General features: G+C 44.1%; 4 protein-coding genes across 11 annotated transcripts; 2 read left to right on the forward strand and 2 right to left on the reverse strand.

The window, feature by feature from the left end:
* The first annotated feature begins 1572 nt into the window (after positions 1 to 1572).
* LOC114589010 (SLAIN motif-containing protein-like) lies at positions 1573 to 24950 on the forward strand. Of its 4 annotated transcripts, XM_028714915.2 has the most exons (10): positions 1577 to 1675; positions 2673 to 2723; positions 5085 to 5837; positions 12902 to 13035; positions 16455 to 16604; positions 19237 to 19377; positions 20955 to 21269; positions 21389 to 21526; positions 22336 to 22657; positions 24094 to 24950. In XM_028714915.2, the coding sequence occupies exons 3-10, from the start codon at positions 5131 to 5133 to the stop codon at positions 24146 to 24148; spliced, it is 1962 nt and encodes a 653-aa protein (XP_028570748.2). In that variant the 5' UTR covers positions 1577 to 1675; positions 2673 to 2723; positions 5085 to 5130; the 3' UTR covers positions 24149 to 24950. The 4 variants fall into 4 exon arrangements, with proteins under 4 accessions (XP_028570753.2, XP_077778593.1, XP_028570748.2 ...); XM_028714920.2 differs by lacking the exon at positions 2673 to 2723 and having other exon boundaries at positions 1573 to 1675; XM_028714917.2 differs by lacking the exon at positions 1577 to 1675 and having other exon boundaries at positions 2297 to 2723.
* Positions 24951 to 26942: 1992 nt separating this feature from the next.
* On the reverse strand, positions 26943 to 42514 carry VAMP7 (vesicle associated membrane protein 7). Of its 4 annotated transcripts, XM_028714890.2 has the most exons (9): positions 42357 to 42467; positions 41664 to 41750; positions 36395 to 36553; positions 34135 to 34192; positions 32978 to 33115; positions 31485 to 31575; positions 30892 to 30959; positions 29300 to 29392; positions 26943 to 28826 (listed from the first exon to the last, which is right to left on the reverse strand). In XM_028714890.2, exons 3-9 carry the CDS (start codon positions 36538 to 36540, stop codon positions 28758 to 28760), a joined length of 663 nt encoding a protein of 220 aa, XP_028570723.1. In that variant the 5' UTR covers positions 36541 to 36553; positions 41664 to 41750; positions 42357 to 42467; the 3' UTR covers positions 26943 to 28757. The 4 variants fall into 4 exon arrangements, with proteins under 4 accessions (XP_028570723.1, XP_028570727.1, XP_028570725.1 ...); XM_028714894.2 differs by lacking the exon at positions 41664 to 41750 and having other exon boundaries at positions 42400 to 42514; XM_028714892.2 differs by lacking the exon at positions 41664 to 41750 and having other exon boundaries at positions 42357 to 42513.
* A 397-nt stretch (positions 42515 to 42911) lies between these two features.
* LOC114589005 (DNA-directed RNA polymerases I and III subunit RPAC2-like) lies at positions 42912 to 52764 on the forward strand. Of its 2 annotated transcripts, none has more exons than XM_028714895.2 (5): positions 42912 to 43067; positions 47322 to 47419; positions 49313 to 49389; positions 51514 to 51596; positions 52249 to 52764. In XM_028714895.2, exons 1-5 carry the CDS (start codon positions 43023 to 43025, stop codon positions 52300 to 52302), a joined length of 357 nt encoding a protein of 118 aa, XP_028570728.2. In that variant the 5' UTR covers positions 42912 to 43022; the 3' UTR covers positions 52303 to 52764. The 2 variants fall into 2 exon arrangements, with proteins under 2 accessions (XP_028570728.2, XP_028570729.2); XM_028714896.2 differs by having other exon boundaries at positions 51517 to 51596.
* Positions 52765 to 55124: 2360 nt separating this feature from the next.
* LOC114589115 (endothelin receptor type B-like) lies at positions 55125 to 75472 on the reverse strand. Its single transcript, XM_028715199.2, has 8 exons — positions 75299 to 75472; positions 72188 to 72723; positions 64292 to 64404; positions 63708 to 63912; positions 62324 to 62473; positions 60684 to 60817; positions 59850 to 59958; positions 55125 to 58563 (listed from the first exon to the last, which is right to left on the reverse strand). Exons 2-8 carry the CDS (start codon positions 72641 to 72643, stop codon positions 58420 to 58422), a joined length of 1311 nt encoding a protein of 436 aa, XP_028571032.1. The 5' UTR covers positions 72644 to 72723; positions 75299 to 75472; the 3' UTR covers positions 55125 to 58419.
* Positions 75473 to 143600: the final 68128 nt, after the last annotated feature.

Here is a 143600-nt window from a genome sequence, read left to right on the forward strand (position 1 = left end):
ACAGCTGTTTAGATAGTGGAACGGTCTCCCTCAGGAGGTAGTGGACTCTCTTTCATGGATGTAGCTTGGGGGGCAAGGGGGCAGCTGCCCCCATCAAGTAAAACAATAGAAATACTTAACTAACTGACCAATCTCATTGGTTCTATCCCCCTAACGAAAGTCCTGGCCCCCCCCCAAACTGGCTGTGCCCATGCTCTCTTTCCTTATAGGTATTTAAGCAAAGGGGGAATGGTCATCTGTCAGGGACACTTTAGTTGAGATGCCTGCATTGCAGGGGGGTTGGACTAGATTACCCTCAGGGTATCTTCCAACTCAATGATTCTATGTGCTCTTTTAGGGAGAGATTGTGTCACCTCTTTTTCAGTGCAGACTAGCTCATCTGTGAGTCTTCTCCTTTCCAACCCACCCTGCTATGTCACGCAAAAGAGCAACCGATTCAAGTGGCATGCATCTTGATGGCAAACGGAATAAGACTTTGGAATAATGAAAACAGTTAGCACAGGCAGAACTGCATCTAGCTCAGTATTGCCAGTATCACTTCACAAGATTTCAGATGGGTCTCTTTGAGCCCTCCCTAGAGATGCTGGGGTTTGAACCTGGAGTCTTCTACATGCAAAGCAGATGCTCTACCACGGAGCAGGCCTAACCACCTGGCATCCTTGGTTAGTTACCATGGGCACAGCTGCCCCCCCCCCCAGATCAAATAAAACAATAGAAATACTTAACTGACCAATCATGTTGGTTCTGCCCCCCAAACCAAGTCCTGCCCTCCGCAACAAAAATCCTGGCTATGTCCATGGTAGCGGCAAGTGTCCTGGTAGAGCAAACTGCTGATGCCTGCCATGGGCCACAAGAAGGCTGGATCCAGCCACCATTTAAATTTCTCAGAGCATCCCTAATGTAGTGCCACTTTGAGCATTGTGGGATACAGAGCGGTACCTTGGCTCCCTTGCACACTTGGCAAAGAGATGTATTAGCGCCTCCAAAGCCAGGAGGAGAGGCTATGGACCAGAAACTCCAAAAAGTTTGCTTTTCAACACCTTTTGCGCTCCGTGGCCATCAGGGTTCCTCTCATCACAATAAACAGTAGTAATAATAAAATAATTAAATGTGTAGCGCAGATGCGGCATGAGGCTGCGAGGGCACACCGATATTGGCAGGGCAGGTCCCCGTCGTCGTCCTCCGACCCCGCGTTCACCTCTAACGCATCAGCCACAATCTACCTAGCACCTCCCGCCCAGCAAAGCAAACTCCTTGCCTTGCCTCAACTAAGCCACCTTTTTTTGCCCCTATATCTCCTTGCAGCTATCAACGCGCAGGCGTAAAAGAAGATATACACCTTTAGGACACGCGCGGCGTCGGGAGGCTTCAAAAAGCCGGAGGTGGGCGGGACTTTCTCTGAGCGCTGTCCCTTGTCTCTATCTCTCTCTCACACACACAAAACGCTTCCATCCCGCCCCTAACTCCGCTTCCCTCCCTCCTGATTCGCTTTCGCTCGGCCGGCCGTGCCGTAGATATGCAAATGAGGCTGCGAACGTAGCCAATCAGCCACCAGAGGACGAAACGAGAGAAAAAAAGAAAGAAAAAAACATAAAGCAGTAGCAGCGGCGGCAAACGGTCGCCGCTGGAAGGAGAGAGAAGAGGCGCGCGCGCGCGTGGTGTGTGTGTGTGGCAGGTAATGAGGGCGCCCTCGGGGATGTGGCGGGTGGTGGAGGAGGCGGCGGCGATGATAAGGGTCTGGCAACGGTTGGTCGGCAGAAACCCCCCCCCCCGCCTTCATTTCCCCTGAAGCGATGGGCAGCGGAGCCGGGCCTCTCTCGCTCTCTCGTCTCTGCCTCCTCGCTCTCTTTCCTGCATCCTTCGTGGCTCAGTTCGGGTCCCCGGCGCCTCCTCCATCCCTCCTGCCCTATGTCCCTTCCCTCCCACCTACCACATCTCCCTTGAGAGGACGATCCCCTCGGACCCCCCCCCCCTCCCTTGAGCGGAGGATCCGGTGAGGAGCAGGTATGGAAGGGGCGGGGGGAGACCTGACTCAATTGCCTGAGGAAATGTGTGGGGAGGAGTGTTTAGGTCCCATGGCAGGTTCCCTCCCTCCCTCTCTCCTCTTCACCTTTGGTTAAATTTCCGTGTGTGAAGGATGTGCATATTGTGTGTGGTGTTGCTGTTGCTGCTGCTGCTGCTGCTAATAATACAAAACCTTCCCTGCCTGCTCAGCAACTGCTGCTCTCCCCACCCACCCTTCCCGGTCATCCTTTAAATAAATTAAATGATGATGATAATAAATAATTTTATTGAAAAAACTAGAGGGGGAAGGCACCCACCTATCTGTCTCTTCTGGCGGTGGCTGCCTTCATGGGGTTATGGGAAAAGGGGGAAACTCCCCCCCTCCACAGCTTTTTTGCCCCAATTCTTTCTCCTGAGGAGTGTCACACCTTTCTTTTTTTAAGGGCTTGGAGAAAGGGAGATTATGTTTTTGTTCATCTATCTGCCCCTCCTGGTCTCTTAGAAAGGAACCCCATTTTTAGGGCAGGCAGGGGGCACCAGCCTCCATTCACAAGTGGAGAGGCCTTCCTTAGACATTAAATGCTTCTGTTGTTTGACCCAGATCCTGCTTCTTCTGGCAATTGATGTGTTCTTTCTTTTCCTGGTTGTGTGTATCTTTCACTCCTCAGGGCTTCATGCAACGCCTCTGTCATTCTGTAAGATCATCTATCCCAACCAGGGTGATGCTTTTGCTCTGCTTTGCTCTGACACTTACGCTGGTAACAACTTGACTGTTCTCCTGGAAAAAAAAAGAGAGAAGGAGATGGATGCTTGGAGCTTCAGTTGATCTCATGGGTAGTTTAGAGATAATGGTTGCCACTTTCTGCTTAATTGCAGCAGCCTGCTTGAAATAGGGCTAAAAATAGTGGCTGGGAAACATTGATAATTATACTTTAACAGAACTCTTTTTTAAAAAAGAAAACATAACATCACTACATGTGGCTTTCCTTCAGTTTTGTATGATATATAGTAGGCTCATTTCTGGTCTAAGACTGGACACAAACATAAGAGGGAAAGATGATTTGAATGAGAAAATAAAGAAAGTCAGGTCTCCCCAGAATGCGTGGGAGTTATTCAAAACCACAGTAATAGAAACATGAGAAGAATATATACTGCAGATTAGGGAAGGTAGGACTGAAGCCAAGAGGATTCCAGTATGGTTAAAAGCAAAATCAAGGAATATATTACGGGTAAAAAGGCTTTCTTTAGAAAATGGAACTGTCCATAGAAGACAATAAAAATGAACACAAGCTTTGGGAAAAGAAACACAAGCAGATGACAAGGGATGATAAAAAAGAATTTGAAATGCTCATTGCAGAATACACAAAGATTAAAAGCAAATCTTTAAATACATTAGTAAAAGCAAGCTGACTGGAGAGGCAGTTGGAGTCGCAAGTATGCTAAACAAAGAAAGATTGCACAGAAGCTGAATGAATTATTTCCACCTGCCTTCACTGTGGATTGTAGAAGATGTAGGGCAGATCCCTTTTTAAATTAAAGTGCATCTCTGGGTTATTTGTGGGGCATAGGAATTTGTTCATTTTCCCCCCTTCAAAATATAGTCTGGCCTCCCACAAGGTCTGAGGGACAGTGGACCGGCCCCCTGCTGAAAAAGTTTGCTGACCCCTGCTTTAGGGGCTTTGACATCTGTTTTGCTTCCCAAGAGTTTTAAATATGAGCAGAGAAACCTGTTCACTTTAAGACTTGATAGGTTTCTATAACACCCTTACTAATAAGTCCCATGTACCACATTAATAATAGAGCCCAGAGAGTCTTGAGCTGTCACCTTGAGTTTTTTCATTGCTTCCTTTTTTGTGCTCATCTGTAATTGGGTATGACTTAAATGAAAGACTTAGTGCATACTTATTGGCATCACTCTGTACTTTTATGTGTGTCTTGTGCACTTTAAAGTTAATTGACAAAGGTGGTTCTGTACACACCCTTCCATGTGTCAACATAACCACTCAGTTTGAAGTAAAGTACTGAGCCAAAAAAGGTGTATGTGTGTATAATTGTTTTTCCAAAAACATACATACTATGTAAACAGAAGCCCAAGTTCACTGGCTTTTGTCAGGCCAAATTGCTGGAGTGGGGAAAGTATAGTAAAAAGTCACTTATGGGCAGTGCCATGCAACTAGTTTTAAGTAAACTGCTAGTGTCCTTCATTCTCTTTCACTGTATGATCACTTGTTACCAAAACCTGCAGAAATAAGTTTATGGTTTACTGCTCCAATGTAAACAATTGGGAAAGAAGCAATTTCCTCTCCTGCATTTTCATGATCCGAAATTAGCTACTGGCTTGCTTTGTTTCTTGCCTTCAATAAGTAATTTTCCTATGTTTGTGCATGCACAATATATGTAACCAAGCTGTCAGTTAATTGCAGAATTTATCTACTGAACATGGTAATGCAGCTTCACAATATAGAAACTTCCCTCTAATATCAGTGTTTCAGATATTTAACAAGACTTTCCATATCATTCAGTCTTTTTTCTCCCCATTGAAAAAGCTGGGTTACAAAAATCCTAAACACTTGAAATTTAATGCTGGCTGGCAGTAATTCAAGTTATACTTGAAATATCAATTCCATGGTAGTTTGTCTCCGAATCTATCATTTGGCACAGACTTAGGTAACTGTTGTATGTGGTTCTTTTTTGCTAGCTCAGAAGAATTTTGCAAGTTTGAGTTGGTCATGTCCTTTCCAAATTGACCTCACAGATCTAAAGCTGTCTTCCTGAAACCACATTTGCCTTGGCAGCTCCATGTGAAGTTGGGAAGATTATAGAGCACTCTACTTATTTTGTATGTGTTCATTATGGATATCTGCTTACACCATGAACAACAATGAGTTGCCTTTCCCATGGTAGTGATTATGGTTGCTGCTGGGCAAATTTAGTTCATGTCAACATGTCCATTGTAAGTAACATGCACTACCCTTGCGGATAAGTGCCTTCAAATTTTATTAAGGCTTGGCTCTGCACCATTACCCTGAAGACATTCAATTGTTAAAAGAACTGGTATGTTTACTTTATTTTTTTAACAGGTATCTTCTATAGTATCTTTTTCTAGCAAGTCTCCTCAGGGGTTCCATGAAGATGGTTGTCCCTGGGAGTGCCCCTATAATTCAGCCAGACCATAGTCTTGGAACTGAACTCAGCCGGGGCTCAGCAGAGAACTCTGTGATGGGTCCCGATACTGAACCAGTGGATGATCAAGTGGGCCCTGAGCTGGAAGAGGTGCGGAAATTACAAGAACTTGTGAGGAGACTTGAGCTCCAGAATGAGCAGTTGAGAACTAGAAGCCTTCAAAGTGTGCCAGAGGCAAAACTGCTGAGCCAAGCTGCCGCTAGAGTGGATAATTGCAATTCCAGGCTCAATGGGATGGAAATGAATAATAGCATCAACACTCTGATGGATAAACAGGAATTGCAGATAGTGGCAGACTTACACTCTGCACTGAGTAAAATGAGTTCAGAAGCAGAGGAGACTGATGACATCTTGCAAAAGGATGTAGAGGCCACAGAACAGAACAACTGTACCAGTGGTTGTGGGGAACAGCCTCCTAACCCAAAGTTTGTGAGCAATACAGAAATGCAGAACAGTGATGCTAATACCAATGACTTGTCTAGTTGGAATGGTGGCAGCACAGTGCTAGTAGAAGACTTCATCACAGGTATTGAGCCAGCACTGAGAAAGAGCGAAGGGGATGCAGAAGTAGAACACCTCTTTAATGAGACAACTCTGGATGAAGTGGAGCTGTTAGAACTTGAGAATGCTGACGATGAAGAGGACACCTGGTAAGTCACTCAAAATTATGCCTATCAAGGGAGGAGGGAACTGGACCAAATGTCTGGAGCAGTTTCTATTTTGTTTTGTTGTTTTGAATTGAGATAAAAGAAATGAGGCCTTCATCTGTGTTCAGAGGAATTAAACCAGGACTCCTTGGTTTTGTCAGCAACTTTTCCTAAATGTAAAGTCAAAGAAAAAAATGGACATTTGGGCAGTCACTATCCACCCATACTCTGGAAGTGGAGAGGTTCTAAGGGAAGCAGCCCAAAAAAGTCCACAAAAAGTGTAACTGCTACTGGCCCCTAGAGCTATTAGTTAACACAGCAGTGTAAAACGATGCATTACAGGTGCATCACTCCTCACATTGTAGTTGTGAGGCGGGTGGTTGTTTATTTTGGGCCCTGCCCTGATCAGTTCAAGAGACAGCCATAAACTGAGCTGGAAGATATTAAGGAGTGTTTGCCTCCGGAGTGTAGGATGCATTCCCACTACTACTCACATTTGATTTTGCCGAATGTGGTGGGGTGTTATTGCCAGTTCTTGTTCCTCATACAACACGTGTTTGGTACATAAATTATATATAGACATAATAAAATGTGTGGAGTGGCCCTGAGCCACTACTGCTTGTGACAGTTATTTACTTACTTTAAAAACCTGTATCCTGCTTTTCACCATCTAGGTCTCAAAGCAGCTTACAAAAATAGAAATATACAAAATACAACAATTAAAATATCAACCTCATTTTTTTATTTTATTTTTGCATGAATCCAGCTATTCATTAGAAAGAAATTATGTATAGTCATTTTTTTCCTGGCTGGAATATGCTTGCTGTGGAGGCTTGTGCATTTATAATTTTTGTGGAAAGGTATGTGGGAATTGAATGTTAGTTGTATACACCTTGAATTTTTGTGAGAATAGAGAACTTCATTTATCTAAAGCTGTATGTGACTACTTCTCAGGAAGTGAGTCATGATACTGGTTGTAGTTATTGCTCATATGTCAATATCATAGATAGTTACCTAATAATTTGTGGCAGGACTTATATTTTATATAGCCATGGGTCTTGCTAATTCTCTGAAGGAATGTCACACCTGCTGCATTCCAATAAATGCCTGTTTTAAAGATAAGTGCGAGGAAGTTCCATCTTAATTGTTCATTCTGTTTTTCACTAACAAGCCTTTGTGAGTGAAGTGTGGCAGACTTACCAATGAGAAACGGAGGTAGAGGTATCATTCCTGCATTTCTGCACTTGAAGCTGGTATCTAGAGATTACTTAAAGCACTGTGGCATACCTGCTTGCTGCGGTGTACCCATATCTTGTTGTGGATATCCTAACATAATATAGCTTTTTGATAGAAAATGGATTGTAATACAGAAATAAAGGTGCATTGTGTGTTTATACTGTAGTACTCTGCTTCAGAACAAGATCTTATAAAATGTAAGAAAAATATTAGTATTTTTTTCTATTTGGAATAAAATGGAAGACTTCCTCAGCTCTTAAAGTAGGGGCTTGTCTTTGTTTTGTGCTAGGACTTTTCCCTTTTAGTTAACCATGATTTTTTCCTTTCTTTGGCTAAAGAACCAGTCTTGTTTAGAAGTTAAACAATGAAATTTGTAAATTCCCAACACTTACTTTTCCCATCCTTCTTGATGTAGTGTCAGTTTTTTTCTCTTAAGCTGTATGAATGAGTAACTCAAAATCTTCGCAGTTTGGAACTCTCTTTTAAAACTATTAAAAGGGGTCTCTTTGAGTATTTTTGTTAAGTCGTGGGTTGACATAGCAGCCGGCACAGCGATCTCTTCAAGTAGCTCTTTATTATGGTAAGCTGGAATAGAACTGACAGTGAACAGCTCAGCCGGCCTGTATTTATAGGCAGCCGGCTGTCACATTGTAACCACAACAGCCCAGAGTTCCCGCCTAAAATAACTGCCGCGGACCTGAGTGAAAACTATCTACAGACCTGAGTGAAAACTATATACAGTATCCCCCTGTTGGCCCAGGGTGAAACTACACTACATAACACCCCTCCCCACCGAGATAAGGCGTTAGTTACAATCGTAATGGTTTCCTTATATACAGCACTACGCGTAATGGTTCAATTAGGCACAAAAGCATATCGGTTACATTTCCCATACTTAGACCAACAGTGATACCTGTCCAACAACATAGTCCTTTAAATGAGTTGGGCGCTTGGAAACTCTGCCAGACCGCCGGGGACTGGTAGCCAAGTCCGGAGGGCCACACAGTTCTCGCTGAGGCTGTGGTGCGACCCTAGGTGGCGTTGGAACCAACTCCCCTGGATCCGCTGCTGTGAGTGGAGCCTCCGCAAGTGGAGTGGTCTGAGTCTGTTCTGAGACGGCTTGGTTCGGCTCCACGCTGGCAGTTTGCGAGGGAGGTGTAGGTGGGGCCTCGCCATCTGTACGTGTCTCTTCTGGAGCCGCAAGCGCAGTTGGGGGCACCTCGGTAGTGTCCAAGTCCCCAACCCTGCGCCTAAGTTGGTCTATGTGCCGTCGCCACAAGCGCCCGTCTTCGAGTGCCACCTGGTACGAGCGAGGTCCAGTGACTCCCACTACTGTGGCTGGCACCCAAGGGATGTCCCCCACATAGTTCCGGGCAAAGACCTGGTTTCCTGGGACAAATGACCGTGGTGCGTTGGCACAGCCTGGGGGTTCAGCCACGGCAAAGTCTGGGTGTAGCCGGTCGAGCGGTGACCTGAGGCGGCGGCCCATAAGCAGTTCCGCAGGACTCCTCCCTGTGGCCGCATGAGGGGTGATGTGTTGCGCGAACAAGTATTCGGCGACCCGCTCATGCCAGTCTCCCCGGTCCAGGCGCGCCAGTGCCTCTTTTGTCGAGCGCACCATTCTTTCCGCTTGCCCGTTGCTGGATGGATGAAAGGGTGCTGTTAGGGCATGGCGGATGCCCAGTCCCAAAAGATACCGCTCAAACGTGCCTGATGTGAACTGCGGTCCGTTGTCAGAGACAAGGACATCAGGACACCCATGCGTTGCAAACAGGCCTCGCAGCACCCGGATGACAGCTTCGGTAGTGGTGGAGGGCATCAGGGCGACCTCCAGCCATTTGGAATAGGCGTCCACCACTACCATAAAGGTCCGGCCGTGAAAGGGGCCAGCCAGATCGATGTGCACCCTCGACCAGGGTGTCTTTGGCGTCTCCCACGTGTATCCCTTAGCTGCCGGTGGTGCAGGCCTCGACTCCTGGCACGCTTGACAGGCGGACACCCAGGCAGTGATGGCATCGTCCATATTAGGCCACCAGACGTAACACCGAGCCAACGCCTTCATTTTGACAATTCCCGGGTGGCCAACGTGCAGAGCCTCCAGGACGCGCTGACGGAGTCCCTGGGGAATCACGACGCGGTCTCCCCACAGCAGACAGCCGCGATGAGCTGAGAGTTCATGTTGTCTGGTTGCGAAGGGCTGGAACTCCGATGCAAAGGGCCCTTGTGGCCACCCCCTCCACACCCAGTTGAGCACCCGGCTGATGGTGCGATCCTGGGCAGATGCGGAGGCCACAGTGGCAGCCGACACGGGCGCTGCCGGAAGATCCTCAATCAGAAGGAGCGATGACGCTGGAGCCGGGTCTTCCACAAATGCTGGAAGAGGGCAACGGCTGAGGGCGTCGGCATGGCCCATCGATTTCCCCGGGCGGTGGATGAGCCGGTAGTGGTAGGCAGCCAGGAAAACAGTCCATCGCAGCATGCGTGGTGAGAGGACCGGTGGAGTTGGACGATCACCGGCGAGGAGGCCCAGGAGTGGCTTGTGGTCAGTGATGAGGTCAAAAGTCCTGCCATAGAGGTATTCATGAAACCTCTTCACTCCAGCCACAAGTGCCAATGCCTCCTTGTCGAGCTGGCTGTAATTCCGTTCCGTCGGAGATAGTGTCCTGGAAAAGTAGGCGAGTGGTGCTTCTCTTCCATCTGGAAAACGGTGACTAAGGACAGCCCCGATGCCAAAAGGTGAGGCGTCGCAGGCAAGGACCAGCGGCCTGGATTCACTGTACTGTACCAGCACACTGTCCGAAGAAAGGAGAGCCTTGACCGCGTTGAAGGCCGCCGTCTCCCGATGACCCCAGGCCCAAGGCGTCTTAGTGCTAAGGAGTCGGTGAAGAGGCTCAGCCACTGTGGCTTTGTGGGGCAGGAACATGTTATAAAAGTTCAGCAGCCCCAGGAACGCCTGCAACTCCGTTTTGTTCTTTGGAGTGGGGGCCTGCTGGATAGCGCGGATCTTGGATGTGGTTGGATGAAGACCGGAGGCATCGATAAGATAGCCCAGGAACTCTACCTGTGGAACGGCGATCTGGCACTTCTCCCTTTTTACCTTGAGCCCGGCCTCCTGGAACCTGGTCAGCACGGCACGGAGGCGCTCGAACAGCTGCTGGTGTGAGTCTGCAGACACCAAGACGTCATCAAAATATGGTACCACGCCCGGAAGCCCTTGCAGGAGACGCTCCATAAGGCCTTGGAAGATGCCAGGAGCCACACTCACCCCGAACTGCAACCGGCGGCAACGGAATGCCCCCCGGTGGGTGACGATCGTCTGGGCTTCAGCAGTGGCATCATCGACTGGCAGTTGTTGATAGGCTTGGGCAAGGTCCAGCTTAGCGAAGACCTTACCCTCACCCAGGGAATGCAGCAGGTGTTGGACAACAGGAACCGGATAAGCGTGCTGCTGAAGTGCCTTGTTGATCGTGCACTTGTAGTCAGCGCAGATTCTCACCGACCCATCTGGCTTGACAGGCGTGACGATGGGGGTTTCCCACTTTGCGTGGTCAACCGGCTCCAAAACTCCTTGGGCGATCAGTTTGTCCAGTTGTTCGTCCACCTTAGCCTTGAGAGCAAAGGGAACCCGGCGTGGCTTTAGCTTGATGGGGGCGACTTGTGGATCCAGGCTAAAGGAGATGGGCGTACCTGTATATTGGCCCAAGGTGCCGTCAAAAACCTCGGCAAAGTCTTTGACCAGACCCTCAGTCTCTGCGTTAGAGATGCAGTTGATGCCGGTGACTTCCAGGCCGAGGGCATCAAACCAGTCTAGCCCTAGGAGGCTTGGCCGCTGACCTTCGACCACCACCAACCGGAGCAGGCCCGAAAAATCCTTGAAGGCGATCCGGAACCGGCCAACGCCTACCACGGGAACGTCGTTTCCCTGGTAGTCTCTCAGGTGTACGCGGTGAGAGTCGAGTTGCCTTTTGGACACTCTGGGTACCAGTCTTTTGATGGTGCTCCATGACACGATGGACAGGGCAGACCCGGTGTCGATCTCCATGTCACATGGAGCTCCTTCAATGAGCACCGTGACGTTCAGCTTGCGTCCCGTAGGCGAGTCGGTTTGGCCAATCGTGGTTCCAGACGGGCAGCGGCAGTTGGTGAGAGCGAAACAACTTTCCTTGGCAGACTGGAGTGAAGACTTGGACTTGCGAGTCGATGAAGGGGGGGTGTCAGACGGAGCCGATCGGCAGACCTTAGCGATGTGGCCCCTTCTGGAACACCTCCTACAGATGGCGTCTCTGAATCGACACTTGGCACGGGAATGGTTGCCTCCGCAGCCAGCACATTCCGGTTGGCCCTTGGACTTCTGTTGGAACTTCCTGCGCTCCCGCTTTGTCTGGTGCACATCATCGTCTTCACTGGAGGATGCCTCCTCACTGCTGGCCTCTTCATGATGCACCGGAACGGGCTCCCTAGCAAGACGCAGGCTGCTGGACTTGCGGATCTCCTGAGCGGAGCGTTCAGCAGCTTCTGAGGCCACAGCCTCCTCAATGGCTTTCTGTAGCGTGAGGTCTGGCTTGGCTAGGAGACGCCGTTGCAGATGGATGTCCCGGACCCCGCAGACGATTCGATCCATCAGGGCATCGTCTAAGTCTCGGAACTCACAGTGCATTGCAGCCTGTCGCAGGGCGGTGGTGTAGTTGTTGATTGACTCCCCCTCTGCCTGGTTCCTGTGGTAGAACGCATGGCGGGCAGCAATCTTGGACGGCTTTGGTGCGTAGTGGTTGCGGAGCTTCTCTTGGATCGTGTCCCATGGTGATGCCTGGACTGCTTCAGGCGCAACCAACGCTCGGGCCGTCTCAAACACCTCAGGCCCACAGAGGCTGAGGAATAGGCCCCGCTTCCGATCCTGTGATACTGCTGTCAGTTCGTTGGCTTGGAGGTAGCAGTCGAACCGAGCGAGGTAGGAGTCCCATGATTCAGAGGCTGGCGCAAACGGCGGTAGAGGCACAAGTGAAGCCATGATTCCGATGCCGGCGTGAAGGGCGATGGATGGAACACAGTGCTCTAGCCAGAACAGTCAGCTCTGAACTGGTTCTGCCCAGTGATTTCGCTCAGTGATTTCGCTCTGTGATTCAGCTCAGTGATTCAGCTCAGTTCAGAGGCTGGCCGCATCTGGCTGTGCTCTGATGTCCATCAATCCCATCCTCGTCGCCAGTGTTAAGTCGTGGGTTGACATAGCAGCCGGCACAGCGATCTCTTCAAGTAGCTCTTTATTATGGTAAGCTGGAATAGAACTGACAGTGAACAGCTCAGCCGGCCTGTATTTATAGGCAGCCGGCTGTCACATTGTAACCACAACAGCCCAGAGTTCCCGCCTAAAATAACTGCCGCGGACCTGAGTGAAAACTATCTACAGACCTGAGTGAAAACTATATACAGTATCCCCCTGTTGGCCCAGGGTGAAACTACACTACATAACAATTTTACTAAAAATGTATTCGGTAAAAATTATCTGCTCTAACCACAAGCAGTTCAAGTTAGTAAAAGCTGCTGCTGGATAGCTTCTTTTGCTGTAGCACCATTGCTTGTTGGACTCCACCAGAACCACCTAATTCACCAAGTATCATTAGAAAAAATAAAATACAAAAATTACTAACTGACCTTGAAAGCACACTGACTCCCTATTTGCAGTGTAATAAATGTAGTTATCTATTTGGGGTGGGCATGCATACTGTATATAGTTCATGTTGCTTATTTCAGCAGCTTACCCCGGCTGTAAAGGTAGACAAACTGATATAATTATTTACTGAATCAGCATGTTAAACTTTCTCCTTCTGCTTAAGGCTATATGTGTCTTCAAGAAAAATACCAGCAGATGAAAAGGAGTCTCCCCTGAAGTGGTGTAGGCATGTGTTAGACAATCCTAGTCCTGAGACGGAGGCAGCTTGCCGTACCCTAATTAGCAGACTTGACCAAGGTAGGTGAGCTGAATGTGTTTGAAAGGGTGTTTTAATATTTTGTGTTGTATGGCTGCTGAGAAAAAAAAACCAGAAGGGTCAAAATTATTATTGTCAGTGTGATCTTGTCCATGTCTACCCAAAAGAAAGTGCAATTGAGTTCAATATGACTTATTCCCTGGAAGGTGAGTGTAGGATTGAGGCCTTGGTTGTCACAAGAATTACCAAGCAGATAAACCATGAAGGTTCTCAAAGCACCTGCAAAGTTAAATTTGATTGGACAATTCTGCTCCTTCCATAGGTAGTATTTGGAATTTTGCAATTGAATTTAGTTCAAAGAGCTTTGGTACCTTGATCTCTTGTTTTGCTCTTTAGCATTTTCTTGCCAGAGCTTAAACCACATTGCATTAGCACTAATGGCTGGGCAGGGTGCCATGGAGATAATCTTTCTAAGCTTGCCAGAGGCAAGGTGGTGTACATGATACTTGGGCTGAGGTGGCTTCATCAGTGGATGATAATACTAAGTAAACAGCTTTGGTAACTTCATGTCAAATAGAGAATCACTTTTAACCATAAATAAACATTTTCTTGAATTTTTGATACTGTATTTGCTTCAAACAGTTTTTCAGAATAAAGATAATTAATCATAACATAATCAATGTGTGATGTATTAGTTGTTTAAAAGTATACATGTCTGTTATAATAACTATTCTAGATGTGACCAGTGCTATGGATGGAGCTGAAAGCTCCTGTACCCCAATTAATCTTTGTTTATTTTTTCAACGTAGGGGAATAATATGCAAAATTTATACTTATTATCATATCTGACTCAGTTAGCCCAGGACTGCTAACAATCGTTAATGTTAAAGCCATCAATATTGTAGTAAACAAAAGTAAGGCTTTATGATCTATACTTAAAATCATCATGCAAACCTCATAATTCTTATTCACAAACAGGTGAGTGGTTTTTTAGAGAGCTCTGAAAAATGAAAGTCCTGTGGATTCTAATTCTATCCATGCCTACTCAAAAGTAAATTCTTTTAGTCCATTAGATTTCATGTTAACTGTCTACACACCATATAATAATATTGAAGACTTCAATTTCCTATCATTCATAGCAAATAATAGTAGATGGATGATTATCCTCCTTATGAGAAGTATAAACTTTATATGCCAACTTTCTGTTAAAACTTGTAGGCATCATGGAACAAAATAATAATAAATACATCAATATAAAAACTGTAGGTGCAAAAGTTTTTTTAAGTTACAAGTTTAAAAGAATTACATTCTTGATTAAATGATGCTATTTTAAAATATATATTTTTGGGATGGGGTAGAATGCAAATAAAAATCTGTCCTTTTACTCGGAATCAGTATCTGAAAGATTTGTAGTTACTTATTTTGGAAGATTTGCATGTATTTTAACAAGCACCTCAACACTTTTCACACATTTCAGTTTGTTCATTGGTGTGTGAAAATGTTCAAACATTGATCATTTGCTTCATAATGCAGAAAATAGAGGTCTGAGGCAAGTGAGAACCAAGAAGATTGAGTGGATGTGTTCTACATAGATAATTGTATGTTCCAGTGGCAATCTGCTTGGCAGAATCCTTCTCAATTGCATTTCTGCTTCAAATACTGAAAATATGTTTTGTATGTACTCTGCAATACTCTTAGGATTGCTTGTTCAGCAATTAAGTCAAGTTGGTAGCCATGTTATAATTGCTAATTTTACTAGCTTTGATCTTGAATATAAAAGTTGCATCCATATGTATTAACTGTGGTAGCAATATGTTTTAAAAAAGCTTTCAGAAGGGTTGTGCTTACTGTGAAAAAAAGTCATAAAAGTCCCATTTGCTCCATTTTAGGCCTTGGTTATAGGGGAGTAAAGAATTCCCATCCTCTTTTTTAAATGAGCCCTTCAGACTTCTGTTTTCCACAGATCTCCTCTTGCACCAAGGCACCAGGATTTTGTTAGCCTACATACAGCCAGCAACAGAAAACTGACAAGGCTCTGATGACTGGTACAGTGGAGAGAGACACATCCCTCCAAAGCCCAGTTTTGTCACTTGGCATCTATCAGCCTGCTCAGGGAGGCAGAAACACAGTATAATTGCCTGCTACTGGGTGGCCAAATATTAATCTTACTATTTTCAAAATGGCTCTTAATATGCGTAAGGTGAACACTGTAATCATTTTGTCTTGAACTATTAAACAAGCCTGTATTCAGACCCTGGAAATATATTCAGACCACCTGGAAATGTGTTATATTGTTCAGGCTTCTACCCATTTCCATTTTATGGCTGAGTTGGTCTCTCTAGAAGGCATTCAGTTAGCTTTCAAAGAATCTAAATGTCCATTGTATCATGAGGTACCATTCTGAGTTGAGGGATTTCAAGGACAAGATGGCTCAGAATAAGGCTTGATTGTTCTCTGCACTAATAACACCACTCCTTTTTGAACTCTCAACATTAACTTGTTTTAGATCTTAGCTGCAACTAATGATGGGAAATCTGTCTTTGATTTTAAATGTCTGTATGCCAAGTACCTGTGGACTATTCATGCAGGGTTTTTATAGCTGTTATTTGCAGCATGTCTTTCAAAACTTCTTAATACACTTTAAATGAAAGTGCTTTAAGAGAGCATTGAGAAGAGAAGGACAACATTATTTTCCCTCATTCGCGCAAGTCCACAGATGGCTGCTTCATGGGACTACTCTGCCTGTATCTGGATCAGCAGGATAGCTGATTCACACTGATTACTCTTGGATGTCTGATTTCTAGAATGCACAATGTATATTGTAAATTATTATCCTGTACCACATTGGGTGATGTGAAACAAAGCTCCCTGCCACTGCTTGGGGTAGGCCAGCTACTTTACCAGCATAAATGTTAATTGCACTAGACTGAGGCTAGCTTTGCTCCTCAGGACTGGCACAAAACGATATTTGTGAATCATTTAAATCCTCACTTTCAGGATGACGTAGAGGTCAAAATTATCTTGTCTTCCCACATAGGGGAGCTATCCCATCTACCCTGTCTATATATTATCTGGGAAGCATGGAAAGAGGAAGCACTATTAGTATTTCAGTATAATGCATGAAGCACTCTCCTTCTGTCTGATATTTTTGATGCTGTCTCAGGTATATATGGGGAGGGCATTATAAGCTGAGGCAGAAGCAATTGTATTGTTTGTCTTTACATGTGCAGGCATGCAGTATTAAGCCAAGGAGAGAACCCTGCATGCAGAACTGAGAACTGTCTTAATTTTTTTCTATATTCCAGACTTTAAACTGTTGGTAATCAAATGATTTGTTTGTATTGTGTTCAGGGTGAGTGTGTCTGGCATGTAATGCATGCAAATGTAGTCTGTCACTCCTTCTGCCCATATCTTTATTTAACTTGGTAAAGTTACATGGCTTTCTTGTATTTTCCTTTAGCCAGTAGGTGGAAATCCATGTATTGCGGTCCACTGGCATCTTCAAGTGTGCATAACTTGAATACAGACACAGGGTCCTGTAGCAATGCACTAAACATACCCGGGTACTGCAAATCAACTAACAAACCGCTACTAACTTGTGGCAGCTCAGGTACGGCATGGCATTGGGGACAGTTTCAGAGGACTGGAGGTGGGAGATGCATGAGGGAGTGGGGGAGGAAGAGGTGAGACTGGCTTGGTATCTTCAGGCTTAACGTGATTGCCTAGTTCTTTTTCTTGCCTTTGCCTAATGCTGATTGTTTAGACCTCTTTGCTTGTTTGTGCTAATTCTGGGGAATTTTAAAAGTTTTATTTCTTGAGAGAAAAGTCCACCTCCCAGCACAACTGAGCATTTCATTTCTGGGGCATTTGATTGGTCTTTAAGATAAAGCCCTGATGAAGCCTCCTGTTACAGGACTTCCCTCTGCTGCTTTGACACTTCATGGTTTGTATGAAGACTTGTTGTTTAAGTTGCATGTGTAAAATTCCTTCTGTATTGGGGGAGGATTAGCTTGACATTTGAAGTCAAAGGACTTTATAGAAATGGCACGTGAGTTTCTTTGCTTAGACTTGGGAAAAACTTCAATTGGTCAAAGTGTTTTCCAAAGAGTAGTGTGACCAGTATGCACAGGTGACAACAGCATAACCAGACCACATAACTAGAGGCCAATCAGATGCCTATGGAAAGCCCACAAGCAAGGCATGATAGCAATAGCCCTTTCCTGCTGTTGGTACTCAGCAACAGACAAATTCATGCCTCTGAATACAGTGGTACCTTGGGTTACGAACTTAATTTGTTCCGGAGGTCCGTTCTTAACCCGAAACTGTTATTAACCCGAGGCGCTCTTTCGCTAATGGGGCCTCCAGCTGCCGCCATACCACCACCGCACGATTTCGTTCTCATCCTGGGGCAAAGTTCGCAACCCGGAGCAACTACTTCCGGGTTAGCGGAGTTTGTAACCTGAAACATTTGTAACCTGAAGTGTTTGTAAACCAAGGTGCCACTGTACCTGATCATAGCTGTCATCATGTCTAAGAGTCTGAGGGAATTAAGATTGCTGAGGTTAGACTTGAATGCACATCCTGCCTAAATACATATGAACCATGTAATATAATTAGCTTAGGTTCTTGGTCTGTGAGTAAGCCTGTATTTTCCTTAAGGTGTCCTAGGGCTTGGTTAGTAGCCATTTACCTGGTTATCTATGATGAGTAAGAATATCTTTGGGCAATCAACCAAAGAAACTTGACAAATATTGGACTGTAGGTTGTTTCCTTTTAGGTCACAAATGAACTAGAAGATGGGTTAGAAAAAAACATGATAAATGAAAGCTGCCTTATATTGAGGTGGTACATCTAGCTCAATATTATCTACACTGACAGTGGCTTTCCAGGGTTTCAGAGACTAGGAGGCTTTCTCAGTCCTACCTGAAGATGCCAGGGTTTGAACTCAAGACCTTCTGCATGCAAAGCAAATGTTTGACAGCCCTTCTCCACAAACAAGCAAACCTTTGTAGGGACTCGCAGTGGGTTTGGACAGAAAAGGGGCTGTTCTTCTCTCTTGCCCAGTTTTTGTATTGGGCTTTTAAATTTTTCAAATAGTCAATTATTTATGATGTTTTCAGGCAAAAAGTGTTCCCCTCTCTGAAAGTGTCTTATAGGAAACTTAGGACTCAGCCTAAATCCACAGTGTCTGAATCGAGGAGGAAGGGATAATATGGAGGACTCCTAAATCTACCTCCAGCAAGAGGACAAGAAAGGTTTTGATTGTTGCAATCTAGAAGGCTTTGACGCATGAAGATTTGGTGATCTGATTTGGTTTATTTGTTTTCGTCATAGCCAGAAGAAGGGGTACTTTTTATTTTAAAAAGAACATGTCTACAAATATTGTATGAACACATTTCATTCTAAAAGACATCTCCCTTCGACTTACAGTGCCTTTTATCTTATTTGGGAAATGGGGAATGATGGCAGTTAAGAGAGTCACTAGGTCATCATAGGCCTAGCTGTAGTACCACCAAAATTCTTTCAAGGGCCCTAGACCATTCCCTGCCCCCCTACTCCCCTACTTAGATACTATATGCCATTGGGCCATTAAATTATTATGACCTTCCCAAAGTGAAGGGCAGGATGTTAACAATAATAGGTAAAAAGGTAAAGGTAAATGACCCCTGGATGGTTAAGGGGACCATGGGGTGTGGTGCTCATTTCGCTTCAGGCCGAGGGAGCTGGCCAGTATGACTAAACCGCTTCTAGTGTGATAGGACATCGTGACGAGTGCCAGAGTGCATGGAAACACTGTTTACCTTCCCGCTGCAGCAGTACCTATTTATCTACTCACACTGGCATGCTTTCAAACTGCTAGGTTGGCAGGAGCTGGGACAGAGCAATGGGAGCTCATCCTGTCATGGGGATTCGAACCACCAACCATCTGATCAGCAAGCCCAAGAAGTTTGGTGGTTTAGACCACAGCACCACCCGTGTCCCTAGATGAAAACTATGTTAAATGCAAACTCTGTACTTGTGGGCCTTCTCTGTAATTTAGTTATATAAGGAAGTTCTCTTACTCAGAAGTAATTGCTAATTAATCTTAATGGTAAACATGAATGCTTTATAAGGAAGTGTCACTGTACTCATTACTAGACTCAAACAAGGCTGTGTACCTAGTATGCTACTACTAGTGAGTTTTAAATAATACTTTCTAGTCCTCATTTTGACTTTTCTCTCTCCACCACCACTTCTGAAAGGTTATGTGGGCATGCATTCAGCATTGAGCTCTCAGTCTTCCGTTGACAGTGAACTCAGTACCTCAGATGACTCTATCACGATGGGATACAAACTGCAAGACTTGACAGATGTGCTGGTTATGGCCCGTCTACAGGAAGAAAGTATGTGAAAGCAATTTATTTTCCTCTACATTAGGACAGTATCACCTACAACAAGAGGTTTTAAAAAAACTGCCCAAATAGAGGCTAAATAAAATTTTACTTTTGTGTTTTCTCCCTATATGTAACATTTTAATTTTGTTTTCTCGCATTATATGTAACACAGTAACATAAATTCTCCACTTAGATTGGGTAATTGAGTAGCCCTGCTGAATAAATTATATTGATACTAGTAAATGTTGTGAACAGTATATGTGTAAGGACTACTGTTGCTCTGATGAATGTAAAACCTTTCAGACTCATTGCAGTTGCTTCTGGATCAAGAGCACCTTTTCAGTTTAGGTGATGGTCAGGTGTACAGGCTGATTTGGGGGAAGAAAATAAGTTTGACAGCAAACTTAGCATTTGCTGAACAGGAGAACAGGTTGGAATAGCATATCTAGTCCTGGGGCCTTGGTCTGGAAACAGTATCTTTGTGAAAAGTGCAGCAAAATTCCGCCAGCTTCTTTAAACTAAATAAGTCTTTTACTATCTGCAGTGTATGAAACACATATGGAGCATTTGGTTTCTCATACATATATGCACTTCACAGCTAAAAAACTCGTTGAAATCTCCATGGATTTTGTTATGCCCTGAATGTGGGTTTGCAGGGTGTCTAGCTTTCACAACTGCAATTTCAATGTTCTGAAGTCACTGAGAAGACATGAGGTTAGAGGCATCAAAAGCTGTGGCATAAATTAGTGTTTTTTGGTGCAAAAATGTGTCCATCTTATATATTGGGATCTTCAGTTGAGCTGTTGTGTTAGCTGTTGTGTTAGTCTGAAGATGTTTTTGCTTAGGTGGGATTTAAAATGGTAACAAAGTAACTTGAATTATCCTATTAAGAGAACTTAAACAGGAGCAAATGGGCAGGGTGGCTGCTTGTTAACAGTATTATCCCACTGGAAGACAATCCAGTCAAATAGTGGGGAAGCAAAGATCCATAACAAAAGAATGGATGCAGTGTGTGTGTGTAAATGCTTTTTGTTGTTGTTTCAACAAATGTCTTGTTAACCTTCCTAAAATTTAAAATTCAAATGATTCATTTTAAATAACCACACACATCGCTGTAAAACTATATGTATTCCGGCTGGGGGAAAAGTCAGGGCTTTCCCCCCAGCTGGAATACATAGCAACGCAGTTCTGGCACCTCTCAGGTGGGTGTCATTGCCATTATAAGAGAACATGGTAGGCATTCATGGTGAGTTCTGGCACCAATCTAGAAATATAGCATTGTGTACACAGTGCTAGTACTGTTTGTACAGTTTGTAACTAGGTTTTAAAAGTAGCATAAAATGTGAGCACCTGATGGGAATATATCATGCTGAATGATTATCTTCCATCTCTAGGGTTTGGAACAATATTTCTGATTGCACCACTGTGATTGTGACAAGCAGTGTATTATGTCTTTGCTTTCTGTCTGGTTTAGTAGTTCAGTGGTGGGTCATATCGTAGAAACTTCAGCAAAGATATGTCAGGCAAGAACTCTGGGAAAAAACAATGAGCAATAACTGTATCCTTTGCTGTTGGCCATACTTTAGGTCTTCGCCAGGATTATGCCTCCAGCTCAGCCTCTGTTTCCCGTCGTAGTTCCAGTGCTTCTTTGCATTCATTGCGCAAAGGCACCTACAGTGACCAAGACTTTGACACATATAGTCTGGAGGATGAGGATGATGGCTGTTCCTTTTCCTATCATAGTAGCCACAGATACTCACCATCCCCACTGAACTCACCACGGTGCCAGTCCCCATCCACAAACACAGACTTTGGCAGGGCAACAGGCACCCGGATTCACACCTCCCGGAGAGCAGTGCAGAATTCCATTCCGGAAAGGCTGAAATATTCTGGGAATGAAGGTATGTGATTCTCTTGTTGAATCCAATCATGTTTGAGAAGATCACGTGCCTGCAGTGGTTGTGTAAGTGAATACATTAAAGCAGTTGGATTTCTCATTGTCTTTGCATTTCTTTTATAGAAGAGTTAAGGCACAGCATGCCTAACCTGGCCAGAACAGGTCGGCGTTCCTTGGAGTCTATAAAGAACAGCCGCAGCTTGGAGTCAGATCTGCAGGTTCCCGGTAGTCGACTCTCCAGAATCAATCAGCCATCGGCTGGTAAGTTAGCTTTTCTTTCTGTGAATGTTGGTTACTTATCTTAAAAACAGATAAGACAGAGGTACTGGTGGGTTGGGGGTTATGATAATCTTGCAATAGACATGCAGCCTGTTCTGGATGGGGTTACACTTTCTGAGAAGTAGCTGGTTCACAGCTTGGAGATGCTCTTGGATCCATCTCTGCAAACTAGTTGTACATTTTCCCGAGGGTGTTGGACCGAAGTTCATTCATGGCATTGTCATCTCCTGGTTTGATTATTGTAATGTGCTCTATATGCAGCTGCAGAATACAGCTGCTATGGTTTTGTCTAGAGCCAGGAGGTGGAACATGCCATCCTAATTTTTACCAACTTGTTTGGCTACCAATTTTGTGTCTAGGATCAATTCACGCTTGGGTCCTAAACAGCTAGTAACAGGTTATCTCAACAATCGCTTCTTCCATAAAGCATTTTTTGAGAATTTCGCTTCACTTCTGAAGCACTTCTTTCTGTCGCTGCATTGATAATTAGGAATGAAAACAGGGCCTTTTCTGTTGTGTCACTCAGTCTGTGGAACTACCTCCCAAGAGAGGTGCATCTGACTCCCTCGTGGTCTGCTTTTAGGATGGCATTGAAGATTCTCTTCCAATGGGAAGTCTTCAGGAATGAACTCTAATGGCTATTCTTGGGGTTGTTTGGGGAAGGGGGTGTCCTGGTTTTTTTGTTTTGTTAGTGTTTTATTTTAAATTTTGTAATCCTGAGAAGACAGGATATAAACTTTGTAAATCTTTTTGTGGTCTCACTTGTGCCTTTTCTCCCACCCTACCTCAAGGTCTGGCTCCAAGTAAGCTCCGCTATTCCTCGGGTGCTGGGAAGCCACCCTTAATAGTCCGACAGCCAATGAAAGCAGGTTCTTGTGCCAGTAGTCCCATAACACCACAGCAGTCCGTTAGAGCTGCTGGTTTTGCCAGTACTGTTGGCAGAGTTCGAAAGCTACAGTCTTCCACACAGCATCCAAATTCTGCTGGTGGTGGCAGTTTGGTGGCTAGAAGCAATAGTATGGCCACAGGAGCAAAACACGCCCTTCCAAAAAGTAGAACGTCCATTGGGGGAACATCCTCCCTGAAGAGCAAGCTGGCACAGCCAGCCAAGAGGTAAGAGCTAAAAGCTTTAAGTGCAAAGTAAAAAAAGGATGTTCTGGGCTTGTGCCCTGAGAATTAAGAAGTATCTGTGCTGTTGGCTTGGTTGGGATAGCAATATTGGCTTCTAATATTATTTGCATTGGAGTCAGGACTCCACAGTTTTGCTCACCACAACAAATGCCCATCACCCTTGGGCAAGAGTCCAAAGGCATTCTCCTAGTTCTGGAGATGCAGTGTGGGGCAGAATGATCCCTACCTCATCAGCTGAAAAATTGGTAAGAAAACTGTAACTTTTTTTTTGTTGCTACATGGCCAGGTGCTTGGAGCATCTGGCAAGCACAGGCGCAAAGCAAGCTTCTGCCTGCCGTCCACTTTCAAGATGGAAGTTTGTTTCCAACTTCATGACATCTCAGGGACACAGTGCAAAATCAGAGGCAATGCTTGATTTGTGGTTATATGATCCTGGCATCCACAATTTTTTTGGCTCACCAAGGCCAACCAAAATTTGTCGACCAATTGTGATAATTTCCTTCAACTTTAGAGGAAAACACAGAAGCTCTATCAGAATTCAGTGGAACTTCCTTCTGAGTGGTCAGGTTTAGGGGCAGTGTGTTAAGTTTCTTTGCTTCAAACATGAAATGTAAAAAGGCAGACACGATGTGGGATTGAGGATTGATCATTCTATGATATTATGGCAGTGGACAAAGCTGTATTGTAACTTTTGAATAAATGCTTTTGTTTTTTCAAAAAGGCCAAATATAAGCATGGAGGTGGATGTGAGGGCAGGTGCTTGCAGCAAGAGATTAGGGAGTCATTATAGTCGAGAGTTGCTGTTACTTTTGCTAATTCTGAACTGACTTATTGGGTGAAGTGCTGTCTGCATAATTCTGTCCTTTTTTTCCGGGCATGTTGCACAAACATGGAACCTTGATTGTCACATAGGAAATCCATCACCCTATGTGACAATCAAGGTTCCATGTTTGTGCAACATGCCCGGAAAAAAATCACCCCCTATGAAAAGACTGCATTTTTAATTGAACAAATAAGAGTACTGCTCAATACCTAATGTTTCTCTTTGGTGGATATAAGAGAAGCAGTATACATTGTAGCAGGGAAAGTTGTGTTACATCTATTTTGCTGCATATCAGTTTTCTGGAACCATCCTTTCATTATAACTTCCCAACACATGCACATGCAGTAAAACACATTAACACCTGTTTTTCTTGCAGCTGTGTAGAAAACAGACGTCCTGAGCACATTTGGGGAGAAAGCTAGTTTTCTTTGTGCTTGGAGTTTTTTAATACAGCAGAGCATTCAAACATTAAAATTCTTGCTGTACTTTAGCAACAGATACAGCACATAAGTGCTAATCATGTATGTTGGCTCTTACTCTATTACAGTAGCATGTGGCTACTCCTCTAAAGTACTTAATTTTTGTATCCCAACAGATTTCCGAAGGCCAGTGTTTCTGCTGATGAGTCTTGGAAAGAAGGGTGCTTCTGAGCCAATGTGAAGTTACAGTGGTACCTCGGGTTACATACGTTTCAGGTTACAGACACCGCTAACCCAGAAATAGTACCTCGGGTTAAGAACTTTGCTTCAGGATGAGAACAGAAATTATGCTGCGGTGGCAGCGGGAGGCCACATTAGCTAAAGTGGTACCTCAGGTTAAGAACAGTTTCAGGTTAAGAACAGACCTCCAGAACGAATTAATTTCTTAACCCGAGGTACGACTATACTGCTAAACAGTGACTGGTTGGTTTGGGAAATACTGCAGTTGGACCAAGAGCCCAGCTGGCTGGGCAGGAGGAGGTTCTTAAAAGTCTACTCATCTTTAGCATCAGTGCACCTGAGCAACAGGGATATTTTTCTGAATTCATGCCACCTCTTTGCCTTTGTTTTATTTCAGTGGTAGAAATTGACTGCCTTTATTTTGCTTTAGCTGTTATATTCTTATTGCTTTGTACTTGGGAATATAGAAAGCTTCCTGATTACACTTGAACATTTGTTTGAACATTCCCCCCAAGGGGGGGGGGAGACGAGCACAGGATAGTGCCCCTATGGCTATAAAAGCATTTGATTTTTGGGGGGGTGGGGGTTTCCCTCCCAAAAAGCATCTAGAGAAGTAGAAGTAATTAGAAATTACAGTGTCATATGGGGTATCTTAACTTTTCTAGGAACTTTTCAGAGGTTTTCTAATTATCCCAAGTATGGGTATCTCAGTTACTTTGATTATAGTAGTGGTTGAAGCTGGTTTTTGATCATTGATAGTACACACTTCCAAATAAATATATCAAAACACCAAGACTCTTATGTGGTTTCTTGAAGGGCTGCTGTGTACCCTGTAGTGAATTCATGTGTACCTATTTGCTCTTTTCCTTGTATTTTACCTGAGTAATGACGGTCTTTGGTGTATTATTATAATTTTATTATTTATGAAATTTGTATGCCACCCTTCATCTGAAGGTCACAGGGAGAAGTACAAAATGAGAACACAAAATACATAAAAACAAACCAGTAACCCCCAAACCCATTTAAAAGGCCACAGAATATTTACTTAGCCTAAGTCCTGGTTCTAGAAAAGGGTTCTTGCGTGGCACCTAAAGATATGTAATGAAGGTGCTAGATAGGACTCTGTGGAGAAAGCATTCTACAAGTGGGAAACCACTGAAGAAAACACCTGTTTTCATGTTGCCACCCTCTGGAACTCTTGTGGAGGGAACACACAAAGAAGGACCTCTGACGATGATTGCAGAGTCTGGGTTGGAGTATATGGGAAGAGGTGGTCCAAAACTTTCTAGGACAAACCCAGCAGTTTGAACATGGAAACTAATTGGCAGCCAGTGCAGTCGGGCCAGGATTGGTGTAATATGCTCAAGCCACCTTGCCACCGAATTCTTCACCAGCTGAAGTTTCTTAACTCTCTTCAGAGGCAGTCCCACATAATGTGCTGCAGTAATATAGTGTAGGTAGTACTGCATCTGAAAGCAGAACAAGTGCTTGATGTTTCTCAACTGGTAATCTCAGATACTAAAATCCTCCTTTTCTGCTTTTTGTACAACTTGTTATATTTTACTGTTTTTAATGAAGGAAATTGAATTTTCAGCTAAATCAGTGCCTGCTGGTGCTTGCTATAAATACAACACAATCATACCTGGGAATGCAAACTGGCCTGCCACTCCTAGTTCCTGCCACCAATGTGACTTGATATTGTAGTTAGTACCTACCTTCTATTTAATACTAAAGTTCTGTCTTTAGGGAAGCTGTTAATGTTTAATAGGTTATTGTATTTTAGTGTTTTGTTGGAAGCCACCCAGAGTGGCTGGGGAAACCCAGCCAGATGTGCGGGGTATAAATAATAAATTATTATTATATTATTATTTCAAAGGGGTATGTGCACAGAGTGGGGCTGTATGGTTTCTTTTGTAAAAGCAAAAAACCCCTTCCCTATGGCACTGTCTTGCCTTGAGAATAATGTGAATTCCCATGAAAAGACCTGCATTTGGTGTAAGTCTCTGGGGAAGTTAATTATATGTAGGTATTCTGCGGGAGGAATATTGCCCTCAAATAATGAAAGCTTTTACTTCAGTACTTGTATATTAATGGTGTCACTGAAATGGCAGCAGCTGAACTCACTATTTAAATTTAGCATTTAAGTGGGATGGGCTTGTTGGTAATAAACCTGAACTAGTAATTAACAGTAACTTGCAGCTAAGAGTTAACTAATAATAAGCAGAAGAGTGGAGTGGACAGTCATGCTTGTGAATAAAGCTGGACTTAACCTAACATAACAAAAATAACAAAAGAGGATGTATTCATACTAAACAATGCTCAAAGGTAGAAGAGCATGCCAACTCAAGTACTAGTGACTTCCCATTTACAAAAATAAAGCTGTTTTCAGCTATTGCATTGCCAAAAAGCAAGATCTAGACTAAGCTTAATATACCCTCAATCCAGACATCTGAGGGTGAGGTGCAACATCACAGATGCACATTCCAATCGCAGAAGTGGGTCTACAATATAGTTCTACAACACTACCAGCTTGCGCAGTATGTTATTTATATTCTGCCTTTCATGAAGACTCAAGCCAGAGAGATACAGAATACAGTGAAAGTTCCTCAGAAGCGTTTTAACATACTGTGTCACTTCCACATATATCTACCATACACATTACCTTTCTCAATGCACTACCTACAGCTGAGATGATCCCATATTATGTTTCTAAGATTTTTAACGTCATTCAAGAAAAACAGTAAGCTCCCCCGCAAAGGTTCACATCAATTATTTGTACAACAGGTTTATTCAAACAGATTAACTTTATTTTACAATGCATCAGTGTAATTTTAAAACAGGAAGAAGCTGTTTCTCTTAAAGGTTTTACATAAAGGCAACAAAAATAAGAAAATTAACTGCTACCAACTAATTCTGAAACATGCACAATTAAGTGAACATTGACATGTGCCTGGAAAAAATATTAGGGGAGCCCTTCTCAGATAGCAGGCCCTGGCAAGTGAGGACATGCCCAGGATAGCCCAACTTCTGCAGCACAGTGGATAGGGCATAAAGCAACACTCACCTATGTTGCTGTTGAAAATTACCTCATTACAGAAAAAAAGCATTAGTAAAAGAACAGCACAGAGGGAGTGGCAAAGTGCCACCCTACTTTAGGGAGTTGCCTCAGTTCTTCAGTAGCATATAAACCTGGGGAGGAGGAACGTTTAAATGTCCTATGGCTGCTGTAACCAGCACAAATCAGTGTCCATTTCCTATATAATTTGTTCTTGTCCTATACTCCCAACACACAAGGATGAAGACAGCCAAAGTATCTTGTCAGTTTGAGGTCTTGGGGCAGCATATGTAGAGTATCCCATTGGGACTGCAATCTTGCCTTGCCCACCAATATTTCAAACAGCAGCCCTTTATTTTTAGTGCAAGATCCCATAGAAGCTTTAGCTCCCAGGTAGAGTCTGCCACAAAAATCACTCCAAAGTGTCCAGGAGTGCACTCAGCATGCATACAAGCTTTGAAATGGCATCCAATTGCATTTGCGCAATCTACCAGCAGCTGACAAGGATGTGAAACTCCTGTATGCAATTAGGGCAATGTATGACAGGAGTGGGGGGGGGGGAGAGAGGGGGAGAGAAAGTATTTGATGGGTCGATTCCAGGGGAATTTTGAGTAAGCCTTAAGCAGTTCTTTTCAGCCTTCCCCCTGCCCCTCCCCCAGATCAGCAGATGAAGATCTCTGTGTTGTTTTCTGGCCTGTCATCTGACTTTACTCATTGCCTGTTAAGAACCCTCCCCTCCCCACCCCACCCCATTCAGAATCAAGTTGACTAATAGCCTATGTTGTGCATTGTGCAAGTGCTCTGTTACAGGGCTTTGTTCACTGGAGCAATATTTTAGCCCCTTCTCACTGACCCTGCAGGTGGAGCCTGAGCCGAGCACTTTTTCCAGACTGAAAACGTTCCAAACCAAGCAAGAGAAAAAACACTTAACACTACAGAGCAGATACATTACAGCAACATCGAAACATTACACACTTGGCAATCACCCAAGTCACAAAGTAGAGCCCACCAGTGTGCACATCAGGTGGCCACAGGAGGCTCCTCCAAGGACAAGTCACAGCCTGACATGAGTTTAGGAAAGGCACCACTGGGAAAGCAATTGTGGGAGGAGCTGATCACATGCATCTGGGCTACATCTGGGAACCCATTGGCTTCAGTGGTCCCACCCACATTGCCCCCTCAAGGGCCAAAGGATGAACAGGACAAATGACCATCAGCTCTCCCCTCCTCCCAGGAATCAGGACAGTAAAGTGCAAAGCATGGTAATACAGAAGTATGTTTAGACCCTCCCAATGTCAACCACTTTCCTTACCTCTTGGGAAGCCTTGCAATTAAAAGACAAAACTCCCTTCAAGTAGGTAGGTTTAAAAGAAAGATGCCTCCCTCTGGCTTGGGGTCCCACACAGGCCCTTTTGGGGTGATAAGGCAAAAAGACCTGAGTGTCCTGGAAGGATGAAGAGCAAGGAGGTCCATGTTTGTTTTATGAGGGTCGTTCCTTCAGAAATTCTTGCTCACGTGTGCTCTCATGTAGACATGTTCCAACAGCTACTTGTGGACACAATATGGCCACGAGAGCCCACCACAAGCAGCTGACACAATGATGTAAATTATGACCTGTGGAGAAGATACAGTCACTTTAGTGTGCATGACAAAATGTGCACACTGCCCAATAGTTGTAAAGAGAGCCACTCTACATTTCAACCAAGGTTGCCTTAAGTTTCCCTCTTGCTTGGGGGGTGGCTGTTCAAAGGCCATATTTGTCACTTCTGGACAAAAAGTAAAATACTGGAATCCAGGAGTTTAAGGGTACCAAAGGCACTCAGAATTATACAGACCTATTGCTTAATTCATCCTAGCTATAACGTTCCTTCCAAAAGGCCTGGAAAGAATGGGGGCATAGGAGAGAGATAAAGGGCACCAGCCACAAGGAGGGAAAGTACTGTAAAGGACTACACAGAATACCCCAAGAATTCACCTTTGCAGTGCAGGACAGAGAGAGGTAAACATCAGTTTATTTCATTTTACACTGAGATCTAGACTCAAGTGTAACCCCCCCCCCCCAATGTCTGATGTGAACAACAACTTACAATGGATACTATGGTGATTATGATGGTGAGCTTGAGGTTCTTCATGCACATCGCTCTAGCCAGGTTTCTGCTGGTTGTTTTGAAAGTGACGGACTATGGGAAAAGCACAGACGAGATGCATGCTATCAGACTTCCAACACCATCTTAGCCTTTTGTAAAAGTCCATGCCAGTTTCTCCCTAGCCATCCCCCCAGTGTTAGAAACTGAGATATGAAAGCTAGGAGCTAAATGGCACCAATAATCCTAGGTTATGGGTGCAACAACGGAATGTCTAGGCATGCTTTTTTATAACAAGAATACAAAGCTAAACTGAATAAACTACGTACAGCTAAAATATTATGTTCATTTTTCCCATGGTCTAGTCCTTCCCCTGCCCACCCCCCTAATATTCTCAAGAGGGTCTCTTCTCCAGTCTTCAGAGAGTAGCTGGAAGTGGGGAGACAGAAAAAGCTCCTCCTTTCCTTCCACTGCTGTTTTAATCTGAAATCTTAGGTGCAGTACTGCACCCAGAGCTCAGAAACTGCTAGTGCTAATGAAATTCAGCCGCTAAATGTGCCTATAACAATGTGAGTTTTGAACACTGCATCCCCTGCAAAGCTTGCCCAGCTATTACTTGGTTTTGCAATTCAGCCTCAACATATAAGAATAGGCAAGTTTTAATTTGCTTCCAATACACTCAAATGAACTTTTAAGCAGGTCTAGTTGTCATTACTCTCCCCTAGAATAAGCAACTGTTCTGCAAGGATCACTCCCCCCAGAAAGATGCCTCAACCATTAGAAGCACCTGGTCTCAGGGTCAGAACCATTGATTGGGCCCTGTTTTGCACACTGGAGAATTTGAACTCCACTTGGGAATCTATAATCCATTCACAAATTACAGCAAAAAGTGATCCTGTTCATTAGTCTGGTTCTTCTTTTCTGATCCTTGTGATAATTTCCTATGTCCTGAACCGATAATGTTCTCAATCTCTTCCTACTGTGCACCATGCAATGGCTTTCTCACCCTCAACTTGCTTTTCACATAGGACAAAAAACAGCCTAGCACCAGGATAAATTCTGGCATGAGGGGGGGGGGGTCATTACACTGTCTTGGTCTGGAAGCTTCTCTAGCCTGGGCTTTAGAGAAATCCTCAAAATGCACTCACTCTTCACTTCTCTTAGTTTTATTTCCGAACACACATTTCTAATTTACACTTGGACTATGGAGGGTCTAGCTATCCAAGGACAGCAGCTGGCAACCTCCACGCTGCTGTTTTGGTCTGCCAAGCTAAAGTTCTGCTAGGTTAAACAGCATCCTATCAAACATTAACTAATTTTGTTCTGAACACCTAGGTTAGAAGGTCTTGTGTGACCCGAGAACATGCAACGTATGTTCTAAGGAGTGGCTGCTCTGAGAAAAAGCATCACCCGATTTGCTCACCTCCCAGCCCCACATCTGTATGCTACTTCTTTCAAAGCATTTTCTTAAGATGGAAACACAGCAAAAGCCTCTGAGGGCTGGGAAGTCTTCCCTTTTAATCCTGCCTTTTTTGCATGTGTGTTATACTTACCCTAAAAACCCAACCAATTCCGCTGCCAATTTCAGAACTTACCGAATCCACAAGATTTTCAGTTTTGTCTATCAGCAACTCCAGCTTTTCTCCCCTTTGGGCCACCAGATCTGGGATGAAGAAAGGCTGCAGTGAGAATCCAATGGGGAGGAAACGCCTCCTTTCCTGCTGTTAGCTAAACAGGCGGCTTACCCTCAAGACCACAAACAGTGGCCGACTGCATGGGCATTGTACTCTTGATCTCTGGGGCAGGTATGTGGTGGGTTTTACCCTACCTCAGAGCAAGATCTGCAACAGCAGAGCACAAGGCAAAGGGGCTAGCAGCATAAGGGTCAGCTCCATGCCAGGTTCAGGGCGATGGCAGACTGCAAGTAGAACAAGCAGCTTGTATTTTGTCCTATGCAACCTTTTTGCCAGGTGAGTCAGCTGTACAAGAGCTGTGCAAGAGTGTGACAGCCAACACAGAGAGCCATCCCTCCTTTCCCATACTGATCTTTCCCACAACAAAGCAAGGTCCAGGCAGAAGCGCAGCTATGCTACTGCAAGAAAGGGACTCTCATCACACCCAAGCCGTCTCATCCTCAGTACACATGCAGGACCTTGCACCATCTTTATGCCAATGAGCGCTACAATACCTATGTTGCGGACCATGATCCCTTTCAGCTCGTCCACCTGGGCCTGTGTCTCTGCCACCTGGTCAGGGCCCTTGTTCTCTGAGTGGTACTTCTGCATGAAAGGAAGAGCAGATGTAACGAATTTCTGGTTCTTGCTTAATTTGATGAAGCAAGAGAAAGTAAAGTCTCTGTAGAGCAATCTGAAAAGTCCAACAGGATCCTCTCATAAAAGGAACTATCCTCAGCATTAAGAGCTGGGCAGGGTGACCCTCAGCTCCACTTTAGTTGCTTCTTCAGCCCTCAGAACAAAATTCATCTCTGTGCTTTCCAGTACTGTAACTTAAAGAAGGTTTCCCTCTACTGGCTGATCTGAGATTTATCTACTCAGCATTTAGCCCCAAAATTCCTAAGCTATGTTTCAGGGCAGACCAGCACCATAAGTCCGGAATACCAACCAACAGAAGAATCTGCTTAAAGCATTGCTGCACAAGTTACTGCAATCAGGACAAAATAGAAATGCTCTCCATCTGAGGTCCAACCAACCCAATGATAGGAAGACTGCCTGTTTTGGATTGGATTTCCACTGAAATATCAGGTTGGGAGTGCTCCTGACGTCCAAGCAATGACAGTAGCCAGAATACTTTTGTTCAGGTTTGAATGTTGTGCCAGCTGTGCCTAACCCTGAAGATCATGGAGCTTGCAAAAGTCACACATGCCTTTGTTACAGCTGGGCTGAATTAATATTAACATACCCTCTATGGGGCTACCCATGAAGATCATCAACCAGTCCAAAATGCTCTGCAAGTGTTCTGACTGTTGTCAGGTTTGGGGAGCATGCTATTCCCAAACTGTACTAATCACGCTACCTACTTGTTCATTTATAGGTGCAATTCAATGAGTCAGTCATTGTCCTTAATAGCTTAAGCTACTACACTTAAATAACTACACAAACAATGAAACCATATGAGCTCCAAGATAATTTCATGAGGTTCCTACTTCAGAGTTCTGCCATCGCCTTGAATGGCTTCTTTTGCTGCATGCTTTCAATTTGTCTGCTGCATAGGATTCTCCTTGTTTTTGTCTCAGTTCTTTTCAGTGTTAGCTTTAGGTCAGTTACTGCTTTTTCACTTTTTATGGGTTTGCCTACAATTCTTGATCTAAAAGACTGCTGTATTGTTTTTATTAATTCTTTATGTTAAGCTACCTTGAGCACCTCAGTTCTGGAGGTGGAAAGGCAGAATCCAAGACTCTTCCTCAGAAACACAACGATGCAGGTTCTTCTAAGAGCAGAGTTTACCCCCTTTTACTATAATGCATGCAAAGAAGCTATCTTTTGAGGTTGAATAAAAATTCACTGCCAATTTTAAATAAAAGAAGTGTGTCACCAGTATTAGAAGCCTGGGGAGGCCCTGATCTTGCTACAGGATAATTAGCCAAGCACAGACCTATTCCCCAACATCAGGTGCTCTATAGTTGAATGCTGTGTCCAGCAGACAGACATCAATGAACCTCACCAGCTGTGCAGCCAGAACACTGGAAAACTCGCTGTTCATGGCATATGGCAGAGCTGTTTGTGCACGGGAGCCATAGGTGGTCTGAAACCGCTTCTTGATTTCATTCAGGAACGTGAAAGCTCTGGAACGCTCAAAGTCCTAAAAGGAGAACAAATTCATCAGAGCAACAAATGCACTTAGGATAGGTGCATTAACAGCTATGAACTGTGACTGCAAAACAGAAACTCAGTGTACTTGGGCAGTACAGTGGTACCTTGGTTTAAGAACAGCTTTATGAACAACTTGGATTAAGAGCGCTGCCAGCCTGGAAGTAGGTGTTTTGGTTTGTGAACTTTGCCTTGGAAGCAGAGCATGTTTTGTTTCCTGTTGAGTGTGTTCCATTTGTAAATTGAGTCCCCCGCTGCTATGGGAAAGTGCAACTTGGTTTAAGAATGCTTTGGTTTAAGAAGGGACTTCTGGAATGGATTAAGTTCGTAAACCAAGGTATATCTAAACAGGAGGTGCTGGGGACAAACCACAGGGGCACCTGGTTGGGCACTGCTGGAAGATGGGGCCCACAACAACTTTTGTTCTCCAAACAAAATAACCTCAGAACACTGTCACAGCAAAAATTGCCAGAAAGCTATTTAAAGCAGAAAGATGGGGTACAAAGCAAAAGCAAATTCTCTCACTAGCCACACTAGAGTCTTCGATGCAAACAAGACACAAGCAAGTAAGCCTGCAAAGACCTAGATAGAGATGAGAGCTGGAGGGGAAGAAGCTGCAGGTGGAAAAAGGGCCAATATTTTTTCATGCAGCCAAGTATGCACACTTCTTAAACCTTAACTACAAGGCCTGGATTGCACTGCGGGGGCAGTGTTGCTACATATATTCAGGGTGTAAAATAAGATCCAGCCCAGGGGTGACTAACCTGTGGCCTTCCAGATGCTGATGGACTTCATTTCCCACCAGCCCCAGCTACCATGGCTAAGAGTCAGTGATGCCGAGAGTTGTAGTCCAACAACATGTGGAAGGCCATAGGATAGCCACTGCTGGTCTAGACCTTGCTCTACATAATGAAGATATGTAGCAACTCTACAGTATTTGGGCCCCAGTGGGCATTTCCAGCAATCACCTTTAAAGAGCACAAAAATACATTTTTTGTCCTACATACTTACATCATCAGTGATGCAGAGGTATATAATCCGGTCCTGGCAGATGTAGTGAAACAGATAGCTAGAGGAAGACAAGATACCAGAACCATGTTTAAAGAAGTAGGTGGGTATAGATTTTGACATAACAGCTACTAGGCCATATGTTGCCATACACTCAATGGCATTTCAAGCACACAGGTCTAAGTTCGCACTAAATTCGTACATTAAAAAATTTCTTCTGCTGGTAACCAGACCCCATTAATTCAATGTCTCAAAGACAAGACAGCCAACCAATTCCTCAAAACATGGAGAAAGCTTGAAAACAAAATTACTTGAAAACAAAGCTATATTTACATGGTGCAAAGCCATTACTGAATAGCACAAAACACAAAGCAGAAACGTCAAACATAGCTACCTTTCCAACATGGATCCAAGCAGGCAAAGCTATTGCTAGCACATTTTCATTTCATACAGAAGTTAGAACTCCCATCCTGAGGTGGGGCACACCTACTTGGCATCAATCATGGAACAGTGTTATTTTACCCCAAAGCATGCCCTGGACTCAATCAGTAAACTGGTAGTTGGGAAGCTAGGAGATCATGAGAAGACTTCAACAGAATGAGAAACCCAACCATTTATAGTTCTTTGTAAGAACTGTGGATAGTGCAACTTCCCTCATGTGTTTGAATTAAATCACATGAATACAAACTCTTCTACAATAATGCAGGGGTGGGAAAGAAGAAGAAGAAGAAGAAGAAGAAGAAGAAGAAGAAGAAGTAGAAGTTGCCCATCTGACTGAGCCGCCCCAGTCACTCTAGGCAGCTCCCCACAAAAATGAAAAACACAATAAAACATTAAACATTAAACAACTTCCCTATACAGGGCTGCCTAAAGTTGTGCAGTTCTTTATCTCCCTGACATCTGGTGGAAGGGCATTCCACAGGGCAGGCGCCACTGCCGAGTTTGCCTTCTGCCTAGTTCCCTGTAAGTTTACTTCTCACAGTGAGGGAAGCACCAGAAGACCCTCGGAGAAGGACCTTAGTGTAGAGGCTGAATGATGGGGGTAGAGATGCCCCTTCAGGTATACAGGGCCAAAAGCCGCTCAGGGCTTTAAAGGTCAGCACCAACACTTTTATTTGTGCCCGGAAACTGTTTTCTGCCTAAGGGCCGTATTTCCTTCCAAGCCACCTTCCAGGGTTGCATGCTATTGGTGAGTACAGCCAGAGGCAAACATGTGGGAAGCAATACATGAAAATTTTACATTTATAGAGTAGGTTTCTACACACACTACTCTCCCTCCTCCATTCAGGTAGGCAAGAGACATTACCAGAGTTGAAGGACCTGTTCCAGCCAGGCAAAAACACTCAATAAGAGTGTGAAGCAGGGCTTGTGAGAGGCATGGCCTGGGGACAGCCCTCAGGGCTATATTTGGCCCCCAGGCCTGATATTCCCACCCCTGCAATAATGTATTATTAATTATTTATTATTATTATTATTATTATTCATAGTAGTAATAGCAGTAGGCCACTTTTCATCTGTAGATCTCAAGGCGGTTCACAACATAAAATTATAATATAAAAGAACACAAAATGCAGGTTAAAAATAAGAACAATTTTTTTTAGCAATCCCCCCTCCCACAACACAACTAAAATGGTATTGGATGTTAATTAGCCAAAGGCCTGGTTAAAGGGAACATTTCTGCCTGGCGCCTAAACATTTATTATGGAGGCACTAGTCAAATCTCTCTGGGAGGAGTATTCCACAAACATGGAGCTACTGCAGAAAAGTTCCCTTCTCGTGTTGCCATCCTCTGGACATCTCATGGAGGTGGCACATGAAAAAGGGCCTCAGAGGATGATCTCAAGGTCCAGGCAGATTCATATGGAGAGAGGTGGTCCTTGAGATATTGATAGCATCAATTCTCTTTGATTGAATAACATTTATGTTTACAAAAAGTAAGCAGATTCAAAACTCCAGGAGACAGAACTGAGAACAGTAGTTCATGAAAGGAGTCTCCTCTTTAGGTGATTTGTTCCAGTGCTGCTAGATAATCACACAGTCATATACTGATCAAGGCAGGCCTGCCCCTAACCACTGCTCTTGTTGGAGAACATAACAGAATGGATCTGGGAAGCATTCCTAGATCAGCAGCATATCACCTGGGACCATCACACCAAGCTTTTCATGAGCAACCACCACCATCCCATCCCACTTTATTTCCTCATCTGCAACAGATCCATTTCTCCCACCCTGCCATTTCCTTTCTCCCCAGAGTAGTACTCACTTTCCATGGGAGTAGGTGAGTTTGTTGTTCTCAGAGGGTATTTTGGCCAGGATCTGCTCCGTCACCTCCAGGAAGTTTCCTCCACACCAGGCGTGTTTGGCCAGGATCGTGGAGCCCCTGGCTACAACTGCAAACAGGATAGCCATGGCTGTCGGCTGGCTAAAAAGCAAAAAAGCAAAAAAAAAAAAAAAGCATAAGAAAACTTTTGCCTATCAGAGCAAAGCACCCACCCACCCACACCTCAGCCGCCGCCCCATCTTCTTAAGTGTGCAGCCAAGAGCAAAAGAAACACACAGCAACAGAGCACTGGTGCTTCCGCACTTTTCAGATATCTTGAAAACCACAGCCAGTTTTAACTATCATCAGCAGAAATCCACATTTTAGATAAGCAACATCACAAGAGCTGCTTGCAACAATTATCCCCCCCCCTTTCCCCTCACCCAAAGTCTGCATCACTTGCATTCACTCCTAAGAGCTTTGCATTCTGAAATTGATAGTTCTTGCAGGACACAAGGAATAGGGGACCAAAATGAGAACATCATTGTTACTGCAGGTGGAAGGAGGAGGAAGAAGATGCTCAGACATGCAGACACCTCTATTGAAGAGAGCTGGCACTAGGCACCATTCAAGTAAAACGAAAGGCAACAGCCCCACAGAGCATCATTCTATTTGATAATCCTTGCCTATGTGGCAATCCAAGTGGAGTTTGACTAAGGACTTTCTGAGTTCTCTGCAAGAACTCGTCTAAGTATTTGAGGGAATCTGAAAGTGATTGGCATACTGCCCTTTTTAGAATTGTTTTGAGTAACATAAATGCATATGGCATATTGCCTTAAATGAGAGTCACATGTTGTCATTCCATTGCAGGTTGTATAGCTAAACAAAGTCCTCTCCAGGTCTTTTAAGAGGTTTGTTCACATGTTACTGGTGCTATGTGGAGGTCATGTTTCACACAGTAGTGGGTTATTAGTGGGTTCCTCTACACACACCAAGAACTCCTGCCTGGGGGAGGTAAACAAGAAAGGGGTCTGTCCATCTAGCTCAGTATTGTTCATCCTTGAGACATGCAGAGAATTTTTCTGCAACTTTCATGGTGCAGATGCTCAATTATGTATATTTACAGGCAAGTGCAAGGTCCAACTCAGTGTACAGTAAATACCACATCATCGTACATATTAACTAGTCAGGAGGACACAAATTTACATGTTATGCCTTAATCTGCTCAAACTCATATTTGTTGACCTAGAAACTTCCCCACAAAGTCTACTTTTTAAGGATTAAATTAATACTGGCTGTTGTCCACAAAGTATTGACTCTAAAGCTCCCTATGAAAAATGTGAATATATGTGACACTTCAACTGGCCTACAAAGGAATTTATAGCCTGCAACTAATGTCAATTACATGCCTACCAGTGGTAAATACGAAGCAGTGCTATTCCAGCTTCAACAACAGTTCTCAGTCACCCCATGGCAGGAACAAAACACCAGGTCATCCCCAGTGATTGTGTGTGTGTGTGTGTGTGTGTGTGTGTGTGTGTGTTGTGTGTGTGTGTTGGTAAGCAAAGGAGCACATGATTCAATCCAACTAGCCACCTGACTACCTCAAGATGCTTATGGAACCAAACATTTGGCACAGAAAGGAAAACTCAAACAAAGAAGCAGTCATAGGAGCAGTGAGCTGTAGGTCCCTAGATAGTGAATAAATTTCAGTTTCCTATAGATACTGCATACATTAGAATTTCCACATGGAACAATCACAGCATTCCTCTTTCCAAAGGTTTTGCAACTCCAACCACTGAAAGCTAGAGCAAACCTAAAGTGACATTCCAGCGCTGCTCAGAGATTCCCATTATTTGTTTCCATTGGAATTCAGTTCCTTTAAGAAGGGGGGGAGAGTAGGAGAGCCACTGAGTACCTCTATACCTGGACCAACCTAACTTAGTTTGCAACTACAGATCACATTACATCCATCCTTAAAACCATGGACATTTCTCTGTGCCACCTACACTCACGTTCCACACTCTGTGGGTATTCAGCATACATTTTCCTCTCGCTCATCTTCAAACTGGTGAGACTAAACTGTCTACTTTAACTGTTCTCCTCAAGCATGTTGTTTCCAAATTCACACCATCATCCTGTTCTTCAGAACACTGTTAGAAGAATTTCTTATTTTTTCTCATATTTTTGAGTGTTGGAAAGGAGCACTTCACCTTCAAAGTGAATGTACCTTTGCAATAAATGCAATAAATGTATACAGAACAACAAGTTAAATGCTGGATTGGTGAGTAAGCTAACCTTGTTATTGTTAAGTCTTGTCAGTCTTAATTAACTGCACAGTTTAAAAACAATAATAATACAGATTGCTCCAGGTGGAATGAGATGCCAACTAGAAACCATGCTGGAAATCTGCAGAGCTGCTTTCAGAGCTTGCCTCCAGGACAGAAAAAGCAAGCATTTTTGAATACAGCAAAGAAACAATCAAGCTGCCTTCACTACTCTTTAAGTGATGTATTAATTTTTGCCCTCTGCCAAAGCTTTAAGGAGAGGAGCTCTGGTATTCAAGAATGCTCAGAAGTCCCGGGCATGGCGAAAAGGCACACAATCTGATCTAGAAGACCCTCCTCATCTCCTAGATGTAACAGGCAAAAGTCACACTTGCTCAGTGTAAGCTTTGCCTTTTTTAATACTATCCATTCCCCATGCTGTTGACCTTGTGTTGAAAAGGTTCAAAAAGTCCCAGGTTTTATTCAACCCTGCTTCTTGCACAAAACCGCACAAATGTAAGACAGTTTAATATGGTATCTCCCAACCACTTCCTAGCTCCCTATCTTGCTAAAGGCAGCAGCTGTTGCTCAACTTGATCCAGCCAAGATGCATGCTTCCCCCAACAGTTTAAATGCCTTCTCTTTGCCTGGCCAACATCACTTGTTTTCTTTTGTTTGTGTTCTAGACCCATATTAAAGTCCAAAGTTCCTTCCAGTCCTTTCCCCTTATTCAGCACAACTGAAAGTCCCCACTCATTGCTTGCACTGGGTGCAGATGTTACCTTCTCAATTAAGTTTTTCAGTTTGGAGGATGTTGCATGATTATTTAAGCAGACTGCAATATACTGTTGCTGAGAAAATGCAATTCTTTCTGTCCGCTTAGCAGGGGCCATTTGATGTGCTGCATGGTTGTGCAAGTCAGACATCTATGGGAAAGTACCCATGACAACACTGAAAATAAGCTACATATTTCCACCACCCACCCCATTCTGCAATTACAGTCTGTGCTTCACATATCTGCAAAGAGAAGTTTCACAGAAAAGTGGACACTGACAAGTCTCAAAGCAGAAATGTAGAGAAGTGTCAGTTTTTCTGCTGCTCAGAATCTACAGACTTTGCCTTGAAAGTTCAGCTGGACTTGCTGCCCACCTTGAATGTCAGTCACACATCACACCTAATTGTTATCAACTTCTCCTCCACATTTCCCAATCCTGCCTGGCAGGTGCAACGACTGGACTAGGACTAGGGGCTGTACCCAGATTCAAATTCTACTCAGACATGAAGCTCACAGAATGACTTTGGACTAGTCATTCTCTCACAGGCAAACCTATCACATAGGTGTTTTTTTTAATATAACAGCAGGGATAAAGGCCACATATACCACCTTGAGTTCATTGGAGAAAAGGTGAGATATAAATATAATTTTAAAATTAACAGATTTGTGACTGGCAGAAATGTGGTAACTGATACTTTCACTAGCAATAATTCAGGCTCCTGAATGCACTGTTCAGCACAAATAGGCTGTTACTACCTCTCTGGGATCCAGATAAATTATTATAATAGCCTCTTAAGGAAGTGCTTGTTTCGGTGATGTTGCCTCAGAGTATTTCCAAATCCTTCCTCAAAATCTTTTCAATGAAAGCTTCAGTTGAACCCCTCCACTAATACTAAGCTTAAGTAGATATAACTAGACTGAACACTCATTCTTCCTATTTACCCTCAACTCAATCTCACTTCTTTTCCTATATTCATTTACTGTGCAAAATGTAAATTGCAAACTCCTTGGAAGAAGAACTTGTCTTTTTTGTACTTCATAAGAGGTGCCATGTTTACCAAGAAAGAAAAAAACTTGCTGGTTTGTAACACTTGAAAGTTATGAATAAATTCCATGAAAACATAGTCTGATCTTTTTTACCACTGCCTCCATCTTCCTCCAAGATTCTATGCTGTCTTCTTTCTCCCTATCTTTCCTTTTTGAGAAATTTTAATTTTGTCACTGCAGGGGCCTATCCTTTTATGCTCTGTCAAATAAGATGTGCATTGAGAAGGGCCCTATCTAAACTTGCCTCAAAAGTGTGGCATGTGAGATAGGAAGCATTTCTTTCTGCTTATCATTACAATAATTTCCAGAAGTGTACCTGTATTAGTCTCATACAAAAAACACTAACAACGAAAACAGTTACTCTATGGCGCTATAGAGACCAATGCATTTAGTACTGCATATGCTTTCACAGTCCATAACCCACTTTACTATTTCAGATATTTCTCAGCTGCCTTTTGTGACTATTGCCTTTCCAAAGCAGCTTGGCATTAATAACAAACACACAACTTTGCATATATAATGCAAATTGCAATAATAATAATAATAATAATAATAATAATAATAATAATTCAATCAACACCAACTAAAACCCCCAGCAGTCATCATAACGATCATTATCTGATGGATGATGATCCAGGAAGCTTCTGTCACAATGTCAAGACACACAAAACACTTCACTGCAACTGCTCATCATACTGTTGTAACAACAAATAACATTCGCTTTCATAAAACTAACTCCACCTTTAGCTGAACACACTTCCACTAACTATTGCATTCAGTGGCGTAGCGTGGGTTGTCAGCACCCGGGGCAAGGCAAGTTATTTGCGCCCCCTAACCCATGGATTTTCGCCCCCTAACCTGTGGATTTGCCCTAACCCCAGATGTTGTGCCCGGTGTGGCCGGCCCCCCCTGCACCCCCCACGCTACGCCACTGATTGCATTGTAACGAGCGGCCAGCACTTAATAAGACAAAAAGCACTTCCTTTTTTCTTTTAGGCTGTGCACACAATGTATATATTTAAAGCATATTACTCCCCCCTCCAAAAAAAAAAATCCTAGTGAAGGATAACAACTATAGTGTGTTAAGGATGCTGGGAACCATAGCTCCCTGAGGCATAACTTACAGTCCCAAGGATTCGTGGGGGTAGGGGATTATGTGGGTTAAGCAGCCTGGTATCCTCACCCTAGATTTCCTACACGCCCTTTGATCAATGGACAGAAGATATGACAACTCTTGCAACATACGAACGGGCTGCTTTTAGATAAGATTCTGTGGATAAATAGAACGACAATTTGGAATGCATTTACAAAAATTATAACGACTTGTTAATAATTTTACATTTGCTGGGATAATGGTACTACCTTATATACCCATATATCGTATTGTATCATAATTTCAAGTGTGTTATTGCGGTTTTATTTCTTACTGTAATTTCCACAATAAAATATACATATGTTTAAACACACACACACACACACACACACACACAGAGAGAGAGAGAGAGAGAGAGAGAGAAACAGTGAATTGTATCCCAATCTCAAGCTACGGTGGACGTGGTGAGAAGCAACGACCCCCTCCCTTTATTCCCATAGAGAGAGGGCAGGGGGTGCAAGCGCCCCTCAACACACACACAAAGGGAGGGGGCAGACCGACCCTTCCTTGAGGGGGCGTTGTCATAGCGACAGCTGGGGTGGGGGCGTTTCTACCCTGAAGGGAACTCACTGCTCCCTTCCCTCTCGGCAGCCACAACCAGGCCTCGTAGCAGGGAGGGGGTGAGGAAACGAAGGTGACTCCCCACCCTCCGCAATCCCCACAACAACAACAGCAACAACAACAACCAGGCGACAACCGAGCGCCCGCCCGCCCGTTCCCTACCTGCTTGGGAGCCCACCCGGAACCCCGTTTCTCTTCCCCGTACCCGCGTCGCGTCTCTCGGAGGACAAGCAAACACAGCACGTGAGCTTCCGCTTCTGACCGCAGCGCGGGATTCTGGGAAATGGAGTTCTACTGCCACCGACAACAGCCAAAGCAAACACGGAGGGAGGGCGGAAACATTCATAAACGCACACCCCGCCCCCGTGTTCTTGTTGCCTTCCGTTGGAACGCATATCGGAAGTACGGCAGCAGAGCCGGCTCCGGATTGGGTCAGCGGATGGCAGTTCCCGCCTCCTGATATCTATTAACCCCTTGGCTGCCGCCGAGCTTAAGAATCGGGTTCCTGTCTCAGTTTTTCTGTGGCGGAGGCGAAGTTATAGCGGTTTGTGAACATTCAACTCTCCCACTTCACACTTTTTTTTTTTAGCTCGAATTCCCGCTCTCTGAGGGAATTGGTGCCTGTGCGGGTCTCCCTCCCTAAGGAACTACGATTCCCAGTGGCCCTTTGCGCGCGGGCTCCTGTACTTGGCCTTTCTGCCGCAGTGGCTGCCGGGAGCTGATGCCTGGTAGGTTGGGCTTTTGCGTGCGTGAGGGGGTGTGTGAGCGTTATGTGCGTGACCGCGGCTCCCGTCGTCCTCTGCGCTTGGTGGCCTCGCGGGGAAGAGGATGGGGGACGAGGAGGACGGGAAGAAGCCGCGAGTGCTGCAGATGGTGAGACCGAAGCGCGTGGCGGGGATGGGGGGGTGGGCGACCGGGCAGGCTAAGGCTGCCCCGCCACAGGGGGGCGGGGGGGGGGCGACAGGCTGACATCCAACAGGTGAAGCTTTCCTCTGTCCGGGGCTGTGGACGGGGAAGGTGGGCATCCGAACCGGGTTGTTTTTATTCGGCGAGAACCACCGCGGGCAACAGATATTTATTTGTTTTATTTACTTCCTAAAATTTCTAGGCCGCTTGATGGTAAATAGGGAGTGGGGGGAAACCTTAAAAGCGGTTTACAAAGAGATTGAAACAACTAAAATCGACCTTGCTTTAAAACACAAAAAAGTTAAAATGCTAAAACAGATTAATATTAACTCGGCTTTCCGATCCCCTGGGCACAAGGGAAAAGCACCTGCTCAGCCCATGCAGAGTTGAAAAACACCACAGTGTTGTTGTTATTACTGCTATTGCATTTATACCAGCGTTGTTATTGTAACAGAGTAATACGTTATCCCCACCAGCATGGCCAGCTGAAAAACACCATTATTATTATTATTATTATTATTATTATTATTATTAGCAGTAGCAGCAGCAATGCTGCCATTATTTACTTTTATATTCCTCATATGTGACCCAGTGTGGCCTGCCTAGTTCTTATCTTCTCTGCTGCCTGCAATTATCCTCTCAGCAACCCTGTGGAGTAGGTTAGACGTATGGTCTGACCCAGGAGCCCTCTTGGCTGAAACGTGGTGTTTTAAAAAATGTTTTTTAAAACTATTGCTTGTCCAAAATCCATCCACAGGAAAAAGTGCCCTCCTTAACCAGATAATTGTCTTGCTTTTTGCACATGGAGACATACTGCAAGCGTGAAATCAATATATCACCAGTACCATTTTGGTGAAAAGGTGGTTTTAAAAGAAATGATGGAAGGGCCATAGCTCAGTGGTAAAGCACACGCTTTGCATTTTGCTTTTTGTTTTGTTTTTATTATTTTTACTTGGTCTGAGTATGTCTGGCCGGGCAAGAAAGATTTACAGCAGGCAGGAACTTCTGAAGGTCGGGTTACAGTGTGAACAAGCTGTAAGAGCTGATTATTTTCGCCCAGATAACGTTCCTGTGGGAGTAGCCAGGCCACCGGGCTCTCCATGGATTACTATGCCTCCAGGGAGGAGGCGAAGGCGGCGTAGAGACAGGAGGCAAAGGCGGGGTTGTCGGGCTGGCGTCCTGGTAAGATTGCAGAGGAGTCCATCTAAACCACCGCTCCCTAGCATATTTCTTGCTAATGTGAGATCTCTTGCCAACAAGATGGATGAATTGAGGCTGCAGGCAGCAAAGAACAGCCTTGTAAAAGATTGCTGCGTTTTATTTGTCATTGAGACATGGCTTCAACCGTCCATACCAGACACAGCTATTCAGTTGGAAGGCTGTGCGGTACATCGTCATGACCGAGGCATGGACTTCGGAAAAACCAAAGGAGGGGGGCTGTGTGTATATGTGAACAAATGCTGGTCCAATAATTCGAAGACTGTGGGCAGTTACTGTTCACCGGATTTGGAATATGTGGCTGTTAAATGTAGACCAGCCTATCTCCCTAGGGAGTTCACAGCTGTTATGTTAACTGGTGTGTACGTGCCACCAGATGCCAATGCCAACCTGGCTTTGGGATGCCTGCAGAGCCTTATCAGCAGCCAGCAAGACAAGTATCCTGAAGCTGTGCACATCATTGCGGGAGACTTCAACCATGTTGAACTTAAAACAGTGCTCCCAACGCTCTATCAGCATGTGAAATGTCCCACAAGAGGGGACAAGACACTGGATAAAGTTTATTCGAATGTAAATCACGGCTATAGGGCTTTACAGCTGCCACACTTGGGCCAGTCCGACCATATGTCTCTGTTCCTGGTATCAGCATATATCCCACTCAGGAAACGGGCTCCCACAATATTAAAATCTGTTAAAATCTGGCCTGAAGGTGCTATTCACCAGCTGCAGGACTGTTTTGAGAGAACCAATTGGGATATTTTCGATCGTACAGACCTGGAGGAGCACACGGCGGCAGTTCTGTGCTATATCAATCACTGCACAGACACTGTCACAGTAAATAAATCCATCCGGTTTTACCCCAATCAGAAACCCTGGATGAATAGAGAGGTCCAGTGCCTGTTGCGGGAAAGGAACAGGGCTTTCAGGTCAGGCGAGGTGCAGCTTTACAGTGTGGCAAGAGCAAACTTGAAGAGGGGTATTCGACGGGCAAAATTGGATTATAGGCTGAGGATTGAGGATAATTTAAGGAGCAACAACACAAGACAGATGTGGCAGGGGATTCAGCATATTACCAACTACAAACCTAACCTTGGTGCTGTCGACGGTGACCCTTTGCTGGCGGAGGAGCTTAACCTCTTCTTTGCTCGCTTCGAGAAGGAGCAACCTGAGACGCCGGTATTACAGCCACCAGCCCATAGGGGCCCCTCATTCACGGTAGAGGAGCATGAGGTGAGACAGGTATTGAGGATGGCGAATCCGAGGAAGGCGGCTGGACCTGATGGCATCACTGGAAAGGTGTTGAAGGGCTGTGCGGATCAGCTGGCGAGGGTCTTTACTAAGATCTTCAATAAGTCCTTACACCAGTCTATTGTCCCACCCTGCCTGAAGTCGTCAACTATTGTCCCTCTGCCTAAAAAATCCACAATCAGTAGTTTGAATGACTACAGACCAGTTGCACTGACTCCAATCATCATGAAGTGTTTTGAGAAACTGGTGCGCCGTCACATTATTTCCCGTCTTCCATCAACTTTTGACAACTACCAGTTTGCATACAGGGCAAATAGATCCACAGAAGACGCTATCACCACCACTCTCCATGCTGCTCTGTCCCATCTGGAGCAGCCGGGGAGTTATGTGAGGCTGCTGTTTGTGGATTTTAGCTCTGCTTTTAACACTATCCTCCCCCATAGACTGGTGTCCAAGCTAGAGGCGATTGGACTCTCCAACTCCACCTGTCTCTGGGTTTTGGATTTTTTGTCAGAACGTTCTCAGAGGGTTAGAGTAGGGTCACATATGTCCACAGCCCTTAGCCTTAACACCGGCTCACCACAGGGTTGTGTGTTGAGTCCCCTGCTCTATGCTCTCTATACGTATGACTGTACAGCCATCTATTCCAGCAACAAAATCATCAAGTTTGCTGATGACACTACGGTGGTAGGGCTCATTTCAGGAGGGGATGAGTCCGCCTATCGGGACGAGGTGGAGCGGCTCTGTGTTTGGTGTGGAGAGAACAATCTGGCTCTTAATACGGCTAAGACCAAGGAATTGGTGGTGGATTACAGGGAAAAAAAGGCGGACATTCAGCCCTTGTATATCAACGGGGAACGGGTGGAGAGGGTGGCGGAATTCAGGTTTTTGGGAGTAACTATCGATCAGGGCATGACTTGGAGCGCAAATACCACTGCTCTGGTGAAGAAGGCCCAGCAGAGAATTTATTTCCTCAGACTTTTAAAGAAGAACAATCTGAGTGAGAGACTGCTGGTGTCCTTCTACCGAGGCTCCATAGAGAGCATTCTTACATACTGTATTTGTGCTTGGTTCTCCAGTTGTACAGCTAGGGAGAGGAAGGTGCTCCAGAAGGTCATAACCACAGCCCAAAGGATTATTGGTCATCCTCTCCCATCTTTGGAAGAACTGTACGGTTCCCGTTGTCTTAGGAAAGCAAACAACATCCTGCAGGATTCATCTCACCCGGGACACAGTCTGTTTGCACTACTGCCTTCTGGCAGGAGATATAGAAACATCAAGTCAAGGACAAATAGACTGAAAAACAGTTTCTATCCAAGAGCTGTGGCCTTTTTGAATGCTGTAACTCGATAGTGTGACCTGGGAGTTTGATGGGTGTGGGTGTGGGTGTGGCTGGAATGTGGTTTGTTTGGTTGTTGTTGTTGTTTTGCTTTTGTTGTTTTTAAGGGATGGCATCCAATTTCGTTGCACTTGTGCAATGTTGCACTTGTGTAATGACAATAAAGAATCTATTCTATTCTATTCTATTCTATTCTATTCTATTCTTTGCATGCAGAAGGTCCCGTGTTCAATTCCTGGCATCTCCAAGTAGATCTAGGAGAGTCTCACCTGAAAGAGCCTGGAAAGCCCCTACCAATCAGTGTAATGTAGACAGTACTGTGCTAGATGGACCAATGGTCTGACTTGGTATATAGCCACTTCTTACGTTGTCCTTCAGGGACCTTATTTTCTTTATCTTCACTACTTCTCTTTTAGGTACGGGCAGATGGGACTGATAAGAACTGTTTTACGTTTGTGCTCCACAATGAGGACCACACCCTTGGCAACTCCCTTCGATATATGATCATGAAAAAGTAAGTAAGAGTCCTATTGCCTTTTGATGGGGTGCCGAAGGTGAGGCCAACACATAGGCTGCCCGGACTAGCCATTGATTGCCTTATGAGGAGCACTTATGCGTGTTCAGATGTAGCTGGGACTGCTAATGGAGTCAGCTAAGTCAGTGGCAGGTTAATTTTGCCCATTTTGAACCTGTGGGATCTGGCTGGTTCAGAAAATTTTGGTTCAATTCAGTATACAATTAGATGGGACATAGGAAATTTGAGATTAGAACTGGAGCTAAGCAGAATGACCCTTCCCTAGTCATGGGCGTGTTCACTATGAAATGTGGGGTGGGAGGGTGGGGGATTATAATTCCAGCTATTTATGAGGAGGAAACAAAAACCCACTGTAGCTGTTCAAATCTCTGCTAAGTTCCCCACTACCATTTTAGGTTTCCCTGAATGTCCTGGGATGTATGTGATTGTGTGTGTGTGTGTGTGTAAGTGTAAGGAAACTACTGCAAAAAAGAGTGTATTTTTCTTAACCTGAAATGCCCCTAAGAACAGCAATCTTAACACGGTGGCTGTTGGATTGTGAAGAGTTGTGGTGAGTTTCCTGCCCCTGAAAGCCACACATGCCCAATCAATCCACATGTGCAAGAGACAGAGCAGTTTCTCCCTTTGCCAAATCGCCTTGGGTTCAAGTGCACTACCAGTTTACTTTAAGACTGCCTTTATCTTCACTTACTTCCAATAAGCACACATTGCTGATAGTATTTTTTGTTGTTGTTGTTGTATTTGGACATTGTGATTGACTATGATTTATTGTGAGGGGAATGAACCTAGGCTCCCCCTTGGCACTCCCCCTCCCTTTTCATCCAGAAGCAGAAGATTGTTGCTTCTGTTTTTGATTAACTAGAATTTGTCGTGTTGTCGAAATGTGACAGTCTTGGTTAACCTTAACTATGTTTTGTCTGAAGCAAGTCAAATTCATAGTTTATGAAGTTGACTCGCTTCAACAAATTGTAATTAAGATCAAGTTCTGCAAAGGGTTCAGATTGATATAAGAATTGGAGACCCCAGGTGTATATTATTTTAATAATGTTTCAATGTTTCACTTTAATTGTATTTAACCTTTTAGAATGTACAGTACTAGTCTTTATTTTTTCTGTGTTCTGCAATTGTGAGTCTGCCCCCTCCTATGCGGCATTCCATCTCCTTATCTGCCTCTGAAATTGGTACAAATGGCATGATGTTTTAGTACCAGCATGTAAATCTGCTATCCTTGAAGCTATCTGAGACCCAGTAAGAGGATTTTATGGTGCTCTTCCCTCACTGAAGGCTAGATTGCCAGGGTAATGTCAGACAGCGAAGACCTAAAATGGTCAAATGTTCTGGGCACATCGGGGCCACTCCAAGGTGATGCGGGGGTGAAGATACCAGTATGGAGCCACATGTGCTTTACTTTTCATGATCTGTAACCTTTCCTGATGCATATGAAGATGTTTTATGATGTTTGCTGTGTTTGAACTACTATATGAGCTTTTGCTCTGAATGCCTCAGGACAGACCTTTTCAATTGCCACATTGAGTTGAGTGAGCTCTTTCCTATTGCAATAGCTATAATAAATGCTGGATCCCTAAATCTGGATGCTGGACTTTGAAATAGTTTCCTTGGTTCTGTGGTTTATTCAAAAGCTGGTTGTTCCTCAGCTGGGTAATGAACAAGGTGGTGTACAGGTGAATTCTTAACACAAGATTTAATACTACACTGTGGTTAATGGAAATGAGAAGCCACAACCAAGTCAGAGGAAGCATGCAAGCCTGGGGGGTAGGTAGGCTTTGTTCCCATCACTATAAACCACCTTATTGCGATATCCGAGCACAACTACTCTCTATCATGAGTAACAACCTCTTCATTTCTCCATAGCCCTGAAGTGGAGTTCTGTGGATATAGCATCACCCATCCTTCTGAAAGAAAAATAAACCTCCGCATCCAGACCAAAGGTGAAGTGTGCAGGTCTATTTTGCTAAAGGGCAGCTATTCTTTGTGATTCATAGACAATATACAAACTTTTGGGTGAAAACTACACATTTTACTCACGCATAGCAAGAATCAACATACAGTGCACATAGCCAACCTGATTCTGAGCCTGCAAATTGCATATTAAAGCACAAATGATCCCTTACAGCCACAGTACAGCATCTCTGTCAGCTCTGGGTCTTTCCTTACAGTACCTGATCAAGGTGCCACAATCTGAGCTAGGTGGAGATGTCCTTCCCTTCCTTACATTATCTAGCTCCCTCTTACATGGTGTTGCACTATTTTGACAAGGCTGATTGGTGTATTCCTCACATCCACCTGGGCTATATGTCATTAGCTGCATCATTCCATACGCATCCGTGGCGAACAGGGAGGCCTACTGTGGTGAGCCCTTTGCCTTTGGGAAGCTTGCCAGTTAACTTTTCTTTATATCCCACCATCAGGCTTGGGCAATCCTGCAGAATTTAGTTGTGGGTTCTATGAGAAATGGTGCCTGCACATAGCACAACTTAGTGAATAAGAGGCTGAGTTACAAATGCTGTTCCGAATTTTGTCCCTGCCTTATGCAGTCACTCTCTGCACCGTCCTATTCTCAGCTTCAACATAAGGGATAATAATACTATCTTGTGTAACAGAAACCAGTGGCCTTATGCTTGTTGGACCGCAATTCTCATAATCACTGACCGTTGGCTATGTTATGTTGTGCTCAGTGTTTGAAACCAGGAAAGAGAAGCAAGGCCCTACATAGTGCCTGGAACCTGGGTTGTGGGGCACTGAAACACACTTTCTGGTCGCATTTGTGCTGCAGTGCTTGGCAGATCCCCCGGCTCATGCAGCACCCAAAGAGGCACATCTAGGGCTGCTCCGGGCAGCGGCAGGGAACAGTGGGGTGCTTGGCTGCAAATGTGGAGCTGCTTGTTCTGCTGCTTCAACTTCTTAAACAGCTCCCGCAGCTTTGGCACTTCAGTGGCAGCATGGATGCAAAACCACCCCGCAACCCTCTTGCTTCCCAAGGCAGCAGCGGGAGCGATCCTGCTTCCACAAACATCTCCTATTCTCCCTCCCTCTGTCAGGTGAAGCCTCCCGTTCTTCCCCTTCCCCAACACTGCTGCTGCCTTGTGAAGTGAGAGGGTTGTTCGGGTTTGCAGGGTTGTTTGGAGCTACAAGCAGCTCCACAATTGCAGCATTGATGGGGCTCCAGGCAACAGCACCTCTGCAGCATCCACAGCGGCACAGGGTCTGGCAGGGCTTTCTGAAGCCCCACAGCTCTCCCCACCCCACCCCCGGGCAGGCAGGTTACAGCTCACTTCGAATTCCCACTTCAGCAGTCTCTTTAACATAGGGCTGGTAGAGAGGGACTTCTCCAGTGCCCTCAGAGGCAATTAAAATTGAAATCTTAGGCGCAGTGTACTGCGACAAGAGTTCAGGAAATGCTTGCAATAATAAAATTCTCTATCAGAGAATGCGTCCTTTACTACTGGAGTTTCAAATACTGCTTGTGCTTCAAAGTACATTTCCCTCCAGGGTGCTATTCAGATGTTTTATTATTATTGTTGTTGTTGTTGTTGCTGTTAATGAATGACATATGGGAGGAGGAGACTAATGTCTCGCAGCAAATTAAACTGATCTGTAGAAAGCACAGCTTGAAAAAATGGGCAATGCACTTTTTTTGTAAACTAAGAAATCTTTAATAAAAATATACAGTCATACCTCGGGTTGAAGTAGCTTCAGGATAAGTATTTTCGGGTTGCGCGCTGCAGCGACCCGGAAGTAACGGAGCGTGTTACCTCTGGGTTTCGCCACATGCGCAGACGGTCAAAATGACATCACGCGCAGAAGCGGCGAATTGCAACCCGCGGATGTGGGTTGTGTTTGCTTCTGGATGTGAACGGGGCTCTGGAACGGATCCTGTTCACATCCAGAGGTACCGCTGTATAGGAGGCAATTATTATGGTCTTTTGCCTGCAGGCAGTTCTGTTTCACAAGTTCATGGCTCACCTGAAAATGGAGGAACCTATTAATGCAGAGGAAGGATCTGGACCCTCTTTAAGTCTTGCCTGACTCTGAATGCTTCCCTTTCTTCATAGCAGGCCTACCGGCTGTCGATGTGTTCCAGAAGGGGCTGGAGGAGCTCAGGGGTGTCTGCCAGCATGTACTCAGCAAATTTGAGGTGGGTCTTGTCATTTCCAACCCTCTTGAAATGTATTTATTTTAATTTAAGGATTGAGGTCCTTCTGCCAGAAACAGAGCACCATTTTGCTATTCTTGGGGTACCACAGCTGCAGTCCTTGGCTGCATCATCATTTCTGTTCTGAGCAGGGCAGGAACCAATTATCAGTTGTTTTTCTAGGTCACCCAAGAGTACTCAGCAAGGTGCAACATGTTATCAAAAGCAACTAAGAACTTATAGGACCTGTTACAGTGTGAAGTGCATGGGTGCAGGATTCAGTTACATTTTCTCTCCATCCCTCCCAATCCTCCATTCTATTGACACTGAGCATGTTTTGTACTCCTTGGTTTTTGAACCTCTCCCCTTTGTTTTCTCCTATTCTATGCTGCTATTACCATCCTTTTGTCCATGGGTGGTGGCATTTGACTACATAAGCAATGACACTCACAGCTTGAATATCAGAATTAGAAGGATGGATGAAGAGGCACACAGCCTGAGCCCAAAAGTTCTATTTACCTATTACAGCTAACAGAGGGGACTGTAACAGAATGTTGTGGTGCAGATTCTTTGGTCCATCCACCCCCTAGGAGCTGCATCTCAAATGTGGACAACAAATCCCTTAACCACGGCCTTTGTTTGCTCCCCCTTGCAGGCAAGTGTGGAAGAGTACAATGCCCAGAAGGATGTGACTATGGAGGAAGTATAGTCTTGAGTTCCAATCTGTTGTTCAGACCTGGCCACAGAACTTAGTCTGCTTTGGTTGTTCTGATGAATGGCCTTTGCAGAGTGTGGGACGGAGAGTGTGACCTTGCTCCTGCTTCTTGTTAGCTCATTGGCATTTGATGCCATTAACCATGGTATCCTCCTGGACAGGCTCCAGCAAATGTGATTTGGGGGCAGCGGTTCCAACCCTGTCTTCAGGACCGAGTCTGACATTGGGAGGGTGCCTTTTGAACTGGAAGCTGCAGTTATTGCAGAATGCTGCAGCATCACAATCAAGAGGTCTATAAATTTCATTAAATAAGTAAATAATGGCACCACCGTGACTTAAATTGGATTGTCTTGTTGTGGGGAGGGGGTGGGGTTGAGAAAGAAAGGGTCTTGTTTTTTTATGGACTAAAGTTTCCCCCCCTAATAAACATTGGATGATGGAATCCATTCCAACTTATTCTGTGTGTGGCTTTTTGTTTTTAAATGCTTTTGCTCCCTGTTTAGAATTCTCTTAAAAATTATTGTTTCATATCTGGTAGCAAGAAAGCATGAGGTCAATGACACAAGGAAGCTGAGCTAACTTGTCTGCGTTACTAGGAGCACCCAAAAAGGAGATTTTATTCACATCACTAGCAATGGCCAGGCACCTGCTGATAGCCTGACAGGGGCCCCTGGCCCAGCCTCCACCTCACCATTGGAACCTGCTGGTTGTTCACCTGCCTTTCACTTTGGCCCAGACGGTGGTGAGAGAGAGGATCAGCAGATGTCACTGCCTGCTTGCTCTCTGCATGGCAAACAAGCAGATGGGAGCAGTGATGAGGGAGAGTTGCTGCAGCTCCTGGCAGGGAAGCTGACTCATCCTCCATGGTGCCCCCTCCCTCAGTATCTCCACAACCTGGAACCAGAACAGTTCACCAGTAATTGTTGACAAAGGGCTGTATCCAGTGCTCTTTGTCGGCTAGCACAATGGCTGTTGTGCTAGCAAGCGAGTGTCAGTGTTGCACAGAAGAGGAATCCAATCAGCTGTGATAGTGAAAGCTTACTGCACAACAGGGTGCACATGCAGTCTGTTGTGCAACAAAATTAACCCACAATCTGTTTATGATTTTTCTCATGAGACAATGTTCTGGACTTTGTATGGCAGCTTAAAACATGTTCAGATAAGGCCTACAATTACCGTATTTTTTGCCCCATAGGGCGCACCGCCCCATAGGATGCACCTAGTTTTTTTGGGGGGGAAATAAAGAAAAAAAATTAGCCCAAGCTTCCCCCAATCCCAGCCCCGAGAACAGCCTGCTATCCGCAAGCCTAGGGAGGCCAGCGGTAAGTCGTGCCGGTCTCCCCAGGCTTTGGAATGCAGGCAGCTCGCCCCGGGACAGCAGGCAGCTCTGTGCAGCCATCGGGAGGCGGGTGCGACTTCGCGCCCCGCTCCGGATGGCTGCGCAGAGCTGCGCTCGCCCTGGGACTGCAGGCAGCTCTGCATTCGCCCCATAGGACGCACACACATTTCCCCTTCATTTTTGGAGGGGAAAAAGTGCGTCCTATAGGGCGAAAAATACGGTACATGGTACGTGCTTAGCATACTCTCTCCTTCCCATGTCAGCCACTGGGGCTCATGGGATTGTCTGCACTATGTTTGCATTCTCCAGAGGCACACACGAGAGGGATGAATTAGATAGCAGTATGAAGTATTTAGTAGATTCCCAGGCCCATGTAACCATTAATAAGAATCCTTCTAAATCTTTCATATAGGGAAATATTTTATTCACACTGAGCTGGGAGAATGACAGGGGTATGAATGTCACCATTTGCCGTACAATTGTTCCTTTACCTACAAATTGACCAACATGGCCCTGGAAGTGGCTTGATGGTGTGCTTTGCTTATGCAGATGTTAGGTCAGGAAGCAAGCTAGACCCAGGTATTTCTGAATAACGCTCCTTCCTAGTTCAAGTTAGTATTTCACATTCACTTCTGCTGAGGAAGTGACTTCTTGGAAGACTGTGACAGAGTTAACGACTTGGCAAAACTGCAGCATGGTGACTTCCTCCCTGCAAGGGTTTTCTTTTTTGTGCAAAGGGATGCAGGATAATGACTTCAGGCTGAGTGCACAGCTGCTGGGAAGGGATGCGAAATCACCTAACTAGTGGTGGCTGTTGCTCATTGCAACTGGTTGGGTGGAAAGGAAGGAGCCCAACAGCAGGTGGAGCCAGAACCAACAGCAGGCAGATTTGACAATTTCTAGTTTCCTCCCCATCCTGCTGAATTTTGCAAGGGGAACACCAAGGCTAAGAAGGAGGAAGCACACAGCCAGAGCCACCCTCTGAACTGGCTGCAAGTAAGAAAGCAGGTTGAGTTTGTGAGGCAGTGATCTATTTGCCCTAATGGACCAGCCTCCACTCCCCACCTTCCAGATGTATTCCCCCCTCTTTGGGAGAGATGTATCTGAGGCAGTGCAACCCAGCACCCAGTTCTCTGACCCAACCAGCCAGCATTCCATGACCACTTTGTATACTATTTGTGTTGAACACTCTGGGTGCTCCTGCCTCAGGTCCCCCAACCTCACATTCTGTACTTTTGTAAAGCTTGGAGTTCCCGACATCTGTGGGAATCCTTGCAGAATGGGTGGTGCTGTTTTCAGCCTTTATGCAAAAGCCCTTGCACCCAGCCATCACAAACAGAGAAATAGAATAAATTATATCCAAGCAACTTGGAAGTAGATGGCTTATAGTATGGATGGGGATGACTAAGGCCTTCTGCCATTACTACTAAATGCTTGCAACTGCCAGTCAGCATATTGGCCAGAAAAAGGTTTGAGGCACAGTCAATGAAATTTTAATTGCAATTCAGCATAATATATATCACGGCTACATACACTACAGAATAAAGTCACAACCCAAAATTATGATATGTTCATTCTGTTGCAAAGAAATCCTTTTCAGAATACTTGGAAAAGGAGGCCCAGGTGTGGTGCTGATCACCAGCGCATGAGTTGATCACATCCACAAATGTAACAGTTTCAAATCTCATTGGTACCCTTGAACATCTACCTGGTGCGAATGGAAACCAGTCATATTGTAGCAAATTACAGCTGCTTGTCATTCTTAAATCACAGCACTATCTTGTCTAGCAGAAGCTTAGGAATGTATCCAACGAAATCCTACTCGGAGTAGGCCAACTGAAATTACTGGAGCTAAATTAGCCGTGTCCATTAATTTCTGTGGGTCAGCTTCACTGGATACAGCCCTTAAGAGTTTACTTGTACTGTGATTATATGAACTCATTATATATAACTCAGACGCAAATCCCACTGAGTTAAATGCTAAATGGGCATAGGACTGAAGACTTAATCTCGAATAGATTCTGTAACTGTTTCACAGTTACCTTATTGAAGTCCGAAAGCTTACATGGTTTTCTGTACAATATATAATATATACATGCATGAGAGATAAGCTACTGTCTACACAAACACACTCACATAGGTAAGCACTGAAACACCAGCAGGCTAGCAAAATCCAAAATAAAGAAGACTGAGCTATCTTCAGAGCCAAGTAGTCCAGGAGAAGAGGTGAAAAGAAGCTGATGAAACAAAATGACTATGGTGGATCACAAAAGCATTAGAGTGGGAGAGGCATTCCCATTCCAATCTCATATTTTGCTTTCTTGGTGGCTTCAGCTCACAAGAAGTGATGTCACATATGTAGAACATACAGTGTTACCTTTGAAGTTGAACAGAATCAGTTCCGGAAGTCCGTTTGACTTCCAAAACATTCAGAAACCGAGGTGCAGCTTCTGATTGGCTGCAGGAAGCTCCTGCAGCCAATTGGAAGCCCCGTTGGATGTTCAGCTTCCAAAAATAGTTCTCAAACCAGAACAGTCACTGGTTTGTGGCGCTCGGGAGCCAAAACGTTTGAGAACTAAGCTGTTTGAAACCCAAGGTACGACTGTATTTGAATACCACCCATATTCTGGAAGTGATGACACAGCAGGTGGAGCACTGGTATTGTCCATGTGTATATGATCTACTCCTGTCCGGAAACCTATGCCCCCACTGTGGAAGGACATGTGGATCCAGAATTGGCCTCCACAGTCACTTACAGAATCACTGTTAAAATCTTGTTTATGGAAGACAATCCTACTTGGCTACAAGTGATTGCCAAAGAAGAAGAAGAATGTGAGGAACCTTTTTCAGCCTTAGGACCACATTCCATCTTGGCCAACCTTCCAAGGCCTACATGCCAGGAATGGGTGGGGCCAGAGACAAAAGTGGGTGGAGCAACAGATAATGATTGCAGTCAGCTATATTGGAATCAGAGGTTTTCTATACATGCAACTCTGTCTTCCATCGAAAAGGCAGTACAATAGTCCAAGGACACATTTTCTAACCTCAAGTTCAGTTCTCCCTATTTACATATCGGTTAGCATTAAAAAAAAATCTGCATGAAAATTCATCTGCATTTCATTGTGAATTTTTGCTCATATACACATATTTGTAAGCAATCTTGCTTGATACACACATTTTTTTGCAAAGCATTTCCCATTAATATAACACATGTTTGTATGCTATTATCATGTCTATGGGTGTGTGTTAAATTAAATGTGGGTGAAAAACTGCTGCAAAATTTAGAGACTTGCCAATATTGTGAAGGAGGGCTGAGTTTCAGTTCACCTACTGTTTCAGAAAGTATGAATCAAGTAAGTTTGCCTGTAAATGCGAACGAAATCAAATTTCTCCCTCATCCCTACCTGCACATGTGCAAGATAGAAACCTGGGAGTGTAGGGATGACTGGGGTGAAAGGGGGAAGTAGGAGAGGCACGAGCCATAGCAGGAAATCTACCACCACTTCACCCTAATCCATAGCCACACAGTCTGCTCTGCTATGGAAAGGGATGGAAATAACTCTCAGTTTTAGTTCTTTCACTTTCTCATTTTCCTCATCTTAAGTTCAGTTTCCCACATTTATGCAGCAATTTGCAAAAATATTTTCCAAAAGAATTCTCATGAAATTTCTTCAGTGTATTAGTGCCTAATAAACACATTTTTGCCTTCAGTTTTGACTAACACATGCATTTTTTATGTTATCTTCACTAATATATTCAATTTTTATGCACACTGCCCCCCTGATACATGCATTTTTGTAAACATTGTTTGGCTGCAAAACTGACTGGAGAATCTGGACACATGCAAATTCAAAAGGACAGCTGTGTTTTGGTTCTCATACTGCTTCAGATGTTGTGAATTTGATAGATTTGGCTTTAAACATGAATTGAATAAGATTTCTCTCCCTCCCATCCCTAGCTACAGATCTACCCACCCAGCTTTAGGCAAGAGGGAGCAGGGAATCTGCTATATTGTCCAGTTCCTTTCCAGAATTCTGTCCCTTCCAGAACCACATCCATTCTGCTTTCCTGTTCTCCATGTCCTCCCTCTCTCCAACTGTGCCCTTATTTGATATCCAGGGAAAATTGGAACCTAATACATCAACTGCATCTTTGGGTGCAGAATCTTTTTCAGCTCAAGGGCCACATTCGCCATTAGGCAACCTTACAGGGGCCACATGCAAATGGGCAGCAAAAGTGGGCAGAACAATGAATTTGACTCTTACCTTTGTACAGTAGGCTACTTTCCAGCTACACATGTTTAAAAGGTTTCACACAATCACCCCTATTCATCTCTCTCTCCATCCAGGCAGGTAAGGAGCACAATCACAGTTCATTCAGGGACTCATTCTCAGCAGGCAAAAGCTGCCAAGGAGGGTGCAAAGCAAGGCTGTTGGGGTGTGTAGCATGGGAGAGCATCAGCAACCAGCCAGAGAGGCCTGAATTTCCCCACCTCTAGACTATAAGCGCCTTTGGTCTGCTCCAACCTGCCATTTATTTTTATGAGGCATTCTGCTGTTCAGAAAGAGAGAAAGATTCATTAATTGGGTGGGGTTAAGGAAGTAATAAGGGGCTAAGGAACATCAGGTGAGCAAGATCTTTTCAAAGGGCTGGGTGGTGAAACTGCCAGTTCCTTCCAGAATAAAGCAGAAAGGTTGAAGAGGAACCACAAGGAAAATCAGGCTGGCCATCTCCATAGTCCTGGTGGACCCTCCTCTTCTTTATCCCCTCGTCTACGAAGAGCTGTACTTCAGGTGGGAGCTGCTCCGATCGAGGCCCAATTCTTGCCCGTTGGCTTTCCACTTCCCAACAGAGCCCTTGTCATCTGTTGGTGCAATGCCAAGAGCTGGTCTCTGGCACCAGCAACAAAGGCATGACTATGAGAAAGAAACCAGAGATGTTTAGGGCTTCTGAAGAACCACCCTACACCACAGCCCTAGGAAGATGATAAACCTGCAGGGTATGGTGACTAGAGTGTTGGACCAGGATCAAATAGCCACTCAACCATAAAGCTCAGTGGGTGATCTTGGGCCTGTCACTGTCTCCTTAGTCTAGCTTACCTCACAAGGTTGTTGTGAGGATAAAATGAGGAGTGGGAAAACCATAGATGCCAGCATGAGCTCTTTTCTCCTCCCAGAGAAAAGGTTGGGCTGAAAATGTATTGAATAAATAAAGGCTCTACCAAGGTCCCCATGCCAGAGAGAGGCAGGGACAACACTACCAAGGGCAGGCCAAGATGAAGACAATATTGCATTCTGTGCTGTCCTTGAGATATTTTTTCAGGATGTTGAAAAAATTGCAAATCTGGCTTCTTGACCTTTGGACTCAATTAACATTGTGATAAGAAAACTGTGTGCCAGTTTCAGTCCTTTGGGTTCCTCTCACTCACTGCCTCTACTGCAACAGCACTTTAATATATTTCATCTGATTAATTGTGGTGCTTATTTGTTAAAAGGGTTATATATTATTTTATTGCGGATTTTATTGTTGATCATTGCCTTAGACATTTTTTTAATGGAAAGGCAGGTCATAAATGCAACAAACAAATAAAAATCCCAAGAGGTAACTTTAAATGTCTTTGGGTAATGTTTACTTCTGATGATACTCGTTCTGCATGTGCAAATGTATTGAAGAACAAGAACATATTGAGATGGCAGGTGTGGGAACTTTTTTGCCCTCCAGATGTAACTGAATTACAACTCCTACCAGTCCCACCAAGCATGGTCAATGCCCAGGGACAACAGTCAATGACAGTGGTACAATGGGTCAGTGCGTCTGGCTGTTCATCAGAATTTTAGTGGTTTGAGCTCACCCAGAGATGGTTATGGGCAGGATTCCTGCAATGTAGGGGGTTGGAAAAGATGACCCTTAGGGTCCCATCCAACTCTACAGTTCTGTGAAATCTATGATGATGGCAGTTGTAGTTCAGCAACATCCGTTCATAATATTGTGCAGTATTTTGTTTTAATATTAATGTGTTTGGATCACAACCTGCCCTAGGGTGAAGGCTCAGTAATAAAATATAACAATAACAACAAGGACATCTGCGCTAGAGAGGGAGAATTAGCCCCTATAAAGTTTTCTCCTCCTCGTCCCGGTAACAACTTGGCTGGGGCACTTGGACATTTCCTCTGCACCTCCATAAGCACAATCCCAATCCTACCTGAAAGCAATTCTTAAACTTCCGGCTGACAAAATAGAGAGCCACGGGGTTGATGCAGGAGTTGAGCGAAGCCATATTGATGCCAAAGTAATCCATGACCAGAAGGAAGCTGGAGTGGAGAAGAGAATGGAGAGTCAGTGCTGTCAGAAGGGAGCATGATGGCAGCTGCATGTTTCAATCCTTTGACTATTCTTATGGCCACCATCATGCAAACTTTGTAGAAAGGGCTGTGGCTGACAGCACATGCCTCATATGTCAATGGTGTGAGATTCAACCCCCTGTTGTCTCCTCTTAAGATTATCAGATAGCGGGTGCTTGTAAATACCTCTGTTTGATACTCGGTAGAGCTGCTGCCTGCCAGAGTTGGCAGTGCTGGATTAAATGGGCAAATAGTATTACTTTGTACAAAGGCAACTTCCTGTGCCCTGGGAGTCTCCAGAGTTTGGCAGTGGGTTCCCAGCAGAGGTGTGGGCCAGCATAAAGTACCGAGCAATGCCAACGTTTGACACTGGTCTTGCCTGGAAATCTCAGTGATCAAAATGCATTATCAACAGCTCATGAGTAAGTCTGAAAGCCCTATATGTTGGAGGATCCCCTTATGCCTCTTGCATTCCTTCACCCCTTACACCATATAACCATATGGACCACCCATACATCTTGCTTTTAGTTAAGAGTAATGTGGACAATACTGAGTTAGATGAACCAGTGGTCCAAATCAGTATGAAGTGGCTACCTGTATTTCTAGCACTGGAAATGGCCTCTTTAATTTCAGGGAGGGTAGAGATCTCTTCCACCACCAAGAAGAAAATAAGGAGCTTCTGATATTGAGCTTACCTAAGCAGTTCACACCTATCAGCATCTTGTTGACTATAAATGGTCTTCTTAAGGATCCTGCTGAGATGGAGAGGTAGCCAGCAGAGGGCGAATATCACCACAAGGCAGAACACTGTCTTGGCCACTTCCCGGCGCTGGAATACCAGCAGTCCAGTCATTGAAGTTAATGAATGAAGGAGCAACAAAAGGCAAAGATGACTTGAGCATGTGTATAACATGGTAAAGACATCAATAAATACCATCAACCACATTCTTCACACCCAAGCCCTGTCTTTTCCTGTCTTTCTGCTCCCCACTGCTGTTTCACACCCTGGTTTCTCTGTTGTTCATCCTGCACTACTATGAGCTGAAAGTTCAGCTATTTGCTGAGTGATGTACAGAGGCAGAGACCAAGGAGTTGCTTTACTATGTTACTGTGCCCACAAATGCAGGACTTTGGACAGTTCCAGTGATTAATAATAATAATAGTTATAATAATAATAGTCCAGCCTGAAGTCTGAACTGACTCTTCAGAAGACAAGAAGCTGTGATGGAATCTCTTTCTGAAATTATTATTTTTAATTGCATTTATGAACCACATTTTTCTCCAAGAAGCTCAAGGTGGCATGCACAGATCCCCACCTCCTCTCTTAATCTCCACAACAACCTCATGAAAGCTAAGGAACTCTCTAACCACTGCACGATGTTAGCTCTTCAGATGACTATCATATTCTGGTATTAGGGAATATCCAGAACACCCTCAGAGTCCTGCATGCCAGGAATGGAAGAAAGGGAAGGATGTTCATATTTCACCAGTTGCATGAGGGAGACAGGCTGTCCAACCAGAAAGCCCACCTCTGTATCAGAGCATACTTCTAAAATTCAGAGGACAGGCCACTATTCATTCAGATGTTCATTCCGTGGTATCTCCAGCTGTGGCTCTCCACCCCAGATACAGGCAATGAGCACAGACGATGGGCAGTAGAGCCCAAACATGGCCATAGAGTCACAGGCTCCCTACTGCAATGAAAGAGATTTCAGTTAGCAGGCCATCTTCTGGGCACCTTGCACTTAGTTCCTGCTAGTGAGCTTCCCATAGGCACCTGGCTGACCCATGGGACAACACCAGTTTGGCCTTTGGCCTGATCTATTATGGGACGCGGGTGGCGCTGTGGGTAAAAGCCTCAGCGCCTAGGGCTTGCCGATCGAAAGGTCGGCAGTTCGAATCCCCGCGGTGGGGTGCGCTCCCGTTGCTCGGTCCCAGCGCCTGCCAACCTAGCAGTTCGAAAGCACCCCCGGGTGCAAGTAGATAAATAGGGACCGCTTCCCAGCGGGAAGGTGAACGGCGTTTCCGTGTGCGGCTCTGGCTCGCCAGATGCAGCTTTGTCATGCTGGCCACGTGACCCGGAAGTGTCTTCAGACAGCGCTGGCCCCCGGCCTCTTGAGTGAGATGGGCGCGCAACCCCACAGTCTGGCAAGACTGGCCTGTACGGGCAGGGGTACCTTTACCTTTTACCACAGCTCTTCTTATTTTCTTATGAAAGCCACTGCCAGAAGAGCAGGCAAAGCCTGGCCATGTGGGCTGGTGACCTGACGTCATTCCTTGCATCTAAGCCAAGGAACAGGGTTTGTTCCCTTGAGCCTTGGTTGGGGGACCTCACCCGTTTCATGTGGTCGTTGAGTGCTATTCTCATGCCATTCCTCTTGCTCAGCATCTCACACGACATGAGGGAATAGAAGACACCAGTGCAGGCCAGAGGCAGGCAGAAGTAGAAGCCAAAGAGCCACCAATCTTTCACATCCTTGTAGAACTGCAGATGGAAGGGAAGGAAGGTATGAAAGCAGCTGCCTCTCCAAGGGAGTTGTTAGCTGTTGTGTGGAGGGTGGGATTGCCTGGGGGACATTTGTCCCTATACCACCTGTGGAACACATGAAGACCAGAGATGGACTGAGCCTTTGATTCCAACATGTTCTGGTTTCACTGGCATTCAGTTACTGAGCTGTTCCATTCCCTTCCCTCCCATGATGTGCCATTGCATCCCATTGGCTATCAATGGGTACTAACTATGATGACTATACTCTGCCTCCAATGTCAGAGGCAGTAATGCTTCTGAATACTAGTTGCTAGGAGCTGCAGGAGGGGAGGGTGCAGTTGTGCTCAGGTTCTGCTTTCGGGCATCTTGTGTGCATTTGGCTGGCCACTGTGAGAAAAGGAGGCTGGACCAAATGGGGCTCCTTTGGCCTGATTTCTCCAAGAAATCAAGTGCTATTCTTATGTTCTTATGATACGTTAACTGCATGCTATTCTGCCCTGCTCCATCTCATTGTACGCATTGTATGCATTCCCTTGGATCCGACTCCAAGAGGCCACAGTGCTATACCTGCCATGAGCAGCCCAGGAAAAAGCAAATGGAATCATCTCATTGTATGCATTTGGGACACACTTTTAACATAAGAATACACACTTTGATTCAGTTTGCATTTAATGGCAAATTTACACAAGTCACATTTTCCGAAGCAATATGCAAACCAAAACACAGCCATTGTTCAAATTTCCCAATGGTCCAAATTTTAGGAATGCAGTTCTCCATCCAAATAATGCGTAAAATAATAAATAAATGCATAAACTAAAGTGTGCATGTAAAGGTACACATTTGTGAAAATAGCATACAAAAATGCAGCTCTGTGCCTGCCATGATCAGCCCAGGCAAAAAAACAAACCAGAATCATGGAATCATAGGGTTGTAGAGTTGGAAGGGCCCACAAGGGTAATCTAATCCAACTTCAACCCCCCGCCCCTGATATACAACAATATTTATATTAGGGAAAATTGCATATAAAAATGTATAAACAAGGGGGAAATTGCACCCAAAAAAGCTGGTGAATTTCTATGAGAACTGTTTTACAAAATAAGAATTCACAAGCTGATGCGCAAATGTGGGGAGCTGAATTTAAAATAGGGGAAATGAGAAGCCGTAATTGACAGACTGGCCCATCCCTTCCCTTGGTTGTTCAAATCATCTGGCTGAACAAGAGAGAACATACCGTCATGAAGCTGGATTTCTGTTCAGCGGCCAGCATGCAGACCCAGTGCGTCTGTTCACGGTAATTCAGTTCCACCAAGTCAAAAGCAATGGCTTCAGGGACAGCTAGGATGATCGCCACTGCCCAGATTAGGGTCACCTCAACAGCCTTCCACATGGGGATGCCAATCCCTTGGATCCGGCTCCAAGAGGCCACAGCTCTATACCTGCCATGTGCAGCCCAGGAAAAAGCAAATGGAATCATGGAATCATAGAACTGTAGAGTTGGGAGGGACCAGAAGAGTCATCTAGTCCAACCTCCCTGCTGCACACATATTTTGCTCACATCTGAAAACTCCCACACAATGCATGGAGAAAATACAGCAGGGGAGTTGAAGGTGGAAGTTTCAGCCCAGCAACATCTGCAGGACCACATTCCTCCTCTAAAGACAGTGTAGCTCCACTGGGCTGAAAAGATTATCCACCACAGTGTTCAGGGAAGACTGAAGAGGATCAATGAATTGTATAGGTAGGGCTGGCTAAGTGAATGGCTGAATGAACCTAATTAACCAGGCTTGACAGGAGGCAACAAAGGTGGTCTGTTACCTGTCTATGCTGAGAGCACAGAGGCTGAGGACTGTGATGCCAACGGAGGCCTTCTGAATGAATGGCACCAATTTGCACACCTGCACACCAAAAGGCCAGTCTTCTGCAAGCAGCTGAAAGAGGGGAAACACATCATTAGTATGCCACCTCAGCGGAGAACTGGATTCCTATAACTTTGTACTCATTTCTTTGCATGTGTAGGGGCATCAGGCAAACCCATACACCAGCCTTTGACAATTTGGTGCCCACCCCGGCTTTCTGGTTGCCAGGAGTACTTTTTAATATTCAGAAATGTTCCTTGGTTGTAGTCTACAGTCCCATTCTGAACTTTCACCATTGTATCACCTCTTTCTGTTGTGTAGGTGTTCTAGGCTGAATTGATGCCCATCCATTCAAAGCTAGCCAACAACAAAATGCTACACAAAAATGCTAAACATCCCCTCGCCCTAGTAGCAAACATGGAGGGACTCAGTGGTGCAGCAACTGCTCTGTACAAGATCACTTTAATGAACATATAAAAATGCCTCATATAGAGTCAGACAATTGGTTTATCTAGTTTAGAGATGGGGAATCTGTGGCCCTCCAGATATTTCTTCATTGCAGCTTCTAGTGCACCTGACCATTGGCTGCTGTAGCTCTGGCTGATGGGATTCAGAGCCCAATCACATCTGAAGTGCCACAGGCAGTAGTGAATGGGGGGAGGACTGTGGAGGACCAGTCACAATGGGCATCAGTCACTGCTGAGTCCAACTAATAAGGTAATGGTAAAAGGTAAAGGACCCCTGGACGGTTAAGTCCAAGCAAAGGTGACTATGGGGTTGCGGCTGAGGGAGTCGGCGTTTGTCCACAGACAGCTTTCTGGGTCATGTGGCCAGCATAACTAAACCACTTCTGGTGCAACGGGATACCATGACGGAAGCCAGAGCGCATGGAAATGCCATTTACCTTCCCGCCACAGAGGTACCTATTTATCTACTTGCGCTGGCATGCTTTCAAACTTCTAGGTTGGCAGGAGCTGGGACAGAGCAACGGGAGCTCACTCCGCTGTGGGGATTCAAACCGTGACCTTCCAATCAGCAAGCCCAAGAGGCTCAGTGGTTTAGACCACAGTGCCACCTGCATCCCTATGAGTCCCTATGAGTCCAACAATACCATTCTGGCTATGTGTAGCCTCTTCCCTAGAAAAAAATAAATCTGCAAGTTCTTGTATGAAATGCAAGTGTTCTGCTCATAGAACAAATATGTAAAATATCAGTCAGCTGTATTTTGAAGAATGTCAGCTGAAAAGCAGAAAATAATTTCTGATCATTAGATGAATGAACTTTGGAAACAAAATAGTTATAAAGGTAAAACATCTCAGTTTTGAAAACTGTTAGAAGAATTTATGAAAGCTCTCCTTACATGTTCAGAAATGATTTGCTGGCTGAGGAAGTTCCTCTTTCCTTTTTTAAAAAGCTCTTAAATCAGTGAATCAGCTGTCTTGGAAATCTGATTACCAGACTGGTTTACTTTGAATTAGACTGGAAAGTTTTGTTTCAGTTCACGCTAAATATTGGATTACACGGATACGGTAAATAATAAAATGTGGATTAATGAAATAAATTGCGTAACAGTTAAGATATCCATTCAACAACCAGAATGAGATTTCCTCTTTGTGTTAGGTCCTGAACAACTTGTCCGGATTATAGAACAGTTGTCATACATAGCCTATTAAGACTTTGAGCTTTGGTGCAGGAATGAACTTCCATGAGTAACTCAGCTTGAAGTTCTAAGCCATGGGAAACAGCTAAAATTAGCCATTCTCGGACCATAGGTGATAGCCAACATTAGTCACAGAGTAGATCCACTGAAATAAATGGACCTCAGTCCATTTCAATGGGTCTAATGGGTATGACAGGCTCCATCTGCACCATACATTTAAAGGGCTAAGATACTATTTCAGCAGTCATTGTTTCCCACCCCCTAAGCATCCTGGGAATTGTAGTTTATTAAGGGCAAAGAGAGCTGTTACAGGACCCCCTGTTCCCCTCCCAGAACTACAATTCCCAGTGGTTTAACAATCAATCCTGTTCTCTAGGACATTCTGGGAACTGCAGGCTTCTGCGGAGAATGGGTTCTCCCAACAGCTCTCAGCATTACACTTCCCAGGATGCTTTGGAGGGAAGCTATGGCTGTTTAAATTTGCATGATGCTGCTTTATATGTTTAGTGCAGATGGGACCAGAATAATAATAATAATAATAATAATAATAATAATAATAATAACCTGTTAAATTGTGGGTGAACATATCAGACAACACAGTGATTCTTCAAACAGCTCTTGTTTATTCACAGGTCCAGAACAGAACTGGACTGAAGGGTTCAGCCAACCTGCTTATATAGAGCTCCACTACAAAGCAACAGTAACAACTTTCTGTAACTATCCAATCACTGAATGTCACTTTCAATTCCTTATTTGCATATGTGGATCTGAGTGAAAACTATCTACAGTATCCCCCTGCTGGCCCAGGGTGAGAACTTCAGTACATAACAAAACCCTTCCTGCATATGGAAAGCTAATATGTCAAGGCAGGGAAAGGGATCTGCTGATCTTTATCCTTGAGATGTTAGTTTTTGGTGTGCATGGCACTTTGGAAAGCTTTCAGACATTCATTCCCACCCATTCACCCCTTATTTCACCCCTTAGAGATAGAAATGGTAGCAGTCATGAATTGATTTAGCCTTTAGACTGCTCCAGAAAAAAATTGCATGAGGGCTAGAAAAACAAACAATTCATTTGCTTATCTTCTGGGTACAGGGAGGAGGTGACAGCATTTTCATCCCTCCCATTGCAAGGATCACCAGGTCATGTTTGTTTTACTTTCTGTCTGAGAGAAAGGAGGGGGCAGAACCCACTCTTCCAGATTTCCGTCCCTAGCACTGTGTGTCTTTTTCTTTGACCTGTCTAGAGACCAGATGGCAGTATGAGAGAGCTGTTTCTCTCATACATGTTTGTTCTTTTGTTTGTTTAATTAGAAGAAATATATTAGATATGCAACAAAACCTCCACAGCTTTGCTCCCGTTACTCTGCTGCGTTTCAGGTGCTCACATGAGCAAATGTGAGTCCACTGCACCAGGACCTATTCCTCGGGAATGCTGTGTTGATGTTTCTACGTTCCTGTGATCGGAAGGTCAGAGAAGGTGCTCCCGACACCCAGCCTATGCAGGCACTGAAGACGTGGGCTGTACATGGGTGTACAGAAAGGAGGCAGACTCTGGTTGCTTGCAAGACAGGGGCTTTGAGTAGCAGCAGGAGCTTAGGGGCAAGGTGCATGCTTTGCACGAGGAAGGCATCTCCATTATCTCCTAGCAAAGCTGGAAAAGACTCCCACCTGAAACAGAGTAAGCTGCTTTATGCCAAGTCAGGCAGTTAGCCCATCCTGTTCAGTATTGTCTACACAGACTGTCAGTACTGCAGGGTTTCGGGCTGGAGTTTTTCCCAGCGCTATGTGCAGAGGCTGAGGATTGTACCTGGAGACTTCTGCATGCAGAGCAGATGCTCTGCTACTGAAATATGTCCATTTCCCATCTGAAACCATGGAGAGTGTTATGTACTGAGTTGAATAGGATCCAAAATGCAGCAGTCTGATTGGTCCCAGAACAATAGGATTCAGAATGCAGCAGTCTGATTGGTCCTAGAACAATAGGATCCAGAATGCAGCAGTCTGATTGGTCCACAGGAGCCACCCAATCCAGCTCCAGGTGGAAGTGAATCCACAACCTGATTGGCCTACAGGAGAATCCTGGAATTAGCCATTCACATGGGACCCATTGTGTAAATAATGTATATAAAGCAGACATTCTGGGGGAACTTCCATTCCTCCTCACCACTATGAGCTGAATAAAGAGCATGAAATCCACTCTCGACTCCGAGTATATTTCAGATAGCTAATGCTCATCTTGGAGGGGTCACATAGCACACTTGGCACCACTGAATCTCAGCAGTGGATCTATGGGAGTGGTCAGTGGTCAGTAAAATTATGACCATGACCATCACCACTATTTTCAAATGAAGAAAAATTAGGGCTGGCTTGAGGGCACAAAGACCTTGTGTCATCACAGCGGGCTACTTCTCAGAGTGGGCAGTAAATGCATATTTTAAAAAATAATTAATTAAAAATATTGAATTAAAAATATTGAATTTTTTAAATTGCAATTTTTTTATTTTAAAAATGGACACATGCCACAAACCCCCTCTGGTAGCACAGTATCACAGCAGGGGGCCTATGGAAGCAGCCTCTAAAAAACGTTATTTTAAAAAATAATAAATAAATAAATAAAATGGGGCCAGGCCTGGGGGGCATAAAAAACTTTTGGCATCATGGCATCACAACAGCGATCCATAAAAACAATAGAATTAATTGTATACAAAATGCATACAAAATGCATTATGGGGTGTGTGTTTTTTTGGGGGGGAGTGTATTTTAGGAGAAACACTGATGAATTTCCTTGAAGATTGTTCTTTTAAAAATACAGTGGTACCTCGGGTTAAGTACTTAATTCGTTCCAGAGGTCTGTTCTTAACCTGAAACTGTTCTTAACCTGAAGCACCACTTTAGCTAATGGGGCCTCCTGCTGTTGCCGCGCCGCTGGAGCACAATTTCTGTTCTCATCCTGAAGCAAAGTTCTTAACCCGGGGTACTATTTCTGGGTTAGTGGAGTCTGTAACCTGAAGCGTATGTAACCTGAAGCGAATGTAACCCGAGGTACCACTGTAAATCAATTGCAGACTGATGAAGAAATGCATCTGAACTGAATTTAAAACTGGAAAACTGAAAAAGTAAGAAACAGAGAGAAAGTGAAAAAAACTTACTTATCCCTAGGCTACATAAAAAATGCAGAACTAAGTCAGAACTCTTACTTCCTGTGATCTGGACACTACGCTTCAGTTAATTCAATCTACAATTGCATTCATGATTGCTGCTTCTATTTTGTATACAGTGGTACCTCGGGTTACAGATGCTTCAGGTTACAGACTCCGCTAACCCAGAAATAGTACCTCGGGTTAAGAACTTTGCTTCAGTGTGAGAACAGAAATTGTGGGGTGGCAGCACGGCGGCAGTGGGAGGCCCCATTAGCTAAAGTGGTACCTCAGGTTAAGAACAGTTTCAGGTTAAGAACGGACCTCTGGAATGAATTAAGTTCTTAACCTGAGGTACCACTGTATTGTGAACTGCTTCCATCTCCTTCATGGGAAATTGGCAGAGAAATTAAAGATCTAACTTAATCTCATCTTTTCTCTTTCATAAAACCACTCCTTTCTTCTTTAACATAGGGAAGATTTTGTTCAACTTTCTGTTCCTTCTCTCTGTCAGTCAAGGGGTGTACAAAGATCTCTGCATCTAGAAATAGAGAGGAGGGCAGTTCTTGGGAAGGCCCATAGCTCAGTGGTTACAGCATCTGCCTTGCAAGCAGAAGGTCGCAGGTTCAATCCCTGACATCTCCAGGCAGGGTTGGGAGAGACTCCTGCCTGAACCCCTGGAAAGATCCTGCCAGTCATTGTAGACAATACTAAGCAAGATGAACCAAAGGTCAGATTGTATAAGCTGTTGCTGCTGTACCAATTTCAGAGAAGGCAAGCAGGAGTAGCAGCCCTTTCAAAAAAAGTCCCCATGAAGGAGACCCTACACTCACATGCCATGTGTCCACAACTGTTCTGGCTCCTCACCAAGGCACCTCCTGATTAATTGTAATCAGGAGGTGCCTTGGCTAACATCCAAAACAACTTGAAATATCCAAGTCAGCCTACACAAACAGTTACATCTCACAGAAATATTTTGCACTGGAGGCTTCCCAGCTGAGTACATGCGAAAGCCGAGTTTTGCTGCTTCTCTGACATATGACCAACTTCTGGCTCTCAGATGCAAAACAGTAGCTTGATTGTGTCCTCAGCTGCAGGGCTAAGAAAGGAGTTCAAAGAGGGATGCTTCTGCTTGGAAATAAACACCAAGCTTTCCTAAATGCTTCTGAACCACCCATCTCTGCACCATGGTGCAGTGGGGAATTTTGAATTCTGGACTGGGGTTTCCTAAACTTGTGTGGACTACAATTCCCACCATCCCTAGCCAGCAGGATGAGTAGCCAGGGATGATGGGATTTGTAGTCCAAAAACAGCTGGAGACCCAAGTTTGGGAAGCCCTGCTCTGGACTTATTGGTCATATTAGGGGGTGGGGCAAGGAAGGTCCTCTTTAAATGGCAATGTGTACATGACTTCACTTATCTGTTAATGGTCACTCTATATCATTTCAGAGAAAAGGGGAGTTATCCAGTGTCTAAATGTTCCCCCAAATAAATTACTCTCAAAACAGAAAAAAACTGCTGTGCTTGTGTCTTCCCGAACATGCGGCAAGCACTTATAGCTCATAAGAAAAGAGGACACAAATTTACATAATATGAGGGTACAGATGGGCATATCTTCCAATTTTGGTTTCTCTCAGTTTGTTTTTCCAATCGTATCTGCAGTTCTCCAAATTTCCACATAACTTTCTTGGGGGGGGGGGGGGGAGTCATGAAAATTCACCAGCATTTCAGTGCAAATTTCTGCTCGTATATACACAGTTTTGATTAGCATACACATTTTTTACAATGTTCTCAAATATATTTTTTAAAAAATGTTATTTTCCACAACATGTGCTTTTTCATGCATGCTTTATTCTAGTATATGCATTCTTAGACACACTGTTGGACTAGAGAACAGCACTGCTAAATCTGGAGCATTCCTAAGGATGTCTGTATTACAGTTTCAGAAAGTGTTAATCACCTTAAAAAGTGAGCCAAATCGGATTTTTTCCCTATTCCTCATGTTACCCAAAAGAGAAGCATCTTTTGAGTGTTGCATGCTACCCCTAATATGGTGTTCTAATAACCCTCACAATTAGGTCACGTAGTCTGGGGATGAGTGTGCTTGCTCTGGCCCTTGCACCAACTGTGATTCATGATCAGGGAGGCAAACATATGTAGCAGACAACCTGTTCTGCTCATGGAGGATTTCCTTGTGCAACTTAGAACACCATGAGATCCAGGTTTTTGAATCTGCATGGGGACCCTCAGGAACAGAAAAGTTTTCCTATATCAGAAGTTATCCTCTCTACGTGGGGCTACCTTTGAAGGTGACCCGGAAACTACAATTAATCCAGAATGCGGCAGCTAGCCTGGTGACTGGGAGTAGCTGCCGAGACCATATTACACCAGGCCTGAAAGACCAACATTGACTCCCAGTAGGTTTCCGCGCACAATTGAAAGTGTTGGTGCTGACCTTTAAAGCACTAAATGGCCTTGGCCCAGTATACCTGAAGGAGCATCTCCACCCCCATCGTTCAGCCCAGACACTGAGGTCCAGCGCCGAGGGCCTTCTGGTGGTTCCCTCACTGCAAGAAGGGAAGCAGAGGGCCTTCTCAGTAGTGGCACCCGCCCTGTGGAATGCCCTCCCACCAGATGTCAAGGAAATAAACAACTATATGACTTTTAGAACACATCTGAAGACAGCCCTATTTAGGGAAGTTTTTAATGTTTGATGTTTTATTGTGTTTTTAATATCTACCCAGAGTGGCTGGGGAGGCCTGGCCTGATGGGTGGGGTATAAGTAATGAATTATTATTATTATTATTATTATTATTATTATTAGTTGTGGAGGCTAACAAGAATGGGAATAATGGGCCTCATATCCCACTCACCCTCCTTGCACAAGGGATTGGAATGCCTGGATAGGTCCCATCTTCAACCTAGTATATATGGCAGTCACCTAACTCGTGATCACTGTTTATTGCTGAAGAGTCTTGATTCCCCAGGCACTGCATTGCAGTGATGTAATAAGTGCTTTCTTCCTCTTTCCCCACCCTGGCCAAGAGGGGCCTTACCTTATATACATTGATGGGCAAGGCAATGAGAATGTAGAGCAGATCCCCAAGAGCCAGGCTAGCAATGAGGACGTTAGGCCCATTCCTCATGCATTTGTTCTTGTAGATGATCCTCAGGAGGGTGGAATTCCCAATGATGCCCACAATGAAGATAGTGCAAGACACAAACGTGTTAATGTACTTGAAGGCCTGTCGGATTTCTGTTGGCTTAGCACACATGACTGACAGCTGTGGGCCCTCTGTGATGGCATCTCCAATAAGGTTGCCTGAATGGTTGGCGGTGGCTCTGGAGTTTGTAAATATTCCAGGCTGAATGAGACTGTAAGCTTTATCTTGATCCAGAACCTCAAAGGGGATGGGGGTATTCCTGAAGCTCACGGCTGTCTGACTGGAGACTCTCAGGATGAGGCAGGCCAGGCAATAGGCCAGAACAGGTAAAGCAGAAAATTTGCCCATTGTGATGGAAACCTCAAAGCTCAGCCAAAGTTTTGAGTCTGTTGGTGGGACCTGGAGCTAAAGATCTTTCCTGATCTTGCCTGTGGAAGGAAGATAAGGATGAGTTCTCTGAGTTACAGGAGAGGAGAGAAACAGTGATATTGAACAGTTACTCTGCATGAATTTCCCTGGGACTGATTATTGTTCATATAGGGCTGGGATACAAATCATATTATTGTTCATATATGGCTGTGTCCTTCCAGATGTTCATAAAATCATAGAATTGTAGAGCTGGAAGGAACCAAGAGGTTCAACTAGTCCAACCCCATGCAATGCAGGAATCTTCCACCCAATGTGGCATTCAAACCCATGACTCTAAGATTAAGAGTCTCATGCTCTATCATCTGAGCTATTTATTCATCACCGTTTGACTCCAAGTGCCATCAGCCCCAGTCAGTATGGAGTGATGGGAGTTGTAGCCCAACCAAACCTCGGAGAGTCATATGTTCCCCATCCCTGCTTTAGGGTGTGACAAAGACTTCGGGAACTGGAAGAGACAAAAATTCTGTCTCCTTTTTGTAGCTACCATGAAAATGAGAGACACAAACCAAAAAAGCAAAAAAGAAAAAGAGGTCTATCTATCTATCTATCTATCTATCTATCTATCTATTATCTATCTATCTATCTATCTATCTATCTATCATCTATCATCTATCATCTATCATCTATCTATCTATCTCTGACTTACTGAAGTTTCAGGTGTCTTTGGCATAGAAGAGACTGTGCATCTGCATAAATCTACAAGGGTAATTTTCAGTTCACTGAAACTGCCTGTAATTTATTTATTTAAATATTTTATAAACCACTTAATTGCAATCATTTCTAAGTGGTGTATAAGAAGTTCCTTGGAAAGAAAATGAAAAGTGTGCTAAAATCAAAGTTCTATGAAATCAAAGTTCAGTTAAAATGTCTGCTGGACAACCAGTGACCAGCTTTTTATTTATTTATTAATCTTCAGTCCATCTAGGCCAGGGGTTAGCAAACTTTTTCAGCAGGGGGCCGGTCCACTGTCCCTCAGACCTTGTGGGGGGCCGGACAATATTTTGGAGGGGAAAAAATATTAACGAATTCCTATGCCCCCACAAATAACCCAGAGATGCATTTTAAATAAAAGGACACATTCTACTCATGTAAAAACACGCTGAATCCTGGACCGTCCGCGGGCCAGATTTAGAAGGCAATTGGGCCAGATCCGGCCCCTTGGCCTTAGTTTGCCTACCCATGATCTAGGCATTGCCCATACAGGCTGGCAGCATCTCTCCATGGTTCCAAGCTGAGAACATTCCCAGCCCTACTTAAAGACACTGGGGACCTTCTGCATGCAAAGCAGATGCTCTGCTACTGAACTATGGTCCTCCCTGTTGACAGGATCACTGATGCTTGGGATTGAACCTGCGGTGCTGCTCATGCTGTGAGTTACTGCTCCTTGCCATGTATGTATGTATGTACCGGTATGTATGTATACATTGAACAGGGATGCATACCATATTTTTCCTACAAAAGTGCTGCTAGGAATGTACAAATCTGCCAATTTTTGTTCCTCTTAGTCGTTTAATTTTCTAATATTCAGCACAGTACGATTTGCTGCATTTCCACAACATACATACATACATACATACATACATATATTGAATATAATATGGTTTTGAATTTCTCTCTCTCTCTCCCTCATCCCCTCTCCCTCACACACTCCCCCAATATAGGTTTTCTTGCGCACATTTTCTTTTGTGAGATAACTGCATCACAAAAATTGGAGGAGTATATATTTTGAAGGATAGCTATGCTGCGGTTTGCATTTTATACTGGAAAGTGAAAAATTGGAAATCTTGCATTAAAATGAGAACTGAACGAATTTCTCCACCATTCCCAATTCACACAGAACCCCCATTCATTTTTAAAGCATATTGGCAGTAGGCCTTTGTTTCGAAAAGCTCTTTTTTTAAACCCCCCCCCCCCAATTACAGATGGTTTCGTTCAGCCACCAGAAAAGACACACTGTCAAACTCCATCCATAATTAGGACTGGAGAATGTATCAATTTCAGTTTCCCATCCCACCTTTTTCCCCTCCGCATTGCCATATCAGTTTGTGAATTTGTTCATTCAAGTCCTCATGGAAATTCATCAGCATTTGGGTGCAAATTTCTCCTCATATACACATTTTTGTATGCAATTTAACCTAATATTGTTATTATTGCAAAGCAGTTTCCCTAATTTAAGTACTTTCATGACTATATACATTTTAATGAAAACTTTACCATCTTGGTACACATTACTTGGATGGATAACTGCACTGCAAAATTCAGAGAAGTGTAAATTTTGGTAGTGTTTCGGTTCATGTATTGTTTGGGAAAGATTCACCTTTAATTGCAAGTTGAATCATATTTCTCCTCCATCCCAAGCCACAATATTAGATATCTGTAAAGGATAGGACACTTGAAATATATTGTTGTTGTTGTTTAGTCGTTTAGTCGTGTCCGAGTCTTCGTGACCCCATGGACTATAGCACGCCAGGCACTCCTGTCTTCCACTTAAAATATATACAGCCTGTTAAAAAAGAATATCCTGCAGGCATAACAACCCTAAGGTAATTATCTGCCCTAAAAATATTCAGTTACCTTCCCAGTCCTTTTGAAGGAGGAAGCCCTCTGTGTTGGTTGCATTCACACCAAGGATCCCTTTCACCACGGAGAGTTATCCAACAAAGTGGGCTGGGTGGTTTTGGAAATCAGAGGAGTTTGGATCTAGCCATTTGCCAAAACTGATGCAATGAAGATGCTGCTCAGCTGTGATGTATGCCCTCCTAAGAGTTTGATGAAAAGTTTCAAAAAAGGAATGAGCCGTAATTATAGGGGACCTAAGGCCTGTCCCTCCTCTGTGTTCAGCCACGGCAGCCAATAGGCATTAGACCAGAAGGGGTGAAGGAAATAGGGCTGACATGGAAAAGCTGTCATGTGGGAGAGCAAAATCATAAACCAGTGTGTGTGCTTCAGGCAGAGGGGAGGTGGAGGAGGGAGATAGCTAAAGGAGGAAGGGAATGATGACAGGAATTGAATCCCAAAGAGCAACCTCTGTCATATGGTCAATCGCCTGACCGTCTTGTTATACCAGGCACATTTTTACCAGTACTGAGACACAGTACTGGTAGGAATTTGTTCCCTGAGAATTTAGTAATTATTAAGGCATTATTTAGGGGACGCGGGTGGCGCTGTGGGTAAAAGCCTCAGCGCCTAGGGCTTGCCGATCGAAAGGTTGGCGGTTCGAATCCCCGCGGTGGGGTGCGCTCCCGTTGCTCGGTCCCAGCGCCTGCCAACCTAGCAGTTCGAAAGCACCCCTGGGTGCAAGTAGATAAATAGGGACCGCTTTCTAGCGGGAAAGTAAACAGCGTTTCCGTGTGCGGCTCTGGCTCGCCAGAGCAGCTTCGTCACGCTGGCCACGTGACCCGGAAGTGTCTCCGGACAGCGCTGGCCCCCGGCCTATAGAGTGAGATGGGCGCACAACCCCAGAGTCTGGCAAGACTGGCCCGTATGGGCAGGGGTACCTTTACCTTTACCTTTTTAAGGCATTATTTGTGCTACACTATCAATGTAGGGCCTTTTACAAAGTTTTATAAAAGGAGGCAGGTCTCTGCCTTCAAGCAGCTTACAAATCTGGGAGAAAAGGCAGACAAGAAGAGTGTGGACATACATCAATGCTTTTGTAAAAGAAAGAAAATATAATCATATATCAATATAATTAGTAATTAGATAATGTTTTTAGATTAATTATCACTAACTTCAAACTGGGTGTGATTTAGAAAAGAGTAGAATTGATATTGCTCTCCTAGACCCCCCCAACTCTTTTTTGTGAATAATGTAGAAGCTTCTGTCAGGTTCTGCCCAGATGTTTCAAGGAGGCAGGTCCATCCTGACTGGCTCTCCCTAGCTAGGCTTAACAGGTGGGCTCATCCAAAAATCGTCTCAGGAGCTGACGTTCTCTTGCCTTGCCTCACAAAACATTACAACCTGGTTTAACAGGGGTGGGGAACCTTTTATGCTCCACAGGCTAGATCATTATCAGCATAAGCTTTGTGGGCCAAATTTGAAATGCCAGTGGGGCTGCCCATCTGCCAATTGTGTGACATCATTTTGATGTCATATAACTGGCAGATGGGTTGCTTCTGCCCACCTGTCAAAATTCCTTGCACTGTTCCTGTAGAAATGGCAAGAAAGACATGTACCCTATAAAATGTAGGATTTGCTCTCCTTCACACAGCAGCAGTGGCAGTAGGGGAGCGGGGAATGAGGCAGGAAATAAGCTTATTTGTCCCATTCATTCTCACACTTCACACTGCTGCTTTAACTGAAGAAAGGGAGAGGAGGAACTATGCAGTCTCTTTTCCCTACAGCAACAGAGGCGACAGTGGTGAGGTGAGGGGGGGGGGGGGGAATGAAAGACAGTTAGAAGCTGCTTTGGCCCATTCATCCCTCCTGCCAGCAGAAGCAGAGGGAGTGCAGGAAGGCTTGCAAAGCCTGCTCTGTGCTGATCCTTTCAACCTTGGACATAAGGTCCTTTGTCTCACCCTTACTTCGTCCCACCTCCAACAACATGTAAGGTATCAGGTGTAGGGCAGCTGGGCATGGCTTCCCTCAAATAGTCTTGCGGGCCAAATGAAGCCATATCAAGCAAAGTTTGGCCTGTGGAAAGGAGGTTCCTTATCCCTGCTGTAAAAGGTTTAAGGTAGTCTTTAACACAAAATATAAACGATTTCGCATAATTTGAGATAAGCACCAGAAACAGAGGTAATCGTGCCCCCGAAGGAAAGCAATTACCTTGAAAGAATGGATATAAGCAGAAACAGCCTATTGAAGTACTGGCTGGTAATATTTGTTATTGTTGATTGTTGATTTTAAGGCAGGGAAATTGAAAAGGAAATTTGTTGACCAGGTGATGCATTGTCATATCAATTAACATGAAATCCTCTTCTTAAAAAGGGGGACTTCCATGACATTTATCTTTTCTGCAAATTAAATGCTGAGCTGAATATCCATAAATCATTAGGTTGCCAACTGTAGTTTCCTGTGGGCATTACAACTTTCCACATGGACGTCATACTAACTTGCAATTCCTTAATGCATAGTAAGAATTCATATGCACAGAGTGTTGCACTGGAAGTATTTATTTGTGGGTGCCTGACAACAAATTGTGACAAGTTATGCTTGTTAGAAAAAGACTGGGGCCTAATTTGAACAGTAGAATGTCTGGCATCTGGTGGGCGGGGCTTTTGTGCTGTGCTCCGGAATCAGCCCCTCCCTTCAGGTGTTCAGTTAGGTTAAGATAGAGAGACCAACTGTCATACTTGCTTGATATTGTTTTAATTTCTCTCAGATAGTATGCTATTGCATTACAATTTTCTTTATTATTAAAGTTTTGTTGGCATATACGTGAGCCGCTGACTTTGCTGAAAGAAAAGAAACTCTCCTGAAAAATGGTGGAATATCCTAAATTTCATGAGTGAGGGGATATTCTCAGTCTGACAGGAGAATTGATTGTTTTTAATCACCCCATTCTTTACAACAATGCTGGCCACATGTAATATGCCAGGAAAGGTTTTTCCCACCATTTCACATGGGCACTTGCATAAGCTTGACACTTGTCCATAAAATTATAGCTTTTGTGAAAAGTGAAAAATATTAGTGAAAAAATATTGATTTTTCTCCTTGCTGAATAATGACTATAAACTATTTTCATTGATATTGGTGGAAAGATTTGAAAAGATTCTACAGGACCTTATTCACTATGATCAATGTTTATTTTTGTCTAAAAGACAGCTAAGAGACAATACAGTGGTACCTCAGGTTAAGTACGTAATTCATTCTGGAGGTCCATACTTAACCTGAAACTGTTCTTAACCTGAAGCACCATTTTAGCTAATGGGGCCTCCTGTTGCTGCCGCACCACCGGAGCCCAATTTCTGTTCTCATCCTGAAGCAAAGTTCTTAACCTGAAGCACTATTTCTGGGTTAGCAGAGTCTGTAACCTGAAGCGTATGTAACCTGAGGTACCACTGTATAAGAAATGCATTAGGCATTTTGGAATATTTCAATTATCATAATGAAAAGCAAGTTGCTTGATTTTTTTGGGTGCAGAAAAGGCCTTTGTCAGTGTGAATTGGGTGGTGTTTTTTTTTAAAGTTTTGCAAGAAATGAACTTTGGAAATAATTTTATTAAATGGGTAAAATCAATTTATACACAACAGACAACACAGATACTGGTTAATGGAGATTTGACCAAACCTTGTGATGTGCAGAAGGGGACAAGGCAAGGATGCCCATTATCCCCATTAACTTTTCATCTTGGTCTTAGAAGTCTTGCTTAGAAACATTTGACAAAATGAGAGAGTTATGGGAATAAAGATTTAAAAAGAAATGTATAAATCAAGAGCATTTGCTGATTATTTGATGTTAACTTTAGAAAACCCGCTGCAGGGACTAGGAGTTCTTATGGATAAATTAAAAGAGTTTGGTTTGTTAGCAGCTTTTAAGATTAACCATTAGAAAATGAAAATGTTAACAAAGAAGACCAGAAGGCTTTGATGGAGAAAACAAGGTTTCAAACTGGAAAAAAGTACTTGGGTATAACTATGACAAATATGAATTGTGCATCATTTCAAAATAATTAGGTCAAAACATGGGCTGAAGTTAAAAAAGATATGTCAAATGGGTGAAGTTAAAACTGTCATTGCCTGGCAGAATTTCAGTGATAAAAATGAATGTTTTGCATAGAACGATGTTTCTGTTTCAAAGAATACCTATTGTGAATAATGATCTACCATTTAAAGAATGGCAAAGAGATTTTTCAAAGAGATTTAAACACAAGTACTGCAAGATGTGAAAGACAGAGGAGGACTGGGACTGCCTGATTTGAAATTGTACTTTGCCGCTTGTTGTTTAGGCTGGATGACTCTAAAAAACAGGAGAATTTTGAAAGTAGCGGGTCATGATTTAAAGTTTGGATGTTATGGATATATGTGGTGTGACAGGGTTGAAGTTAATGTGGACTTCAAAAATCATTTTGTTAGACGTTCTATATTGAGAGTCTGGAATAGATCCAAATCTCAGTTTTATATGAAGATACCTTTATAGATTTCAATGCAAGAAGCATTCTATAGAAGAGAGACGATGGGTAATGAGAAATGGTTAACTAAGTGGGACCAAGAAGACTGTTAAATTAAAACATGGGAACAATTAATAAAAGAAGGTTACAGTCTTCAATGGTGTGCTCATTTGCAATTGATTTGAGAGATTTAAGCTGGATAAAAGGACTCGTGGTATAGGGAAAAAAAGAGAGAGATTTTGAAGTACAGCTATGCATATGATGAATATATTGCAAAAAATGAATAAAGTACTGCTGAATTGTGAAATGAAAGAAGAGCAAGTCAAAGTTTGCATGATTAAATGGGCAATAATTTTTGGTGATAATATACAGATGGCACAGTGGAAAGATATGTGAACTAAAGGGTTAAAATATACACTGTGGTTCTTAACTCCCATTCTTCTTTAGTTGGGACTTCTTTCCATTTTTTGGTCAAGTAACATTCTTGCCACTGTAGTCACATACATGAATTAATTTCTATACAGTATGGGTAGTTCTGTCCCTATAATTCCCAAAAGGAAAGCTTCTGGGTTGTTGTTTTTTACAAACTTCATTTTAAACATCTTTTCCCATTCATTATATATCACTTCCCAGTAAGCTTTAATCATACTCCAAGACCACCACATGTGATAAAAAGAACCTTCTTTCTCTTTACATTTCCAACACTTACTTGATTTTGATTTATATATTTTTGCCGATTTACTTGGTGGTAGGTACGATCAATATAGTATAGGGACATGGGTGGCGCTGTGGTCTAAACCACAGAGCCTAGGGCTTGCCGATCTGAAGGTCGGCGGTTCAAATCCCCGCGATGGGGTGAGCTCCCATCGCTCAGTCCCTGTTCCTGCCAACCTAGCAGTTTGAAAGCATGTCAGAGTGCAAGTAGATAAATAGGTACCGCTCCAGCAGGAAGGTAAACAGCATTTCCGTGTGCTGCTCTGGTTCGCCAGAAGCGGCTTAGTCATGCTGGCCACATGACCCGGAAGCTGTATGCCGGCTCCCTCAGCCAATAAAGTGAGATGAGCGCCACAACCCCAGAGTCGTCTACGACTGGACCTAATGGTCAGGGGTCCCTTTATCATCAATATAACATTTTCGTTTAATTTTCTCTTAAACTATAGTATGCTCTAAATTTTATATCCATATTCCACAATAGTTTCCATGCTTCTGTTGTCCAATGTATCATTGAGGATTTTACTTGCTTATCCTTTTCTTCCATTCCAATAATATCTTATACATTTTAGACAGAACTTTTACATTACATTCCAACAGATCTCTCTCCAGTTGTGATATTTGCTCCCCTATTTGACAGTTATCAGAAGTTTTTATTTTCTGAATCTTGTTTTTCTATGTTTCTCTTTTAACCTCTTTTCTACTCGTTTTTCTTTCTTTTTCATTTTCTTCCTCTATTTCTTTCTCTCCCCCCCCGCCCACTTTTTGTGTTTTTATTGCATCTAGATAAAAGTATTGGTTTGGTTTTTTAAAAAAGAAAAAGTTTTATATTTTTCTATATAAACCTTAACTTTTTAAAAAAAGGAAAGACTATTGTTGCAGATCTGAATTGCTCCATGACGGATTCTGGAAGAAACAAACCAGTCAAAACCAGAGCTTAATAAATGAGGCAATGAATAAGAATTTGGATCTAAAATAGAAGCATAAAGAGCTATGCAGAAGCTGAAAGAAAGGACTATAAACACCCATACAGAAGTTCAAAGCGCGGAGATGTTATCTGAGACCAATGGCATTAGTGGTCACTTTTGAATAAAATGTTTGTTACTGATGAAGCATGAAGGCAGAAAGTAAACATTTAGGAGTGAAAAAGGAGATGTGTGACTGTTAGATCAGTTGTCAAATGCAGTCTGAGAACTGGGTTTGGAGAAATAAAATACACAAAATACATACCACTTGCCCAGCTGCAGCTAACCATTACTGCTTCAGAACAGCAGCAGATGTGGATATCTTTTGGGAAAGTTATTATCCACTGGCTTTAGTTGGTCGACATGTTGTAAAGTGGCCACCAGCTGCTCCCAATACATGGTCTACACAAAACAAATGATGGGTGTGTGTCCCTCAGCTCAGTTCATAATTGGTTCCACGTTTATGAGGTTTTTCTTGGAGAGTTCAGAAAAAGTTCACCTGCTTTCCAACATTTTCTCCCATCTCATAATTTTGTGTATGCATGACAATGGTCGTATGCACATTGTCAGATTGACCCCCTGGGTGCAGGGATGAACGGATCAGTCTATTTCTATTCCATATCCATTTTTGCACATGTGCTTAAATCCATTCTCCCCCATTTCTGCACCCACCCACCCACACTTGTTTGTTTGTTTGCAAAACTACATGAAAACTTGTATTCTTTTTGTATATATTTCCCCCCTCACAATATACCTTTTAAATGCATTTGGTCCTAAAATGCATATTTTTGCACACACTTTATCCTAAAGTATGTACTTTTGTATTCATACAGTTGCTGAGCCCAGAACTGCATTGCAAAATTGGGATAAGTGCAAAAAACAAAGGACAACTGTTTTCCAATCTGTGTATTTTAATGCAATCTAAATCCTCTTCCTGCTGGATTGGGGAGGTTTGAATTAGATGAAGGAACAGCTTGGTTGCCTACTACCTGCAGAATGACAACAGAGTCACTTCAGCAGCACAGAGCTCTTGCCTGCTGAATGGGTGTGTGGAAGTCGCATTGAAGAGTTCTCTGCTGGCATCACCCAGGAGAAAGCTCCCAACTTCCACTTATTTTGAAAGCTAGATATCAGGGAGAGGAATTCTGACCTAGTCTGCTTCCATGGATGCTCATGTAATATTTAAGGGCATTTTTCCTCTAAGAGGAAGAATTCAGACTTGTGACTTCACCCTCTTGCAGTCTAATGTGGTATGTTCCAAGATGATACGATGATGAGCTGATTGTCTAGTGCCATCATAGTGCCATTCCCTCCTGGGTTTGAGGCTAAGGGAAATGTCTCTTCTAAGATGGCATTTGCCACCTACATTTTTAAATTACATTGCAAATAATGGCAAATTATGTAAAAATCCATAAATGAAAATGTTTGAAATTGATTAACCAAACCAACTGATTAACCAAACCAAATCTTGACTAAATCAGGAATGGGGAACTTGTGGTCCATCAAACATTGCTGGGTAGATTGCAAATGGTATCAGCTCTTACCAATGACCATGCCAGCAGGGAGTTATATTCCAGAACCATCTGCAGAGTCATAGCCCCACCCTGCTCTGCCCTCACATCATTTGACTAAATGGTGCAGACACTGCTGTTCTCTCTTTTTTCCGCAGTGTCCTAAAATCTTGATTAATTGATTACATTAAGGCTTTGCCCTTGCTTCAAGGGATTCCCAGGCTGTCAGTTATTGGGACATCAATGTCCGTGCCAAGGTGACTGGCTCTGGGGTTGCTCTGGACATCATGGCTGCCACGATGACCATAGGGCTGTCCCAACATGTGGGAGACCAAACTCCGGACCTTCTATTCTCAACTAGGCAGGAAGAAGGTGATCTGAAAGTGGGGGGTATTGACATTGCTTCCTTGTCATGGTCAGATCACTTCCTGATGAGATTTAGGTTTTCAGCACTCCCCCCCCCCACCTGCAGAGACAGGACACCTATTAGGATAGTCATCCTTCGAAATTTGCACTTCTCCAAATTGCAGAATTGGATGTATTTGGCAAAATTGAATAGAAAATGGGGAAAATATTTGGAGAAATTTGTTCAAAATATCAAATGGATACACACACACACACACACCAAACTGACATAGAAATGTGGAGAACTGAACTTAAGACTAGAAAAATGATAAAGTGAATATAACTGAAACTGACAGATTCATTGATACTGACAGATTCATTGATACCCACCTCTGAGGCATTCTGGGCATGTTCCATTTGGGGTTCATTGATTTTGTACAGCAACTAGCCTCTTTTGAGAGGTCAGTGTTTGCTTTTAAAAAACAGGAAGAAGCCAACACCTTGGCTTGTGGTTAGTCAAATGATAAGGCCTCACTGTGCAGTCTCCAATAAATACAATTTTTTTTTCCAAAAAATTTTTTTAATCCTGCAAACCGTAGCTGGAAGAATGTAAAAGATCATTTAAAGGGAAATAAATCACAAATGGTTTCCAGGCAAATGCTGGTCATGCCCATTAAGGGTGACTGGTTTTATGTGATGCTGGTGAATGTAACCCTTATCCCCAGAGGACAGAAAGGTCTCTGTGGATTCAAGTGTGCACAATGCTGGCTGGTGAGTCACAAGCAGAGCATGTGACTGCGGAACGGTGGAGCCTCCTATTCAGAGAGCTCTGGTCAGAAATCCGGATAGTAGTGGAGCTCAGAGCAGGTTCTGCAGGAAACATCCTGTCAGGAACTTCCCCAATGGGAGAGATGTTATTGGAGGAGCTGTAAATCATGTTGCGGGAGATTAGGGTGCTTTCGGATCTCTTAGATTTGAGGGTCAGCATCACAACCATCATGAGCAATGGCCTGCTCACAGCGGAATGTTTTATAATTAAAGCAGCTTTGAAAAAAAGATTATTTAAACAATGGACTGCAATATTTAATGGATTGATCCATGGATGAGGAACGTCAAGCCCTAGGGGCCAAATGTGGCCCTCCAGGCATCTCTATAAGGCCCTCAGGTTACACCCCTCACTGGTCCTTCTTTTCACCCTCCACATTTTTGTCTGACTAGAACATCCTTCAAATTGTGATACTGCCTATTACATGCCTGGATGGAGAATAAAGAGGGATATGTGGATAAATTAGCATTTGTTGCCCTACCCACTTTTGCTCCTGGCCCCGCCCTCCACTGTCAGGTGACCCTAGGGAGGCTGCCTAGAATGGACCATGGTTCTTGGTCTTAAAATGCCCAAGATTAATCCTGGATTAATCAGATTGGCTGATTTTAAGAAGAGAGGTGTTCTGTTTTCTCTCAAAGGCAGGGGAGAAAGCCTCTTCTAAGGTGGTGCCCCTTAGACCTTGTGTGTGCAAGAATTTAAAACAAAGAAAACATGCTTCTTGCTTCAGAAATATTGTGGTTTTTTAACCCACATGCCTAGGTAATTTATCCAGTAATTAAATAAGTTCATAAGATCAGTGATGCACTTAGTTAAATCTAGACTCTGGAATTAATGCGGGGGAAAGTGTGTTCTCCCTCATGGAGAGCACAGGTTGCGGTTGGGGCTGACAAGACACCACACTGTTACTAGGCAAATGGTTTGGCCATCCTGTAAGCAGGGGCGGGCTGTTACTGGGGAAATTTAGATGTTGCCAATTAGTGATTGACAGCCCTATTTGTTAAATACAAGGCATGCAGCAACGGACGTCCTCTTTCGCTGCATGCTTCGGATCACTTGCCCTCCCTTCCCTAATGTTAGGCTGTTTGCTTGACCTTGCTATTGCCTGTCATGGGGTCATCTGCTTTGGGGCAGGGGCCCAGTAGGAATTTTGCCATTTGGCTGATTAGTGTGTGCCACTTGGTTTTTGCCTACCGCTTAGCAAATCGTCACAACTTGTAAGGTTTGTGGTTAGGCATTGGTCTGAAATTGGTTGCTGGGGGATATGGATTTGGCTGTGCCTGCCCCCCAAAATGCTGCTGCTGGTGGAGGGGTATGGATTTGGCTGTGCCTGCCCCTCCAAAATGCTGCTGCTGCTGCTAAAGGGTTTTACCGTTAAAGGAACCCAGGGGCTCCCCCATGCTTTTGTCCGAAACCCCCTGGCAAGGGGCTAGGGCCACGCAAGCCCCTGGGAGCATTCTGGGGAGAGGTGAGGCATGGTTCCCAGTCCCGTCTCTCTCCCCAGGTGACTTACCTTCCTGACTTCGCGGGGGGTGCGAATGTCAGAGCTGTCCCCATGCGGGGGCAGTTAGTGCTACCAATGCCTAAGCAACCACTCACATTGCTGTATTTGAATAAAGTTGTGGCCAAAATTATGCCAAAAACCTTAAACAAAAATTAAGTGTCAATTGTGTTTTTCTTGGGGGGGGGGGTGTCTTGGGGACCTCAATGTCTTTTAGAAGACTATGGGCATTTCTTAAGTTTTGAAGCATAACATCACTCTTCTCCACTGTTCCATGATTTACAGCTATTACTACATTCGTGATATATTAAGAGTGAGCAACCAATCAACTATAGATTACCATTCCTGATTTTTTAAAAGCAAACAACTCTGAGAATGTGCAGCTTCCTAGTTGAAAAAATTCACTGAAATCACAGCACCAACAAGGGGGCAGGAATAAAACGAAGTTTGCTTCTACTGCTGTTGCACTGTTTTGGATGCTATTCCTAATTAAAATGTGTTAATTTGGGAATGAGCACAATTTTGTTGTACGAAAGAACAATGCATTTTGAAAGTTAAAATAATAAAATGAGGGTGAGTAATTATGTCTGTGCCTCAACTACCCTGACTTTAAAATGCTTTTTAAAATGAGGAGTGCGCTCAGCATAAGTCCTCGCAGCCCCATGCTGGTTGGGTACTGACTCCAGGTGCTGCTGGCCACTGCCTCCTTGCTGTTGTTAATTTATCTACAACCAATATTCTGAAAATGTCTGTAATCCATTTTAATCTTATGCTTTCATGGTAATTTATTCTTTATGCAGCAAATTTCTTCCCAGAACCCACAGGGATAGTGGAAGTGAATGCCATAGATTCTTCAAGCTCAAGTCAAGAAGACAGTAGTGAGCAGTGGAGTGGGGTGGAGATGCTTATAGTGACCTCCCGGCAGCTGGGTCACTGCTTCCTGCCAGGTGGAGGTGGAAGGGGGTTGTGGTGCAAACACACTGGCAGGAGCCTTAGCACCACTGGGGCCTTTGCACTACACTGACCTGGATCCTCCCACCCCTCCCCTCATCTGCTGGGAGGTCAGGTAAATGCATCCAGCCCACTATGCTGTCTGCTACTGGAAAAAAGAGTCCTGTTTGATCGGGCCAAAGGCCTATCTAGTCCAACATTCCATTTCTCACAGTCACCTACCAGATGTCTATTAGGAGCCCATAAACAGGATATGATTGCAATAGGTCTCTCCTGCTTCTACACCCCAGTAACTGGTATTTGGAAGTCTGCTGCCTCTGATCCTGGAGGCAGTACAGTTATCAGTATATAGCCATTTTGAAGGGCCTTGTTTGCCAAGCCTTCCTGCTAATTAGCAAACTTGGAGAGGCACTGGGAAACCTTTCTCAAGGGGGTTTGCGCATCCTGAAAACATGGAGAGGTTAATTGAAGGCATGGGGCAAACAAGCTCTAACCATCTTAGCTTGCCCTTGTTATGCTAACTTCATTGTGCAGACAGATTTAATGACTCCTTATTACCTGGCTTCCTAATTAACCTCCTGCCCCCAAATGGAGAGAGTTTAAAGAAGGCACTCCCAGCACAGGGACTTCCAGCTTCTCCAGGCCTCAGGGTGAATGGAGATGTTTCTTTTTCAGCCAGGTTCACAGTCTCTTGGTGCTCCAAATAATTTATATTTAATAGCATGGGCACAGGACTCTGGCGGCTTGGGAATTTTGCTGTGTTCGTGCTTACTGATGCCCAACACTGCCCTATAAAGTTCATGCAATGGAAAGTGGTCTCTGCCCTGTGTTATTTTTGTCACTGCTGACGCTTTGCTGGGAGAGCTGCAGGCCTACATTTTTACTAAAAAGTAGGGCTGATTCCTAAAGCCCCCAACTTAACCACCTCACTCATCACCTGCAAATAACTCCCTACTTATTTTACAGTGGTTCTAGTTATGACTAGAGGCATGCTGGGAAATAAACTGATGATGGCGGCAATCATGTCCAATGCCACTGCTTAGATACCACTTTCCCACTTTCTTCTGTGCCAGAGTCAGGGCAGGAAACATAGCTTTGCCTTTTATTTGGTTTCATGATGATGCCACATAACTAATCAGATTTAGCTCTTGTCATCAAATCATGATGTCTCCTCAGTGGCTGCTCCCAGACTCTAGAACTCCCTCCCTGGAGAAAGCTAGATTGGCTCCCTCATTGTTGTCTTTCCATCTGCAGTTGGAGACTTTCTTGTTTCAACATGCTTTTGGGAACTGACTGCTGGTGCCATGCTGTTTTTACTGTAATTATTTGTATGCTTTAAACAGTTTTTATATATGCATATAATTTTAATTCTATCAATTATAAATTGTCTTTAATGTTCTATCAATGTTTATTTGTCTTTAATGATTGTATTTTCTATATTTTCAGCAGTTTTAAAAAATCTGTGAGTCTCCTTGAGTCCCATAATGATGATGATGTCAGTTCAGAGTTAGTGGAGTTAGCAGAAATGATTGCCCTCACTCTGATTTGGTTTTGTGGTGTCACGCGGTCAATTAGATTTGGCAATGTGATGACAGATAGGGTTTGGTAACATGATGGCATCGTATGCAGACAAATAAATATTAGAGCCCCTTTGATCATGCTTGGTTGTGGGTATGGCTAGTTTGGGTGAACTTCACTAGTGATCAGTCACATCCAGGAACTGCTTCCTATAGAAGTTTAGCCCAAACTGCTCCATGTTAGTGAGCATTTTCTGCATTTCTTGGGAACATTTTGCTTATCCATTTACATTGACCTCACATGCCCTCAGTGACATCATTTAATAGCCAAAGGTTCTTCCCTAAATTTATTTCCCATCTTTTTCATCCATAAAGGTGAAAAGTCGTCATTACATATTCACATAAGACTTTATTCATCAGTTCTATATTGATTTCACCATGATGCAAAAAGTGCCTAGTTCTGTTGAAATATCTGAGTTGATTGAATTTTCCCGTCCTATAATTGATTCTAGTGATTTTATTCATCACTAGGATGTACCATATTTTTTCTCTGGCCACCTCAAACTTGCATGTCTTAGTTGATACAATCTGGTTGCTCAGTGGAAGTTGGTCCATAAGGGCAAATGGGGCACTGCCCCAGCAACCTCAGCCTGCCCTTATTTAGTCCTTGCCTGCCTGTCTTCATTTTTATAATTAATCCAAAAGGGTGGCCATGGACGTCAGCTTCCTCTTCCTTAGTCTCAGCATTGTCTTTGTATGACTCAGTAGGAAGAAGGATGGGGACAAAACTAGAATTAGTTGGCTCTGCCTGTCATTGGCTCTTGCTCCACCCACAGTTGACCTCCATGCCTTCTGTCCTACTAATCCCAATGGGAACCAGATGAAACCAAAAATTTTTAATCTTCCGTTATTGGGTATCTTGCATATTATTAAAGCATAGTGGACAGGAATCATTCATAATTTAGGTGCCATAATATCTCCAATTGTTTGAGTAACCACTTTCCAATAGATGTTTATTAAACTACAATCTTACCACACATGGAGAAAACTGCCTTGAACTTGTTTACATCTTCAGACTTCCAACATTGTTATGCTTACATCTCCAGCAGACATCCAATATTGTTGGGAATATTTTGCATTATTCACACAAACAACACCAACTGGATACATAACACTGTGGTGTCATCCTGTTAATTGTGTGATGGGCAAGCTAGCATCACCTATGTGACTTATCCAGGAAAACAGAAGGCATCTCTGTGTGTTGAGAGGGGAAACTGCTCATTTCTCCCTCAAAGTTGACACTGGAGAATACATGGTCTTGATTTATTCAACCAATATCAATTTATAATGCCCAGTAAGCACTGTAAGCACTCTACAGAACCTAATACAGGGTAACCAAATTCCTGATGGCATCTTATGCTGAAAGTAAACTATATTTTCATTAGGTTCCCACAATATTTTTCTGGCATTTTAAACATAGCAATTAACATGGGGGAACCATTCTGTAAGTATCCCACAATGCTTTGAATAAAAATTCATACCTATCATTTTAAAAGATAAGAGGCCCTATGATATGATGATGATGATGATGATGATGATGATGATGATGGAAATACATCTGCAAACTGCAAACTTCTAACACTTCCAGAGTTGGGGGCACTTGGCTGCAGGGCTTAGGCTTGGTCCTCTGTTGTGAACCTCTTCATCTCTCCTGCCAATGTTTGTTACGTGCTCAGAGTCAAAGCAAGAGGTTTTCTGGGCTTGCTGTAGGCCATGTTGCTTTAATCACCGGTGAAAGGAATGTTGAAACCCACCTCCTGCTGTGCTGCAGTGTTAATAAAACATCTGTGCTGGTGTGTGTGTTCCCCCCTCTCCCTGCCCCCCAAGCCATTCATCTCTGTTTTTCTACTATTTCCTTAGACAATTTTATGTTTCCCAGTTTGAGCTGATCACAGGAGACATTCCAAATGAAGGCTCTAAGACCAAGGGGAGTGAAGTAGTCCGCTCTCTACATTTCCCTGCAACCTTTCCTGTGTTTGAAGCCAGGATTTGACTAACAACCAAGGATTAATTAAGTACCTATCCATGAATTTCACATGCTTTATAGGAGTCCGGTGTTGCAAACATAAACATGCCCAAGAAGAGCGCTGTTGGGTCAAGTCAAGGGCACATCTAGTGAAGAACTCTCACAGTGGTCAACTAGATGCCTATGGGAACCCTAAGTGAAGCATTACTCCCCCACCTGTGATTCCCAACAACTGGTGGCCAGAGGCATACTGCAGATTTGGGTGCCATTCCCTATCAACCCCTGTCACTTGGATCTCACTGTGGCAGCTGCACTGCTGAAATTGCCACCTCTCTCCCTCCACTCTTTCTCGCACAGCCATGAATGCATGGGCTCACTTGGTGCTAGATAAACCTGCTCACAAGTGAGCATATTGGGGAGGCTGGTGGCTTCAGCAGCATCACAACCAGAAACCAAGCAAAGCATCGGGTCTGGTGGGTCCTGCTGGGGTTCATGGGCCTCAGAACCAACCCCCTCACCCATATGTTGGATGCTGATACTAGGCCATCAAACAAACCATATTAGTATTTTACAATGTTAGGAGCTGTGCCAGAAATCCAGGGTGAGAAGGCCATAGCTCAGTGGCAGAGCACCTGCTTTGCATGCTGAATGTCCCAGGTTCAATCCCTGGCATCTCCCTTCAAGAAAATAAAATTACAGCCGCTCCAAAATCAACATTGGACTCAGCTACACTGGCAAAGAAAAAAGCAATTTATATGTGTTGTATGTGCAATGTGCCACCAGATGGTGACGTGGAGTCCCGTTTTTCTCTACCTGTTTTCACTGTTTATCACAAGGCTTTAAACTGAAACACTTTGGTATGTCTAGATCCAGCCTTTGCCTGCTGTCAGTGTCTCTGGAAAAAAAGACAAATCTCTCACACCTCCAAATGGAGAGATGGAGGAATAATTTGTTTAGTCTGCTTTGGACTGACCCAGTTTGACAGTCCCAAACCTACTTGTGGTTTGGAATGCAACTTGTGATCAGATCATACACTTCTTTGAATTTTGCAGTGGTATTTTAGTGTGCAAAAAAAGTGCACGTGAAAACCATATTTTATTATTAAAATGTGCACAAAATGCACAGGGAAACACACCAGAAAAAAATACCTATTCTGGTGAAAATATTGTTATAGGCCACCCCAATCTCTGCTGATCTGTGCATGGGATCCCAGGGGCTTGACTACAGAGAACTGAAGATAGGGCAGAAGCTGTTATGTATCCACATATTTACACCTGAATTTATATGGAGCGAGTCCTGATATTACAGCATGGTCATCTCAAGAGGGGCTTGTTCCCCATAGCAGTGCAGCACTGAAGTCCAAGGCATCTCTCCCTGCCTGCCTTCAGCCAGCCAGCCCAAGATCAGTCTGTTCTCTCTCAGCTATTCCAAGCCTCATGCCAAAGGCCCCAAACCCTTATTGTGACATCACACCCAGTTACCCTGGCAACCTTCCAAATCCCCATTCTCTGTTCACACCTCAAGGCGTGTGTGTGTGTGTGTGTGTGTGTGTGTGTGTGTGTGTGTGTGTGTAAGGTCAGTTCTCTTGCATTGCCAAGCACCCTCAATGGCCCTGTATTGTTTCTTAATACCCCTAGTTTGGCCAGGTCATTTTGCACAGGGATAGAGCAGGATTTTGTATTTCTCCCTTCATACCCCAAATCACCAAAATCCTAAAATTTATTAATTCCTAGGGTTTAGCCCCCTCCCCCACCTATAACAATATACACAAATGTGTATAACAGTTTTTTACAGTACATTCTTCAGCTAGATGCTCCTTCAGCAGCTTTTGCATGCTGCATGTGCACGTAGAATATTGCAGTGAAATATGCAGCAATTTTAGCCACTCCAGGGAATGTTTCCAGCTTATTAACCTGCTGTTGCAGTTTACACTGGTTGCTTTTGACCCTCAGTAAATAATAAATAACAGCCAATTGTCTCTTTAGATAGGGCAAGGATGGAGTACATCTGGCTTTGATCTGGAAAGCAGAAAGCCAATTTTAGGTAGGGTGGGATGCTAATCAGTCTCCCCTTGCTCTGTGTTTCTGACTATGTACCATTAGTCTTTAAGGACAGCTCATTGGTTCTAGACATTTGCAACACGCCCTAGTGAACATCTATTCAGAAGTAGGAGTAGAGGGATCTGTCAGTTTCAGTTTTCCCAGTTTCTTGTTTTTCCTGATCTTAAATTTTGACTCCACATCTCTGCAGCAATGTGAAAAAATAAGACTCTCATGAAAATTCATTAGGATTTTTGTGTGAATTTCTCCTAATGAATATATTTTTGTATGCAGCTTTGAGTAATGTGCACATTTTTTGCAAGCAAACATTCTTAATATAATACATTTTTGTGCATTATTTTTTGTGGGATAAATCAGCCTTGTATAACCAACATGTTAGCTCTAATTAATGCATGAAGGGGTTAAGACCATAGAGTAAGCTGTCTTGCCAGACTTAGCTAGGTCACACTCCCTCACCTTGGGAAGAAGGTTTACCAAACTCTTTGCTCTCTCACTTCCATCATGTAAAAAGAAAAGAAAAGAAAAGAAAAGAAAAATAATGTCTAAGTTGGATGTTCCAAACTTTGATTGTGTGGCTTTAGCAAGCCATCTTTGTGTTTCTATACAAATAATTTAGAAAAGCACATGAATCTGATCTTTGAAGAGCTTGTAAGTATACCATTTTTAACTTACTAAATGTGTGGTCTCTTTCTATGCTAAAGGAAGTGGGGAGCTTTAGAAATGACTCAGAAGGGGATGTTTTAAAAGTGTAACAGCCTATATTTCCATTCTTTAATTTGCTGCATGCTTAGTGATTTTAAATCTCTGGTGGGGTTCTCTTACCAAAGCGTAAGGTAAAGGTAAAGGGGACCCCTGACCATTAGGTCCAATCGTGGCCGACTCTCGGGTTGCGAGACTCATCTCGCTTTATTGGCCAAGGGAGCTGGCATACAGCTTCCGGGTGATGTGGCCGGCATGACTAAGCCACTTCTGGCGAACCAGAGCAGCGCCCGGAAACGCCGTTTACCTTCCCACTGGAGCGGTATCTATTTATCTACTTGCACTCTGATGTGCTTTCAAACTGCTAGGTGGGCAGGAGCAGGGACTGAGCAACGGGAGCTTACCCTGTCATGGGGATTTGAACTGCCGACCTTCTGATCGGCAAGTCCTAGGCTCTGTGGTTTAACCCACAGTGCCACCCGTATTTGTCCTAAATCTGGATCTAAGCATCCAGGGAATGTCTCCTTTTACTTTCACATATACAGCATTTTCCACACAAGTGATAACTTGCTTGATTAATCAACTAAGGCTATACTATGCTCACTTACCTGGAAGAAAACACTCATTGAATTCCACAGGGCTTCCTTCTGAGCAAATAAGTTGTGCTGTAACGATGCCTCTGAGTTCAATTGATCTGACTCCAGCTAAGTGTGCATTGCAGATTTTGGGGGAAATGTGGCCATCTAGATGTCGTTAGACTACAGCTCCCACCATCCCTAACTACTGGTCATGCTGGTGTCTGAACTGATGGGAGCTGGAGTCTAATATCATTTACAGGACTGGAGGTTCCTCATCCCTGATACAAAGGACTGTAGCTTTGCATCTCAATCCTATGCATGTCTACGCAGAAGTAAGCCCCATTAGATTCAATGACACTCCCCAGTAAGTGGGTATAGGATTACAGCCTAAAATAATTCATATGCTTAATTGATTCAAGTTTCTTTAATTGGGGTGCAGCTACTATCACTATTAATATCTGCACCTTCTTGGCCTCGGTCCAGTATATCTGAAGGAGTGTTTCCACCCCCATCGGTCTACCCAGACACTGAGGTCCAGCACCAAGAGCCTTCTGGCGGTTCCCTCACTGTGAGAAGCCAAGTTACAGGGAACCAGGCAGAGGGCCTTCTTGGTAGTGGCGCCCTTCCTGTGGAACACCCTCCCACCAGATGTCAAAGAGAACAACAACTACCAGACTTTTAGAAGACATCTGAAGGCAGCCCTGTTTAGGGAAGCTTTTAATGTTCGATGTATTACAGTATTTTAATATTTTTTTGGGAAGCCGCCCAGAGTGGCTGGGGAAGCCCAGCCAGATGGGTGGGGTATAAATAATAAATTATTATTATTATTATTATTGGAGGCTAAAGCACTTCTAACCTCTCTTGCACAAAAGGTAAGAGCAGAACTGTATGTGGCCAGCTTGTGGTTAAATGGTTCTCTAGCCTAGCGAATGGTTACTGTGGCTGCTGCTGTTGTCTAGATTCTTTGGCCACAGCCTGCTGCCATCCAGTGCTGGTTTGCTGAGCTGCACTATTTTGAGGCAGGCATTTTTCTTTTGGCCTGGGTTGTGTACACTTCATACATTTTAAGTACTCTTAAAGCACACAACTTCCCCAAAATGATCCTGGGAACTATAGTCTACCCCTCACAGAGCTGCAATTCCCAGGACCCTTAACAGACAACAGTTCCCAGGATTCCTTTGAGGGATGGAATGTGCTTTAAATGTGTATACACGCAGCCGCAGACAGGTGACAATTAGTGAGGCTAATAGACTAGATACAAATCTGCAATAAAATAAAACAAATGCAAGGGCTGGAGGATGGAATCACTTGCTGTGTTGCAGGAAAGCTGTTTAATCCTAGGCATGATGTCAGGTGAACATAAGAAGAACCCTGCTGCACGAGATCAAAGGCCCATCTAGCCTCACATCCAGCTCCCCACAGTGGTGAGCTAGATGCCTCTGGAAAGCCCAGAAGCAAAGTAGGAGCAATGTGGCAGCCGTCTCCCACTGTTGCTCCCTAGCAACTGGTATTAAAAGACACATCACCTCTGATCCTGGTAGCAGCACACAAAAGCACCTTTTGCCTGCCTTTTCTTCCATGCACCTGCCCCCAAACGCAGTCCAAACAGGCTTAAGAACAGTTAAAAGCACCACAGAAAATAACGGCAAACGACATGAAAGACAATAAAAGGGGACACCTGTGGCAGAGACCTGCTCATCATCAGAGGGGGTTGCTTCGGCAGGGTGATGTCTTTTTTACACCCGATCCTGTCCAAGTCTACCTGTGGCTGTTTCAGTTCCCTCCCTCTGGAGGAAAAGGCCCGGGCCCTGGCCCTGGATTGTTTCACCAGGGAAAACCAGAAGAAACTGACATACAGAATGAGACATACAGAGTTTATCTGTACAGAGCCCAGAGCTGCATGAAATCTGCATGTGCTAATCTTTAAAGCCCTAAACAGCCTCAGCCCAGTATACCTGAAGGAGCATCTCCACCCCCATTGTTCTGCCCGGACACTGAGGTCCAGCTCTGAGGGCCTTCTGGCAGTTCCCTCTCTGCGAGAAGTGAGGTTATAAGGAACCAGGCAGAGGGCCTTCTCGGTAGTGGCGCCTGCCCTGTGGAACGCCCTCCCATCAGATGTCCAAGAAATAAACTTTTAGAAGACACCTGAAGGCAGCCCTGTTCAGGGAAGTTTTTAATGTTTGATGTTTTATCGTGTTTTTAATATTATGTTGGGAGCCGCCCAGAGTGGCTGGGGAGACCTGGCCAGATGGGTGGGGTATAAGCATTATTATTATTATTATTATTGGTAGTAGTAGTAGTAGTAGTAGTAGTAGTCAGTGCTTTTTTCTAAAAAAATGTTTAGGGATACTCTCATTTTTCTACTGATATTGAAATAGTGCCCCTCAATGAGGCCAAACTAAGATTCATAAAATGTTTAGGGGTATGTGTCCCCCTGTGCCCCCCAGAAAAAAAGCACTGGTAGTAGTAGTAAAAGTAATAGTAGTAGCATAGATACAAATGTAGAAATGATTTCAGTAACAATACGTCCTGCCACTGTGAGGGAGATTTTGTGCCTGCCTGAACCTGCTGACCTGAAGCTCACTGCTAGTGAAGGGCAGGCAATACATTTAAGGACGATGTTAGTGTCAAGGTTCCTCCTGCTCATTCTTCAGACATGTACTGGACAGACCTTCAAATAGGATAGGCCTTCTCTGCAGTGGCTCTCCATTTGTGGAATGTCCTCCCCAAGGAGGCTCACCTGGCACCTTTGTTACATATCTTTAGGCATCAGGAAAAAACATTCCTCTTCCCTCAGGTTATGAACCTACCCAGGCCCTGAGATCATCGTCTGAGACCCTTCTTCGTGTGCCTCCTCCATGAGAGGTCCATAGGGCAGCAGCATGAAAACGGCCTTGGTCCAGTCTACCTGAAGGAGCGTCTCCACCTCCATCGTTCTGCCCGGACACTGAGGTCTAGCGCTGAGGGCCTTCTGGCGGTTCCCTCGCTGCGAGAAGCCAGGTTACAGGGAACCAGGCAGAGGGCCTTCTCGGTAGTGGCACCCACCTTGTGGAACGCCCTCCCACCAGATGTCAAAGAGAAGAACAACTACCAAACTTTTAGAAGACATCTGAAGGCAGCCCTGTTTAGGGAAGCTTTTAATGTTGAATAGGTTATTGTATTTTAGTGCTCTGTTGGAAGCCGCCCAGAATGGCTGGGGAAACCCAGCCAGATGGGCGGCATATATATATATATATATATATATATATATATATATATATATATATATATATATATATAAATTATTATTATTATTATTATTATTATTATTATTATTATTATTATTATTTCTGCAATGGCTCCCTGTTTGTCAAATACTCTTCCCAGGGAAGTTTGGCTGGCACCTTCATTGTACACCTTTAGGCGCCAGGTGAAAACATTCCTCTTCTACCAGGATTAACATCTTATACGGAGGAAGCGGGTTATTCGTCTGTGGGTTGTTGTTTTTTTGGTTTTTGTTTTTATCATATATTTTGTGATCTTATTTTGTGTTTTTATGTTGTGTACTGCCCTGATCTGCAAATGAAGGGTGGTATACAAATTTAAATCATTATCATAATAATAATATCCCAGGTCTTTGGCTAATAAAACTATTTATGGCCATTTAAACTGGGGGGTATCGCTTTTGTTTGCTACTGTGTTATGTATTTTTGTGTTTTTATATTGTAAACCACCCTATGATACTAAGATGAAGGGTGGCATAGGAATTTAATAACAAACAAACAAAGGGTTGTCTGTGAAATAGGTCACATAGCCACCCCAGACTGTTGTTCATACAGCATTTCATCCCCACAATTACCTTGCTGCCCAGCTCTCAAGACCATCTGCAACACGTGGAAAAACTTCTGCATATCTTCACCAGCTCTCCATGAGTTACTTTGTGCTGCCTGCGCTTTCCCTGCACTGGAAGGTGGGATGAGGAGGGATGGGTTGGAGAAGAAGCTGCAAGGAAGAAAAGCTGTCTCACTTCCCTTTGTGCCCAGTAGATGGTGCTGGCAGGAAAGTCATCGTGGAGCCACTGGCTTCCCTGAGAGTTTGCGCTGGCCATGAGTCGTCCCCCCCGCCTCTCTACGAAGAAATCCCCCCTCCCCTGAGCCCCTTTCCTATCAGCAATGCTGTAAAAATAACCCCGCATGGCTAAATTCACTTTGTGGGACATAAGGAGTTATTTATGACATCCAGAAGATTACCGAAAGAGCAAAGATGTGCTGCAGCAGTTCAAAAGCCACAAGGCAAAGCTGCCTTCAAGTCAATGTCTCTCTCTGTGTGTGTGTGTCTGTGGAGGGCAGGGAGGTTCTCCAGGTAGCTAATGGAAAATAGCCCTGATTAATGACCAAGTTCAGGCTGTTCAGCTTTCCCCGGATACTACTTGCTCAAGAGCAGCCAGGCATCCCTTGCTTGGGGGTTGGAGAGGGATTCCCTCAGGCCCTGAAATGGAAGCCACTGGAAGAGGAGGTGAGCTACTTTTGCGAAGGAGCAAGCCTTGGGTGTTTTTCAGCTGAGAGCCACACTGACTTCTGGGCAAGCTTCTGTGGACCACATACCAGTGGCAGGCACATGGTAAGCAGCACTCAAGGCTAACATGGGCAGAGCCATGAATGTGAATTTTACCTTGATGGCAGTCTAATTCTACACACGCTTCAGCACCCCTCTCTACCCTGCAGGCTAATTCAAGAATTTAACGGCATATTCCAGCCAGGCAAAAACACTCAAGGAGGGTGCAAGAAAGCAGGGCGAGTAAGGGATGTGGCCCGAGGCTAGGGTGTGTGGCCTGGAGAGGCCTGGGGGCTAGCCAGAGGGCATGGAGGGTCAGAGCAGGTGGATTGTGCTGCCATCAGGAACAGATCACACATGTACGATTATCCTTTCGTAGAGGTGGTGCAGATAGGTAATTTCGGGCTGTGGCCTTAATGGTCTTACCAGGCTCCTCCGCTCCTTTAAATAGTAATGTGTGCTATGTCACTTATGTCAAGATGTGGTGAGCCAGCCTTGTTTTGTTTGGGGGCCCTTTTGCTCAAACTCTGAATGGGGTCCTGGATATCTGCCCCAAAGGCTGAACCTGATGGTACCATTGAATTCAAGTGATGTGCATGTGTGAAGCAACACCAAAAAATTGAATCATCCTGGACTACAGTAAACATTTTTAAAGGGGTTGGAGCATTTTCTGCAGGGGGAAACATTGCCTGTCCATGGCAAGTGATTTCCTCCCCTTGCTGTAATCTTTGGATGTATTCACCGCTTGGATCAGGTCCATCACATTGTGGGAAACATGAATGGCGATTCTCAATGTGATCATCCCAGTCTGTTTTATGATTAGGTCAGCTTCCAGCATATAGCTGGACTTGGGAACTTGCTCCCACAGGGGGCAGTGATGGCCACCATCTTGGATGGCTTTAGAAGAGAATTGGGCAAATTTATGGGGGAGAGGGCTATCAGGGGCTATGAACCATGGTGGTTATGCATTGCCTCCACTGTTGAAGGTAATGATGCTTCTCAATGCCAGTTGCTGGAAACCATAGAATAGAAGAGCACTCTCCTGCTTGCATATTTCCTATAGGCAGGATGGGCCACTGGTCTGATCCAACAGGCTGCTCCTACGTTCTTATGTCTTTGAGGAAAAGAGAAAAACAATTTATTTACACCATGCATAATTAATTCATGGAACTGGCAAGCCAGATTATTTACTTTGGTTTTAGGACACAAAATGCCATGGTATAAAACAATAACACCATGATATCCCAATACGTCTTGATGATCACTAGTTAAGATGCATAAATGGCTCATCTGGTGGGTGGTGTCTCAAAAGTGATTGGCCAAGTTTGCCAATCAAAGTGTAGTCCAGGGATGAGGGACGTATGGCCCTCCAGATATAGTTAAACTACAGTTTCCATCAACTTTGACCACTGACCATGCTGGCTGGGGAGTTGCAGCCCAACAACATCTGGGGACCCAAGGTTGGGAAGGACTTTACTAGAGAATTGGCCTAAGAGACAATTTCACAGAGGGTCCTGTAGGAGATATTGTGCACTACTGGAAGGAACAAAACAGGAAAGCAAAATCTGTATAACTACATCAGGGACAAGGCCTGCCAAATGTAGTTGAACTCCAACTCCCATCAGACCCAAGCAGCCTGATTATTTGTCAAGGGTGATGGGAGTTGTAATCTAGCTACATCTGGAGGGTTAAATATTCCCTATCCCTGGACTACACTATGAATCTTTGTGTGTGAAGCCAGAGAGACCTGCAGTAGTTGTTGTGAAATTCACATCTGGATTTGGAGCAGCAACCCCCATTGCTTTCAAATTAAGAGTGTTCCTTGTAATGTAGCGTTGTCATTCTTCCGTTTATGAGCTGGACTGGAGAGGTGGGTAACGTGTTTGGAGATGCAAAAAAATGAGGGTTTAGGATGAGTTTTCTGGTCAAGCAGGTGGAGGGTGCTAGCTCTGGACAGCCTTCTGACTGAACCAGACCTCCAGTGGGGATTCCAGCGCCGATTAGGAACTGATTAAATATTAAAACAATTCATTTTGTACTTAAACTGTTTCAATGGCTCCTGCTGACAGCAGCTTTGAAGTCAGCAGTGAGAGACAGGCACTCTTTTGTTTCTGACTCACTCATGTTGCGTGTGTGTGTTTTCCATGGTGGAAACAGCCAACCTGGGAGTTTTCATCATAAGCACTCAGTTGACTGACGCAAAATGTGTGCAGAGCTGTCAGAAGGCAGCCTCGGTACATGAAGGTGGTACTTGCATTTGTGGAACTCGTAGAGAAAAGGTCCAAGACTTGGGGTGGAGAAAGCACATGAGATAGCTAAGTGCAAGGAGGCCTGTAGGTGCTGGAGCAGTTGATTACCCATTGCCTGGTGGGTGGGGTTGCTTATGCATCACCAAAAAAGAGGGCAAAAGAGGGTGCCGATTTGCATAAGATTTGCATATGCTGATCCAGGGGAAGGAGAACTTCATGTAGCTTCTCAGGCCTCCAGACCCTTGGAACTTCCCCCAGACCATACCTACTTCACTGGTCCTACTTCACACCAAGCATGTTTTTGCCTGCCCTGAATGTTTCCTGAAGATGCCTGTAGCTTGTCTGGCTGCAGGATAGATATGGTGTGCACATGTGTGCAGAAATGGGTCTCCTGTAGAAAGGTAAAAAAATCACATTCATTGGTCTGTCCACTTTTGCCTCTGGTCCCACCCACCATAGACATGTGCCCCCTGGAAGGTACAGCAAAAGGGAGTGTGGCTCTGAGGCTGAAAACCCTGTGCTAAACCATGGGTATAGGTGCAAATTTAGAAATAACAACTAATTTTAATGGAAATGGCACATCTCACCATAGTATGGAAGAGTGTGACCAGGGGGCCAGAGTGCATGCACCTTCTGCTGCCAGGTGCTGACTGTGGATGGACAGCTGTGCTCTAATTTCTTAGGGTACTTTAACTTTAAGCCAGATTTGGACAGGACACAGACCCTCAAACATGTGTAAAATAAGATACCCTATGCTGGTGGTCTCTATTTGGGCTGTGCATGGGACCAGCCCAATTCAGGGACGCATCCAATGCATTGGAACATCCCCAATCTGACCCAGGATAATACAGGGCTTACCCAACCTAGATCTCCTCTCTCCTTGCACCAGGCTGCCCCTCTTCTGACAGCCCTAGATTGCTCCTGGTGGACTCAGTCTGATCTGGGATGATCCTGAGCTGCGTCATCCCTACCCATCCACATCCTGGATTGACTCAGGCTGCATGTACATGGTAGTTTATTTTATTTTCACGGCGTAGGGAAAACTGTCAAGTTCCACATTATATTTGAGCTTTCGCATGATGTAAAGGCAATTTCTGGGAGTATAGTGGAATAAAGTGCAAGTTTAGGTCTCATTTCTGTGTTATCCGCTGCCAGGAAGAAACGGAAACTGTTTGCAAGTAACATGGAAATGAGTGGTAAACTTGCACTGTATTCCTCTGTAGTTCCCAAAGTGGATTTCACATCACACGAAAGCTCACACGGAATGTGGACGTTAAGGGTTAAGGAAATGTCTTGAAAACGGAATAAGCTGCCATGTGAATGCAGCCTCAGTTTGGAACCCAGGACTGAATCAGATCCACTTCATAACATCAGTCTCTATGTGGGTTGGATCTGAATGAGGGGCAGGGTTGCTGTTCACATGAGGCCAGGAGTGGGAGTAAAGGACAGAATTTGCAGCCACTTGTTTCTGTGCACCAGTGAGCAAACATACAACTGTAGATTGTGCTTCTCTCTCTCTCTCTCTCTCTCTCTCTCTCTCTCTCTCTCTCTCTCTCTCTCTCTCTCCCTCTCTCGCAAATGGAGCATGCACAACAGGGATGTCAAACTGAGTTCCCTGTGCATGCATAGTTGTCAACCTTCCCTTTTTTGCAGGAAATTCCCTTATTTCAGCGCTGTTTCCCGCTGCTATCCTGGATTGTTAGATATCCCGTAGACTGTCTCTGGGACAGGTGAGGCTGCTGATCCCTTATTTCCAAATCCAAAAGTTGACAGCTATGCTGCTGATCCCTTATTTTCGAGGCTGCTGGTCCCTTATTTTCAAATCTGAAAGTTGACAGCTATGTGTGCATGTGCAAGAGGCAGAGTGGGCTCTCGCACACAACACATATCTCTTTCCTTAGTGCATCTGGTTGTTGCTGTCCCCCTGCTCTGTCTGGAGTTCAACTGATACCAGGTATAAAACATGCCTGGAAGTTGGAATCTGTCGTCTGAAATCTGTCACCCCCCCCCCCAGTTGTGATGAAACCAAAGCACTTTGCACTCCCATTCTTCATTGATGGTGTTATCCAGTGCCCTTATTATGTTAGCACAATAAATTACAAATGCACAGAAGAAGTTCCCCCTCCTGCCTCTCCCCCCCCCCCAATGTGATCCCCTTACGCTTCCTAAATCTTCTCCAGAGGGTCGAGGGTGACAGAAGAGCTTTGTGGGGTGTGGGGACAGGAGGGGTGGTTTCAATTGTGCAGGTGTAAATCTTTGCACTAATGGACCGAGAAGCTTAGCACCACTTCGGACACAAGCCTGAGGCTGTAGTCCACTGAGTCTGGTCCTGCCTCCACTCTGGGAAGATCACAGGGTCCTCTGAGATGCAGAGGCTGCAGGGAGCAGCTTGGGATGCGACAGCGTGTGCATGGATCAGGTAGCAGCATAGCCCTTGCCCCCATGTCCTCCTCATGAGCTTCCCAGTGGCATCTGCTTGGCTGCAGAGGGAAAGAGGATGCTGCACGAAATGGACCTCTGGTCCGATCCAGCAGGACTCTCCTTATTATAGTTGTGTCCTGCAGAATGCAAAGGAGAGTATACGGTGCATCAATCTGCAAGAGAATCTTCAGGCCCCCCCAGCCCCCTTTTGTGGTCCTGCTCAGTCTGTTACAGGATGTGGAAGGTTACTCACTTCAAACAGACACCAGCTCCCTGGTCAGCTAGGTGGGGAAGGAAGAAAGAGGAGATGCTCCCCCTCCCTTTCCCCACATAATCAGAAAGAGCAAAATTCGTTCCCTTCCCTCTGTTCTTCCTCCCCCCCTCCTATATCCCCCCACTAGTGGTGTGGAAGATCGGAGCAAAATCTCTACAGAGCTCATTATCCCGCAGCCCCAGCGCTCTGGCAAGGGCGGAGAGGTCCTGCGTGGAATGATTTGGAGATGATTTGTATTTAAGACATTCAGTTTTTCACATCGCTGGGGGAAGCACCACCAAAAAAAAAGGGGGGGGGAGGAAGAAAGAGAAAGGAAAAAAATTAAATAATTGAAATAGCAAGGTGGAGGTGGTAAGGAGGGAAAGAACTGAAGGAAAAGGGGAGGGGAGGAGGAGGAGGAAAGAGAAGGAAGGTAAAGGGGAGCACTTCCACATTCAGAAATGACTATATATCCTGAACAGATTTGGCAGATGAGAAAGCCCCAGGAGCTAACTAAAGGCTTAAAAGAAGAAACACCTCTTGGGGAAGAGCCCTAGCTCAGTGGAAGAATGCAGAAGGTCCCAGGTTCGATCCCTAGCATCTCTTGGCAGAGCTGGCAAAAGCTGGAGAGTCACTGCCAATCAGTGTTGGCAATACTGAGATGATACATAGACCAATGCTCTGAAGCAGTATAAGGCAGCTTCCTATGTTCCTGTGTTTTCTGGAAGCTAATATCGACTTTTGTTTTGTTTTAGAGGTGGAGGTGCTTAATTCAGCATGTCAAAAGCTAGAACATTCCTGAACAGAGGTGCCAGCTTGTGCATGTGACATCAGGACGTTGGGTGGCGCCAGGGATGGAGCTGAACATGGCAGCCACATGGCTTCAGTGGCTGGTGGCTCCTCCTCTTAAAATGCCAAGTGAACGTATGGTTGGGCAGGGAGAAGGAGACACCGTGTCTTCTTCTCTTCCCCTTCTCCACTGTGAGCAGAAGGGTCCAGTCCTGCTGGTTGCTGCTCTGCAAGCTTGTAGAGGAACATGCATCAAGACTGAATCCTCTGCTCACTAGCGAGCGGACAGAGGATTCAGTCTTGCTCGGGTCTGCTTCCCTAGTGCATTCCCTGCAGTGAACACCCTGGCAAAGAAGCACCCTACAGTCGTAGTTTCTGCTTTGCATACAGAAATTCCCAGATTCTGTTCCAGGCACAGCTGAGAGAGAATGATGCCTGAAACCTTGGAGAGCCACTGCCAGTAGACAACACTGAGCTAGATGGACCAATGCTCTGATGCAGTTCCTTATGTCCCTGTTCTCCATCAAGACAAGCAAGGTATATTATCAGAGTTCAAGGATGCACTCCAGCCAAGCAGAAACACTCTATGTGTGTGTGTATTTGTGAAGCAGGGCAGTGACCCAAAGAAAAGGACATATGCCCAGCTAGAGAGGCTTGGAGGGCCATACTTGGTTCCTGGGCCCAATGCTCCCCACTTTTAGCCTGTATCTTTCCTAAATTATGGCACCCAGACCAAAACCAGGCACGGAATTAACTTGTCTCTCTGTGTGACGGACATCTTTCCTAAGTTGTCCAATGGAGCAACCAAAGCAGCAGAACGCATGGAATCCTAAGGTTGATCTGGACACTTGATGTGCAAGAGTACACTTGCATGGGTGTTAGTGGTGCTGCAGCATGGGAGCAGTGGATCCCACACCGTTCTTGCATGTGTTCACTAAACCAAGTGCATACAGTCCATATGCATATACAAATTGTATTCATGTACAGAGCATATGTATGGACAAGGGTTGTAGTACACACGCACATGGGGATGGTACGCAGAATCTAGTCAAAAGCATGCAGTCGCTGACTCCAGCTCATGGAAACTTTGCTCTATTACACCTTTTAGCCTTTTAGGTGCCACAAGACTCTTTTGCTGTTAATGTAAACTGAGTGTACCTGTTTTATTCTGTTAAATGGGGGCGGGGGGAGGAGGCATGTGCATGCATGTGCATGAGGCAGAGCCAGCAGCTAGGACGATTCTCTGGTGGTGAGTCCAGCTCAGGCAGCCCCAAACAATCTTTATCTTTGATTGCTCATATACTGTAACTCTACAGGAATCCACTGGTAGCAATTTGCACACAGAGGGTCTGGAGCAAGCTATTGATTTTGTATGTTTCTGACAGTAAACTGGATGCAGGGCTGTAACCCCTGGGAAAGGGAGCTGACTTTCTAAGGGAGATTTCCAAGCCTTTTCTCTAAATTATTAGCTTTGATTTTTTTTTTTAAAGCAAGCAGAAAGGATCCTTTTACTTAAAAAGAACAGCATATAAGTGTCTTAACTGTGCTTTAACAGTTTTCCATTGTAGTAACTTGTTCTGGGACCAGATGGTGAAGGGCAGGTAATAAATTGAAATGACAATAGTAATACTAATATTTACTCCATTCAGCAAGAAGTAAAATCCACTCCTCCTAGACTTCTTTTTTTTTTGGGGGGGGGGGGATAATGAATACTAAACTACCATAATGATTGACAAACAAATGAACATTTTTGCTAACTGAAATATGTTTTTGAACTGTGAAAATGCCTCATGCTTGCTTGGAGGCTGCAGATATGTGATTTGTGGGTAGGGAATGTCAAATTGTTCACTTTCAGTTTCTCTCATTTTTCTCATGAAAATATTCTAGTGACAATTCATCATAACTTTTTGCACATTTTCATATGCAATTTTGCATAACTTACACACTTTTGCAAGGCAATTTCCCCCATACATAATGTACTTTTGCATGTTATCTTCATAAGCTAATCTGTGCAAGTACATAAGCCAGCACGTACATTTTTGTACACACTACTTGACTGAAGAACTGCACTGCAAAATTCGGCTAAGTGCGAATTTCAAAGGATGGTTGCGTTTTGGTCCACATATTATTTCGGAAAATGTGAAATAGGTAGGTTTGCCTTTAAATGCAAGCATAATCAAATTTCTCCTCCCTCCCTAGTGGTGGGTGTAGAAATCTCACTTTTGCATGGCTGGGATGTAGCCTTCTGTGCAGAAACAAGAGTCATCTCTGTTGCTCTGATCCCCTTTTGCCTCTGGCCCTGTCCACCATAAATGGGTGGCTCACAGAAGGTTGCCCATGAGACCGTGTGACCCTCAGGCTGGAAAAGATTGCCATTTTTTTGTGTTAGATATGTCTTAAGGGGCTATTGATTTCAGTCCCTCTTAAGTTTCTCATTTGCCCAAACTTCTTTTTTAAATACTGTTTTTGTTTATTTTCATGGTACGGAAGATAAATCAATTGTTACAACAGTAAACAACAAGTAACTTGTCATGATGAAATTACAGACTTTTATCATGCCCTGTGTTAAAGTTTCATTTGATTACTCTAAGAGATCATGCCACATTTGCCCAATATTGAATCCAGTTATTCACATTTCTGCAGCAATTTGAAACTAAAAATAAAATAAAATACAACCCTCAAGAAAACCATTCAGATTGTTAGTGCAAATTTCTCCAAATTAAGAAACATATTTTTGCAAGCAGTTTCCCTAATATATTCATTTACTATTCCCACCCCCCTTTTTATTAACAGTCCCTTAACAGGAAATCCCAGGGCAGGTTACAACAATTTAAGATGCAATGCTAAAAACATTTTAAAACAAAGAACAGCCACAAGAGGAGGGTGGGTCTTAATATATGTAGGTGCAAAGGCCAGAGTAAAAAGGCGTGTCTTCAGTATATAAAAGAAATTGCATAAAGAATGTGTTGGATACACCTCTGTGAGGATGAAATTTCACAACTTAGAGCTGCAATAGAGAACGCCCTTTCCTGGGCAACTCTGAACATCTGAGGGAGCTGAAACTACCAAGATAGACCCCTCTGCAGATCTTGAGGGTATGTACAGAAGGAGGCCATCTTTCAGATATTTGGGGCCCAAGTCATTTGTGGTTTTAAACACTAATGTGAGCACCTTAAATTTGGCCTGGAAATGAACTGGCAACTAGTGCTTTAACACAGGGGTTTTATATGTTCTACATGGAACCCTAGTCAGTAACCTGTAGGCTGCAATTTGGACCTGCTGCTGTTTCTTAGTCACCTTCCAGTGCAGCACAAAGCAGAGTACGCTGCAGTAATCCAATCTAGAATGCAATTTTGCATGTTATTTTCAGCCATATATGCATTTCCATGTATACTTTCTCCTAACACATGCAGATTTGCACACGGCATTTGGCTGGAGAACTGCATCATGACATGTGGGTTAGTTTCTCATTAACAGGCAAACAAAATCACATTTCTCTCCCACCTCTCTGAGTCTACCATGCTGCATTGGGGGCGGGGTTGGCTATCCTGCTCCTTCTGGGGGTGCAGCCCTGGACCTCTGCCCCCCACAATCTTGCCCTGCTAAAGCACAGGAACTGCCCCCCTCCAAAAGAAATCAGGCTTCCTTGTAATTCAAGTCCTGAGTGAAGGTACTTCTTAAAACTAAGATCTTCAGCTGCAAAAAGTCTTTCTCAGCCTTAAAGCTCTGTGCATTTTTCTTTGAAGAATAAAAAAATTAAACATTACCCTTACCATAATGCAGAAATGTAGAAAGTTCCTGCTAATACAGCCCACCTCTCCCTCCTTCTCAGTCCCTGTGTTCCCTGGAGTCATGCAGATGACCCATTAAGCAGTGCATTAAGACTGGAGAGAGCAGAGGCTTTATTTAAATGTGTCCATCTCTGATCTAAAATCAAGTCAGATTAGCTTGTACTTTAGCCTTTATCCAGAGCTAACGAGTCAGAAGAGGCAGGGAAGCTAAAGCCCCAAAATCAATAGCTTAGGATCATCATCAGTCTTGTATTCATTGCTTTGCCTCCCTTCAGTGCCCAAGAAAAAGCTTCCAGACACTCCAGCGCAGACACTCTTCAATTGGCTTAGAGTACAGCTGGGGGAGAGATACGGTTCAGTTCGCACTCTAATGCAAAACTCGCTAATTTGCACTTCACAAAGCAATGTACAATTTGGAATGCAACTATCCTATGAAGTCTACACTTCTCCAGATTGTCCCCAAATTCCTTTGGGGAAGGGCAATAACTCAGCAGTAGAGCATTTGCTGTGAATGTGAAAGATCTCAGGTTCAATCCCCAGCTGGGAGATGCTCCTACCTGAACCCTTGCTCAGCTGCTGCCAGTCAGTGTAGACAATATTGAGCTTGTTGGACCAATGGTCCAACTCATAATAACACAGCTTCCTACGTTCCTCATGCACTTCTCCAACCAGATGATGTTTACAAAAATGTGTATATCAGGGGAAAGTGTGCATACAAATGCATGCATTGTAGAAAATAATATCCAAAAAAGCCTTATAGCAAGGGAAATTGCTTGCAAAAATGCAAACATGAGGGGAAATTGCTTACAAGAACTTGCATTAGGAGAAATTTGCACTAAAATGTTGATTAGGTTGCAATACTATTTTTGAAAAAGAATTGCAAACTGGTATGGAAATGTGGAGAATCGAATTTAGGATGCAAGAAACAGAGAAAATGAAATGGACAGATCCATCCAAACCTAGCTTAAGTAAGTTTTTGCACAATGCCACCTTTGCACAACTATAAGTTCTTGCACGGAAATGGCGGAGGCAGCCAGAACATAGGAAACCGCTTTACACCAGATTGGATTATTTATCCATCTAGGCAATATTGTCTACTCTGCTGGACAGCACCTTTCTAGGGTTTTAGATGGAGGTAGCTGCTACCTAATATCTTTGGCTGGAGATGTCAGAAATTGAACCCAGAATCTTATGCCTGCAAAGCAGGCATTCTACCACTGAGACTGGACTAGAGCCCATGGATTTCCTCATGCTACTAGCTGCAGTGTCTCCACCTCCACAGTCAGATAGGACCATGGCTCACTGGTAGAGCATCTGTTTTGCATGCAGAAGGTCTCAGGTTCAATCCCTGGAATCTCCAGGTAGGGCTGGCAATGTTTCTGGTCTGAACTGAGAAGAGCCGCTTCCATTCACTGTAGATCAGGCATCCCCAAACCCGGCCCTCCAGATGTTTTGGGACTATAATTCCCATCATCCCTGATCACTGGTCCTCTTAGCTAGGGTTGATGGGAGTTGTAGTCCCAAAAGAGCTGGAGGGCTGAGTTTGGGGTTGCCTGATGCACACAATAGATGGACCTATGGTCCAGTTCAATACATATGGCAAGTCCCTGAGTTTCTCTGAATGCCAGTTGCTTCCCATAGACATCTGGTTGGTAGCAGTTACAAGAAGATGCTGGACTACAGGAGCCATTGGCCTGATCCAGCAGGTTCTTCTTATATTTTTATTTTCCTACAGTAATGGATTTAACAATGATGCCAACAATTATATATACGTGTACACCTTTGTTTTTATTTAAAGGTAAAATAATAGTTCATCATCATCATCATCATCATCACCCTTTATTGAATTTATATATTTATAAATTATTGGATTTTCTATATAATTAAACTGTAAGACTGCTGAGACCTCCAGCTATCTTCAAGTGATCCGTGAAAAAAAGAAGTTTGAGAACTTCTATTGATTTCAGTGGGTGGAGCTAGGCAAGTGCTTACTCCTCCAACTGAAATAAACAGAACTTACAACACATCTTATGTAGAACTAAGTACCACTCTGTTCAATGGCTCTTACATTCCAAGTAAAGTGTCCCTATGATTCCATCCCCAAAGTGCTGAACTTGGCAGATTCATATACCCTAAGCTTCAAAACTTCCTATTTGAATGCATTGCATACACTCTTTGGTCAGTTGCAGCTTATCATTGTCATCATTCAATATCTTATTGATGTTTCACAATTTCATATTAGCACAGTCTGCATTTGAAAGTTCTAAACAATTATGCGTTTGGGGCCTTGCACAAAATCATCCAGAAAACGGGTTTCACCTCCTTGGGGCAATGCAAGGGAAATGCTGTTTGGAACAATGCTTTTCTGCTAGTTAAATGGAGAAATGGCTCTTTCCCAAGATTCTGTACAGCCTGGTTGCTGGTGGCAGACAACTGGGAACTAATGGGCCATTTGGCTGCTCCTGTCTAAAGTGATTTTGGAATGCAGATCTACCTACCTGCCAGGTTAGAGGTGGAAACAAATTTTTCTAGCCAGCTAAGAGGTTTATAGAGATAGGTGTGGTCAGTTCACAAATTTAAAAGATTGACAGAATGCAAATACAACAAAACCTGATAAAATACTAAGTATAAAAACCTGTGCCAGCACAATGTGAAACTAGCATAAAGCCATCACAAAGAAGCATAAGATCAACAAGTTGGTGGAAAATGGCATTAAAAATTAGCAGAGGGAGGCTAGTTCTAATATGCCCTAAAATCTTAGTTATGTAATGGGCTGGGATGGGGTCTTCATGTGGCACTGAAACATAGGCACAGGTGAGCCTTTCTGGGCAAAGCATTCCATAGTTGGGGTATTGCCACTAAAAAGGCCCTTTCCTTTTAACCACCTGCCCCACCTCATTTGGCAGGGGGAACTGGAGGACAGTTAAGAGGGGTGCACAACAGCAGGGGGTACCTAGGGATTGGCGAAATCGGCCCCTGCTGGGGGCGCAGGCTCAGGTAACCCCCTCCCTACAAAATCAACCACATTGCTCCAACAGAGGAAAGGTAGTTGGCTGTGTGGAACACAGGGGTGCCAACTTGAATAAAATATTGGGGTGGCCCAGGTAAGCCCCGCCCTGCATAATCAATCACATGATGCTGTGCACACACACCATCTGAATGGCAATACCCATCAACTTGGGGGGGCTGGTTATCTTATTGGGGGGCTGATGACCCCTTGGCCCCTAGGAATTGGCGCCTATGGTGGGGCGAGAGGGACAGAAGACAGCTTGCCTGGATGACAGTGGCCTCAGAAGGAATTGAGATTGGGGTGAGTGGGAGGATGGTATGGGATGGTTGGGGTCACTGCTGCCACCTTCTTCACACCCTCTATCAACAGGGGCTTTTAACTTCTCCCAACTTTTGTGTGTGTGTGGCCATCAAAGCCCCCCCTCCTCAGGCGACCTGACTAGACTCTGCCTGCCTCTTTGCTTGCTGCTGGGTGAGAGTGCAGGCTAAGAAGCCACACTGCTGCTATGTGTTCCCAGCTTGACCCTGGAGGTGGAGGCAGCCCCAGCGGCTTCTTGGACCTTTTGTGGGCCTTGCTCAGCTGGTAGCTATCATGGTAAAGTGAATTGGCAAGGGCATTGATACTGCTTCTTGCTGGGGGCACTGATACAGCTCTTTGCTAAGGGCACAAGGGACCCGAGGTACAGCTCTGCACAACATTGTCAGAGAGAAGTGTAGTCTGGAAAGGGAGCATAGCTTGGGAAGAGTCTCAGGGGCTGGATAGAGAGTCCAGGGCAGGCACAGGTTCCTCACCCCTATATAGATATAATAGCATGTTTATAACTTCAGAATGTTGAAGTTATCTCGGATTTGCTACTGCATATGTGTGCATTTGACTCCTGCTGCATCCCCACAGTGTCTTTTCAACCTAAATTCTAAGAGCAGTATCAACATTCCTGTGAATCCTCATGTTCCTTCTGTGCTTAATTCTTTTCCCTTGGAATACCAGCCTGTACATTTGTAAACAAACAGATTATGACCAACAACACCATACATACAAACATCCCAGTGCTCTCGCTTCTGAATGCAGCCAGCCCTATAAAAGCATCTCTGAACTAACAAGTCATGCTATACTGAACCCTATTAATCTTTCTTGAATTTTGAACCATTGTGTCAAGGACTGCCCCACAGAGACTCTAACCATCCAAGGAAGGGGTGAAGGAAGGAAGGACGGAAGGGGTGAGGGAACCCCCAAATATATCATCAATAGAAGTGTTTTCTTGGCAATCAGCATCAATAGTAAACATTTTACAGCATAGCCACCCAAGAGCATCCAAACCGAAGTCTTATAATATGTATTATTAATGGAGAGCTATTTATTTTTAACATATTAAATAGGTCACAGAGGCTTGCTGCCCATGGCTGATTCTCTTGCAGGCTGGCGGTGGGAGCTTTGCTATAGATGTTTCAGAGAAGGAACGCACTTGAAAGCTTTTATTATGATGCATTCCACATGTTGTATTACTCAGAAAGTGGCCAAATCCATGAGCAGGTTTTGCACAGACCCTCCCAAGTGAGCCAAATGGAATACTTGTTCCAGCCCATGAGTGTCTAAACTCAGCAGGAACCTTGAATACTGAAAAGGTATTAGCAACTATTTCAAAATGCTTTAGAGAAAAATTATTCCCACTCACTTCCAAATCAACTGAGTAATGCTTTACACTATTCCCAGTGTGTGGACATGGGGGGTGGGGGTGGGGTTGGGATCTGTTGCTCTTGGGTCATCAGCTTTCCCTGTGAATGTGCTGCCTATGATAGAAGATGGACCAGGGCTAGCTCTATCAATAAGAATAGTTAGGCAGCCACTAGGGACGGCGGAGAAATTCAGTTCGTTCAGTTTGCTTCTAAAGGTGAACCAGCCTAATTTGCACTTTCTAAAACAATATGCAAACTGAAACACAGCCATCCTTTTTAAAAATCTGCACTGCTCTGAATTTTGCAATTTGGTTTTCCAGCCAAGAAATGTGTACAAAAGTGTATATAATATACTAGGGTAAAGCGTGCATTAAGATCCATATACAGAAGTGAAAATAATACACAAAAATGCATTATATATTAGGGAAAACATGTACTGCAAAAAAATGTGTATATCTGGCAAAATGGCACACAAAAATGTGTATACGGTATATTTGTAGAAATGTTCACTAAAATTCCAGTGAATTTTCATGGGGATACACACACACACACACACACACACACCGCACCCCCACAAAACAATGTAGAAATATGGAAAACTGGATTTAAAGCTAGAAAAATAATGAACAGAGAGAAACTGAAATCGACAGATTCACCCATGTCTAAAGACCACTTCAGATAGTAGATGCTCTAGGAGCTGAGCAGGAATGCAGAGGTGCTAGGGAATAGAGTGTCATATACCTAGGGCTTTCACCTTTGTTCTGATAAAATACAGGGTGGGCGAGTTGGGGCAGTTGAGGGGCAATCCCCCCCCCCCCCCAATCTGGTGCTGAAGTGACTTCAAAGCAATCCGTTACAATCTATTGCATCCTAACTGGATGGCCCCTCTGGAATTTGTCATACAGGCACGTGCAAATACACACACACACACACACACACACACACACACACACACATTTGTAAATCTGTCTGTACTTGACTACCCAGAGCTGAAATGCATGACCTTTCACACACTCTTTCAAACACATGCATTTGGAGAGGATCCCTAACTTGGGGAGAAAGAGAGAGAGAGAGAGAGAGAGAGAGAGAGAGGGAAGATTTGAAAAAACAGGACAAAACTGTATTAATATAGGATATAGAATTTTACATTGAAGTACAGGACAAGTGGCAACCCTACACATAACTTATGTCCTTGCAGCCGATACGCTAGACTATGCTAGGTGTGGTGGAGGGTGTTTTCTTGTTGCTAGTTAACTAAGGTGCAGCTACCAGTCTGGCTGGCTTGGATATATGGAAGTGGTTTTGTTATTTGACTCTGGCATAAAATGTCTTGTATCAGCCCTGAAGTTGGCATCCTGGTCCTGACCAACTGCCAGTAGCGGAATCTAAACCAGAAGTTCCCAAGCTGTGGTCCATGGACCACCAGTAGCTTCATGCAGGTGGCCCAACATTCTTTCACATCTTTTATATCATAAAGTTAATGGTAGGCTAGAAAAAAGAAGGCTAGTCTTGATAATATTGCTTTTAAAGGTGGCAACATGTTGAGACCAAGAAGAAGCAAAGCTCTCTACCCTTTCACATACTTTTTAATGCATTTATAAACCTTGAAAGGAGTGAAGAGGATTAGCATCAAAGTCAATGGAAGGTTGCAATCAAGAACTTTAACACAACTGTCACATCAATAATGTTAAATATTCATACTGATTTCTATTTCTTTTGCTTCTAATTGTTGTAAGAATTTGGTTTCTACACCACCTGTTCATTATCCAGGTGAGTGAACACCTTTTAAATAAATCAGGGGACCAAGAGAATTACAGCAAGCGTCAGCAGAACCAGTTAGGGACCCGGTTTATTAACTATCACCAACCAGTTGCTCAGCAGAACCAGTTAGAAGACTGTGCAGAGACAAATCAAAATGAGGCTTATAAAGTAGCTTAAACACAGCAAACAAAGAGTCATAAAACATCAAACATTCTACATACATCAAGAAAGCTACAGATATTAAAAGAGAAAGCTCCTTTAGAGATGCTGGAGGCCAAAAGATGGAGCGTGATACCCCCTTAAGATATAGATGTGCCCTTCATGAAAGTAACACGCTTTTTTCCAGCTGTCACTCCTTGTGCCCAAGATCATATAAGATCATATAAGCTCAGCTTAGCAACCCTTAAAAATGGCATTTCTTATTCTTCTTAGGGATGCTTCAAAAATTCTTGGACAGATTTCACCTGAGATTCTGTCTGGACTTCCATATTGCCTGGTCTCATTTCCAAAGAGAGAAGGGAAGGGAGTAATTAATAGGAGTAATTTCCCCTTCTATACTGCCATAGCTTTGGCCCTGATCTCTAGACTGATAACCACAAAAATGTAATGGTAAAAGGGGACATTTTCTGCATGATGAGCAGAAGCTTTTTTGCCCTGTTTTTCCTGCTTCCTAATTACAGCTACTTTCCCTAGTTCTATGCAAGTCAGTTGGCAGGTAGCAAACAACTTCTGGGCTAGTTAATTACGTTTTTAAAAAGTGTCTTGCACTAAGATCATGGAGGAAGGGAGAGGTAATTTTCCTTCCCCTAAAGTTATTTTTAAACAAAACAAAACAGGGGAACACATATTTGAAAGCAAATTCAGAATGCTTTCTCACATATTCATTTCAGACAAAATGGAAACAAATATTCTTCACAGAAAAATAAAAGTAAATCACAATTAGTCAAAATGTTCATTCACATTTAATGCAGAGTGTTGAATTTGAAATTAAAATTCACATCTTAAATCTACGGTTTTTTACTCACATTTTAAAAGCTTAACCTTTTTGGCATTGTCTGATTATTATTTTTTAAAAGTATCCAATGCAAACTCTAACAAGCTCTCAAATACAAAATATCATAGACCTTAGCCAACTAAAGTCATACTCAGAGCCATTTAAATTAATAGGCTTCTGTTAGCTAAGTTCATTTACTTCAGTGGGTCTGTTCTGACTTAGTTGGATGCCTCCTCCCACTGCTTGCCATCTCCCAAATACAGTCAGAAGCAAAGTACATGCCATTTCAGCAAGTAAATAGTGCCAAGCATCCAGTCTTGAATGTCAAAGTTATATATAAGGTATCAGGAGCCTCTTTTGTGGATATATGCACAGGGTTTCTGCAAATTTTTCAGTAAGCAAAGTTTGCAGAGGAAATTTTTCAGGGGACTAATTGCTGCTCTGTGGCAGGTCAAGACCTTCACTTCAGATTTGTAATTGCTTCCATTGCAAGGATGTCCAGATCCTGGTTCTAATGTCAGCTATATGTGGGACAGCAGAGGGAGAGGGGTTAGGGAGACTTCCAGCCTGCAGGGCAGGGCCTAAACAAACCTCCTTTCAGTTGCTTAGTGCTCATCCGTTCACCTCTCAATATAATACCGAAGAATGCAAGGAGAGATGTATCTCTGATTTTGCACTGGGTTTCTCCTATGGCAGAGATGGAGAACATTTGGCCAGATGTTGTTGGGCTCCAACTCCCATCATGCCTGATCATTGGCCATGTTGGCTGGGGCTGATGGGAATTGGAGGGGCACACGTTCTGGAGGCCCAAACGTTCCCATACCTGTCCAATTGATCCAGCAGCAAAGGATGGCTCTGTGGTGTGTGTGCTTTAATGCATCAGGCAAAAGACTATTCACCGAGTCTGTTAACATGCTGCCCTGATGGAACATTAACATTGATAATGAAACAGTTTGCCCCACCAAGAGCATTGCTCTGAGGACTGCCAGTGTGCTGGAAACAGCATGTAAGTAATTTGTTCAACACTGGTGATAATAAGCTACATAGAGCAATAAGAACATAAATGCAGACTGGGCTTTGTGTGAGCGTGTGTAGCACTTTTCTTCCCTCTATCCTCCTTTTTTCTTCTACTCTTTCTTTTTTTTTAAAGGAACCTCGAGGGGGGGAGTAAAAGGCATGAATGATTCATAGATGCAAGGGGAAAGAAAAAAAGAGGGGGGGTGAGAAAGGGAGAGAGAAAAAGAGAGAGATTAAGAGTGAGGGGAGCTTCAAAGTGACTGGAGCCAATTTGATGTCCTGAGTGTTCCAGTGCTGGGCTAGGCCAACAATTCACTAGGGACCTCCTGTCAAGCCGCTATCCCTTCCTTGCCATTCCTCTTCCTTCCTTCTCTCTGCTCCTCTCCAGCGAAACAGAGGCTCCAAATCAGGAGTTCAAAGTTCACCATCATCTAATGATGGGAAGGCCTCCCAGAACCTGTGTGAGTGGCATCTGTTTATAAGTCTGGAGTTTCCCAGGTGAATTAGCCCAGGTTTTCTTCGTCTTCTTTTTTAAAAAAGAAGACACAGGGTGAAGCAGGAATGAGATGCAGGGTTTGGAGGGAGGATGTATTTTTTTAAAAAATCTACTGCTAGCAAAGCTTATTTAATTCTAAATATTAAGAAAAAAGATTTAAATGCAATGGAATTAGTGAAGTAACTTGCTCGGTTTGCTTTTCCATGCTTATAGCAGATCTGCTTTTATTGCACAGAACACAAAAACACACATAAAATAGTTGCATATCACAAAAAAATTCAAGGTCTCAAAGAAGTACAAGGTAATTCAAACTTAAAAATGAAACATAGTGAACTGTTGTTCAAAGACGGAGAAAATGGTTTTGATATTTTATTATTCTTTCCATCTTGCAGCAACACAACAGAACCAAAATAGCCTCTGAAAACATTTCCCCTGACAAATAGATATATCTATCTAAGGCACAGAAATAATGTCTGCTAGCATCATTTCACCAGAGCACCTTCTCATTGGAGGCTTCATTTCATTTCAGTCATGTGATTTTTGCCCAGCATAGCACCAGCTCAACGAAAAAGCAGTATTGGCAGCTGCCTATGGCAGTGCGGGGAATTTCAGGCCTAGGGGCTCAATGCAGCCCTGCACACCTCTCTATCTGGTATTAAGAACTCTCCCCAGATGGCACCTCTCACCTGCCATGCAGTGGCGTAGCGTGGGGGGTGCAGGGGGGGCCGGGCGCAACATCTGGGGTTAGGGCAAATCCACAGGTTAGGGGGCACAAATCCACGGGTTAGGGGGCGCAAATCCACGGGTTAGGGGGCGCAAATCCACGGGTTAGGGGGCGCAAATCCACGGGTTAGGGGGCGCAAATTACTTGCCTTGCCCCAGGTGCTGACAACCCACGCTACGCCACTGCTGCCATGGTTCTCTCCCTCCTTGAACTCTGATAATGTTTCTTGCTTGCCTGGCTGGAGGTTAGAAAGGGTGTGTGTAGAAACTAGTCTATTGTACAAAGGTAAAAATCACATTTGTTGTGCCATCTACTTCCCCCCCTGGCCACACCCACTAATAGCATGTGGCTCCTAGGCCACTAAAATTGAGAGTCTATGCAACAATTTGAAGCCAACTCCTGCAGAGGTGAAGTTTGTAAGCTGCAGTCTCTCTCTCTCTCTCTCTCTCTCTCTCTCTCTCTCTCTCTCTCTCTCGGCAACTTTACCCATCTGGAGCTTCAACCCACTTGGTACCCGGAGCAGGCCAGGCAAACTTGGAGACTTCAGGTCAGCCCTGGAGGTCTGGCAGTCCTCCTTTCTCAGCTCATGCAGTTGGGAACAAGATAAAGATAATAAAGAACAAGAGATATTGCAGGTTTTTCATGGAGAAAGAACTTGCGTTCCTCTCATTTTTTCTTCTTTAGATAACTTTCTACTATTCCACCCAAACTCTTATTTGACACAAAAAGTCCATATCCAAAGCTACCCCAACAGAAGGTTATCCAGCCCCTCATGGACAATTCAGCCATGTGCCCATGCTTCTACTGGGCACACAAGGAGATGGCATCTAGAACACAAATAGCCCAGCCTTTTAGCCCACTGTATAAAATCGACCCTGAGTGTTGCCAACCCATTAATACACTGTGCACTTTTAATTCATGCAATGTTTATGAAAATGTGCAATAAATAAACCCAACCAGCACACAGCCTAGTTGAGACATGGGTGACAACCCTTCTGAATTTTTAATAATGCAAAGAGAGGAAATGAGAGCCTTGAGTTAATAAGACTAGTTATTGTGTTTGATATTTTAAAGCGACACGGCTTTAACTGAGTATCTCAACAACAACATCAGCAACAAATGTTTCAAACCCCTCAAGAAATATTATTCTGCTGTAAGAAATGGGGGCAGATTTGTAGCTCTGTGATAACTTGAGCAGTTGGGAGTTTCGGGGGCTGTTGTTTATAGGTAGTTTTCTTGGAAGCATGTGGGATGGTTGTGATACAATTTATTTACAAGAACACAAACTGGACATGAGTTGGAAGACAAACACCTGAGCAAAGAAGACTAGTATTTATATACAGTAATCTATATCTATCTATATCTATATCTATAATCTATATCATCTCTATCTATATCATCTCTATCTATATCATCTCTATCATCTATATATATCTATATAACAACCGTTGGAGGTGGATTTATACCAGGAGCATGGTTGAAATAAAAGAAAATATAGAATGAAAACTGAAATGTGTGAGAGAAGGGTTGAATAAGTGAAGGCTGAAGCTTCTGCAAAAGGGTTGCCAGACCTCCAGGTCTGACCTGAGATCTCTAGGTTTACCTGGCCCCTCCAAGTTGTAGGAGGAGAGCTTGAAACTCCGGTGGGGTGAGAGTGACAACAACCACAACAACAACAACAACTGTTAAGGAGACTATGCATTCAGCTTGCAAGCTTCAGTCTTGCAGGAGCCAGCTGCAATTTATAGCATTCTAGAGGTCTTTCCTCCTCTGCTCCACTCTCCCAATTAGCCTCTTTCCAGGACCTGCCTCCATGTCATCACTGGGGTGCTGCCCCAAGGCCTCAGGTTCAAGTCCTGAAATCTCAGGGTCTGGGATTGCTCCTTATCTGACCACTCTTTTCCTCACCCTGGGTTAAACATGGCTCCCCAAATGCTGTGATCCTGATTCAGTTGGGGTGTGTGGGTTTGGGTGTGTGCTTTTGTGTGTGAAAGAGATGGGATATTTGAATGTGGGTCTCAAATATTTTGCTTAGCTCCTCCCCATGCCAAGAGCTATGTGAAAGGCAACTCCTCAGATGTAGAACTGTTACACTTCCCCACCCACCCGTTAAATCTTGACCCAAGCTCTATTTGCTTCATTTTTTTGCTTAGTTTCTTCTGGCCTGCTGTTGCAAAAAGCCCTGCCTTATGTACATTCAGCCCTCCGCTTTGCTTTGCAAAATGAGTGCTTGCAGCAGCTAGCCCATTCTGGTTGGCTGTGCTGCACCTTCAGAAAATGGGGTCGCTCCACTTGCACACAGCTGTGTGCTCATTGCTTGGTGTCACTGCAAGAGCAAAGCAAGCCATGAAAACCTTTGGGCCAAGAGGCTCCTACTGCACCCTGTCAGCACTTCTGCCCTGTTCTTGCTTGTGCATTATGCAACAAGGAACTTGTTGACTTGGTGCTCGTATCCTTTCCCTGTCAAGTGGGGCACCTTGTTTCCATTTGCTACCTCTTCCTCCTTCCACAGCCACAGCCTAGCCAGGGAGGATGCTGGCAGCCAGCAATGTCATTGCCCTCAAGGAGAGAGCTGGGTGGCAAAGCTGAGAGCCTGTGGGGAAGGGAGATAGGAGGAGGAGAACGAGGAGGGGTGTTCCAGAAGGAGGAAAGTGGGTGAAATGCCGTTGGAAGCGAGTAGTGTTAATGAAAAATTCAACAGTGGTGGGCCCAGACGCATTGGCAAAATTGCAGAAGCAGGGATGATTAATATTTAAAAGGGTGAACTGCTGCTTGGCCGCATTTTACGCATAGATTCTACACACCCCATGCATGCACACACACACCCCTTTCAAGCCTTCCCTCCTTCCTGCCCATTTTTTAAAAAATGTAATGGCTTGATCTGCTGAATATGGGCTGGGGTCAACGTCTCCACTCAGGTGCCTGCTCTCTAGAGATCAGGCACCCTGCTTTGATCTCCTGTGGAGCTGTCTCCCTGAATGGGGGGAGGGTTCGAGGCCATCCCATCGTGGCGAGTGCATGGGGTGGAGAGGAAGCCGAGCTGAGAGAATGAATAAAGCACATCATTTATTTTTCATGGGGATGGGAGAGCAGGTTGTCCTATTTAGTCACATTAGATGCTCTGTTAACACAACAGATATATATATATATATATATATATATATATATATATATATGGCATAAACCAGCATTAAATGCTTCTGGGGAGGCTGCTGAGATCATCTTTTGAGAGAGGAAGGCCCTTGCCTGCTTATGGATGTTAAACACTTAGGATTCATCAGGTGTATTCCATGCAGATATTCACTGCATGAAAGTGATGCCTTGCCTTAGTTAAGGTGGGCTAGCTAAAGTCATGGAAGTAAAGGGTGAATGAATATGAGTGCAACCAATTTCAGAATCTGCCTTTAAATAAAAGGCTATTCCATGCCGTAAGCTTCTAGTCCTCAGTATTCCAAGCGAAAAAATTCTTTTTACAAAAAACCAGCCGGTCCAACCAATACCTGCTTCAAAAGAATGTGAAACTAGAATTCTGTAAGTGTCATTGTTTATTATTCTTACACTAGCACCCTGGCTTTCTGCTTACTAGAAGCCCTTAAACTGGCTAAGAATCATAAAAGGTCCATAGAATATAAATACTAAACACAGCACAATATGTTAAAAGTTGGGACTGCTTAAAAAATTCTTGAAGCAAAGGGACTTGTGCCTTTGCTATGCGTACCTTCCTCACAAGCCCATTTCAGATACAGCTACATGTCAGGCTGCCATTTCATTTAACAAAATTTGGCAGCTACTTCTCTGCAAATCAGCATTAGCAGGAAACAATGGTGATTAACATGTGTGTGAAGGGTACTTATACCTTTCCACATGTATGGAAATTCACCCCAAAGCTGCAACAAAAACAGGAGCTGGAATTGCTGCTGGAGATAAAGTAGATGGGGAGGATGTATAATGTGTAGTTCTTGCCTTGTTTGTAGCCACTTGGGGCATAGAGATAGTGAAGGGACCAGAAATATTAGTGTTCTTCAGGGATATTCACATGTGGTCTGAAGAACGTGCTCCTATGCCATACCTTGCCCTGTCCAATTTCCCCACAAATATTTCTCAGCACTTCAGTACTCCACCATTCTCAGGGTGCCTTGGAGGTAGCCATGGCAGCTAACGTGGTTATAAATTTATGGTTAAGGACCATTTTTTCTCACCACATGAACCTACCCAATAAAAAAGATGGTCATTTGAGGTCCAGGTGTATTCATCTGCTGAAGTTAGATGCATGAGTATCTGCCTATATACCAAGGATAGGACATTCTTCACTGTGGCTTTCCAGCTGTGGAATATCCTCTTGATCTGACATATGTTCACTTGATGTCTCCTTATGATATCTCAGGCATCCACTTCAAATTGTTCTTTTTGTTTCTTTTTTAACCAAAACATTTGGTAGATCTATATTATTTCTGATTTTGTTTAGCTGTTTATCCAGCCCTGGTTGGCATCCATGTGTCTTGGGAGACAATGAAGGCGTGCACCTTTGGCAGTGTAATCAAACCATTGGAAGATTATAGCACCTATTGTGACTGTAGAGACCAATTTGGGAGAAGCATGTTTTGTTGCAGCTGGGGCAGATGAAGGTATCTGGTTGTGCTGCTGCAGATGTACCACGGCATTTCTTCTCTCTTGCTCTCCTCCCAGCAGTCATTCTTCTTCTGGTCACTGCTATGGGTGCACAACTTGTTGTCAGCCTTTATTTAATGTTTGTCAATATCTTTGTATGCAGAGTTGGTCTGCCATTGGTGCCTGAAGCCAGCTCCCTATAGGCCATGTCCTTGGGGATCCAGCTATCTTCCATTTTATTGACGGCGTAGATGTTGCTGAGACAGAAATGCAAATGTACAGGGCATGTGAGCTTGGGAGAGCACATCTTTGTTTAAGACTCTGTCCTGTCATATGATGCCCCAAAATCTTCCTGACGTAGCACATGTGGAAAGCATTGAGGCATCACTCCTGATGGTTGTAAGTTGCCTATGACTCACTTCCAAGCCAGGTTGACTATCTTGATATTGGGTGTTAGCATCACATTCTTCTATACCCTTTTGGAGAAGAGAGCCATTGCCATAGCTGCCTTGTCAATATGCTTGTCCAGCTCAGCATCAACGGAGAAGTTGCTGGTTATGGTGGAACCCAGGTGGACAAAATCGTCTACCACCACAAGCATGTGGTCATCAATACTGATGTGTGGAGTGCTTCAGTAGTGATGACCACATGCTTGAGGTCGTAGATGAAATATTGGGGGGTGGGCAGTGAAGAGAGACAAGAGCGAAGTGTAGCAATGAGCAAACAGCAACAGGATGCTGAAGGACACAGTGGAATGCAGCTACATTGAAAACAATAGTCTATTACCGGTGTTGAAGCAAGATTCAACTGCTAATCTTATCAACTACTGTATGCCAAATAGAGATGGGGAGAAATTCAGTTTGGTTTGTGTTTTAATGTGAGCTTGCATGGTACAGGTAAGCACTAAGATACCACAGTCATGGCTTCCCCCAAAGAATTCTGGGAACTGTAGTTAGTTAATTATGTAGATATTTAAGGGTGCTGACAGTTGCTAGGAGACCTCAATTCCCTTCACAGTCACCTGGGAAGAGGGGGTGATTGCTAAATCACTGTGGATTGTAGTTCCATGAGGGGAATTAGGTGTCCTAATAATCTCACAGCACCCACTTCCCATGACTCTTATGGCGGTGGTGGGGAGATACAACTGTTTCAAATGGTATCATGGTACTTTAAATGTTTAGGTCCTGATTCACACTTCCCCAGGCAATTTGTAAACTGAAATTCAGCTGGCCTTCAGAATTTGCACTTCTTTTAATTTAACAATACAGTTCTCCAGACAGATAATGTGTACAAAAAAAGTTTATAACTGCATACATTTATGAAAACAGCATACAAAAATGCATTAGATATGGGAAATCTGTTTGCAGAAATGTGTACGTTGCATTCGAAAATGTGTTAATCAGGGAAAATGTACACTAAAATACTGACGTGTGTGTGTGTGTGTGTGTGTGTGTGTGGACTCTATTTTGTTGGTTTGTTTTTTTAATTTAAAAAATACAAAAATCAGAACCATTAAAAGCAATACACCAATACATCTAATGGTGCTTGTTCTATCCATTGACTTTAACATAAGCTTACACATTCAGTGTAACATATTGCTTATCATACATTGCAAACTGATGCAGAAATGTGGAGAACTAAACTTAGGACTGGAGAAAAATAGGACCATGAACGGAACTGAATTTGTCAGATTCACCCATCCCTAATGTGGAGCTGAAGTGGATGAACATCATCTTGTCTTTCATCCCAGGCAGGACCAGCTCAAGACACTTTACTTTCTGAAGCAAAAGAGAAGATGCCCCCTCCACTCCTATGGCTGATGGAACTGACAACTGAATTGTCTTTTCAACACTCATGATGTGAACAGCATCCTTTACTGCAATGGTTCCCAATTAGCTAAGTATTGCAGACCGCCTGCTTTTCAAAAACCAAGCTCTCAAGCGACAGAGCACGCCCTCCAAAAACAGGATGTTCCAGACAGTTGGCGAATATGTGCCACGCACACCCTGGATGGGTTACATGGACCTCCTGGGGTCCGTGGACCCCCAACTGGGACCCACTGCTTTACTGTACCAGAGGGCAGCAGGATAGATCAGGAGCTTCAGGGCAGGCCACATGACACACACAGTTTTGAAACTTTGCCAATACTCCCTGCCCCTTCTACATCTGCCACCCAAGGCAGCTGCCTCACTTTACCTAATGGTGGGGCTGACCAGGCAACAAACATGTATTGGGATGGTCCTGTATAACTGATGGTGATCTAAGAGGTCTTCTTAATTCTTTGGAGAAATTGTTTTTTAAAATGAATATTATGTAAGCCACTTTGGATATATAATTTAATAGAAAAGCGGAGGTGTCTATATTTAAAAATACATAATGTAAAATAAAGCCACGAAACTATCACTGTGCTAACAAGGGCCAGCAAGTCACTCAAAACTGCCCCCCAAAGCAGGATGTGGGGAGCATGCTGTAGAAACTGCGTTCATGTAATACACTTTGAAAGGTGATAAATTCATCTTTCCTCCAGAGATATGTCTGCAAAAGGGCAAGACAGTACAGAATGGCTATGCTTCCTTAGAATTGCATGAAGAGGGGACTTGTGTAGGATGGTGGAACTAACAGATAGAATTAGGGAGACAAAGAATGAATTTCACCGTCATCCCAAATGAGCTTCTGCCAGGGCAAAGGTCAAGTGTATCGCATGGCAATGTTTGGGTTTGAAATTGAATGAGCAATGAGAGTAAAAGACCAGCTGGTCACAGTGGGACCGACTCAAGAGTCCATACTTGATATCAGAAAGGGTTCTCTCTCTAAATCCCCCCTTTCTCATGCAGTGGGTTATTAACAAGACCAAGAATGACCTTGTGACATATTAACATGCTCTGGTAATCTGAGAGTAGCAAGGGTCTGGTATATGGATGTGCAGAACTGAAACAGGAGAAATAGGGTACCCATCAAATCTGTTTTAGCCAGAAATCTTGCAGCAAAAGTGATCAAAGAGGGTTTGTAATCAGTGCAAAATGGCCAAAACATAAATATAGGTAGTTTCTATGGCTGGAGGAGAAATACAATTCCTTTCTCATTTAAAGGCGAACCTACCTAATTTGCACTTTCCAAAACAATATCTGAACTGAAACACAGCCATCCTTTGAAATTTGCAATGTGAAATCTGCAGTGCAATTCTTCAGCTAGGTAATGTGTAGAAACATGAATATACTAAAATAAAGTGTGCTTGCAATGCATGAGGGAAAATAACATGCAAAGATCATTATATTAGGTAATTATTGTTTTGCAAAAATGTGTATATCAAGCAAACTTGCCCATAAGCATGTGTATATCAGGAGAAATTTGCACCAAAATGCTAGTGAATTTTCATGAGGAACTTTTTTTTTAAAAGAAGAAAAGGTAAAATGATGTGGAAATGTTAAGAACTGAATTTAAGACTGGAATATTGAGAAGCTCAGAGAATCCCAAATTGCTAGGTTGGTACATCCCTAGTAGTCTATGACAAAAATGACTGAACCATCCTTTAATACTGAGCAGTCCTTTAAATGTCTAGTGTGGGTTTTACTCAAGTTTGCTCTCTCATTGGCCGGATTGCTGGAAGCTGAAAGCAAGTTTATTGCTTAGTTAGCAACTGAAAGAAGATCTGTATGCTTTTCCTTATAGGTTTCCAAGTAAAGGGATGGTGAGCCTGTGGCCCTCCTGTTACTGCTGGACTAAAACTCCATGAGCCTGCCCTCTGCAAGACGACCGGAATCAGGGATTATGGGAGTTGGAATCTGGAGGGCCACAGGATCCCATCCCTGAACCAGACTTACAAATCAGGGTCTGCATCATGGGTGAGCTTCTGCCATGCCAACATGTCACACATGCTACTTTAAACAATCATGGCTGCCCTCATCCAAGAATTCCTGAGAACTATAATTTATTAAGGTTTCTGAGAGCAGGAGAACCCTATTCTGAACCTCACAGAGCTACATTTCCCAGGGTGGTTTGGCAATCCGTCCCTTTTTGGGCACCTATTAAAATGTGTTTAGGCAAGCCTATCAACACTTGTAGAAGTTATCATGTATTTAAAACTGGTTTTAGTTAATTGTTGAGTTTAATTATTTCAAAAAGTTTTATATACTTGTTTATAACTTTGAAAAAACCCCTGATAATTTTATTGGTTTTTGTGTGTTTTTTAAACTGCTTTAAGGCTTTATTACAATCAAGCAGTATATACATGTTGTGAAATAAGACAGATAACTAAATATACAGTTTATCAGCCTTGGCCAACACAGCACCCTCCCAGATGTTTTGGTCTACAACTCTCATCAACCCAAGCCAGAATGTGCTGAATGGGCTGATGGGAGTTGTAGTCCAAAGCACCAGGTTAGTGAAGACTGCATGACGCTATGGGAACAGGGCTCTTGTTTTCTATACTGAGGCATTATTCTTCAGTATGGAGGAACATTGAGACCAGAGAGCCTCCACCCGCTGTCTGAAGTGATACTGCTCAGATACAAGTCTGCCACCTCAGAGAGAACCAGGCCTTAGTCAGGCATTAATAATGGATTACCAAAATCAACCAACTGCAAAAACACTGCTTCTGTTGTCTTAGATTAATCTCACGCCCATGAAGAGCAGGTATTGATTTTGTGTGTGATTCCTTCCTCCTCAGTTAAAAAGGGCACCTACAAGCCAGTGCAGCAGAATAGCATGGCAGAGGTTGCCTTCAGATTCCCGGTTTGATCCATTGAGATCGGTTGAATTAGCCTGTTCAACCAATGGCTTCTGCTGTGTAATACCGTAGGGGGGGGGGGGGGAAACCTATGGACTAAGAGAGTGAGTTCTGTCCTGAAGCCATCAAACTGTATGACATCATATAGTTCAAGATACCAAACCCATTTTGGCTGCGAGTCCTGGAAGACCTGCTCCGTGCCTTGCAGACCTTTTCCACCTGGCCTGGGAGAAACAGGGTCCAGAATGACTCCAGCTACAAAAGCCGATGCAGCTTGAATAGACTTTTAGGTTGAGTTTTGTTGGAGGGGTGTGTGTGCTGCTGTTACTGATATTAATTTGTTGTATCTGTATTTTAGATCTTATGATTTATATAGAAATTGTTCAGTTTGGTGGGGTATTTTTTGATGTTTTTATTTATTGCTTACAACCACTTTTGTTACGTTGCAGTTATGTGTTTTCTTCATGTCGTAAGCTGCCTTGAGCATGATTTGAACCATGTGGAAAGGCGGCATACAAATAAAATTAGGTCGGTAGGTAGGTACCTTGTATTGGATTATTATTATTTTTTAAAAAAATGCATACTGATGTGGAAAAGAGGTGAACTGAACTTTCAGTTGGGAAAATGAAAGAAAATGAAAATTGACAGAATCAACCATATCCAGTTAGGAGTGAATAAACCCTGCTTGCTGCCACTTAGGCTTGCATATTTGTAAATAAATATATTTTAACAAAATGGCAGACGTCTCCACTGATCTCTCCTGCCAAAGGAAGCCAAACTTTGGAACTACAGTGGTACCTCTGGTTGCGAACAGGATCCATTCCAGAGCCCCGTTCGCGACCTGAAAGGAACGCAACCCACGTCTATGTGTCTGTGCACACATGGGTCACGATTTGCCGCTTCTGCGCATGTGCGTGATGTCATTTTGCGCGTCTGCGCATGCACGAGCGGCGAAACCCGGAAGTAACCCTTTCCGGTACTTCCGGGCCACCGCGGGATGCAACCTGAAAAGACGTAACCTGAACCAAACATAACAAGAGGTATGACTGTACTGACTATGGAATTCCTTGCCATTTGGAAAGTACAAGGTGTATGACACTATATTGGTCATTTGGCATAAACTATTAGTACTGTCAGTCTGATGACCCCCTCATTTGCAAGTACACAAGGTTTTTCCCTCCTAAAATGCTGAGACGACAAGCTTCATCTGCCTCTGTGTGCAGTTTTACGGCTGCCTAGTTGCAAAGGCTGCCACCCATGTACCATAAGCAGCCATTCCTTGTCACTGAATCCTTCCAAGAGTGCATCAAGTGGCAGCTAGCCAACCTCCTTGATCACCCAACCTGCCAATAACAGAGACTTCAGATAGATTCTCTCCTGGATTCCACCCAGCCTGGTTCTTTTTTCCCCCTTTAACATTAAGCAGAACACAATTATGTCAAGTAATAACAGCAATCTTTTCTTTGCACCAAGTGCGGAGATGAGAGAAAACCAATTGCTTTATGGTGGTTTGCAGACCAAATAACGTGAGCCTAAGAGTTAGTCAATAATTGACTTTAATTAAGTCAAAGTTATTTCATTAATATCCTTTTAAATGGTTCTTTCTTTAGAATCTGGCTGGGCAGGTGCATGGCAGTAGCTTGCTTTGTAAGGTCTAGGCAGATAACTGAGCAGGCCAGATTTTGCAGAATATTGACAAAGAAATCAAGAAAACCTAGCCGGATCAGTTCATTATAAAGTTCAACCAACAGGAAGCTGTTCCATTTTCATGCAAAGGATTATTTCTAAGGAGCAACCCTTGCACATGAAGTCAGAATTAAGTGAGGTTAAGCCAAAAATCCCCCCTTCTTTTCCTGAAAATAATTTGTCACTTTTGTGGAGAGGAGGAAAAAATTATCCAACATTTGGGGGGAGGGGGAGGCAGAATAGCACCTACCCTATTGGGTATCACCAGAAAGTGCAGACGGTGGGAGAACTGAAGAAAGCTTCACAACACTTGTAGACCACTGAAGCCAATGGATATGGCATTGCTCTCAAGGTATTCCAGGAAATAAATAAAAGTTTGGAAAATAAGGGGGGAAAGGGAAAGCCTGTGGTGAGTCGTAAGTTTATGTGAAGTACATGGTAAACCCATCCCAGACATTTGAGGTATATCTTTTAAGGTGAAGGGTCATAGCTCAGTGGTAGAGAATTTGCTTTGCATGCAGCATGTCCCAGACTCAATCCCTGGCATCTCCCAGAGAGACCCCTGTCGGAAACCCCAGAAAACTCCTGCCAGTTAGGTAGATAATACTGAGCTAAATGGACCAGTACTACCTCAGTGTCAGGCAGCTCCTTATGTTCCTATGTTAGTGAGCTAGATGGATGAATGCAACTTTCTCTGCTCCTCATAGATTTTATCCAGAGAGTTTCGTTTTGCCCCACTCACCCAACAAACAGCTGAAAAATACAGTTTTGAAATTTTTGGACTCTTCCCTTGAAAATTCTTTTTTCACCTCTCACTGGTAGAGGTGGCTGTTGGCAGAGATCTTTTAGCTAAATGTGTGAGTTGCATGCAGAAAGTCCCACGTTCCATCCACAGAATTTGTGGTTAAATGGATCAGATAACACAGGCGGAGGGGTGCTGCTTCCAGTTAGCAGGGCTGACCCAATCTATTTTACTGTATGAGCCAGAACAGTACATTCGCCTCCTCGGATAGTGCTGTCAAGGTAGGGCTTTGGGGCAAATGTCCATGGCCTTACTCAGCAGAAGGGATCTCAGATGCAGAAGAGCTGGCTTGCCACATTCTGAAATATGTGAGGCATGGCCATCTAAAAAGGGAAGCATCTAAGACATTAAGTCCACGGTCTAAAATCACCTAACTGCATCACTGCTTCTTCTCAAGTCAAGGAACATAGTGGCATATTTTCCAAGCGCCCTGGAAAAAAATGGGACATCTCATTTTTTTGCATGTGACCTCAGCAGCCATTTTGGGTGGGATGAACAAACAATTAATGGGAAAATAATATAACTTGTTCAAGTGAAACAAGATGAATGTTCATTGCTGTATAACATCCCACAAACACATCAGAATGTATGCTCAATAAGTCCTAGTCATAATTTAACCTTAGCATAACCTCCTACTAAAGACCCGTCTATTTAAGCAGGCATTCCCAGGCTCATTGATTCATCACGTTCTGTTTGATTATTTATTGATTGATACATAACTCAATATTTTATTGATGGCTTCTCTGTTTTTACTGATGTTTCTCTCTGCATTTTTGGTTTCAGATGTTGTATATACTTTTTTATTTTTTTCTAATTATCTTACTTTGTTTTATGTAAACTAATTAGGGATTTAGCATATTAAGTAGTATATAGATGTTGTTGTTGTTAATGATAAACAAGTCACCTGGTGTTTCCCTCTTCTTAAATTCAGGTGGGGGGAGGCCTAGTCCCAATTTTAGATCTTAGCTTAGCTTAATCTTTACCCCTCTGTCTGAGATGGAAACCCTCTCATAAGGTTGTGGGTGCTCACTCCACAAGGTCCATTTTGATCCTGCCTGAGAATGTACAGCTCCAGGCATTCACACTATGTGTAAGTTGCGGAAGATTCCACTCTACTCTCAGAGACATAAGGAATTGGTTTTGTTATCTCTCTCTCCCTCTCTCTCTCTCTCTCTCTCTCTCTCTCTCTCTCTCTCTCACACACACCAATTACTTGGGTACAAACACTTGGGGAGAGAAAAAGAAAGAACGCAGAATTTCACTCTCCTCTTTTCTCTCCCACCTTGACTTTGGTGATCAGCTCCCCACTGCTGCCTCTTTCAGACAAAGATGTGTTGGTCCTTTTCATGTGCCTGGCAGCCGCCTCTAGGGAATTGGCTTGGAGGTTAATTACTTGCTTGCCATCTCCAGCTGTGGCAAGAAGGCTACAGGATGGAGAGAAAGCTGCTCTGCCCCCCCTCTCCTCCTTTTCTTTCCTTCCCACCCCTCCCCAGCTGCAGACTTCAAGGGGACAGGTGGCCCAGGAAGGTGCTGCTGAAACGCCTTTTTGATATGACAAATGGTGTCTTCGCAGTCGCTCTGGTTCCTATTTTGTTTGTATAACTGGGCTGTGAAATATGGATGAGCTCCTAGTCCTGTGGGTTTGTGTACTGCTTTTCACCATGTTATTGCTTCTTCTTCCCTCCCCCCCACCCCCATTTCTTTACTGCCATGGTGATGGAACAAGTTTTGTCATGTTTCACTCCTGCTTGCTTATCTTCCCACCGATTCACTCTGCTGATATTGACTCGTGCATTTGTCTAAGGCGTTTATGCCAGGGTGTGTAAACTTTTCTTGAATCCTGAGGGCTGCATTCTCACATATTGAACATTCTGGGGATGTGGTGCATGCCATTGGTGGGCGGGGCTAGAGGCAAAAGTGTGTGAAGCAATTTTGTGACTCTTCTTTTTGTACAATTGCCTATGTTCCAGGCATCCAAGGGTTTACATTGGGGCTGCCGCATGTCTGGAATTTCAAAGGTGGAATTGACATCTGGGAGGAATTTCTGAAAGGTGTTGCTTTATCCTGGATCATAGGGAAGTCAATAAAAAAAAAAATCATGGTTCATCAACTTTAAAAAAAGCTCAATAAACTTTTGGGGTGTCCTGGTTTTTACTTTTTTAAATATTGCAACCCTAGTTTACATACATAGACATCTAAGCTAGCAATGAGGCAATATCAGACCCAGATTAAGACCTTCAGAGGCCCTAGGCACTGAAAAGCTATTACACACCCACACCCACCAATGTAATTCTAAATAAAACAACACTAAACCGTAAAAAACCCCTAATAAAACAAAACAGATGTATTGCAACACAAGACAGGAACTGATTTCCTCTCATTATTTCAGTCTACATTAGTAAGATGCCCCCTGGTTTAGGTGGGGATAAGTAATAAGAAAGAATAGATAAGTGGGGAAAGAACAGGGTTTTGCTCAAGGCACTTTTGCTGCCAGACGTGAACCAGAAAATGGTACCCCCGGGAACTGTAACTTGCTATGGGTGCTAGGTTAGAGCATTGGTGGACAATAACAATCACAGGGACCTTATGCAGCCCTCCAGGCCTCTCTGTCAGGGTTCGGGGCACCCAGTCTCCACGCCTGCTTTGCACCCTCCTGGAGTGTTTCTGACTGACTGAAATACGTCTTTAGATTGAGAGAAGGTACTGTGGTGATGGAAGAGTCCACATCTCACTCCCCCTTCCTCACACCCTCAATGTCAAATTCTTTTTTTTAAAAAAAAGAAAGAAAGAAAATCCCACTTGCCTGGTGTGCATGTGCTTAGTCTTCCTATTGGGTAATCCAGCAGGGGAACACCATTATAGTTCAAGGACACATTCCAGGTAAGTGAAATCACTCAGAAAGTGTATGAAGCAGAGCCACAGAAGCAGACCTTCCAACAACTGATTCCCAGGGTAGCTCAACCCAAAGAGGATAAACCAAATACAAGACCAAAATCAGAACCACAGCTTCCTCTCTTTTAACTGACAGATTTCAAACCAGCAGGACAAAAAACCCAGGAGTTTTACAGTCCAGTTCCACACTTGTATACATTGAAGAACTCAGCTCAATGGGTTCTTACTCAATGGGACTTACTCCCAGGTAAGCGTTTGTCGTAGGAATCATCAATCTTTATGGGCCCCTGGAGACATTTGCAAACTAGAGGCATAGTTGTGGGCAACACACACACACACAAACAGAATCCACCTTTCAAGGTGAATTCCACTGGGACTCCTGGGGTATAAGGTTGCATCTGATCAATCCTAATCCCCAGATCCACTGGTTAGGATGGGGTTGAGGTGCCTTTTCACTGGTGGTGATGTTGTTGTTGTTGCTGCTATTATTAGTATTAGCATTATTTTATTTATTCTTTATTATTAAATTTGTATGCCACCCTCCATCCATAGAATTTTTATGCACACTTTATTTCAGTATATACTTGGCTGGAGAACTGCAGCAAGGAATTCAGAGAAGTTTGAATGCAGAAGGATGATTCATGTATAATTTTGGAAAGTGCAGATTAGGAAAGTTTGCCTTTAAATTGAATTCCTCCCCCCGCATCCCTGAAGCATGGAAGTGTCCACCAAAGCACAAGGAACTCAAGTACTTCAACAATTTCCCCCCAACACCAGATCCCACCCACCCCCACACCCCACGGCGATATCCAGCAGCACTTTCCTTGTGTTCCCAAGAACTGGGAAGGGACGAGTGTAGCCAGGTTATCTCCCTTTTGCCAATGAATTCTGGTGCACTCGTTTCTCCTCCCCTCCCCCCCACCCCGCCACCCCGAGGAGCTCAACCACTTCTAAGTGGGGGGAAAGAAAGCAGTCTCCCTCTTTAAAAGTCACTTTGCATCCCCTCCTGAGTGGGAGAAAGGAGCGCGGGTCACAGCGATGCCCTCCGCCCGCTGGTACACTAATGACACTGGTAATATGCTAAGAAGCTGGCAGACGGGAGGGGGGGCTTCTCTAATGCGGTCACTTCCTGGGACCTCAAAGCAGCTTTAATTGCAGGGCTTCAGAGACAGCAGGTGTGCCTGTCATCTCTAATAACCGGAGCCGGGTGCACTTGGCGGCCCGCTGGAAGAAAGCAGGTTTGCGGCACTCCCCGCTTGAACACTCACCCTCGCACCCCCAACTCTGCAAACGGTTGCACACCTGTCAAATTGATTATGGGAATGAATTTCTGCCGTGGCGATAAAGCGCAGATTGGGAGGAAATCCTCTTTTCATTCTGGCTTTCGCTTTTTGTTCTTTGGCTCCTGTTCTCCCAGCTCACGGGAGGATTAAAAGGCAGAGGGAGAAAGAAAGGAACCATCGTTGGCAAATGAGCCCTAAATATGCACTGCGTAGGGTTAGTGTATGCATGGCACCGAGTGGGGTTAGGACAGATATCCAACAATGGGAGACTCTAGAGGAAGCCTGGAATCGTGGCTGCCCGTCTAAATGCAAGGCATTTCAAATATCTGCAGCCAGATGTCCCTGCTTCAAAAGACTGTCACTCTCGAAGGTCAGGGCCCCAGAAAATACAGTAGGCATCCCATATGTCAGAGTGTGGCTGCCCCACAGAATGGATTCCAAAGGAACAGCAGGCTCCTGAGGCCAGTTTGCTTGCTTTTTTTTTATTTTTTATAAAAAGGGTATTTCTAGCCTGTCATTCAAATAGTTGCTGCTGCTGCTGCTGCTTACTACTTCAACATATATGCTGCTTTTGCATATAAATACGGATTTCCTTGCCATAAAAATGTGGGTGAGGGGGCCAACCCGGCATGTATTATCAAAACCTGGGAAGGCTGAGCTTTGTGGGGTTGCTCTGATTCCACCCAGGATATTCAGTGCAGCGCCGGCCCAGACTGGAAGGTTGGGAGTGGGTCACCATCATTGCTTTATTTTAATAATCTATAAATTGCTTAATAACAAAGGGCTGTCTCTTTTAGCAAAGTCACTCGAATAACACAGATGCACTCTTGGAGTGAAAAGAAATCCTGATGATACTTTACTGAAGGAAAATGAACAAAAGGAGTGTATAATTTGAGCAGAAAGAAACTTGGGGGCTTGTCCACAATTCCTCTTATCCCGCTGCTTTCCCTCAGGGAAATCCGCTCTTTAGCGCTTAATCGGAGTAAACGGCAATTCAGCTTTTCTCCGGATTGACGTTTGCTCCAGTTTAGCATTAAAGAGTGGGTTTTCCCTAAGAATGGAACAGGGCAAGGGGGAAACCGCTCAGATCCACTCAGAAAACTGTTTGGACTTGTGTTTTTTAGGCACAGACAATAGGAAGTGCGGATGAGCCCAGAGACATTTCATCAGGCCTTGTACATAGTAGGGCCAATACTGGGTACAACCTGTAGTTTCTAATGGGATATACAATAGGAATAGAATATTCATTTTTTAAAAAATGGTTAAAAGTAACTATGATAGCAGAAAAACACACCTAAAATGCCTGTTGAAATTAAAAAGTCACGCCTGATGAAAACTTTATTATTATTATTTAATCAAGCCTACCCAAACATATAATTTAGTTTATGCTTGTTTTAAAAGATTTCCAGGGGTGAATATGCTCTGGTCTTGAATATTGTATGGAAATTGAGAACAGGACAGCGAAAATGGATTCTACACACCCTAATGGTGGCCCAGAGATTGATACTGATTATTTGGTAGAATAGAGGTATGATTCCCCTTAATCAATGGCTTGATGACATGACAACATTTGCAACATATGATCGGACAGCATATAGATGCAGACTTTCTTTAGATAAAACACAATGATATTTGGAATGAGTTTACACAGAGTATATTAGGCTATTGACAATTATATGTGTATTAGGATAATAAGAATATACACATCTGTACTTAATGTATGGTAATATAACAGTATTCCCTCCCTTTCGTTTCATTCTCACTCTCTTTTTTCTCTCGCTCTTTTTTATAAATGAAATTCTTCTAATAAAATGTTAGTTTAAAAGTTTTACTAATTTCATCACTGTTTTGTTACCAGTGTATTTGTATTTGTTTTTTTTTAATGATTGGCTGGATTTTAGCTGTGTTTTATTCACAACGTTACACGAACTTCCGGGTTGGTGCCTCCGGCAATGGCAGAGTTCCTCTGATCGGGAGGAACTTGCCCCGTGGGAAATTGGGTCTGTACCGCCGCGGCGAAGGCGGAGACCCGTAAAAATCACAGGCGGGAGAAGCCTGTGAACGTGGGATTCGGCGGGCACCTTTTGCGCCTCCCCTACTCGCGGGGGAACCCGGTTTCGGGGCTCCGGAGCGACGTGGGGTGAGCGGCGCGGTGCTTCGAATCGTCTGCTTTTTCCACGGAGCGAAGCTGCATAGCTGTTGCCGGAGAGCGCTGACTTTTTCCTGTGGACAATTTGACTTCAAAGTAATTACCCGTGAGTAGAGCTGAAACGGGAGAATCGGACTTTAAACATTTAATTTGGCATCGAAACGGGGAGGTTCAAAACAGGAAGTCCGCCTTCCCTATTTGTAAATAGATTGAGGCAAGGAGGCTGCAAGCTGAAGTCTTGGAAAGCCTTTCGTAAAAGACTAAACTTCCATCGGTAAAGAGCATAAAACCCCCCTTGGAGGCGGGAGAAGAGGAGGGAAGTTGTGGACTGAGTGCCTGCAGGAGAGAGTGAAAAAAGTTAAAATACCGCCGCTCTGACCCTGGAAACGGGCTGCTAGAAGGACTGACGTTTTGGAATGTTCATTGACAGCATTTAGAACGTTCATTGGCAGGTAGCGAAATGAGAGAATACATTGTTTCTACTGTCTCCGGTTGCTTTTAAAGAGGAGTTAAAGTAACTGAAAACTTAAACTAACTTTGGCTTATTGGAACATTGTCTAAAAGAGGACAGTACTGACTAATACAAATGGAAACTGTTTCCCCTAGTGGAAGCTTTTGAAATTGGTTGCTCCATAGGAGCTGGACTAGGGGAATTTTCCAGCTGCAAGATAAAGAAGTATGAGACCCTGGGATTGACCTTGAGTCTCTTAAGTGTTATGGCAAAAGGAAAGGAAAAAATAGACGGAATGTCGACAGAAGAGGCCTTAGTGGCCGTATTGGTGAAAATAAACAATTCGCTGGAACAGCTTCACAAGAAAACAGATGTGATGAATGTGAAAGTAAATGCTGCAAATATTAAAATAGACGTAATGGCAGAAAGTTAAAATAATCTGGGACAAAAGGTGAATACCAATACAGAAACCATCCAGAAATTGATACAGGAATCTACCCTGATACGGCAAACTGCGGATGAAGCCAAGGAGAAAACCCTTGCTGCTGAATTTGAAGCAATTCAATTGGAGAGAGAGAGAGTCCCTTCCATACAAGGACAACTTGAGGAACATAAGCTAACATTTGTTATGATTGAACTTAAAGAGAAACGGATGAATTTGAGGATCAGAGCCCTACCTGAGGAAAAGGAAAGCTTGACAGAGGTTCAGGAGGAGACAGGACTAATATCGGTTGAGAAAGAGAGGTTTTTGGGGGTTAGTATGACTGCCAGAAATGTGAATTTATTCAAGGACAATGGTGAAGGACGTTGGATTGAAGGGAAGGAGGATTTGGAAATATGGTTAAATCTGAAGTTGTCATTGTTGGGCCGAGTTGCTGTGGGGGGAATGAGGGTTGCTGTGTTGTCGGGGATGCTGCTTTTGTTTCAAACATTGCAAGTTTTGGATGGGATGGATTGTATCAGGAGGTGGCAGAGGGTTGTCTCTAGATTTGCCTGGCAGGGCAGGAAGCCACGAGTAAAATTTAAGATATTGACGGATGCTAAAGAAGGAGGTGGACTTGCCCTGCCAGACCCCTAAACTTTGTTGTGAACCATCTGCTTTTTGCTGGCTGAGAGAATGGTTGCTTCTTGAAAGCACTGAAGTGCTAGATAAATGGCAGATGAAGTTGATGGACTATATGGAATTGGCGGAAATGACTGGCAAGATCCGAGACCAGGGAGAAGAGTCGGTGGAAGAAGACTGGAAAAAGTTTAAAGACTATTTATAGAAATATTGTAAAATTAATGAATGTTAGAAAAATGTTGGAATGAAGTTATATGGCTTTAGTAGAAACGTTATAAGGAATTAAGTATAAATAGATTAATAGAAAATTAAAGGAAAAAAATAAGGTAAGAATGTGTTAAGATAATTATAGGATAGAAAACAGAGGAAGATGGAAAGGAATTGCTGAAATAATAAATAGAAGTGGAATACAAAAAGGGAGGTGTGAGGAGGTCGATGGAAATAAGCGAATGAAAGATGGGATGTTGAAAATGTTTGAGGTGATTACAAATTGTCTTTGTTTGTTTTTGTTTTGCTTTGTATGTGGTGTTTTTGTATTGTATTTTTATTGTTCTTTTTTCTTTTTTCTTTTCTTGTGTAATGTTGTGTTGAAATTGTTTGAAAAGTAATAAATATCATTTTAAAAAAATATTCACAACGTTACACAATGTTATTTTGTACACCGTTCAGAGAGAGTCTCATGAAAAAGTAGTTTACAATCTATCACCCACATGGATCCCATTTCTCTCTCCAAGAAATCCTTCCATTCTGCTACAGGACCTGAGGGATCTCATCTAATTTTGGGCCAGTGAGACAGGGCATGTATAAAAGAGACCTGATAATGGACTCTCCATGTGCTGGCAGAAGCAGGTCTTGGGTGTGATGTTGGACAACCCCAGGGCAATTTTCCTTGGGGGCTTCAACATTCACACTAAGGGCTCCTTGACAGAGGTGGTTTGGGACTTCAGGGCCACCACGATGACCATGAGGCCAGTGCTCCCCCTGCCCTAGAAAAATAGGTGCCGGTAGTCAACATGAAGTAGTTCCAGTAAGTGCCACACTTTTTAACCAAAAAAGAGAGAGATGCTCACCATGTGGTTGTTACAGTAAATGTCACACTTTTTCACAAGAACAACAAAAAGTGCTGTTACGGCATACCTTTGCATAATCCCTTAAAAAAAACACCACATGAGGCTCTTGTGGCCCAATGTCTAGAATTGAAGTGAATTCAATTGGGTTTCTTCACCAGAACATGGACAGGTTGGACTGGAATGGGGGGCAGGGAATGTATGCAGTAGGGGAAATTCTGACAAAAGCACAAATGGAGAGCAGAAACCATCCAACATTCACTTATTTGTCCCATGCCTGGAATGGAAATCAACCCAGCAAATACAACAGGTACTCATTCTTGTTGCTGCTTTCAGTTCACAAGTGGCACATAACCTGTCAGGGAACTGCCATCGGAGGAACCGGTGGTGAAAGGGATCACGCAGGCTGGGAGAGACTCAGCAGCTGAAGCAGGAACCAGCAGAGGGAGAGGTGGGTCTCTGGTGGAAGGGCTCACGCAGGCTGGGAGAGACTCAGCAGCTGAAGCAGGAACTAGCAAGGGGAGAGGTGGATCTCCGAGGGAAAGCGAGCAGGGGGGAGGGCTCAGGGACTCTTCCAGCGAGAGCAGTGGGGGGGTATCTGAAGCTCCCATAGGGAGACCCACTCCTCGCCGGAAACTGTCACGCCGTGAGTCCAGAAGATGTGTTTCCGTTAAGGAGCTTTTATGCTGGAAACGATTCCGAAAGCAACCACTGTCGGAATCTGCAAGTGATTAGAGCAGCCATGTCTGAGGGGCTCTGTCACAGACAGAAGTTTGTGGGCTTGAACAAACTCTGAGGGACTGCGAATTTACGCACAAGCAGCTCATTATCCCATCACAGCATTCCGACAGTCTTTGTAAGCTGTTTGTGCAGGAGAAGGCATCATGAGCGACCCAGCCAGCACCGGGCAGGCAGGGGCTGGAGCAGGGCCAAGCCTGGAGGAGAGCTACCGGGCGTTGGAGATCCAGCTAGCGCTGCAGACGGCAAGGCTTGAGGAGAGAAGGGCGCAGGATGCAGACAAAAGGGGAAAAGGCACCCAGTTCCCCAGAAAGGTACCAGGATTGGTGCAGAAGTTTGGGGGGGACCCCAAGGACTACCATGCCTTTAGAACAGAGATGCAATATGCCCTCAATGTGCAGTTTGATGAATTCCCTGACGAGGAATCGCGAGTGGCTTTCGTGATTGGGCATCTAGAAAAGGGAGCGCGGGATTGGGTGAGACCCATGATGGCAACGAATAGTGCCGTCCTAAAGGACACAATGAAGTTCTTTCGTGCCATGGATCTGATGTTTTCCAGCGATATTGAGCAGGGAGTGGTGCGCAGGCAGCTCATGGCTTGCAAACAGGGGAGCCGATCTGTCCGTGAGTACTGGACTGAGTTCACCATGCTGGTTCACAGATTGGGGTGGGACTTATCGGCGGAACCCATTCAGATGCTTTTTGAAGAAGGTCTGGCTCCGGTGGTGAAAGATGAACTGGCCAGGGGTCCCAGGGCGGATTCTATGGATCAGCTGAGCAAATCTGCGCTGACCATAGGAGCGCGCCAGGAGGCGAGAGCTTTGGAGAGGCGGGAAGGGAAGGGGGAACATTGGAAGGAGTTCCGCATTCCAGACATTCCAGAAACAACTTTCCCGCCGGCAGAGCCGATGGAAATCGGAACAGCGCGCGCGCGCGCAGTTTCAAAGCCCAGTGAAGGGGGAAAGAAGGAGGGAAAAGGCGCCCGGAAATGCTATCTCTGCCAACAGCCAGGTCACTTTGCCAGAGTCTGCCCCCAGAGGAAGGAATGGCAAGGGATGGTGGGAGCTGTTGAGGGTAGAGAGGAGGAGAAACCGGAGCAAATAAAAGCCAACGCCTGGTTGCCACCGTCGGGGCACAGCAACCAGGCCAAAGAGCAGTGAAAGTGCCCACGCCAGAACCTCCTAAACCTGCCTTAGTGATAGAAGTGTCGCTAGAGCTGCAAAACGGATACCCCTTAAAGACAAAGGCGCTGTTGGATTCAGGCAGCTCCTGCAATTTCATAAGCAAGGAGTTTGCAGCCGAACACCAGATACAGACTATCCCTTTAAGCAACCCCCTGCAGGTGACCACGATCGATGGCAGGGAGTTGTTGGGAGGAGAAGTCAGCTTGCAGACCGTCCCAATGATAATGAAGGTGGCAAGGCACACCGAACTGATAGCTTTTAATGTGGCCACCTTGGGAGGAGCCCCTATTATTTTGGGGATGAGCTGGCTAGCGTTACATGATCCGCTGGTGAGCTGGCATCAGAGAGTGGTTTCCTTTAGTTCAGCACATTGCTTAGAACACTGCAAAGGGGGAAAGGGTTCAGCAGGGGCCCATGCCACCCTAGCAGGGACGGAAGTAATGGAGAAAGTGAAGGTACCACGACAATACGCAGATCTCAGCGACGTGTTCAGCGAGAAGGAAGCTGACCAACTACCCCCGCATAGACCCTTTGACTGTCAAATCAATTTACTCCCTGGGGCACAGCTTCCTGTAGGCAAGTTGTACGCCATGTCAGACAGAGAAATGCAGGAGCTAAGGGAGTTCATTGACAAGAACCTGAAGAGAGGTTTCATCAGAGAGTCCAGAGCGGTGGGAGGTAGCCCAGTGTTTTTTGTGGATAAAAAAAAACACGGATAAGCCGAGACTGGTGTGTGACTTCAGGGGGTTAAACGCAGTGTCAGAACCTTTGGCCTTTCCAATGCCCAGGATTGATGACATTTTGACCAGGGTACGGAAGGGAAAGATTTTTACAAAGCTGGACCTAAGGGGGGCATACAATCTGATACGTATAAGGAAAGGGGATGAATGAGGACTTCCGGGATAGCGCGAACGGGTAATGGCGGATTCCCTCCGAGCTCCGGAGGGAATCGGCTCCGTTGAGGACGGGTCTTGCCGTGCCGGCGACACGGGGACCCTTAAAAACCGCAGGCGCGGAAGCCTGCGGACTTGGTGACTCGGTGGGCACCCTAAGCGCCCTCCCCGACCCGCGAAGAGCCTTTTTAAAGGCTGCGGAGTGGACTGGGGAGCGGCGTGGTGCTGAGAGTCCATCGCTACCTCGGCGGAGCGAAGCCGCGAGCCATGACCGAAGAGCGCTATCTTTCTTCCTGAAATTGGACTGGAAAATGTAACCCGTGAGTAGAAAGAAATTTCGGTACTAAAAGACTTTATCCTGGAATTTAAGTACGATCGGGGGGACGTGTTAAAAAGGAAGTCCACACTCCCCCCCCCCACTAAAGGATTTAAAGCAAAGAGAGGATCACTAGGTCGGAAAAGACTCTGGTGTTTAAACAGATTACTTTCATAAATTGGATTAAGAAGTATTTGTGCTGGAGAGGAAGAGAGAGGAATTTCAGAGGTCTCTCTTTTTTGGCTGACCCCCCCCCCTAGACCCGGGAAGCGCCCTGTGTGTGAGCCCGAGAAAAAGAATAAGGAGTTTGACAGCTGTCAAAAGAGCTGTCAAACGGGAGACTAAAGATTGGAACTGTGTTAATAATATCTTTTTGGATTGAAAGTGCTACACTAAAAGTGAACTGATTGGAAACAAAGTGACTGTGAACAACAAAGTAACGGACTGTTGGAAAAGAACTGATGGAAACCCCCCTGGAGGGAACTAAAGACATTGCAATGGCTGCAGAAGGAAAAGTATGGGCAGAGATAGAAAGAATGTTTTGTCTTGTGGGAATTCTACAAGAGCATAGTACTATTATGAGTGAACAATTGATGACCTTCAATCTTGAACTAAACAACTCTGTTGATGACACAAAGTGGATGGAAAAAAACTCTGCAGCTGCAGAAGAAAAGATAACTTTGGAACTGGGGGAGAAAGAAGAAGAAAGAGGAGAGGAAACGCAAGTGGAAAAAACCAACCAAGAGCCTGCAACCTTTGGAAACAAAGGAAATAAAGAAGATGACCAGTGGATTACAAATCTGCAGAAGGAGAGAAAGATAAAGGAAGAAGCCCCTGGAATAATTCGAATATTGGATTATAAAAAAACAGACAAGCATGATTGGGACTTCTTCTTCAGGCTGGACTATGGGAGACTGATTGATCCTGGCCAGAAACTGCTCTTGGCTGATTTGGAAAGAGGGAAATACGAGGGGCTGGTGGCAGAACCCCCTCGAAAAGAGAAGGCCAACAAAATGGACTACCAACAAAAATGGTGGAGAGAGACTAACTGGGGCTTAAGGGCCTCGGATGTAAGAAATCCGGGCTAAAACGGTTTTTTTTTCTGTGAGGACATTGGTTTGGGAAGGGACGGAAACCGGGGAAGGGGGGAGGGGAGAGTAGAATTGTGAAAATCTGAGATTTAGAATGGGAATATAATGATTTTTGGTTTAACATATTAAGGAGGGAATTTGTGGGAGAGAATTTAGGCCGACTCTAGAGAAAGTATTTAATGTATAAAGCTGGATAAGTAAAATTGGGCCAAGAAAAAGCGATAAACTTTAAGAAAAGATAAGAATAACATTTAAGAGATGGGAGAAAATAATTTGCTGAGATAATTAATGAAATTGGAATGTGGGAAGGGGGGGTGTGGGGAAGTCAAGGAAAGAAGGGAATGAAAGTAAGTTTATGAAATTATACGTGTTTTGTTGTGTCTTTTTATGTTTGTATGTCTATAAAAATGTGAAAATTCAATAAAAATTTTATAAAAAAAAAAAAAAAAGGAAAGGGGATGAATGGAAAACCACCATGTTCACCCCTTTAGGGGCATTTGAATATTTAGTTATGCCATTTGGATTACAAGCAGGGTCGGCGTGCTTCCAAGCTTTTATGAACCACGTACTGGGGCCTTTGCTGTACAAGAATTGTGTGGCCTTCCTAGATGATATGTTGGTGTACTCTGAGAATGAGGAGCAGCATGTAAGAGACGTCAGAGAAGTGTTGAGCAGGCTGCAGGCCAACCGGCTGTGGGTGAAACTGGAGAAGTGTCAGTTTCATACCAAGGAGGTGGAGTTTCTGGGGTACCGCCTGTCAGACAAGGGATTGGCCATGGACCCCGGCAAGGTCCAGGCAGTGCTGGAATGGAAAACACCCAAAACAAAGAAGGATGTGCAGAGGTTCCTAGGGTTTGGGAACTTTTATCGTAAGTTCATTCGAAACTTTGCCCACCTGACGGCGCCCATTACGGACTGTCTCAGCAGTAAAAAGAAATTCGTTTGGACTGAGGAGGCGGAGCGAGCCTTTGAGGAACTGAAAAGGGCCTTCGCCTCGGAGGAGCAACTTCTGCATGTGGACTTACAAAAAAAGATGAGGGTCGAAACAGACGCATCAGACAGAGCCATAGGGGCGGTGCTTCTTCTGCAGCCAGGGAAGGAGGAGTCAGAGTGGAGACCGTGTGCCTTTTTTTCGCGGAAACTGAACAAATCCGAGAGGAATTACACGGTGTATGACCGAGAACTTCTTGCTATTCATGAGGCCTTCCGGAAATGGAGGCACCTGCTAATTGGCGCACAACATAAGGTGCAAGTGTGCACTGACCACAAGAATCTAGAGTATTGGAGAACGGCACGAGTGCTCAACCAACGGCAGTTGAGATGGGCTCAGGAGTTCTCCAAATTTAACTTTGAGATTTGTTACGTGCCAGGCCCAGAGAACGTTAGGGCGGACGCTCTCTCACGCAAACCTGAATATTTGGAGGGGGAGGGAGCACCCGAAGAAAGACATGTCATTCCAGAGGACCGCTGGGTGTGTG

This window comes from Podarcis muralis, chromosome Z (assembly GCF_964188315.1).
Source record: "Podarcis muralis chromosome Z, rPodMur119.hap1.1, whole genome shotgun sequence".
NCBI lineage: Eukaryota > Metazoa > Chordata > Lepidosauria > Squamata > Lacertidae > Podarcis > Podarcis muralis.

Excerpts from the sequence above, each read along its gene's own strand:
- LOC114589005 (XM_028714895.2), top strand. The coding sequence starts at position 43,023 with ATGGGGGACGAGGAGGACGGGAAGAAGCCGCGAGTGCTGCAGATG. Across the intron at positions 49,390-51,513 it reads CCTCCGCATCCAGACCAAAG|CAGGCCTACCGGCTGTCGAT; the intron begins GTGAAGTGTGCA and ends CTTTCTTCATAG. Across the intron at positions 51,597-52,248 it reads ATGTACTCAGCAAATTTGAG|GCAAGTGTGGAAGAGTACAA; the intron begins GTGGGTCTTGTC and ends TCCCCCTTGCAG.
- LOC114589115 (XM_028715199.2), bottom strand. The coding sequence starts at position 72,643 with ATGGGCAAATTTTCTGCTTTACCTGTTCTGGCCTATTGCCTGGCCTGC. Across the intron at positions 63,913-64,291 it reads TGTGCTCTCAGCATAGACAG|GTATAGAGCTGTGGCCTCTT; the intron begins GTAACAGACCAC and ends TGCACATGGCAG. Across the intron at positions 62,474-63,707 it reads AGAAATCCAGCTTCATGACG|TTCTACAAGGATGTGAAAGA; the intron begins GTATGTTCTCTC and ends TTCCATCTGCAG.
- VAMP7 (XM_028714894.2), bottom strand. The coding sequence starts at position 36,540 with ATGGCTATCCTGTTTGCAGTTGTAGCCAGGGGCTCCACGATCCTGGCC. Across the intron at positions 34,193-36,394 it reads CTCACCTACTCCCATGGAAA|CTATCTGTTTCACTACATCT; the intron begins GTGAGTACTACT and ends GTCTTCCTCTAG. Across the intron at positions 28,827-29,299 it reads TAATCACCATAGTATCCATT|GTCATAATTTACATCATTGT; the intron begins GTAAGTTGTTGT and ends TCTTCTCCACAG.
- LOC114589010 (XM_028714920.2), top strand. The coding sequence starts at position 5,131 with ATGAAGATGGTTGTCCCTGGGAGTGCCCCTATAATTCAGCCAGACCAT. Across the intron at positions 21,527-22,335 it reads AATCAATCAGCCATCGGCTG|GTCTGGCTCCAAGTAAGCTC; the intron begins GTAAGTTAGCTT and ends CCCTACCTCAAG. Across the intron at positions 22,658-24,093 it reads CTGGCACAGCCAGCCAAGAG|ATTTCCGAAGGCCAGTGTTT; the intron begins GTAAGAGCTAAA and ends GTATCCCAACAG.